This window comes from Homalodisca vitripennis, chromosome 6 (genome assembly GCF_021130785.1).
Source record: "Homalodisca vitripennis isolate AUS2020 chromosome 6, UT_GWSS_2.1, whole genome shotgun sequence".
NCBI lineage: Eukaryota > Metazoa > Arthropoda > Insecta > Hemiptera > Cicadellidae > Homalodisca > Homalodisca vitripennis.
Genome location: NC_060212.1, coordinates 111057632 through 111180890, shown reverse-complemented (window position 1 = coordinate 111180890; position 123259 = coordinate 111057632). Strand labels below are relative to the sequence as shown.

Here is a 123259-nt window from a genome sequence, read left to right as displayed (position 1 = left end):
TGAAATTTAGATAATATTAATTCACTGCAAGTAGAAAACTCTCCTTTAGAAAGTATTATTCACCGTACGTTATGTTTTCCTTATATTCATACTTTTGTTCTCATCTGTTTATCCCAATATCATAATTAAGATTTTTGAGAAACTAGAAATTTATCAGAACCTATGTTAATGGCAAATATTTAAAGAATTTGGTTTTCCTGGAGTCATTTTTAGCAATATTATGTGGAAATGACATTGATATTTGAATTTAATGATACAAGAGATTAGGCTATTGTAGATCAAAGAACTCCGTGAGAGTAATATTTCAGTGTAATGACATGGGTAAAATGAATATGACAGAGAGTAATATTTTGAAATGTACATTAACCCAGATCTCCAGCTTTCCACACAGTCTATTACATTTTTTGTACGTATACTTGAATAATTTTTGCCACAAACATAAATAAACTGTTACATAATGTATTAAGTTTAGAGAGTTTTATTTCATTATTATGTTTCCTAGATTTAACCAGAAAAATATAAATATACCATAACATTATAACTGTGTAACATTATAAAAACAGTAATAAAAACTTTGGATGAATCTGCTAAAGAAGTAGCTCTCATTTACAAAAGACAGTAATTAATAGTTTTATGAAGGTGAATAAATAAAGAAATAATTTAAAGATAGCTTTAATACACTTGGCTACAACTGTTTTGGTACAATAGATTATTCTTAGACAAACGGTTTACTTTGGGTTCTAATTTTAAAGGAAATGCTCTAAATTGACAAAATGTATTGGGCATTTTTAACGTTTAAAAGAATACCTAATTTTTTTGATAACTCTATCAAAACTTCATCATACAATGAAAGAGTTATTTGCTGTATTTTTTTAGTAGTATTTATGTTATAATTACTACTATACAATCAAATATCATTGATTTATATCTAATGATAGAAATATTGTAGTAGCAATAAAACTAGAAAGTATCTTAAAAGAGACAGATAGTATAAACCCAAATATACAAGCACTAAATATTCCTTAATCTAAAGTACCAAAGATGCGATATTACAACAATTAACTGTTATGACGTCATGTTTTAAGTTAGTCACAGTATTTAAAAAAATGACCCATTAACTGAAATATAACTGGGTAACAAGGACAGAAAATGTTCCTTAAAGTAAAAACGTATGACAAGATAAGCAAAATCTAATCTATATGAACAAAATTTTAAACAAACAAAAGATCAATATTTCTTGATACGTCAAATAAGTACAGTTTAATCGAAACCTTTTTCCAGGCACTCATTCGAAAAAAGATTTCATTGAAGGATTTCACAACGTCAATATAAATGAAAATGAGGAAATAGATTCGTTATAATTCATTCCTAATATGATTATCATTTACTGAAAAAGAAGACTTGTGCCCCAACAAGTAAATACTGCTGTAAATTTCATTATTTTGGAAATATGACTGAGAACATTATTTTAAAAATAATCAAATATTGCAATAAACTCCTCGTTTCTAGGGCTTTCACTACCATACAGTCGGGAAAGTCTTCTAGAGAATCCACACAGACAGACTATATTCTTTTTACTTGACTATATTTGTTTGATAAACCCCAAAACCACATGTTAAACATCTTTTAATATTTGGATATTATGTATCAGGAAAAAGCCAAAAGTAGAATTAAAGTTAGATATCTTATGATAATTCAATAAGACACAGTTCTAATATTACGTGTTCGTTATACAGTCATTTCCTTTATTAAAAGTATATTACTGACGGTGGATGATTTAAAAGGATAATAGAATTTCAAACATTTGCCATCGTTCTTTCCATCGTTTGCCAACAATGGAAAGTATCTGAAATCCTGTTATACTTTTAAAACCGGAATACTCAAGTACATACTGTTAAATGTATGTGAATTAGAGAAGAGTATATATTATGGCTATTCAAGTATAGCTTTGCTATTAGCTAAGACTGTGTTCTTTAACTCATTGGTAATACTTCGATAACCGATTGTAAAAAGGAAGTCGAAAAAATTTACCGAATCACATTATATTTCATATGTAACAAAATTACTCAACAACATAAAGTAAAAATGTAATTAGAATTTAAATTAATTATAAACCAACTGACGTAGCCACTTCCATTCTTTTGTTAGCTCTCCAAGAACATGTTTCGCAGATTTTATTAATGTAAACATTTAGATAAAGTTGTTCTAAGCTAGTGTAATTTAAAATAATAATTTGTATTGAGAAGATAAAATGCTATTTTTATATAACAAAATATATAGTATTATATAATAAAATATATAGTATATTAAATCGTAATTGATAAGTTTTGGGAATTTGTGTCCAGGGAAGACGACTAGGAGCATAACTAGGGAGGATGACTAGGACTGGATATTTCCAGGATGTCCATTGAGTCAGGAAAGAAAATTTGACGTAGGTGTGAGATCCTATTAGGAGAAGGGTTAAAAATAAGTTGGGAATGTTTTTCTCTCTCATTTTCATCTTGCACAAGTAACACAACTGTGTCATTCAAAGACATTGCCATCTAACGAATTCTCGTACCCGTCTCATACTCAAAATTATTGTTTATTAAATTGTGAGACATGGTACTAAATTAAGTACATAACCTAAACGCAGGTGATGTGTATATGGAAGGTAAACTGTCTGTTGATACTGAACCACAGATATGTCGGTTTTGTAAATGTTCAATACCAATAGATCATTGAAGGTGAATAGGTCATCTGACACTTTTAATTACTTCCAGAGAATAATAATACAAAACCTCCTATCAGTCCCAGTCAGCAGGAGGCTGTGTAAACCAGAAAATGCACTACATGCGGTAGCATTAAATTCTCCCAGATTTCTTCACAGTTTTGTATAATGATTTCTCAAACAGGATTGTTATTCGGGAAACACGCAGGAGAGCTGTTGGATGATGGCGTTGCGTGAGCAGGTTGGCCAACTGTAATATTGTCAGAGAACCAGCATCTCATCGCAACTTACAACACCATGACGTCAGCCGCTACCGGGATAGGAGCTGTCATTTGGATTTATTCCTATATGCGGGATTACTACAGCACAGTTACTTACTCCCTGGTTGGCATCTTCGTAGTTATACATTTTACGATCAACCATATGTGCTCAACCAATACAACAACCATATTCTCCAATCGCCTATTGAAAAAGTCATTTATTTCAAACACCGATATTTCTGGGTTATTGGCAAAGCGTCAGTGAAGTTTTTCTCTCCCAACGATAACAATATTTCGAGAACAATCTGGCCTATAGACGCGTCATTTCTATATAACCAACATGAGTCAGCGTTAGGGAATATCCTTAAATCGATTCTTTGATTATTTCATGATGGTACCGAAAGTTAACGTGTGACGTATTAAAACATGTAATGTTACGTTCGGCAAAATATTTCTAAAAGGTTTCATTAGTAGACTTAAAGTTTTGCATAAAAGTTCATTACTAAAGATTGAGGTCTATGATGACATTCATCTATGGAATTTGGATGATCGCCGTTATTGAGTAATTGTTCTCAGTACGCTAGTACAATTTATGTATTATCTGCAGAGGGGCGTAACAAAACATATTTCATGTAAGATTATTTGTCTTTTTGTCTGGCCGAAAATAATTAAGTGAACATCAAGGACTGACAATAGAATCGGTAAAGTGTTACGTACTCCTGCCTTGTCTTAAACATTGTTCGGGCTTTCACTAGTAAGAAATACGCAGCATAAACCCGATCTTTGGAAAGAGTGTTAATATTGGATTGCAGTTTTATTAACTTGAAGTAATGTTGTTTTTTTTAACACCTAGTTCTATTAGGACCTATGCGCTGCTTCCGGAGTGACAGGATATTCTGGATGAGTAAGGTTGGGGGTAGGGGCCGCCTCCTGTTGGGATTCATGAGGAAGAATTTACGACACTAATCTCAGTCATGTCTCCTCGGAAGGGAAGCCAGCTGTGAACCAGCCTCTCCAGTCAAAACAGGCAGGGGGTGGCAAACCTTTAAGTCTAGGCTGGCAAGAACCTTTCATCCTTAGGGAACCCCACTAACTCTAACTAGAGATGGAGATCCCGCAGTAGACTAGACCTATCAAACTACTCTTGTCCAGGTGCCCCACAATCTCGACATTTGCGGTTAGTGATGTGCCGCTCCTGGACATTCATAAGGTTGCCCAGATTAAAGTGACACATCCGTTTTTTGTTGTGTCCAGTGTGAGTTCAACTGAAAGGTATAAATAACTAAGAAGTGAAACCTCCTGGGCCAGTTATGTTACCAATAATATGGATCCTAGCAGTTATTCTTATTTCCCCATCAAACAACTCTAGTATACTGTACCTTGATTATCGTCATGGTTTAAGCTAGAGGGAGCAATCTCCATTTTCCTTAGTTTCAACACTACTTAATGAATTCATGAATATAGTATAAACACTGTATATTTTAAGGTTCCAGTTATCAAAACGATATAGAGCATAAACTATTGCCAATAAATATTGGCGACTTCACTGTTTATGAGCTGATATGGCAAGCACTTGATGTAATCACAGTAAGAGAGTTTATTAATTTCACCTTGGGTATGAATTACAGTCAATCGAAAATTAAAGATATAATCTCTTAACCTTGTGATATCCTTTGTGATTTGAATTTTATTTCACAATATAAGGTCTTGCTTTTTCTAATAATTTACAAACTAACTTAATTTATATTTATTTTCAAGAGATACTCTAACTTACATTCTTGTTTGTACCCCCAGTTTATACCCCTACATATTGATATTTACATATAGCCTGTTAAAAATGTGTTTCATTTTATCATCTTTCTTTAGAGATGCTACTATATAAGTCACTACTGAGGCCATGCGGAGACTGTTGTCTGTAAACTGCACCTGTTAAAGACTCATTTAGTGAGGAGGTCAACTAAAGCTGACTCGTCAAGATTACAGGCTCTTTTCCCAAGGATGAGCCTTGAGGTTGAGAGATGGACTAACTACTGCCTATACTTGTTTAATGAGCCCTTTGTTTGTGAAATCAATTTTTGACTCGTTTAAAAAGATGTTGTAAACTTTTAGTATATATTAGAGTAATAAATCGTATTCAATATTATTTGACTTGTATAATTACTTCAGAAATATAAGAACATAATACAGCTTTGTAAAATATGGTACTATATACTTATATAATATAAATCAATCAAGTTCTAAAAACATCAATATATTAATTAACACAAGAATTCGCAAAGCTTATTTCATTTTCTGAAATTAAAAACAAAACACTCTTACAGAAGATTCATACATTACAAAAACTCTATAAATGCTTCAAAATTCCTTTATGTAAACCTCGTGGTAATGTAAAAGCCTCACTATTAGGACACTTCAAAAACTGGTAATATTATTGTATTTATTATGTTTACTTCTAAATAGTACCAGAAAACTTATAAAAAAGGAATTAAAGTGAACATATATTTATTTACAGCTAGTCACATTGATGCAAATAACGTGACAGCTTAGGTAATGAGTAAAAATTAATTTAATTATATTCATGAACATTATACAATCAATTAATGTTTATTAAAAGTTGATATCAGTTATGCAGCCTAAGCAGATACACCCTAGAACAAAAACAACACATGGTGGAAGCCATTCTTGAATTCTCAGGAGCAACCATATGACCTTAAACAGGTAGTGAAATTGCCAAAACTGTAAGAGTCACGCTAAAAAGCTTATGCGTAACAATTAAACTCTGTTACCGGTACTATAACGATCATATTATGCAAATATAAAACTACTTTTGCCAACTCTATCTCATTCATTACTTCCATTCTTGCATACTACAGGAAATTTACATTTACACATGTATAAATCAGAGTAAATGTGAGATGCGTGCAGGTTAGATGTAAGCTTCGAAGGCCAAAAGTGTGCTGTTAGTAAGCCATGGCCAGCACCACGGTAACGTTGGTAGTGGAAGCCACACAAAGTGACAATAAACCACTGAGTGCTGATGTGTCACCGGTGACTAGCAGTCGCAGCTTCCTGATAAGGGTAGTGTCAATTACAGTTGTGCAAATGAATGAGCCTCTACATGCAAGGTCACCTTTTTACTACTGCTACCGTTAAAGGATTCTTTCTTCCAGGTAAGAAGGATAGGAGTAGGTAGCTATGAAGCCAACGTCAGCAACGTGATGGTGGTAGTGGAAGCCACACAAAGTGACAATAAACCACAGAGTGGTCAGCAACGTGATGGTGGTAGTGGAAGCCACATAAATTGACAATAAACCACTGAGTGGTCAGCAACGTGATGGTGGTAGTGGAAGCCATACAAAGTGACAAAAAACCACAGAGTAGTCAGCAACGTGATGGTGGTAGTGGAAGCCACACAAAGTGACAATAAACCACAGAGTGATCAGCAACGTGATGGTGGTAGTGGAAGCCATACAAAGTGACAATAAACCACAGAGTGGTCAGCAACGTGATGGTGGTAGTGGAAGCCATACAAAGTGACAATAAACTACTGAGTGGTCATCAACGTGATGGTGGTAGTGGAAGCCACACAAAGAGACAATAAACCACAGAGTGATCAGCAACGTGATGGTGGTAGTGGAAGCCACACAAAGTGACAATAAACCACTGAGTGGTCAGCAACGTGATGGTGGTAGTGGAAGCCACACAATGTGACAATAAACCACAGAGTGATCAGCAACGTAATTGTGGTAGTGGAAGCAACACAAAGTGACAATAAACCACAGAGTGGTCAGCAACGTGATGGTGGTAGTGGAAGCCATACAAAGTGACAATAAACCACTGAGTGATCAGCAACGTGATGGTGGTAGTGGAAGCCACACAATGTGACAATAAACCACAGAGTGATCAGCAACGTGATGGTGGTAGTGGAAGCCACACAAAGTGACAATAAACCACAGAGTGGTCAGCAACGTGATGGTGGTAGTGGAAGCCACACAAAGTGACAATAAACCACTGAGTGCTGATATGCCACCGGTGACATGCAGTCGCTGCTTTCTGATAAGGGTAGTGTCAATTACAATTGTGCAATTGAATGGGCCTTTACATGCAAGGTCACCTTTTTACTACTTCTACCGTACGATATTATTTCTTCCAGGTAAGAAAGGTAAGAGTATGTAGCCAATACCAGCATCACGGAGATGGTGGTAATGGAAGCCACACAAAGTGGCAATAAACCACTGAGTGCTGATGTGCCACCGGTGACTAGCAGTCGCAGCTTTCTGATAAGGGTAGTGTCAATTACAGTTGTACAATTGAATGGGCCTCTACATAAATGCAAGGTTGTCTTTTTATTACTACTACAGACACGGGATTATGTTTCCAGGTAAGAAGGATAAGAGTAGGTAGCTATTAAGCCAAGGTTAGCATGATGGTGATGATGAAGAAATACGGGCACAATATTTTAATTGGCCGACTAAAAGTACAATATTTTAGGAGAGGACAAAAACAAATGTGATATTCAGTATATTTTATCACTATGAGTAACAATCAATGTGTCAAAAACATAAACCAGCCAAGAATAGCTCGATTACCTACCGTAGATGGTAATTTTGTACGATGAAATTAATATTCAGTCAACCAATCAATTTGATGAGGGTTTTTTTGCGGCACAACTCTTTTGAAAACACACAGTACAGCTAGTGTACCAGTCAATTGATTAATTCTTAACAGTTTATTTGAACTTGTGGATCCCAAAATTTCCACTAAACTGATTTCCACTCATAGATAAGAGAAAGTATAACCTAGTAGTGTGCTAGTACTATAGTATACACAAATACACACTGCTATCAGTACAGAAAATGAAATAGTAAACAGAATTAAGTGCACTTGCTATCAAACATTAAACAAGCCAAAATCAAGTGCATTACTTGCACACAATCACGGTGTTTTTGTAAAATTTAATTTAACGTTAGTGCTAAAACAGTATTCATAATGCATTAAATAATTTTAGTTCGTCATTAACAACGCAAATCTTAGTCTTAAGCCTCAACATGTTGCTAAAAATTGATAAAATTTCAATTTGTCTCTTAAAAATTGTATTTTTGTATTTTATTACTTTATGGTGAATAAGAGTTCACGTTATGTACTTTTATATAAATATCTTACCAGAGTAGGCTAAAAGAGTCTTCTACAGACATGCATTAGTTTTGAAAGCCAGGTTCTAACCACCACAACATATTGAACACTGTGGGTTTCACTTTTTCGATTAGTTTTACAGATTTTGTATACACCTGTTGCCATGTTCTGAAAGTGTTATATTTACTTTACCTTATATTAGATTCAAACCATCTGAAAATCTAAACTTTAGTCCTATTTGCATTAGAGACACAAAGGCATAAAGGTAGAGTTTTTAAGCTAACAATTTTTGAAAAACAAAAAAACAAAATCGCATCTTCACAGTGAGCTCTTAAAATGCCAAATCAAACACAGAAATCGGTTAAGAAACCAGGGAATATTTCTGTGCACAATACCGTTAGAGTATTATTATACAATAGATTACAAATTATACTTTGTATTTTTACATAAAAGGAGTATCTTAATAATATTATAAATGCGAAAATGCCTTTGCTTGTTTGTTTTGCTTTCACCCGTTAACTTTTACGCTCCCTGGTATGAATATATTTCGCTCCCTGGGCCTATTCGTATTTCAAAAATTCCTACGAGCTACGCTCCACTGGTAGTGAAAAATCCCATCTTGGATTTTAAAGTTGTGAAATATTAATTGAAAGAGCCTGTCGAGTGTAATAAAATGTTCTGTGTAAACATTGTTTTATGACGGCACAACCATATTTTTAATTATTTTAAGCAGTGTTTTCAATCTGTTTACTTTGTAACTCCTCTAAGGAATAACCAATAGTTTTCATGCCGTTTTTAGATTTCAGTGATTAGTTAAGAACTCTACCTAAGCAAATGTCCTAAAACATAAGATGGTCAGAATTTGACTCTAAAAGACTCCCTTTGAAGCATTCGACAAGGACAATGCTAGATTACAGTTCACTGGACTGTGCTTTTGAACTAATATACCAATTGTAGCTCTAATTGTTCTAAAATATGAAATAGCTTTTTCAGTTTATAAAAAAACAAACACGTAAATAGTGTCATTGTTAATGCACTTTTAACTGTACATTTTTTAGTAAATATTAAGTATTGGTTATAACAGACAAAGTTACTATCTAAATTTTACTATAAATCAAAAGACTAATATAAACCCCATCTTAGTAGTCTTTTGACAGAAGCAGGCTTAGATGATCTGCGATATATATTTTCTAAATCGGTAACAAGGGAAAATCAACTATGGAACAAAAAATACTAAAAACGAAGTAAATTAAAATAAATATACACTTTTTAACATGTTTTCATGATAATGGAGGAAGGCAGGCCCAACATCGTCGTGAAAATACAATTCATAAGAAACAGAATTGTTCATACAGGTGCAAACACTTACGAAATTTGCGTGCGAAGCCGCGGCAGTTATAATAGTTGAATAGTAAAAGGAATTCCTGTCATAAAGTATTGAAATTTATCAAGTGATTAACTGTGTGTTTGAATGAGTAAATCGATACCGTAAACCCTTCATTGTATACAACAAACACGTTATCGATAATGTGGTATAGGCTATATGAAATATGTAAATGTAAATTCCACTGCTGAGAACAAATTATTGGAAGTAACTGCATAGTCTATCAGACTGTTGTCTCTGAGGGTCTGGCCAGTTTGCAGAAGAACCGTGTTTGTGAACTCACCATCCAATCTCTCGGCCTTGCGGTCCATCAGTAATTAGGCCCATTACAGCAAAATGTCAAGGTCGTCGGAGGCTGGGCTTTTAATTAACAACGGTACTAGAAATCAGTTGCATCGCTCTTTCATGAATTTGTTCGCAATGAATATTCATAGTGGCTGTTGATTCCCCTCATCGCTTTCTTAAAAAAATACTTACAAACGTAGGCTACACTGCACGCTAAAAAATTCATACTGAGCGCATAAATAGAAATAGTCATTTATGAAAGTATGCCTAATGAATTATTCAATTCTCCTTTCAAGTTCCAATGTCAAGTGTATTGGTATTCGCTAAGAAATGTACGACCTATTCGCATACTACACACGTTTGTATAATTAACGGACTTCAGATTTTTTCCAAGATATTCGTAAACAAGATTTAATTCAAATATACAATTTTTAAGTGTTCGTAGATAAGTGCGTGGTAATTGGTTATTAATGCTAGGTATCATACGGATAGTAAAATGTAGAGTACGTATGGTCACCAAGTACATTTTTAACTTAATTTATTTCTCAAAAACAATAATTACAACCAAGAATTAATTATTTATTAACGCTAGTGTGCATACGGATAGTAGTTGAACACTTTCTCAGTGTATATTGCGGTATGATCATCACTCGATCAATATGAAACTTTGCACATAAAATTGAATTACCTTTAATGTTATTTTTCTAAATTTACAACAATAACTTAATTAATTAACCTTATCAAACTGTTTACATTGGTCTTGTGGATAACCATGATGGCAACGAGAAAATCGCAAAAAAACTCATTTGTAGAAGACTGCGAACAAACATATGGAATTTAAAATTGTGACAAATGTAACATATTGGCAGATGCAGATTAACCAATAGCCTACGCTTACATCATCATTAGGTGACTCTTGCTATGAAACCCAACATAATGAAAAAATGTGAATTGTATCGTGTAGCAAGATATTTCGAGAAAGGTTTTATCATAAGACTTTCAATGTTACTTGAAACCCCATTACTGCATAGACAGGAGTGAGTTTTACGAGTATATTAGTGTATAACCGAGTATAATTAGGGTATTTGGCTGAGCCTCATTGAAGCCAATCACTTACTAAGGCTAACACAATTTCTCTCTTGTCTGGAGTATGCAAACATCTTTTTCTGTATGTCTGTCCATAACATATCTTGAGAATGAATGTTATGCAAACTCTGCGAATACTGACTCGAGGTGTAGCGTACTTCTACCTTGTTGAACTAGAATTTCAAGAGACATGAATAGAACTTAGAATTTAAAATGTCAAAATTATCCAAGATTTCCAAGAAATTGAAAAAAATTGAAAATGAGAGGAATAGAAACTTTTTGCCTCTTATATTTGTATAATATTAATAATAACAAAATTATCTTTAACTGTAAACAAATTTTAAATATAAATATTTACATTACTATATTTGTTGAACACATAGTAGAAGTTGATTAAAAACATGTTATATCGCATTTTTATGATTAAGTTGATTTATGAAGTAATTGCAGTTTTGTTGTCTGAAAAAAGGAATTTGTAAAAACAGCTTGCACGCGCTGCACTAAAACTTTATTATTGCTTCAGAACAATTAAATAACAGTTATTTTCATACGTAAACATGACTATGTCGAGTTACAATGTAATAAAAAACAAATTAAAGGGTAAATTTTTATTTCCATACGATAAACAGCGTTCATCACTCAGAGTTAAAGTGCCTTTTGGCGTCTGTCGAATTGTATTTCCGGGTTTGGCTTATCTGACAGCTGAAGAAATGAATATCTCTACACAATTACTGATTAAATTCTAGTAAACTAGTTTTGTGAAAGTCAACAAGAACTTCATAAAAACCGGTTTTGTAGCTTATCGTCATGTAGAGTGAAGTAGTTTATTAATTATAACACATTGACAAACTCGCTGGTTTATAACTTATGGGATTCTGCAACTAGAAGGATAATTTTAAACTTGATCAATTTATACTTTTGTTACTTTTTTAAGGTTTCCCACATAAAAAATCCAGAACTGAATACTTTTTAAATAATACTTAGTTTTGGCTTATTTTGTGTGTTGTAGTGAAAAATAAATTTCAAATCAATATCATAGATATTCTATGGAGACCAAGCAATAAATCTTATGATTTTTAACGATTTTGTACTCAATATAATCCACTAAAATCCTATGCATTTAAATTGTCAACTTTTTCAAACATATTTATACACAAGTAAATTTAAGTAATTAATATTTTCCCAGTTTGTATACATACATTGATAGTATTATATATATATATATATATATATATTATATATATATATATATATATATATATATATATATAAATATATATAAGAATTAAGTAATACATAGGAGATTTTTACATATGTATTTTATAGCTTATAGACCTATATTTGATAGCATTTGATAAATCTAAAATTTAAATAAGAAACACGAACAAACTTCCCGATAATTGCAAGAAATTTACACAGTGTCAATATAATTATGTAAAACTGCTATGGTACTGTCCTAGTTGATTTTACACTATACTGCTTTCTACTATGCCTTATTATATAACTTATGAGGAGATTTATAAACAGCAGAGTAGTTTTAAAATATTTATTTGCAACAAAAAACAAACTGTAGACTAGGTGTATTCTTTGAAGTATCCTCATCTGTAGGTTGAATTGTTCTACACCAATATTTTTATTATTGTCTATTCCTCTCACTTATTGTATTCGTAGTACACCTCTTTTTCTCCATAAAAAGACAAAATACACACATATAATTATAAACAAATTGCTACGAGTAACACGTTGATAAACAAATCAGCAGAAGTAAAACAATGTCAAATGACCACAAATAAAAAATGGCAATAAATGCAACAACATGCCTTATAAAAACAATTTCCTTAAAGCGAAAAATACTGTGGTTTTCTTGTTTAGTATTAAAAGTAGAACAATAATCTGCAATAAAAACATTTCGAATTCTCGGTAATTTCTAACTATTTTAGGTGCAGAATCTCAATAACCAATTTAGATTGATAGAGATAAAAGTTATCTTATCTTTATAAGCTTTATAAACTTCTGCAAAAACAAATAAATTACGTTTCAACAATAGTATTCGCAAATGTATTTGTAACCACAAGAATGCATGGGAAGTTGCGTATTAGATTACGATTATTACCACGGTGATAACAATGACCTTATCTTGGTTGAGCAAGGATGCAATAAGTACTGTATCAAAACAGAAACATACAATAAGTAACAGTTTTGTTTTTGTCACAGTATGTGATAAAAACAACTTCTTTGATGGCGTGCATTTGTTGGATTTTAGAGAGGCATGTGTACCACTGTAATAACTTTTTTTACTTGGTAGACAGCTAATTTTCATTTAAATTTTAGAAAATTTCTTTTTTCATTCCAGTTTTTATAAACAATGTTTCGGACAAATACAGTATATAACATTTGTTTTATACAGGCCTTTAATCTGTCAAGGGATTAATTCTACATAACCGTGTTTTAAGATCTAAAACTTACAATTTCTTTGTAAAAAAATATGTTTATTTATATCTACTTCTAGAATACGGAGGGGGAGGATTTCAAAAATGTTAATACATAAGAGATTTAACTCAGAATAGTCTTTAAATGGTTTAGACTATAGCAGTGGACAATTATTTAAAAATAAAACTAAGACAAATGTTATAAATTACAATAATATCTCGAAATGAACATTGATGGAAATCAAATTTTTTGTTGATTTTGGTCTATTATTGGAATTTGTTTGATCAAAAACCATACTTAATTGTCACAGTGTTGATGTGAGAGTAGGTATTGTGTAACATTTGATGTATTTGTTGAAACAAAATACTGTTTGTTAATAATACACAGGAATTGATCATGTGGCGAACTTTACTCCACATTATCTTCCCCAGTTAAATTTATTTTACAACTTACTTGGTTTTAAATAATATATAAGTAAATTCGGACTTAAAAGAAAATACCTCAAAATATATTTTACAACTATGTAATTTTAATATATTTGGAAATGATCCAACCTTTTTAGCTCAATTACCTTTTTACCATAAATTAGCTGGGCATTGGCGAGGCCTCGCTCGAGAGGACGGTCAATTTCATTTTTGTCTCACTATTACGATATCTCAAAATGAACTGACATACAGGCAAGCAATTTCTCATGAAGATTCATTTCTGTACGAGTATTTGTCTATATCGATTTGGATGAAAATATGTCACTCCATGAAATTTTCCTGTGCCTTAGCGAATATTTTATATTAGTCTTAAGGTAACCTTGATGGCAACGAAAAATCTCAGAATAAAACAATTTCAAAATAAACTATGTGCAATCATATGGCATTTTATTTCGTGACGTAGTAACAAAAGTAGTCTAACTATCCGTAAGATATTCCAAGAGAGATTTCATCTGTATACTTTTTAATTTTGCATAAACATTTCTACATGGGCAACAATGAGTGATATGATGGTTAAGTGTCATTAAACGCTATCACTCAATAGTCTATAACATAATTCCCCTTTTTTGTGGGGTGGAAGTAAAACTTCTCGAATCCGTCATTGTCTGTCTAGCTATCTAAAGGACATCTCAAAGATGAAAAGAACTTTCTATGCAACCTCAAAAAAGCCTATTGAGCTTTTAAACATGTTTAAATTCGGGTATAATAATCTTTTTATACGAGTATGCTGTAATTTACGTGCGATGACCAAACGAAATGGAATGGTTTAGGTGCCGCTATGAAGGGAAAAGTTTTGTAAGTGGTTGAAAACAGATCAGTTATATGTTAACTTTTCAAACCCACCATAAGGAATTATGTCTACAAAAAAGAAAATGACAACACCTTAGAGATCGGAAAACCGATGGTTACAAATGTTTTATTACAATTAATTAAAAAGTTATTTTGTAGATTGTTCTACAATATATAAAATAGGCTATTAATCTGCAGGACTATCGACATCTAAAATTTCAGTTGGGAGAAAGAAAATTTTTACCAGCACCCTTTCAATAAGGATATTTAACTATTTGAGAAGACTATATGATCATTACTTTGTGAGCATCCAAAACTTGATATCCGTGAACCAGAATGATAAAAATTTCAGTTGGAAGAGAGAAAAACTTTAAACTAACATCCTTTCAATAAGGAAACTTAACTGTTTTGAGAACATTAGATGATGGTTACTCTGCAAACATCCCTAACTTGAGATTCGTGAACCAAAATCATCAAAATTCGTTAGGAAGAAAAACATTTTAGCTAACACACTTTCAATAAGGATATTTAACTGTTTCGAGAACATTTGATAGTTATTACTTTTCTAGCATCGAAACATTGATATTCGTGAACCAGAATGATAAAAAATTTTAGTTGGAAGAAAAAAAAATTAAACTAACACCCTTTCAATAAGGATACTTATCTGTTTTGAGAGCAATACAAATACCTTGAGAGCAATACCTGTTTTGAGGGCCATTACTTTTAAAGCATCCCAAACTTGGTCTCGCGAGCCGGAATCACCAACTAATGTATGCTATATATGAGTGTAAATCAACCTGTAATAAGCCCAAATACTGCTTTGAGGAATGAGACTATCAACAAACTTCTAAATATACTGATCGGCCTAACGTCGTATACTATAATGAGTCAGTAATTTATAAGGGTAATTCAAAATATATTACGAATAAAGAATAAATGAAAACAGGTGTATTGGTAAATGTAGAAGGATTGGGCCGATGTGGGACGTAAGTGTGATGATTCAGCTTTCGTAACCTTATTAATATTCAACTAATGATTTAATACCCCCAAGCAAAGAAATTAAAAGAAAGTTAACCTTCCCGATCATGATTCTGAAGTGGCTCCAATTTTATAAAGGAATCAAAATCCAGATTTTCCCTTACTTTATAAAGACATTAATCCGAACTAAAATTGTAACTATTATTTACTATGTGAAGGTGTAACAGTAAACGTGGTCTTTGATTGTTACAACTACCTCCACACACTTCTCACCGTTTACAGCCATCATAAAACCTATATGTAATTACTATGAGGAGGAAATAAGAAGTTGACCTGGAAAAGTAATTACACTTTGGCAGTTGCGTCCATTTCCTGTTCTCCATCAAAGGACTCAATCAACTAGAATCTTTCCTCTTAACTCTTGCGGTTTTCAAGGACGATGTCTGCATCCTCCTAAAAGTAAGGTTGCCATTTGCCATTGCCACGTACCATTAGAAGAATCTAAAGGAAGAATTGAATTTGAGTAGAAAATCTTACACCAATATCGTCGAAATAGTTTTACAAGAATTTCTTTATCGTATCCATGACTTTAGTAGCAGAAGAGAATTACGAGTATAGTATACTCTAAAGTTGAGAAGGTGAAAGGAGATTCAAAGGTGATTGCAAAACCTTGAATGGTATAAGTGCTATGAGATCTATCATGTGCAACTGCTCATATTTTTGTGTTTTACTACAAGTTTATTGTTGATCTCCAAGACTGCAATACAAGTACAACGCTGAGAACAACTTATTTTTGTCTCCGTAATATTTGATTGATTGGATAAATTGTCTTCTCGGTGAGCTGAGAGTTCTAAGGGCTTATGGGGGTCATTTACTAAGTTAAATTTTCATAACTTGAGCCAAGACAAGAATATTAACCAGCTAAAATAGGACCTACATTGTAAATGTTTCAAAGTTTAAACCAGCGTATCTTTTTTAAAGAGTAAACCTCTTTAGGTCGGATTTGCGGCATTGTACTCTACTAATAGAGACCTTAAATTTGATGTACTTACTCGACCTATTCTCTAATTTAAGATTTCCTTCTGACTCTTTGCGGGCCATCCCCCTGACATGACAAAAGATGGTAGTTATTTCAAAAATTAGATTTATAGGTGCAGTAATGGTGTGCCAAGTTTTATTGCTTTACCTGTAATCGTTCGAGAGTTATTAAGCCCATGCGGAACTTTATACACCCTGTATATCTTCATAGAATGGCCCGGATTTAAATGAAACATTAGGTTTTTCTCTACCAATTAAGTAAAGCTTTCTTCAGTAGAAACCTTAGTTACAGCCACATATGAAGACAATTGCATCATTATACGGAAACATTACAATTATTTCGGTAGGTTAACTAACAACAGTCCGTGAATAATTGTTGGGAGTTCACACACATTTGATGAACTGTGGGAAAACATAACAAGCATGTAGCACGAGGAGCATGTTTATTTCTTACAACACGCGTCTCTTTCGCACAAGTCTGGTATTAATGAAAAGGTGAATAAACAGTCTCATCTTCCGTACACATAACTGTATTACGAGTGCAATGGAAGTGTTAAAACTTTGCTGCTCAGAAAGGTTAGTTAGTGGTCGCAAAATTTGAGCTGTGAGTGTGCAAGTTGTACATAAGGAATAATCATACGAATGTTAAGTTAACTCCAGCTCACCTTTCCCTTACGTGCAGCGTTTAAAATCTGACATGACTTGACTCCTGAAATCTGGTCATGTTCATCTGAAGGGATCCAAAAACTGTCGGCGACGAAGAACGAAGAAGCTCAAAACCAATCCCTCGGCATCGAACAATCACCTGAACTGAATCATTTCAGTTCATTTATTACGCTTGTATTCTGAACTTGTTTACAAAACACCACCATATTTCTAATTATAATTCTAAAAAGGATAAAGTGCTTTTAGACAACCTGTGTATGCTTGTGAATAAGAATTTAACTGATTAAAGTTGAAAATTATGAGAAAATATTTTTGTAGTTTTGCAAAAAAATGTGGAGTAACTTGAAACTTTTCATAACGACAGAAAGGGAGCAATACTATCTTGTAGATATATTTATCCTAAACTTCTTCCCAAAATACCTGCCATCACCATTAAAATCACTCCTTCTTGAATAAAAATTCGAGTTAAAGCACTATGGTATTTATTACAACACATTTAAAAAACTTTACACCGTATTGTTCTATTCGAATGACACTGTATGACTAAACTAAATGTATAAAATATTGAGATGACAGCTAATAAATGACTCCATAATCGTAATTTAAAAAATTACAGTAATACAGATTCATAAATGTATTTTAAAACTTGGAGTGTTACTTTTTTATTACTGATTAATAATGGTTCACCGGCTGGAATTACTGTAATTATTGATCTACGTCTTCCTTATGAGAAGTAATATTGCTGTTATCGACATAACTTTCCTCGATGACTGTCATATCTCCGTTTCTCAAGAATTGTTACATGTTTCTTCATAATCTTCATTTAACGTAATAGTAGTGTAGTAAAAACGTACTAAGTAGGCTATAGACATCACTTTAAGCTTCAAACTTCAGATCCATGAGACCTTCTTATGGATACTTCAAAGTAATAGTTGCTAAAATCTCACAGTAATAAACTGATATCCATCTATAGGAAAATCCTTACTCTTTCACATAACTAATTTTATCCGAACCCTAGTCCGTTCTACCGTCGCGTCGAGATAAGGTGTGTGATTCGTAGGTCATGAATAGCTAAATAGTTGATAGTTAAATGATCATGATCTTTATTGATCTTGTGCAATATATAATAGGCTACTCCTTTTTCATAGATTTCATTTTCCTCATCCGTACTATTTTTTTACACGTAACGCAACAATGGTGGGAAGGGTTGAGTTTAGCTCCAGTTCACCTTCCTCTTACGTGCAGCATCTGAGATCTGGTGCTGTTGCAGACATGACTCCTGAAATCTGGTCATGTTTGTCTGAAAGAATCCAAAAACTGTCGGCGACGAAGAACGAAGAAACTCAAAATGAAACTCCCCGCATCGTTTCGACAACAGAGACACCCAGACTACAAAAATAGTGCAATCTAGGTGAAGAAGTATGTCGAGGGATGTCGAAACGATGCGGGGAGTTGGTTTTGAGTTTCTTCGTTCTTCGTCGCCGACAGTTTTTGGATTCTTTCAGACAAACATGACCAGATTTCAGGAGTCATGTCTGCAACAGCACCAGATCTCAGATGCTGCACGTAAGAGGAAGGTGAACTGGAGCTAAACTCAACCCTTCCCACCATTGTTGCGTTACGTGTAAAAAAATAGTACGGATGAGGAAAATGAAATCTATGAAAAAGGAGTAGCCTATTATATATTGCACAAGATCAATAAAGATCATGATCATTTAACTATCAACTATTTAGCTATTCATGACCTACGAATCACACACCTTATCTCGACGCGACGGTAGAACGGACTAGGGTTCGGATAAAATTAGTTATGTGAAAGAGTAAGGATTTTCCTATAGATGGATATCAGTTTATTACTGTGAGATTTTAGCAACTATTACTTTGAAGTATCCATAAGAAGGTCTCATGGATCTGAAGTTTGAAGCTTAAAGTGATGTCTATAGCCTACTTAGTACGTTTTTACTACACTACTATTACGTTAAATGAAGATTATGAAGAAACATGTAACAATTCTTGAGAAACGGAGATATGACAGTCATCGAGGAAAGTTATGTCGATAACAGCAATATTACTTCTCATAAGGAAGACGTAGATCAATAATTACAGTAATTCCAGCCGGTGAACCATTATTAATCAGTAATAAAAAAGTAACACTCCAAGTTTTAAAATACATTTATGAATCTGTATTACTGTAATTTTTTAAATTACGATTATGGAGTCATTTATTAGCTGTCATCTCAATATTTTATACATTTAGTTTAGTCATACAGTGTCATTCGAATAGAACAATACGGTGTAAAGTTTTTTAAATGTGTTGTAATAAATACCATAGTGCTTTAACTCGAATTTTTATTCAAGAAGGAGTGATTTTAATGGTGATGGCAGGTATTTTGGGAAGAAGTTTAGGATAAATATATCTACAAGATAGTATTGCTCCCTTTCTGTCGTTATGAAAAGTTTCAAGTTACTCCACATTTTTTTGCAAAACTACAAAAATATTTTCTCATAATTTTCAACTTTAATCAGTTAAATTCTTATTCACAAGCATACACAGGTTGTCTAAAAGCACTTTATCCTTTTTAGAATTATAATTAGAAATATGGTGGTGTTTTGTAAACAAGTTCAGAATACAAGCGTAATAAATGACTGAAATGATTCAGTTCAGGTGATTGTTCAAAATAAACTAAACCCAGTGGACCAATTAGTTAATATTCGTAACTTAAATTACCCGCTAATTCACATATAATTGAGCAATTATAGATTTACAAGGAACATAACCTAATAACATTAGGCTCATTGGATGTGTCAGTTTATCCACATCGACAAAAAGACTGTTCAGTCAAACTCGCGCAGACACTTCAGTATCTCTAAACTCTCTTATATTATTTCCTTATAGCATCGTATTTGTTAAAATCATGGTCTGATCCTCCTCACATTTTAATCTAAAATATAGGGCGACCTGTAGAGACTGGGCGTACTGTGGCGCTGGATGTCGTGCGCTATTCCTCATGCATGCACCAAGAAAGACACAGTCGTGCAGTTCAGCATGAAACGGGCAGAATGTCAGCAAGTAAGGGGTATTAGCAGCTCTGTTAATAGATCCCATGTGTGTTAAGAGCCACGAAAACTAAGAAAGCAGAATTGGTATAAAAAGGTGCGACACACCACGTGTCGCTAGGCTTCGCTGAACTTTCATGCAAAATTTCAATTCAATACCTCATTTCACTTACTTTTTGGCTATAAATGTTAAAATGTCATATGATCGCTTTACACATGTTTTTATCCTGAAATGTTTTTGTTGGCAAAAATGGTTACCGATAAGACCAATGCTAAGTTTTTAGTAACGCTCATCCAAACTCCATGAAATTACATTCACCATCATCGAACTCGAAGTTGCTTATATATAAATGAATCTACTTGCTAAATAGTCTGTAGGACAGTTCGCTCTTGAGATTTAATGCGGATAAACAGAAAGAAATTAAATATTTCTAATCCCTCTAGTTATAGCCTTCGCTATAGCTCAGCTGAAAAGCAAACATTCCCAGACATGAATCTTCTGAGAGCATTAAAATACAATAACTAAAACAACTAGTGGAAATACCTAAGAAGATATGATGGAACGTTAAGGTGTTTGCTTTAAATGGTTCGATCCCACGTTAAAAGGAATGGAGAGGTTTGTTTTTGATCATGGAAGGATTTTGAAAGAGTTAGCATTTTACCCGGATATTTGCAATTGTTCAGTGATACAATACGATTAGTAACACTAAATTTCGAGATCTGCAATCTGATCTCTTCTTCATTGACAACTGATGCATGACTACGACCTACGTTAAAGTAAACAAAATATACCAGAGCGTTGTGACATGCATATGTCAGGAACCACAACAACCATTTTGTATTCCATGCACACTAACTCTAAATCATGCTCTTAATAAAAATTAAACACTAATTATTCAAACTGAAAAACACAATACAGGTCACAATAGATCTGCACCCGAACTAGAGATCAGACTGCAAATTTCGAAACATAGTGTTACTGATTTTATTTATCACTGAACTATAGCAAATGTCCTGTGCATATGTCTCCAGTACAATAGTAGATCAGGAGGATACGGGTTCAGTTGTTGAAGAAGAGTAGAGAACACAAAATTTGGCCAATAATAATTTTCAAGGATTAAAAGGGAAAGCGGAATCCATTAGTAAACCAAAAGTTATAGGACAATTTTATATAAGCATTTCATTAAAATGTAAAAGAGACTTTGTTCAAGATGAACCCAACTTAAAAAAAATTTAAAAACTACCACCTTCAAATTTTTTTATTTGATATTTAAGGACAGAAAATTGTGAAGTTTAAAAACTGCGTAATGACACAAACACGATTTTCTTTGTAATATTGCATACTTCGTTAATTCTTTTTTTTTCAGACTGGACCTAAATTTAAATCAAGACCCGTAACTGTATAAGCACCATCTTCGATCCATTACCCCAAATTTCTGAATAATAAAATGTGCCTCCTTTTCAAATATTTTCTTAATTTTGTGTATGTATTTTCAAGGGATTAAGTTCACAAAACATATTTTCATATCTGATGCTTTTTTCGTGTGCATAACTGGAAACCCTCTTACTCTTTATCGCCTTCAATGACTTTCTCCCTACATTTTTTCTAAATTTGCAAACTTCTTGTTAGTCTGATAGAAAAAGAGCAGCTTACAAAAACCATACTATTATACAATCTTGCCAACACTATGTTCTGCGATTTTTGAAACTACTTATTTGTATGTAATCTCTATCAGTCGCTTCTTTGAATATTAGTTAGATTTTTCTGAGTACACAGCAATGCCTCCATACGACTCTTAAAATGTCATTAAATGTCAATCAACATGAAGCACTAATCAAGGCTTTGACAAAATGATCAGCTGACTGGAAAGAGCAGAGTGACGCTCACTCTTGCACGACTGCCGGCCTAGGAGACACACGTGCATGTGTCATCAGTCACGTGGTGAAAGTCGAGCAAAATATTTTTAAGGTGTCTTGATATAAGACCCCCCCCCTCACCCATGCAGTGCACGCTTTGTCGCGCACGCTGCAGCCCTCACAAGAGGGATTGCACGGCTGTACTTAGGTCGCTTAAACACAGTTTCTAAGAGGCACGCCCATCTTACCATATTTTTACCACAAGTCATCTTCCATTTAGTATTTAGTCGGGTCATCCCTTTTTTTCTAAGTCTAATTTATGCCATTTTGGGGATAAATTAGACGTTACATGATCTTTAATTTAGGTAATACTTTAACCAAAACATCAAGGGATAGTTTTTTTTCAACATTTCTGAATTTCAGTATTTTAATTTCATACTTTGTATCAATAAAATATAATTCGTTATTGATATATTTTTAATATTCTTCTTATTTCATTATTTTCTTTTAGCATAAGCCTTCAGCCCTTTTAGTATTTGGCCCAGGCCTTCCCCGAAATCGTAACTTGTACCAATAAAATATAACTGGTTATTAGTGTTTTTTTAATATTACATTTTTATTATTTTTTCTTTTAGCATAAGTCTTCTTCCCATTTATTATTTGGTCCGATCCTTCCCCTCTTTTTCTGATTCTTGTAAATTAGTTGGGGATATGTGAGGCCGTGCATGAAATATTATTAGTCTGTAAGTTTTCTCAGAAGACTTTCCATATAGTTTGAAGTGTTTAATGTTTCGCATGGACATATTTTCCATGTTAAAACACACCTCTTAAAAGCCATAAAGATATTGAAGATTATTTTTTAATTACCTGCTGAATTTGATTTGTTTGCGTTACTTCAGTAGACCGGCAAGAAAAGATGACTGTCATCAAAACTGGTTGTTCCCAATGTAACTTAAAAACTGACTAGGGGGAAGTTAGTCTGACTGATTACATACGAATTCCGACTGTACTAGCTACAATCGTGGTTTTATCCCCATAATAGTTTTAACACGATTTCATACTTAGTCGTAGAATTATGTGAGAAAAAATAATACGCACAAAACACACTTTAATTGGCCTACCTTTAAATATTTCACGCATCAAATTCGCTGTAGCCACTAGAGGTGGGACTACCATTTTGATGTCAGTGCATTTCTCCGTTCAGTGGCTATCCAGGCGTGCTAGTGACACACTATGAATGTATGTTTTGCACGGGGAAAAATTTAATTCTGGAAGAAAATTAGTCTCTCTGTTGATTATAAGACCCTTACTCACTTACATTGGGCCTTACCTTAAATTAAATTAAAAATAAATTACGTGAAAAATAATACTCTAATAAACATTTTGCTGGAGAAACGTCAAACCATTAATTGACTTTAAAAGATAAATTAAATTAAATAATGTCAAACGATAAAAACATAAGTACAACGATATATGAAACAACAATAGATGCAGTGTTTACAGAATAATTAGCAAGATTTTAATTTTTAGAATATGAAAATTAAGTAATAATTTCGCAAATACAAGTAATTAAAACATACTGACCAAATTATAGAAACTAATATAAACTTGAGTAATGAATGTGTATAAGTATTTATTATTTTAATGAAAGTCAGTGATCATTGTAATACATGACATGTAAAAACATTGCAAAAATATGTCAAAAATTAATAGAAATTATAAAGGCTTTTTATGTTAAAGAATTTCTAGTCTCATATTATATAATAATATAAAAAATTACCATTTAATAACTGTGGAACTTACTTTTTCAAGATATATATTATATACATATATATTCACTGTTATAAGAAGTTGTAATATATGACATTTAAAAACATTACAAAAGTTTGTATAGAATTAACAGAACATTTAGAGGCTTTTTATGTTAAAGAATGTAGAGTCTCTTATTATTTAAAAATAAAAAAATGACCATATAATAATTATGGAACTTACTTTTTCAAGATATGTATTCACAGAGTTATAAGAAGTTGTCATTTCTGTAAGGCATTTCCCAGACTGCCTTTTTATTTTTATATTTATTTTTGTATCTAAATTTTTATATACTAAAAATTATACACTAATAATACAAATTATACAAATAATACAAATGGAAAGCGTTTCGGTGCATAGTGTATATATCTTAAAAATTAAACGTAGATAATAAAAATAATAATAATAAATAATTCTATGATCAAAATTAAGAGCGGAAATGTATCTTTTTGACATTGGTTTTATCGAAAAAACGTAATGTTTTTTCACCACAGACGGTGTGACAGTTATCGTGATTGTAGCCCATAACGTGACGTAAACCTCGTGCACTTTACGCCCTTACTTTAAGTTGTCCAATAATGGGAACTATCTCATTTTAAAGATACTTTATTAATACTCAACCAATTTACATACTTTTTTATATTTCGATTTATTATTTACAATCAAACATTTCAATGCTTCAGCATTTAAATACTCGAAAATTATACACTTAAAACAGTTCTGATGCATATTAATTATATGTTTGAAAAGGAACGTCTTCCATAACTCTAGGATAAAAATAAGGGCGTAAAGGAAGTGTGATATTAACGGTTTTCTTATCTCTTAAAATAGTAAATGCACAAGTAACTATGTTATACAAATCGTTTACGTTGGAATGTGTGATCAGGATAAAGTATTTCTGAATAGTTCTAACGCCTGAATTTTGCTAACTGGCACTTTAAATTCGTATAAGCCACATAGTAAGTATTCACTGATTGAAGGGCTACATCGCGTGTGCACTTAAAGTATGATTCTTCCAAAATCTAAACCATCGTCTGGTATTTTTTTCATTATCCTTTTATAAACTAGTGTGTTTTGAGCGGATTTTTAAAATTTTGAAGACATTTGGTTGGTCACAAGAAATATATGCTTTTTTATTAGTGGTAAGAAACTTACACGCATCACTTCTAGGTCTTGAAAAAAATGAAAAACAGAAATTTAGCAACTTGCTGTTAAAATAGAATGCAAATTACATATATTCAATAATAAAACACTAGAATTTATTTCTCTTAAATGAATACGTTGATAGCCAAACAACGAAGTCAGTAGACACTGACTTTAGATATTAGTGCTCAACAGTTTGAAGTCCCAAAAGAATCGAAGATATAAGAAACAAGAAGCGAAGTCGAACTGAAGAATGAATAGAGTTGGACTTAAACTTACGGACAAGACGCACCAAGTCCTTTCATGCAGATCTACAAAATTTAACAGAGGAAAGTTTACTACGGTTGCCAATTAGGATATCATTCAGCTAGGAATTTAGTTCCAATATCAAAGGAAAAAATATTTATATTTATAGTTTTTGCACGATGTCAGTGCTTACCAGTAATTTGCAATCTTTACTACCAAATCTACCAGCAATGTGCCAAGGTGACATCAGCCTCTGCCAGTATACTTCATCAGGACATCTCACAAATACGATTCTGCTCTCCTCCAGTTTAGTTTTTGTACAATACTAGTTATTATTATTAACTGGCATTCTTTACTAGCAAAAATTTGCCAGCAATGTGCCAAGGTGACGTCAGCCTCTGCCAGTATCCTTCATCACGACATCTAACAAATACGATTCCACTCTACTCCAGTTTAGTTTTTGAAAAATACTAGTTATTACTATTAATTGGCATTCTTTACTAACAGATTTGCCAGCAATGTGCCATCATGACGTCAGCCTCTGCCAGTATACTTCATCAGGACATCTCACAAATACGATTCTGCTCTCCTTCAGTTTAGTTTTTGCACAATACTAGTTATTATTATTAACTGGCATTCTTTACTAACAAAAATTTGCCAGTAATGTGCCAAGGTGACGTCAACCTCTGCCAGTATCCTTCATCAGGACGATTCACAAATACGATTCTGCTCTCCTCCAGTTGAGTTTTTGCACAATACTAGTTATTATTATTAACTGGTATTCTTTACTAACAAATTTGCAGCAATGTGCCATCGTGACGTCACCCTCTGGCAGTATACTTCATCAGGACATCTCACAAATACGATTCTGCTCTCTTCCAGTTTAGTTTTTGCAAATTGTATCTAATGCGTTGATATGTCCTATTTAAAATCCAAGTTAGATATTGCGAGTATAATGACAATACTTTCTGCACTGGCGTAATACTTATAGTTTGTAATCAGTTTTATCGTCAAACAGGAAACCTCAAAGATAAGGTGAAAAGTGGATCAGTTTTACTTCTAGACGTTTCCTTCAGCGAGTCAGTTTCCTTGTTTGGCCTCTGCATAATGTAAGTAAATATTAGATTTAATATAGAGTATGCTCCACAATTTATATTAAACTGGAATTAAAAAACGGTAGGTAATTATTCGTTGGTTATTTTAACAAATGTTTTAGCGTAGTTGGAACAACGCTGATTGGATTTTGATTTTGTTTTATGATGGAGAGGTGATCATCATAAAGGAAAACATGGTGCTTTTATTATGGCAATATAGAACTTTTGTGGTAGAAAATCGAGCGATCCTTTCCTAAAAGTATACCGTTTTAGGACTGCATTCTAAGTTTTCCCATCTTAATATTAATAAAGAAGAACATTAATTTTGAAGTTCAATATATTATAAAAAATGTATATCAAGTCTATCAGAGTTTTTTAAGAAGTAAGGAAACATCACTTCATGTTTTTATGCAAGATATTTACCCATAACTGCAAGTATAATGACAATACACATTTTTACGCCAGGTGTATTCATTATTTTTACTTGATTTTGTGGGAGATGCATAAGCTCTCCGTGCTAAATCTTTAGAAAAACTGTTCACAGAGGCAAAAATGAATTTGATTAAAAGTCTATATGTGTATAAACAACTTTAGTCTTTTAAAATGTTTTTTACGCAAGAAATACTTTAAGCTTGTTGAATTGACTTAAAATTAAGACGCCTAACCAATGAATACAATCATTATAAATATGAATATTTTTTTACATTGGCATATGTAAAACCCGTAGTATATGAGTGAATTCAGAGAAACAGTCAATGACTTAAATAAAGCATAAGGTTTTCGACTAATTGACAAAACCTGTTATGCGATGTGCAATTCTGTATTTACAACACGATTTATAGGTAATTATGTTTCACTCAAAATCTCAATAGAAGTGCACCTGGTAAAAGTACTAAATATCTAATGTTGTTAGTATTTCTTATTATTGCTTGCAAGATTAGATATATCTTGAAGTTGAGTGGAATAAAAAGCTAAAAGAGCCCTTCTTCAAATAAAAAAATTTTGAAATTGTATTATATTTTCATTTTATAATGGTTATAGCGTAATTTTCGTAAATATTAATATATTAGCTTAATAAATTCTAAAAATTTTCCTTTTAAATATTTCAGTAGTTTTAATTTTTTACTTGTATTGTTTTGCTGTTTTATGTGTGTTTATAAAGTATGTTAAATGTGTATGTATCATGGAATAAAACAACCTCTGTTCTCATACCGTAATTTTAATGTAATCATAAAACAAAACACGATCATTTATAAACTTACGATAGACCAATAAACATAATAACAGATATATCTATATGTTAAAGTTAATGATATAGTACAAAATGCATTGCTGCGACAATGAGGGAGTGATGTGCTTTTTATTTACAAAAAAAATTAATTTTGAGAAGGAAATTTTAAAAACTTGTCTTATATTTACATTATATTTAATTAAAAAATACAATTTCATTTTTAAATTTATAAAACCCTATCACACTCTAAAGATATAACATAATGAGTGTACATACTATTAAATGTCACATTTTATTTGGGCCTGAATATAATTGGCCTGATTGTCTATTTTAAACGCATGTGTAATTTCACGGGAAATGGTCTACTAACTCAAACCCTTTTCTAGTTTTTAACGGTTAGTCAGCAATGTATTGAATCTACATTACGTAGTGTGGACGAACAAAACTGGTTATTAGTATAAAGTTGAGCTGTTCAGCATATTTTTTTACTGAAACACCCGACACATTATGATACACGAACCATCTTACCTACCAGCACGTATGTCAGTAGTAAAATAGGGTTTCGGTTAGGATAATATATAAACATATACAGGGTATTCACAAACTTCTGTAGCTAATAGTTCTCACAATTTCTAACAAAAAATTTCATATACGTATAGGTTGAGATATGTCTTGTTTAGCCGCTTGTTATTAAAAAACCTTTATATCTAAAACTCAATCTAAAGAAAACAAATTTGGTCCATTGATTTGAATAGATAAAAAAGTTTTAAACATTGTAATATTTTCTTTAATATTAACAAAATGGCGTCTTTTGAAGGGTTTTAAAGTAAAAATTATAAACGTATATCTACAACCAATCTAAATGTACGCTTGCTCAAGCCAGGAGCGACAATAAACTGATAACCCTTAACTGTGACATGTTCGGCGCTCACGTACACTTAAAGTGGACGTACTGTACTCGCTTTTGCGTTGAATACCATTGGAATTTTAAAGAAATTGTTCAAATAGTTGTGTCAAATACATTTATTATAACTTTACTGGTTTTTTTTTTTGTTATTTGACTTAAAATTTTTTCAACATACGGAATTTAGTTAATACTAAACAAAATAACACAATTTTGTCTCTATTAAAATGTGTGGAGCCAAATCTGGTTTCCTTAGCTTTACTAGTTTTAGGGATAATATTCTTAAAAAAATGACGGCTAGCGACTAGACGACACATTCCTCGACCTATGTCTGTATAAAATGTATTATTTGAAATGATAACTAGTATCCTTCACAGAGGATTGTGACACCCTTTGGAAACACCCTGTATACTTTTATGAAAGTAGAAACATTGGAATACAGTTGAAAGCAGTTGTACGCGATGCAGCCCTAATGTAAGGACATTATAATAGGGTTAATTAAAACGGTAGGAGATTTGAATGTTTTGCAACATTCTATATTCTATGTGGAATATGCTTTGATCTTTATTCACAGAAATTGTAATTTCTTCAAGTAAACTTTTATAAGAACGTGTAATTTTTTAACGTATGTGTCTGTAAAACAATTTCAACTATAATACAAGTTATTGCTTATGTTTATCTCAGTTAAAATATTAATTTCTCTGTATTATATCTGCATAGGAGTTTTTTTACTCTGATTTAATTCAAATTGGTAAAAAATGTCTATTTATAGTATTTAGTCATTTTTTAACTAACTTTAATTTTTGTTTGATTATTTTAGGACTCTGGGTATTTTATTGAAAAAAATAAATAGATGTATTCTATTTTGTATTGTTCCTGTATTCTCAAATCAAGAAACTATTTTATAATATCACGTTTCGAGATAGCATATGATTGAATGTTTTGTAAGCGAGCTCAATAATGTAAACCTAGTAAGCGCTATTAAAGCTTATTAAAAAGTGTTTATTCTGTTATAATTTTATACAGCCACTTTACATATTATCTGATTGAAGTTGGTAAAATTTATTAATAACATTCAATTTATCACTTTATTTAGCCACTATACGCGTACATATTATCTTATTGAAGTCAGTCAAACTGATTAATCATGAATTATTTACTTAACTTTATTTAACTACTAAGCATTTTGTTTTAAAATATCTAAATAATGTGTGATATAGTATTAATTCGTTTATTTAATTGCTATATAAATGTTTGTGTGTATAAACGATTGATTTGGAGGACGATAAATTAATAAAAAATCCTGTTTGTCCTAACCTACCCACATTTACTGCGATGATAGACATAATTTTGTTAAATTTACAACATTTGGTTATATATCTACGCACCGCCCTATTTCTGTTTACTTTTTTACTATTGAAGTGTTATTTTTTATCACTTAAATATGAGTTCCAAAGGAATCATAACGATAAATTGTGTCCTAAAAGTTTAATAATGCAAGAAGTATTAAGGCACAATTTTAAAATCATATCCTATAAGAAGACAATCCTCGAAAATTTATTATAAATTTAGGAATTCAATAAATGAGAATTCTAGAAATTAGTTTAAATTTACAAACCTATTTTCTTTAATCGAACGATTTTCTTAAATTACATTACATAAAATTAAAAAACTGTAATTTCCTTAAGTTACAAATTACTAAATACATATAATTTTTAAATTCCATTGTTTGTTTTTCCGTTTTTATTTGGGTTTGGCTAAAAACCCCTATGAAATCCCAATTTAAATGTCTATAGTTTCTCATATAGTTATCATACATTGTTTATGTTTTCAAGAAAGGTATCTTAAACAGAAGTATCTCGACAATGTAAAAGAACGAAACTAAAACCGATTAAAGTACCTGCATGAACGTCCTTCAACACAGCAAATTAAAATATTAAATATATGTTTGGTTTTGATGAATGCTCGCTCGCTTATTCTGAATTTTTGAGATTTTATTCAATTCGAATTATTTGTTGTTGTGACAGTATTGTATTTAACACATTTAGTCTAACAGCCTAACAGTTTATAAAAAATTTATATAATGTATTTTATATGTTGTCTACATGTAATTACTGTAGTTTCTCGTATATACAACACTATAATAAACACCAGATACCTCTCAAATTTGACATGTTTGTTGCTCTCCGCTTATGCAAGCGTACCTTTAAAGTGGCCGTGCTCGCTTATGCGTTGACGGATTTCTTTGAAAAAAGTACCGTTGGGATTGTTATAAATATAGAAAAATAGTTTACATTAAAAACAATTTGTTACTGATACAAAACTGCTGATACCATTCAACTCACAAAATATTTGTTGCTCCTGGCTTGTTCTAGTATACATCTCAATGGACAAATTTTATTTTACATTATCCAGACTTTTTTTACAGATCATTTCTTATTTAAACTAAAACGTAATTTTGACTTGGTCAATTACATCCACACTTGTTCTAAATTATCAAATTGCATTTTGGGAGAATATTCTGGTACATACAAATCCGTTTTAATGAGTAACAGTTATTAATATTTAGTTACGAGCCAATACGTGTTGTGAAACCAATTAGTCGCCTTTTCTGTTAAATGAAGGCCGATGGTTATTTATCTCAATATGCAAGGTTTTTTCGTTAAACCAATACAATCCTTGGACAAAATTTGCTTGACAACTGATAATTTACATTCTTAGATTTTCAGTTATTGTAGTTTGAAATTGGATATTTTTTATTGGTTGTGCTACGTTTAAAGTTTAAGACGGATTAAAAATTTTGCATGTAGCAAAAAGTTTGTTGTCGCAAGAATGGCAACCTAAAAACTGTTTATTAGTATCTGAATTTGGAATTCGGTTAGGCAATAATAATTTAGGTCTCACCAGGAGGTTCTCAAAATTAGGGGCTTTACTAAAAGTAATTCTCGGGGGTTTGAAAAAAAAACTGTGTGTCCAGGTAGATGATTCTAAACCGCTGTAGGCCGTTTTTAATATATTATTAGTTTTATATAGCTGGGGAATTATTGCGATGATCAATGTTGGTAAATCTGTATAAGTGTTCTCGTAAGCGGAGATGCTGATGTTATTACTTTTTTGACTTATTTCTAATACTCTTAATAGAGCGGTTCCTAGCAGTAAATGCTCTAGATAATGTTTCAAAATAATGATGGTAATCCGAGTTGTTCGAACATAAAATGTTTTGCTCGGATTGATAAGCTTTTGGGTATGGACTTGTTGGATAGCAACCGTTATAATGCTGGTAGTGCATGGTATTAGTTTCCTTTACACGAATATTTGTTTTTAGATAACCAAGCCGTATGAAAATCTCCATATATGAAAGAGTTACAGTTTTTTTTAAGAAAAATTCCAAGTAAATTTAAAAAATTAAAATGTATTGGGCTGTTTCAGTAAATTTTCCAATAACGTTTTACCACATTCTCAGTCACTGAAAGTATCATCTATATTTATTTATTATTTTTAATTAGTTTGTAATTATGTATTAGATTAGTTCTTTACCTGAAGAAGAGATCAGATTGCAGATCTCGAAACGTAGTGTTACTGATTTCTTGTTTCACTGAACGATGGCAGATGTCCGGAAAATCATGTTTCCTTCACAATCCTTCCATCGTCAAAAATAGCCTTGAAACAAAGTATCATCTATATATCTCGCCAAACAAGAAGTTTAGATTGCGAGGATTTCAGAAAATTATGTTCCATGATTTTACGAAGTCTTTTTCTTTTATTGTTATAAGAAACCACCGCGCATTTAGTTTTTGCACACACACACACACACACGCATGAACGCGCACGTGCGAACAGACACACACACACACACAAATACAGGGTGTTTACTAAAGGGTGTCACAAACTTTTGTGGGTAATATTATTTATCATTTAAAACAAAAAATGTCATATAGTGTTATGTAGTGGTAACATGCTCGCTCGGAAAGTGAGAGACCCGGGTTAGAATCCTGTCGGAGCAAGCTCTGTTTTCGATTCAATGTTAATTGAAAATTTATTTTATTTTATTTTCTACTATATTCTGTAGCTTCCTTATGATTTCTCAACTTGGCTACGACATCACATACTTCTAGGTTTACATTACACCCATACAGGGTGTAAAGAAAGCCTCGCACGGGCTTGATAACTCCCGGACGATTACAGGTAAAGCAAGGAAACTTGGTACATCATTACTGCGCCTATAAATCCACTTTTTGAAGTAACTACCATTGCTCTACAAGGATTTTGATGAAACATTTTAACGTGAACATTGTCCAAGATGTACATCATTTTTAATTTGTAGACCATCCTCCATAGAAGGTGAAAAGTAAATAACTTCCTTAAAAACTATTTCTTAAGTCCAGTATTCATTTACAGTATACATACATAAGTTTCACTTACAGTTTTAACTTTCACAACTTGAGCAAATAAAAGAATATTAAACCAACCACATTTTAAATGTTTCAAGCTTTAAACCAGCGTAAGTTTTAAAAAGAGAGAACCCTTTCAGGTCGAATTTGCAGCATTACACTCTACTAATAGACAACTTTAATTTTATGTACTACTCGACCTATGCTCTAATTTAAGATTTCCTTCTGACTCCTTGCGGGCCATCCCCTTGACATGCCAAAAAATGGTAGTTACTTCAAAAAGTAGATTTATAGACATAACACTGGCTTTCATACTGATCAGGCTATGTTCATCTCACTAGACAATTCTCTTTCAGTTTTGATCCTGGGGTCACCATGTGTGTTCCCGAGTTCCACAAGGACATCCCTCCTGCAGCCTTCTACGCAATCTTCCTCCCGCTGTTCGTGGTGGGGACTGCCGGGAATGGTCTATACATGTTCGTGATCGCCCGCCATCAGAATATGTTGACAACGACGAACAAACTGATCTTCAGTCTCTGTCTGGCGGACACTATCATCATCATCAGCTCCGCGGTGGCGCCCGTACTGGACAACGCCGCAAACGTTCCTTTCTCTGTCTGTGGACTAATACAGTTCCTGAGGGAGACGGCGGTCGGTGCGCTGGTGTATACCCTGGTAGTCCTGTGTGGAGAAAGATACTACTCCTTTGCCTACCCCGAGGACGCCCAAAGCATCACTCCCAGGGTTGCCAACTTTATGGCTATCGCTGTATGGATCTTGGCGGGGTTCCTCGCCCTTGGCAAATTCCTAAGTTTGGACTCCACATGCACGAGGAAAGGTTGGATGATTAGTTCCAAAGAGCTCGTTAGCGATTATTCAATCGTAGGATTCGTGGTTATATACTTTCTACCTATATTTTTTACAACTATGTTCTACGTACTGATGGGTCGAGAGTTCTATCTCACAAACCTCCCCCTGGAATCTGTAGAAGCACTCAGACTGATGGAGGCGAAGAAGAGGTTGACACGGGTGGTCTTCGCCCTGACCTCTTCATTCATTTTGTTCTTTGCCCCTTACTACACGATTCGCTTATTGGTGTATTTCGACTGCCAGAAACTAGAAAACTGGACTCATTTTACCGCGATAATATTGTACTTAACTAATGTGTACCCCTGCACCAATCCAGTTGTTCTGTACGTGACCAGTGCGTTGTGCAGGAAAGTTGTCAACCAGTATCTGTGCAATCGGGAACAACAGTCAGTAGTTGAGTCTGAAAAAACTGATTCCCCGAAAGAACTTGAACTTCCTGACGAACCCAGGACCAGAGTGACATCACTGTAGCAAACTCTCAAACTGGGTACATATCGCTGGGATTTCTGTACCACCAAAATGTGTAAGCTTAGAATTTTACAAAACAGTACTTTTTTTGGCTAAGAAAATTGTTAGCGGAAATTTAATTTGATAAAAAATGTATAGTATGATGTAAACTTTTAATATCAAACATTTTTAACTTCTAGTTTGTTGTAATGAAAGTGAACTTAGTTGTAGAGTTACATTTTACCATATTACTTTATAGCGGTTATTTTTAATATTAACATTTTTTGTATATTTAAATAATGGCTATTTTTACTGTGTATTATTACTAGTATGCGTTGATATCATGGGATGTACAGGACTTGATGTAATGTTTAGAAAATAAATACTTTTTTAATTTAATTTTTAATTTACGTTTATTTTCCTTAGCAAACCGAACTTTTCGTAAACCTTTTTTTATAAAACTCCAACGTGCCGAGTTTGATGTGAATTATTTTATAAGTTTAGAAGCACCAAAAATACATCTTCTGGTGATTTATTTAATCAAAGTACATAACATTAGTATACTGTCCCTCACCCCTCCCCAAGTCCCTAGTGCTCTTAACTGGGCCAGTTGTATTGAAAAAGTTCTACATAAGCCTAAATTTACATCACCATTTCTCAAATACGTATAAAGTGGGAAGTTTTATGTTTGTCTGTCTTTTTCACTATATTCAAAATACAGCAGGTTTCTCACCAATAGAAGTTTTCGAAAGATCATACAGTTTTAAATTCGTGACAGAGTGAATAAGTTGCCTAGCCAATGTTGTATGAAAATGTAATAAGGGACATTTCGATATAATAAGAGACATGATAAAAAGTATGTTGTCTTACACATCTAAAAAATGTAATAACTAATTACTGCTCACTAAAACATCAGTAGGCCTGGTTAAACATTTCATTACTATTTTTGAAACGCGTGACTATTGCGTATTATGGCTTTCCAAGAATAGTATGGCTCGAGTTTCAAATTTCGTTCAAAATATTTAAAAAATACTTAAGTGTTTTTCCTTTATCTGTGGACTGTACGCCAGATGACTTTTTATAAGAAAGCAATGACGTAATTCAGGAAATGAATAAAGTATAATTCACGCTGAGGAAGGGGTTGATCGTCAGCCTCTGCAGTCTTAGCGGGAGTCAAATTGGATGGTAGAGAAAGGGTTACAAATACTAAATATTACAATTATAAACTTTAATCACTTTTAGCCTCTTTTATACCATGTACAATCAAGTAAAACAATAAAACGTAACCCTTTTATTCATTAAGTAAAAAGAAAACGTAATAGACTGGGATCAATGTTTAATTCGGTGGTAATAATTATTTGACTTCAATGCACTCTTACATTATTGTACCTTAGATATGTTATCGGAACTTTTATTATTATAACACTGTTATAAAGCCTAAATTGCTGAACAAAATTTTTTAGAGAAAGATTTCATGTGTACACTTTTAGTTTTTCGTGAAATTTTATTTCTACATAGAAAAGAATGAGTTTTATGATGGTACATCTCCAACAATGGAATTTGGGTAAGCCTAATTGAAGCCTATCACTCCGTAGGCATTTCTGTCTGTCCCCAGAACATATAGAGAATAAAATGAGTTTTATAGATTTGAAATTTTGCATGCAACCTCAGAGAGGTCTGTTACACGGCATATGGTATGTCAAACTCTTACCTTGTAACTATATAGGAATTTAACAGTAAGTTTAACAGGTACGTTTTGCCACTGAGAGTATACAGTATGTTATAGACTATATAGTATGTTACAGGTTTAGCGTATAGATTCTCACCTGAAGCGCGACGACGCAGGTTTGTGGTTGTATGGGTTCAGGAGGAGGCCTAATTCTATCCTGTCCCGTTGCAAATCCAAGACCTAGAAAAGCAAACACCAACTTATTTTTTAAACGAAATATTAACGTAGTATCTGTAATAAATAAATATTGAATAACAACTGATAGGACTCCATTCTTACGACAATAGAACACTGCATTTCGAGTATTGGACTATTTTATATTCTTCAGGCTTAAAATATCTTAAATTATAAGATTAAACGATCAAAAATTGTTTTATGATTCTTCTCGTAACCCGTAAACCATCACCATATTTTGATTTGTCCTAGATAAATAATATACATGCATTAAGATTATTACACCTGAAGAAGAGGTTGGGTTCCACTCCTCGAAACTTAGTGTTGCATCTTTATAACATATAACGATGGTAAATGTTAAAAATCTTCTTACCTTTTCAAATGAACCATCGTCATCACCATACATGTTTAAACATATACCTACTTTGCGTAAGGATAGTAAGAGAGATTTCTTACCACAGCAAAATCCACATATTTTGGCCTGTTCTTTATCAGTTTTTAACAAATGCACGGTATTATTTAAGAGTCCGAATTTAATTTATGCAACAAATGATAAAAAGTGCGTACCAGGTGAAAAATAAAGTGAATCTTATCCTGTTTGAGAAAGCATTGAAGGTATTGATGGACTCACTAAGATTTTATAAGTACTACAAAAATAGTGTGTTCTTTTGAGCATGCATGAAGTACCGTGACCCAGAGAGCCATACTCAGCATGAACAGACTGTGATGAATTATGGTTCCTTTCAAATTGTGGTTACAGTGGAGGAGCTTTCCTCCATCTTGCGGTCGCATGGCGGCAATATAATGAACCACAATAGAGTAGAAAACAGTATGTGTCAAAAAGATTTATCCTGTCATACAAATTTAAAGTAATAACGTAAGGGAGTTAGTTATGAAATATCCTTCTTTTTATTATTTTTCCAAATGTCCTCCCGGCGTTTGCAAATTATGTAAAATGTCCGTCTTTTTGGAGAACAATTAAACGTTAAAAATAGTAACATTACGTTAAAAAATTCTTCCAAAGTCCCGAAGATAGGCAATGAAACATTATAGCAGCGCACACGTATTGTCATGGCATGTGAACTGCTGTTAGATTCAGTTGTATGTTGAGTGTAGTCTATAGTGTCACTGACTCACTGTTGTTTTTATCCGCTCAGCTGCACTGGCGCTACTACCCCTTGATTTTGTTATTTATGTATTAGGAATTATAGGCCAATTTTGTTATAATACACTATAATATCGTTCTGTTATAGTGATAATTTATCATATACGTCTGTTAGTATTGCTTAATAATAATGTAGTGAACCAATGCTATGAATTAATTTAAAGTATTTCACAAAATTCATTTTTATATAATTCTAAAAATTTGGGTTCTTATAATTCTTAAAGCCGAAAATTCGAACAATAATTAATTCTCTTATCTCTTATATCTTATGTCACATACAAAATAAAAGCCTCAGATAATACATTTATCCTTCAATATACACTTTATTAAAATGAGCTCTTTTTATTTTTCGATTTATATCAAAACAAATCTAATTTGAGTTTTTTATCAAGAAAAACAGTACTAATTTATACTGTGCGTTTTTAATAATGTATAAATAAATGATTTTTCGTTTAATACTGCCCTCCTTTTAGTTTTAATCTCCTAATTTTTCACCACCAAAAGTCCTCCTTTTAGGGATTTTCGTCTGGTCACCCTGTATATGACAGTTAAAAACTTTTTAAAAACGGTTTTCACCCAATTCGACTATACAAAACTGACCTTAATTTTTTTGTTCACTTAGCATTGAAATAAATATACTACTCTCTCTCAAGTTCAAAGTATACCACATTATAAAAAGGAGTGAATTTAGTATGAGACATACTAAAACATAGCGCAGACTGAACATTTTGTCAAACGAAACCCATATTGAACTTTAGTCGTGCTAGTTTTGGTGGGGGTCGAAATCAATTGTTTCTCTCAGATTTTTTTAACTTGACACATTTAAATCCAACCGTCACACATGTAATTAAATATTAAGACATCGCCTGGCTAAATGCAGACCCTTGAAGTACCTTTATCCAGTTGTAAGGCGTTGATATAACTATCATTTACGTGTCTGACAGTAATTGGTTGTATATTAGTGTAGGAAAATATAATATGAGAAATAATTATCGTTTCATATTTCAAACCTTTTCGGTACCCTCCAATTTCAACCTCCTGAAAAATTAGCGTGGCTGAACATAAATTTATTTCTAAGGAAAAATTCAACTATTGATTTCACGAAAACCCATTTTTCGTGCTCTTGCAGTGAAAATCGGTTCTTGGCTTCTAGACGATAACGACAGTAGAAGCAGTCGATACGGAAAGGTCGCTTCTAATCCCTACACCCATGTCACCCTACACAAGATGATCGTAGAAGTGATCACTGCCTACTTGGCACCAGAGATGTATGTGCCAACAATGAGTAGCAGGACTACCGGCAATAAATGACTGATAGCAGTGTGACGATGCTTGTACACGGCACTTCACTCAGGTGACATGGGTAAGCTGATGCGTCAATGGAAAGTCTGGGAAATGGTTGTACTAACAATATAATCTCTAGGTTGAAGTCTGTACTGAGGTAATATCATGTTGTAGGAACGTACAGAGATCTTGTGGAGGGGGGTTTGGTACCTTCTCGCGAAATAAATGTGGCAGCTGTATACAGGATGTTTCAGAAGGCATCGCCACAATGCACAATCTTATTCCTCTTATCAAAATAACAAAAAAGTTCATATAAACATGGGTCCAGAAATGCTTTGTTGGCTAGTAATTGCAGGTTCAAAGATTTCACCAGAAATTCAGCTTCCTCAGTGAAATTAACTTACATTGCACTTTTTGGGTGTTAATTGAGATAGGTTTTATGTAGAATGAGCTGACAAATCGTATAAAACCCGTCCCAGAATTCTATCTCCAAGGAGAAAATCGTGGTAAAGCAAAAATGTTACGGTTCAAAACACACTATTTTTGCGTTTGGACTACAATATCTCAGTTTTAAAGACAAATTTCGATAAAATGTGTTTAGAAATTGATTATCAAACAAAATTATGTAAATTAAATGAACAACAACGGAATATTTATCTTTTACTTTAAATTTGGTATAAAACACGTAGTTTTCATAATTTTTAGTTTTGTGGGTTCCTTAATGAAATTGAATTTATAACTTATGTAATTAACAAACCCAATTAACACAATCAGAATTTCAGTTGAAATTTTTGACCCTTTATAACTCGTCTACGAAGCATTTCAGACCCATGAGGACGAGAGATATACAGTTGCACTTGAGCTGATTGGAGATAAACCACTTCGCAATTCTTCACCTAATTTCAGAGTTTTCTGCCAAGCCCAGTTCAAATCTTACAAGAAAATTTCAATAAAATCTGAAGGTTTTATCTAGCTTCTCACTTTCAAATCCAAACGTCTCAGGGTATGGTTCACAAAGCAGTATGTGTGAACAATTTTACAATCCCATATTCCTGCCTTACACCCCATTCCGTACGATTGAGTTGAAAACTGCTAACCTGGCATTGACCTCATTAAGGTTGTGCTTGAGTCAGTATCGCAAACTCTGACCGCTAGATCGCACGAGCAACGTCATTTCCTGTCCTCTACAGTTCCTGCGATAAGCAGTCCGCTGGTCCATTCCCCTCCATTCCAAGTACCGGGAATTAGTTATCTGTCCCACCTGCTCATATCTCTCTCAGTCCTCCTGAATCCTAGATCTGACAGTTTCTTAAGTAGGGGTGTTCTATTTCATGTTTTGCATGCGTTATTTTAGAAATTCATAACAAATGTTTGTATACTCAATGCATCAAGTAATTAGTATTGCTTACTGTCAATAAAATTCTGATTTCTTAAAAATTCTTATTTATGCACCAATACAAATATATTCACGCTCGACACAATTTCCAAATTCCCACCTCACTCCCAAAGTTCCTTTTACATTGTCAACAACTTAATCACCTACTAAGGAAATGAACAGAAATGAAATGAAAAGAAATGAAAGACACTATTACACAAATTACTGTTCTTTTAATTTACTTAACTCCTACATTTACCACACTAACTTGCATAAAAATTTCACTACATTTTATATAGCTATGTACAATAATAATCAATAAGTAGGCTGTACAAATTAATTTCGTGTCTGACTGTCCGTTTGTTTGTTCTTATGATATCTAAAGAATTAAATGAACTGTAGACTTGAAAATATGCATGGAACTTCATTGACGCCTGTTACACGACATGAGCTCGGAGCACTTTACTTTCTTATTAGTTGCGAAACCTTATTCCCCTCAGAAAAAATAGTTTGTAAAAAAAGACCTCTAGATTTTTATAGCACAGACCTGATTTTAGGATTTGGAGGTAAAGTTAAATCTTTGTTGTTGTTTCTGCATAGTATTTTCATTCTGTTCAATAATTTACAAAGTAGGCATTTCCTCGCCTATTGGAGTACGAAACAACCATTGGGGTGACATCTCAGTTTGTACGGTTACAACTATTTCCAGTATTCTCGAGCGGTCAACACATTACGATTAAGCGGGTTCTGGCTGAAATTGGGTGAGATCACAAGACTTTATCCAGCCTTCTTGTATACCTGAGACGATTAAAGTTATATGGTGTTATCGAAGTTTGCCATGCAGTATACCTAAGTTTATTGGCTATGGTACATGTCTCAAAGAAAAAAAATTACTTATTATGTCAACAACTTAAAACATATGTGTGCCATTTATTTGTGCTTTTAGATCTAGAATTTATGTTAACAGACTTTGTTTCCTTTAAATTTACTTATATTTTTTTAAGAACATGAGTGCATTTTTACTCTTTGTAGAACACGTTGTTATAACAATATTGTCAGAAACAACTTCAACGAAAGTTTAAATATTTGCACATTCTTTTACCAGTATGACTAACGAACGTTGTTACAACTACACTTTGCAGTAGTTTTACGTTCACTAAGAAATATGTAGAGGAATACATACATAATACTAAAATTTTAAAGAGTTGAAAATACTCATTTATTAAGTTAGACTATTATAATATCGTATTAGATCAGTTAAATAAATGTAAAGTTATAAAGTGACCAAAAAGTCGCCTTCAACCTTTTAGATACACATTACTACACACCAAAGAGATGTATGTGCTTAAGTATTTTGCAAGGAGCAATGGAATATACATATATTACATTTGATTACCGTTTATGTAAGACAGAAATGTACAATTTTTTGTAGTTTCAAAGTTGAAATTTAATTTTAAAGTATCATTATTATTAAAATCCCATTAAAGCGATTACCCAGGACACGAAGTACCAATAATACCAATAACATGTCACTAAAGACGTCAATCTGTATAATGAAAAAACAAAATTAAAAGGTCCCAATATAAACAAACCTAAGTTAAATTATGATTCGTTTGGTCAATCTAATAATAATGGGATTTAATTTAATTTCAACCCTCAGATATGTATAGTTAAAACAACTGTAATCTGTAACTTTTCAATAGAAACCTTATGAAAGGCTATTTGTACCTGTACCCGGTAGTAATCTACAGAATATATAGTATAGTATTAAATAATTAATTATGATATACCTATTATGTAGTTTCACAGACTAAATTCAAAATTAACAAAAGAGTCAATAGTGCACCAAATTGGTTTTCAAAGCATTAGGAATAACCGTAATTTATAATAATAACATAAGGTTTTAAAATTTTCGGTTTTTAGGAAAAATAAAGCCAAGAAGCCAAGATTACTGATAAAAACGTAAAGTCTTAAACCGTCTACAACCACGTGACAAATTTAACCGCGCGGCCTAGAAAGAAATCAATGAAATTCAACTGAGGTCTATGTTTATGTAGAGGGTAACTTATCATACAGTTCATCCCCCCACGATGGGCCACGCACCCGTAGACCTCAAAGGGATTTTGGGAAGACACCTACAGCGTCCTTCTACAGAGTTGCTCAACTTTATCTGTACCACAGCCCGCCCAGCACAATAGAACACCGCTCCGACAGTGTTGCATCAATACAAGACAATATCATAATGATTGATGCGATCACAATGAGTGTGCTATGCATCAAATAGGATTAACAGCAGCCTTCCACCCGTGGTAAACAGCTTGGCGTTGGAAAATTTGAGGGGTCCAGACAACTGATATTTTCCCGTAGTGGACAGAGAACAAGGCCCAATTTTGTTCCTTAAGAAGTTCTTGACCCGTTTCTTTGTTGAGAACGATCTTTCAGCAGTACACGCCAGTAACACTGAATTGTTTAAATAATAAATTTTTACAAAAAAATTAACTGAAAAAATTGAAAATTTGGGTGGGGTCCGGACCCCTTGGACCCCTCGCTGAATACGCTCTTCACCCCAACAAGTTTATTCCAATAGGCTAAATAAGCCAGTATCAAAACATCTGTTACACACTGATCTGTTAAAATACAGTTTCACTCTGAAATAGTATCAGATTCAAGGAGTCTAAATCATTGTCGAACCCAATTTACATATGTTTTAACCTGTTAAGATATCACAATTAAATGAAATCGCATAAGTTAGAACCGATTAAAAAGTTTAGCTACAATTTATTTAACAACGCGCATAGCAAAAGTAAATATTAACTTATCAAAAAATATGGTTAATTGCTGTATTACACCAGTGCCTTAACCAGTACATGTGTTTCATCCTTGTCATGGGGAGAGCTAAATATCTCTTAGTCCGTTACAATACAGCACCCCTCCGAGAACTTCTAACTTAAACGTTTCATTTAATTAATTTCCATTTCTTTATCGTTTTAAGATTCTTATAACTTATGAATAATGTACATTCTAAACTTATTAATGTAGTATTACAATACAATTTTATGATTACAATTTTTATCTGTTTTATAGTGTGTATGTCGGTAAGGAAGATTTCATGCACAAGCTGTACAGTGGCGCTTCGGCGGAAATCCTTAATAACTACTGACGGAGTTGCTATTCCAAAACATTGAGCCTTGTCATATTGATTGCTAGATTTATAATAAATGTTATTCCTCCGTTTCCTATCAAAACCCTTGGAGAATAAAATGAAATTGAAGAAACTATTAATAAGAATTGACATAATGACATTTAAAAAAGACTACTTTAAATTTTAAAATTAGCAACGCAATTATTTACATAATAATATTATTAGCAAAATCTATTGGTCAAGGAATTTTCAAATTCAAAATACACTAATACTAGATGTTACCCGCGGCTTGGTTTGAAATGTTTAAAATCAAAGACTGTAGTACACTTAGTCAAAGAACTTATGATGTAATAATATAATGGTCCCATGTGATATCTTCAAAACGTAAGTAGGCATACGATCAGGTGCGCATTATTTCACCGTTCATGGTTAGACCATCAGAGGTGGAGAGACTACCTTACATCACGTTTTGCGCATATAAGAGCATTTCTGGGTCATATGAATTGTACTTCTTATGCAGCAACTGATTTTTCCATGATTCCTGATTAAGAAAATGTACATATATGTCTCAAGAATCTCCTTTGGTTCAAAAAACCATCTGGTCCCATCTCTTGTGATATATTTCCGGTTTAATACACTACAAGTGCCATATCGTTGAGATTGCACCGTTGTCCCTATTAAAGAAGTACCTATATTTACCTACTTAGGACTGTGAAGCCTACCTAGGTCAAAAAGTGTCTACTCCGCGTGTTTTGTTTTAATTCACTTCTATTCAAATCTGTGTTTGCTTTATTGGCTCGACCAAGTATATATAAAACAGGATATATTGGTGTGTGAGTTTGTGTAGATTTAGGAATGCAACTCCTATTAAAAAGCGTTGACTGTTTAAGATATTCTCATTACCATAGTTGAATATGTCATGTCCTAATGAATAGAATATAATATGTTAACACATAAGACTGAGAAACATATTCTGTCAAAAATGGTCTACCTACGTCTCTTGCAATCTTCTTTTGGTCTAAGATATATCCAGAGCCATTGTTGAGTTTGCCTTGTTGTTTCGATGAAGAAAAAATAAATGCATACTTAGTTACTGACAAATCCACTAAGATCAAAATCCTCTAGTTCCGTTATGAGGAGGAAATCCGTAGGAAGTTCATGCAACATTTCAGTAATCAGTTATAGTCTTGTTTTTTGTACTTTAGGAATGTCAAGGTAGCCAACCAGTTTTGAGTATATAGACATTCTTGCACATAAACTTTCACAGTTATTATAAAACATAAAATATTATCATTAAAATAGTGGTTAAATGAATTAAGCATATAGTTGCGCTATCCATGTTGACACAAACAATGTTGTTGATCAATGACACAATGTTGTTAATTACAATAACAGGAGTTATCAGTTCATATTTCGTAACTTTACATTGATATTTCATAACTTTAGAGACTAAGATGGAGTATTTTGCTACTTTAGAGGCCAGTGGGGCGTAGCCGATAAATATTTTCGAAATAATCATCTCAGGGGCCTGATGATGATAATGAAATTCAAAATTTCAGTACAATCGGTTGAATATTTTATACGTGAAAGCAAAAGAAACAAACAAAGGAACTTTCGCATTTATATTATATAAGGATTGCATATTGCTCTGCCGTTCCAGAGAACGGGTTGTAAGATTTTCCGTGAGGCAATACCATCAAACTGCATTATTCGAAATCATGAAGTAGGAAAGTTAGTAATTTTACTTTTGTTTTACTTTTAACGGCGTTGATAGCGTAATCAATAAATTATAACCACTAAGCTGTTTTCTTACTCCTGCGGAAAAAAATGCGGTATAATAAAATAGTGGTATTGCTAATTTCCCTGCTGCTAATGGATTCAATGAGCTACAGTTACTCTTACGGTCGCAAAATAATTTGTATGTATTATTCAGGTATTGCAAATTGCATTGCCTTTTGTTGTCTAGGCTGACAGTAAGGAACTCAATGAGAGTAAGATTTTTCCTGAAAATTTTAAAATGGCACAGTCAGGTAATAGTAATTACAACTTTGTTGAGATAAATGTAAATATTTAAAACTCTAAACCCTTCCTAAGGCTTCGAAATAACAATTTATACACTTACTGTTGAGTAACATGGACAACTAGGGCTGGAGGTGTTAGTCCAGAGATAATGAAAAGAATAAAATCAATACGAAGGAACTGCAATACAGCCGTATAATCCTTAAGGATAACAGTTAAAGAATGGTCACCGTTTTTTAAATTAAATACTTATGGACTAACCATATATACTATAACTATTTGATGATACTATCAGTATACAAGTCTCAAAAAATACTGAATGTTCTTAGTAGTTCAATAATTTACAATATCGGTTTGAAATTTGTTTACTAAATTGCAACATTAGTTCGGCAAAACAAGACTATCAAATATCTGCGTCGCATCAAATAAACTATAACTGACTAAAACAACTTACTAAACTCTATATTTAAACAAATGTGAGTATGAAAATTTGTATAAAAAAAGTACAATTTTAACAAATAAAATAAAATTAACAGTTCCCCTTGTAACTGTCATGAAGCAATGCAACTACATACGTATTCGGCAATAGTATTCAAAAAAACCTCAGGCGCTATTATACGTTGTATTGTGTGAATAATCATTTCAAATAACAAATAGATTCCTATACACCCAACAGCACACAAGAATGTATTTATCACAATGAAAATGTGCCTAAAATTTGCTAATTGTGAGCTAATATTTAAACGGAATGAAAAAGGAAATAATCTATAATCAGGTTAAAAATCATAACAACTATATTAAATTAGGTATTTTTTAAACAAATACAACATAAAAAAAAGGAAAGAAACTTAACAGGAGATAAAAATGGATACGAAAGGTACAACATTATTCCTTTTTTATTCAGCCTCTAGGATGAAAAAGTTCAGAAACCTGAGTTTCAGATCCAACTAGAAACTAAATAGTAAAGCTATAATAACAGGAGTTATTTTAAAATGTAGTTTGTTTCTTTCTGTGTTTAGTCAAATAAAGCCAAATAGTTTACAAACAATAGATTTCATTTTTACGCCGTAAAATCAGACACAGATACTGTTTTTGGCACCTTTTTTACTAACTTCAATTAATTGGTAAAAATTTATAACACGATAATGTGTGACGTGTGAAAAGTTAGCTAAAGCCGTACCGTGTAATTATCATTTTAACTTTCTTATGCAGCTCTTGATGTAATTTTCTCGGGCATGTAATTCCATACTATTAAAAATTTAATTGAACAAATTAACGTTTAATTTTTAACACGTTTTTACCTGCGCAGTTTGTTAATTTTTGCACACAAAATTGGTCTTGTATGTGCGTGCTTGCATGTTCAAATTTGAACGCACAGAGAGACTACTTCGTTTATAGCTTTAACCGCAGGCCACTTAACTGTACACTTAAAAGCTTCATGTTGTGTACTTTATTACAAATTACAGTAACATAATATTTTATATAAAACAACGATTTTATCCATGTACAACAGCGATATGGTGAAAACATTTCTTTGCCCCTTCATTCCAACACTTTTGCAGTTTTTTGGATTTTACAATAAATATGTTAAGTATCATATCTTGGATGTTTTTTTCAGATTCTACTTTTAAAATTATGTATGGTATACGATACATAATTGATGCAGTTGAGAATACTAAATTGCTAATAAAGATTATGTTAGTGATAAATTTTAAAAATCTAATGTCTTTTAACATTGGTAATACAAAAGGGCACAGGAAGTGTTGAAATGCCCTAATACTAGACACTGTCCCTCAGTAGCAGGATGATGACGTAGTATTTCTATTCTACGAGTATAACTAGGCTAAATTTAAGTTGCGTATACAAAATCGCAAGTGCATAACTAAAACTATGTTATACAGTACAATTTACCATCTAGAATACATAGATGTAATACCTAGAATACATCTTACCTGTCGCATTCGACATGTCTTGACTATAATTATTTTATAAAGATTGGTCCACATCACGAAACGTTGTTAATATAAACATGTTCAGAAATATGTATACACATATCGTTGTTTATTAATTCAAGCCATTATGAGAAATTATTATTATACACATTATTTTTAGTGCCTGAGATTATTACAGTAATTTTAAAATTACGTCCTTTGACGAACAATATGTAAATACAGATACATTTAGTACTCGTACATCACTTAGGGAAAGATTCAAACAGATTAAACTAGAGAAACAACCCTATATGCATGTCCTTAGTTCTCTATCTAATTTCCTGTTTGTATTGTTTCACATTAGTGTTGATCTAATGTATTAGAGTCATAAATGTGAAATTTTTAAATTATGGAATAGAATAGAAAGTTCTATTCTACAGCAAGCAACATTATTCTAAACAAAGTCCTAGGCTGGCAAAATAGCGGTCTGTAAAAATATAACGTTAAGTTTTACAAATTGTCTTACTATATGCTAAAACAAACTGTTTTTATTTATATTTCGGGCGCATAATATTTATAAAAAAATATGGCACACGTAAAAATTATCAATAACTTTTTTTACTCTCATAGGACAAGAAGCTTAAAAATTGCACCTAGTCCTATAAGGACCTTTGCGCTGCTTTTGGAGTGACAGGATATTCTGGATTGGTAACGTTGGGGGTAGGGGTTGCCTCTTGTCGAGATTCACGAGGAAAACTTTTGGACACTGATCTTAAGTCATGTCCCCTAGAAAGAAGAAGAAGCCAGCTCTGTACCAGCCTCTCCAGTCAAATCAGGGGTGGTACACCCTTATGTATAGGCTGACAAGAACCTATGATTCTTATGAAAGAAACCCACCGACTTCCCACAGTCATCTCCCTACTAGACCTATCGAATTACCCTTGCACCCCAGAATCTCGACATTTGCTGTTAGTGATGTACCGCTCCTGGACATCCAAGAGGTTGCCCAGATTTAAGTGACACATCGGTTTGCAATGTGCTCAGCGTGAGTTAAACCAGCCAGAAGTGAACCCTTCTGGGGGAATCAATAACCTTAAATAAGTTAATAATCGATGTTATAATATAGATCGCCAAACTTCGGAATATGTTACTGGTTGTATCCTTAATTGTTTCAGTTCCATTTGGTTGGTCGGTGAGTGCAGATCTATTGAGACCTGTATTCTGAAGTTCAGTTTTAATAATTAGTGTTTAGTTTTCATTAAGAGCATGTTTCAGAGTTAGTGTGCGGGGAATAGACACACAACATTGGTTGTTGTTTTTCATGACATAACGCTCAGGTATGATTTGTTTACTACAACTTAGATTGTAGATATGCATTAATTTAGTCATTTACATGAAGAAGAGATCACATTGCAGATCTCGAAACGTAGTGTTACTGATTGTATTGTATCCTTCAGTAAAAAAATCTTGTCTCCTTCACATTCGGAACATAGTTGAACATAGTTAAATAAATAAGTTAGGTAAAATTGCCCATAATGATTTTAAATCACTTTGTGAACGTCCATAACTTTCTATACTGTATATAGGAAATATTAGCTAAAAACTTTCAATCTTCTTAAAGTTACGTGACACCATATTTGTTATTGAACCAGCTACAGTAAAACATTATTATTAATTGTGAATTGTTGAAAACAGATGTTTGCAACAATTGGCTGTTTGAAATACCAACTAATAACATTTGATCGAAAAAAACTGTTTCCAATAAACAGCTGTTTTCACACAGGGCAGTGCCAAAAACTTAAAGTGATTGGAACTATTTTGGCTAACAGAATTTGTAAAAAATTACCATTTACACACCTAAATTAAATTTTGATACTTGTCAGTGTTTTTCTAGAAAGATTTTTAATTTTAAACTATACATTAAAATACAGAAAATTAACAAAAAAATTACCACTTTGAGGAATAACTTTGTGCAGCTAAAACCGTCTGTGAAGTGCGGTCACGAGAGTGAAAACACCGTTAGGACTATCAGAGTCAATTACTTCCTTCTAAATACACGCAAACAAACATCGAGAGAAGCAGCAGGCACGATATTGCACACCACATAATGACCCAAAAGTCTCTGGTACAGGGAACCGACAAGACATCGGATAGCTCAGTGCTGAATATGGATAAACCGAACATAATCTCTACTCGGTATTTCCTGGGATGTGTAGATCTGGTGGTAATAGGAGAACTTAGCGGCAGACCTCCTAAGGACCATGCATGTAGGAGTAAATGGTCATCACGATCAAATACGGCAAGAGATCGTGCAGGAAGATCCGGAACATGGCTGGCTCTCTTGCAAAACCAATCTTCCAGTTCAACGGCCAGCTTTAGCCATGATCAAAGTAAGTTTCATCTCTTTTGTCATTCCAACGTACAACGTGGTACACGACAGATACATTAAATTCCAAATGATAAATATAGTAAGTATATATAGAGTAAAAGCAGTTTGTTTGGGATGCTCCAAATAAGTTAAGTTGAAAATAGTCCATATAGTAAGTATACATAGAGTAAAAGCGGTTTGATTGGGATGTGCAAAATAAGTTAAGATGAAAATGGCAAATATAGTAAGTATATGTAGTAAATATGATCAAAGTAAGTTTCATCTCTTTTGTCATCCAACGTATAACTTTGTACACGACAGATAAATTAAATTCCAAATGATAAGTATAGTAAGTATATATAGAGTAAAAGCAGTTTGATTGGGATGCGCAAAATAAGTTAAATTGAAAATAGTCAATATAGTAAGTATACATAGAGTAAAAGCAGTTTGATTGGGATGTGCAAAATAAGTTAAGATGAAAATGGTAAATATAGTAAGTATATATAGTAAATATGATCAAAGTAAGTTTCATCTCTTTTGTCATCCAACGTATAACTTTGTACACGACAGATAAATTAAATTCCAAATGATAAGTATAGTAAGTATATATAGAGTAAAATCGGTTTGTTTGGGATGCTTCAAATAAGTTAAGTTGAAAATAGTCAATATAGTAAGTATATACAGAATAAAAGCAGTTTGGTTGGGATGTGCAAAATGTGTAAAAATATTTGGTTATTGTCAGGTAACCAAACAAGACTAGTTTCTTTTGCTTTTACAAATAGTCTATGAACTAGAACCAATGTACTTCGTATAAGCACCCAACCTGGTTTAGGCTATATGTAATCAACATATAAACTTCCCGTAAGAAATAAATCGATCGTCTGCTGCGCTACCTTTGGTGGAGGGCGTAATATGAGGGTATCAAAAGTGGTTAAAAATATGAAACGTCATTTCTTCCAGATTACATTTTTCTAGATGTATATACTTAAAATCGGTCGTAAGACACATAATAATATATAACTTTATATATAATATATATAAAGTTATATAACCGTCCGACAATTAGATAAATAAACTGAAAGTCTCCACTTTAAAAGTCTGTATATGATTAGATGACGCTGATTTAACATAAAAAGTAGGAAGTTAAAATTTTCAATAAGATGATATTTTGATATATTTCATATGATCCGTAAATACCTGTTAAATTGGCGTTAGCTAACCATATGCAGATACTTAAAGTAGAGACTTTAAGCTACTTTATTTAATTGTCCCACAGAGATGTCTGACGGCCTGTTTGAAGTGCATTAAGCTACGAAAAATAATGTCAGGAAAATCTTATTTCGATACTCTTCACCCTTTCTACGACCTTTAGTTTTGACTTCTGCCATAAGTTGCGAAACTGACGACGATCCATTGTTCTCTTAGGAACAATTCTTCCATAGATCTTGAGTGCTTATACAGTAAAAGTTGGCTCTAGGCTCCTACATGTCCAAAGCCCAATACCTCTATGCACTAAAAGAATTGGATAATGGGCAATGGCAATCCAAAATCTGAAGTGGATAATAGGCTACTACCTACTGGTGCTGCAATTATACTGTATTCCAAACTATACTAATAATAACAATATGTTTTATTGCAAAGTTAATTACATACTAAAAGTTTTGAATTCATTAACAACATTGCACCTCACATATACATAACATTTTTACATTTACCCCAATTCTCATTTATTTACAGGTTTTTTCCCACTCTTGTACCAATGTCAGTCAGCCAATCATGTGGTCTTCCAAACGTGAGTCATAAACTCGTCTATGCTGTAGAATGCTTTTGAAATCGACGCGGTTTTAGACGATTATTAAATGCCTTGGCGTCGAAGCAATTTTGATTGAATTGGGCAATAAGATAACAAATTGAACTCTTGCCTGAGAAGGCTACCGTTCTGTGTCTCCCAGTTCTGTAGTTAACTCTACCTATATTTTTTATAAGAGTTTGTATCTCTACCTTTTATAGAACTGCACTTTGTCTTGAAAAAAGACGTCACCAAAATATAGAAGCAGGGTAATGTCAACAGTTTCAGATTTTTGAATGCTGGTCCGCACGACTCTCTAAGTTGCAGTTTTGCAATTATTCTAGAAAAATGTATTTTTACACAACCTCCCCACTAAGTTACGCCATATGATAGATATTAGTATATTAGTCCATAGTACGCCGTTATCAGCACCTGACTTGGGAAGTAGTTGGATATTTATCTCAGTAAATAAATGCCTGAGAACAAGTTTGCATAAACGCTGTCTACTTGACAAGCCCATGTAAACTACTCCCGATGAAGGCGTATTCCAAGGAACTTTGTTGAGTAGACGTTTTAAGTCTCAGTTTCGTCCAAGGTAACCAATGCACTATTGCAATAAAACCTGAATCTGTCTGTCACAGACAAAATTTAATCAAAGTTGATTCCATTGGATTTTTGAACATTTGCTCATACTTATGCCTTACTAATTCCATTATTACTTATTGAAATAAGCCAATGGCGTAATGATTACTCAAATTACGGTTGCTCAGGAGGTAAACTTCAAACGTGATGTCCACTCTCAGGCGTGAAGAAGCAGGAGATTTTATATCCCAATATAATTTAGTACAAATTGAATTCGTGATAGAGAAAATTTGGAGACGTAATAGAAAAGAACGTTACTTTTGTATGTTGTAATCTGCTATGTATATCCGTATCAGTTTGTTTATTGGTGTTGTAATTGGTAAGACTACATCATTATTTTATTTTGTAGTATTGTGTGTTTAGCAGTACTTTAGTATTTAATATTTTTGCTAATATTGCTAATGTTGAGTATTCAAACCTGTTTACTAACCCCGAGATATTACTAGCGAATAGCTAAGTATTAGCTAAGATTGTAATCCATATAATATCACCATACATTACCCACAGAGCCCAAAACCACCCCTGTTCCAAAATTTATATTCATATATATCTTATATAAAGCAGTTTGTAGTAACAGGCTACAAAAAAAAATCTCTAAGCTAAATCGTGGTACAAAAATTGTTTTTATACTTGGCTGAGTTTGAAAGCCAGTTCTGTACGCCATTTAATTCAAATATTGAAAGATAAAAAATAAATTCACTACATTCAAAAAGTGTCATGGGTACGTATAACGATCCATCCTAAACTTTTTGGACTAATAATATTTTGTAAGCTTAAATGTTTTGAGATATACATGTAAGTCCATTATAAATAAATTATTAATAAAAATGTCGTCTCAAAATTGACCTAATTCTGTCGACTTATTCTTAATGACAATTTTAAAACTCTTAGTGCGACAATATCAAAACTTTTGTCCTCCCCATCTTTTCACAGCCCGAGCCTTAACCATTTTTACCACATTGCCAGTATAAAGTATATTTTCAATGTCTGTAGGTGTTTTATATTTAAATATTTACGAAAAAAAAATTTACACCTTACAAAATCGAAAACAATACGTGGTATTTAAATGATGGCCAAGGAGGTAAGTTTCAGAAAAGAGGAGAAAGTAAATAATTCCCAATATAACTCCGTAATGAATACTCTTTATCGATCAGTTACCAAGGATATATTTTTGTTTGTTTATTAAATTCATAGCTCTTTAGATAAAGTCCCTGAATACAGAACAAGTAGAATTTTTTCATTCCACCTTAAATTAGAGGCCTTTACAATAGGACATTTTAGCAATTGTGTAAGTATGTTGATCATACATGTGAAACGTAAGGAAATTAAGTTTTTAATTATACATAATTTAAGAAAATAACATATTTCTAAGCGTTTTTCTTAAAGAAATAAGATTTTCTTATAAATAAAAAACATCCCACTCTCGGAACTACAACTCATGTACATTCTGTAAATATTTTAAATTTTTATCTTCAACCATTTTTATATAAGCCTGATTAAAAACTGCACAAAATTTACCTACATTAAATGACCATAACTTCATTTTAAAGATCAATTTTCTAGATAAGTTATCTAAAAGGGATGTAAGTTTAACATTACAAATATTTCTCAAAGTCAAAATTGATTGTATGCCTTGCATTGATAGCATAAAACGTTTTATGTCCCTCTGGGGAAAAGGGTTCTCTTCTTGCCGGTTTATACCTATTAGTTCAACCCACACTGGGTACAGCAAAACCTGATGTTTCACTTAACCCCAAGCCAACCCTATGGATATCCAGGAGCGGCACATCACAAACCACAAATGTCGAGATACCAAATATAACAATTCAAAATGCTTTATTGTAGTTGACAAGGTAAATTGCATAACAATCGCCAGTAAATAAAATAACTACAACTAAATAAAATATCTTAAAACTAACAGTTTTATCAATTATTAAAACAGTGGATGCTGTAGTGTTCTTTTGAAATTAAAACTTTTATCAACGTATTCCTAATATAGTTTAAATTAGTGACTTCTTTGAACAATGCGGGCAAGTTGTTAAAAAGCTTGACGCAAGAATAAAACGTATGTTTTTCAATGGATCGGGATGCTAGGGTAGATTGATAGCTAGTCTACAGCGGAAGATGATTTTTGGAGTTCTTGGGGCTCCCTAAGTGTTAAAGGTAGTTGCAAGGCTATAGAGATGGATGTGCCACCTGACGGGATAGGTTGGTACAAAGCTGGCCTCCTCTTATTCAAAGGAGAAATGACTGACAATGTCCAAATTCCTTCCTCGTGGATCTCGACAGGATTCCCAAACTTACCCATCTAGAACTCAGCTTCTTATCCTAATAGTCCAGGAGAAATAGCAGTTAAAAATGGTCAAATAAATAAATGTTTTCTTACAGCAAACTAATGGCACAATTTAGTCAAATACATCATAAATAAATAAAAAAAACCATTCCGAACCAAAATCGTCTATTAGGGGGTATAGGAGGGGTGGTTTTTTAGGGGTGAAAAATGGTTTTTTGCAATTTGTGAGTAAACATTGCATCCTATTGAAAAAAGTTAGATGTAAATAGTTGTTGGAAATAAAAAAATCTACAAACTTTTGGTTGTAATCATTTTTGGCCTAACCTCAAAAATTTCCCCAAAAATTCAAAAAAACAGTTTTTTTTTGGTTTTTAATTTTTTTCTTTTACAAAAATGGTTCGATTGAGCTGAAAGTTTGATGAAATATACTTTGTGCTATTCTAAAAATACTGTATTTTTTCATTAAGAAATATTCAGCCGTTATAATAAAATTTCACTTTAAAAAAAATATTTTGATAATTTTCAATCACCATTTTGAAACATTTTTTTAATCAAAAAAGGTTTACTGACGGCTCATTATTTTAGTTTTTTTGTCCTATTTTGAAGAAATTAAAATAAAAAATACGTAGTTTAATTGAAAAAAAAACTGCAGAAAAATTGAAAATAAACAAAATATTGATATTTTTCATTATACATTGTATTATTTACGTGGAAAAATTGTTATTATTTATTTAAAATTATAATTTTTTTATACCAGTGCTATTTGTAAGCATTAAGCAAAATAATAATGCATCATGCATATTTAACAACTACGTGGAAATTTTAAATAAATCAAAAAACAGGATTAGAGTCTTAGTAATTTTTTTTTAATTTGTATTTTCCATCATATATTTTTTATTTCTTTAAAATATGTTTTACAATCCTTATTGAAATTAATCAAGAAACCATTATTTTCTTACCAAAAGTTTTTTTGAATATTTATGTTTTTTTTCAGTGAACTTAAAAATATAAATATTTTTTTTTTCATATTCTACGTCATCTGATCGTGATTCATACCATGTTCTACTCCAATTGTTTCCCCTGCTTTTTTTAAATGTAATGATTGTATCTCCTTTCATTGAAGGAGATTAAATTTAATTAATAAATTAATAATAATTAATAAATTTAAATAAATAAAATTATAATTATTTAAATTATAATTTTTTTTTTAATGTTGAAGAATTTTCGAGTATTTTGAAAAAGTATTTAGAAACATAGCGGGGTCAATCCTATTCTTCTATTATACGGGTCTCAGTATGTTTCTAAGCATTCAAATAAGCAGCTGCTTTGTCGTCAGTCAAGTTATATTGGAGTAATGTCGTGAAATAAGCCTCGTGATTAGCAATTTACAAGATTTTTGTCCATATAAAATACAAATCGTAAGTAAAACTTTTGCGAAACAAAATTTTATACAAATTATTCAATAAAGATTATTAAAAATTAATACAGATCATAAATATTTGTCTCTGTGTATACAATTTTTACGCATGCTATTTATCTAGTAATTTTTACGTATTTTCAGTATACCTAGTTTTATTGTGCTTTCTGCATTTTATAGATTCATGTAAATGGTGGAAAAGGTACCTTCTTGTATCATTTGTAAAAGCCGCGATGGGAGATTTTGGTGAAAATAAAAAGTCGAGGGATAGATACACTTATTTCGTCAAGTAAACAAAGCAAAGATCAGCGGTACAAAACATTTCAGAAATTGACTGAAGCACACATTCATGATGGTTGTCGACCGGCATACAATAGACCTCGATCAAAATCTATTGGGAAGAAGATTATGAAAGAAGCATGTGATTTTAATTTTGAGCATCATTGTGTTTTTTGTGAAGAACCTTGTAACCAAAATAGAGCATTTCGCGGCATGCAGAAGTTGAGACTAATGAAAAACTTTATCAACTTTAAAGGACGAGATGTTTCAGAATCATTTAATAAAAGTCTGTTAGTTAGACTGAAATTTTCTCAAAGAATCAGATGAAGTTCAAGCTTATTATCATAATAGGTGCATGTCATCTTTTTATGATGGGACAAGCTCAACATCTTGTAGACATACAGCGAGTGTAGATTCTAAAGATTTCATAAGTTACTGCGTGTATTACTTTAAAAAAATTCATCCGAGTGCCAATTTTCCCTTAACGAAATTAAACAAGATTTTGATGGTGATATCCCAACATTAAATACATTAAAAAAAAATTGAGTGATAGTTTTGATAACGATCTTGTGTTTCCTTCAATGAAAGGAGATACAATCATTACATTTAAAAAAAGGAGGAAACAATTGAGTAGAACATGGTATGAATCACGATCAGATGACGTAGAATATGAAAAAAAAAATATTTATATTTTTAAGTTCACTGAAAAAAAAACATAAATATTCAAAAAAACTTTTGGTAAGAAATAATGGTTTCTTGATTAATTTCAATAAGAATTGTAAAAACATATTTTAAAGAAATAAAAAATATATGATGGAAAATACAAATTAAAAAAAAAAATTACTAAGACTCTAATCCTGTTTTTTGATTTATTTTAAAAATTTCCACGTAGTTGTTAAATATGCATGATGCATTATTAATTTTGCCTAATGCTTACAAATAGCACAGGTATAAAAAAAATTATAATTTAAATAAATAATAACAATTTTTTTCCACGTAAATAATACAATGTATAATGAAAAATGTCAATATTTTGTTTATTTTTCAATTTTTCTCTGCAGTTTTTTCAATTAAACTACACATTTTTTTATTTAATTTCTTCAAAATAGACAAAAAAACTAAAATAATGAGCCGTCAGTGAACCTTTTTTTGATTAAAAAAAATGTTTCAAAATGGTGATTGAAAATTATCAAAATATTTTTTAAAGTGAAATTTTATTATAACGGCTGAATATTTTCTTAATGAAAAAAATACAGTATTTTTAGAATAGCACAAAGTATATTTCATCAAACTTTCAGCTCAATCGAACCATTTTTTTGTAAAAGAAAAAATTAAAAACCAAAAAAAACTGTTTTTTGAATTTTTTGGGGAAATTTTTGAGGTTAGGCCAAAAATGATTACAACAAAAGTTGTAGATTTTTTTATTTCCAACAACTTTTACATCTAACTTTTTTCAATAGGATGCATTGTTTTACTCACAAATTGCAAAAAAAAAACCATTTTCACCCCTAAAAAACCACCCCTCCTATACCCCCTAATAGACGATTTTGTTCGGAATGGTTTTTTTTATTTATTTATGATGTATTTGACTAAATTGTGCCATTAGTGTTGCTGTAAAGAAAACATTTATTTTTTCAATCAGGTAATACGACTGGACTATAAGCGAACATGCAAAAAGAAAACGGCCTAAGCCTCTAACCTAGCGCTACGGTGAAGATAATTTTTAATCCTTAGATATCCTCTATTTTCGATCCGAGAGAACATTAAGGTTGTGTGCTCGTACAACGACTCCCGGTCTGCAGGCAGGGCCTCGCGGGTGGCATCGTCACTGAGAGGTTCCATATCCGCGGCAAGGCTAGTGATTGATCAGACCGGCGTGAGACCCAGATCACGCGACAGAGTCACGCACGTGTTGTGATGCATCTGTAGGAAGTCTAGACGGCCTGCCGTGCCGCGCTCTGTGACAGTTGTATAAGTATTGCGTGCTCCATTGCCATGCATTATTGGGTTAATCGGAGGCAAGTCGAACGAAATAACAGTTAGATGTACAGTAGTCTGCTCCTTGTATCACGGCTTCCATTGTTTGCTGTCTTCGATTATTTTACTCATTAATATGTTGTGTTTGGTTATGTGTGAAATTTTAGGAAATGTTTTCTCGTGGACAAATACATATTTCAGAGGCATCCATGACCTAAATGGCCTGTTTGATTTTAACGATGTAAAATAACTAGAATCGTCATCTGAATCCTTATCGCACAGCACTCCAGGTGCTTCTTATCACTGTTCGATGTTGTATTATTTTTAAATTGGCGATTGGAGTAGTCTGTAGACTTGTTATTCTGTTGTAAATAAGTAGAGAGTTGAAAACATTCTTCGAGAACTTCAGTTATCAACATTCTAGAACATGAAGATAAGACAATTAATGTGAATACAATCGTTCTGGATTATCAAACAATGTCCAGTATGTTTTTTTATGAGTGAACTGTCGGTGCAGTGGTATTTGTCACCTACCGCTACAAAATAAGCGTTATCGTTTTAAATATCCATCTGATATATGCTCACTAGAACAATGTACTGGCGAGTCCCTCTATATATCTCACAATCCAGATGCTGATGACAATTTTAGTAAGAAGAACAAAATTCTACAAAAGAATCGAAACAGTTTCATTCCGAACATCATAAATTTAACAATGTTAAATGTTTATTAGCGTGGCGTTACTAGCTTTATGACAATGTTAAATATTGCTTTTGCTATAATAAAATATAACATAAACCTCACTGTACACATAACTGTATAACATAACTTGTTCCTGTTACTATTTTTCAGGGCTATTAATTGTTTAACCAAACATATTTATGAACATAAGAATAGCTTCTTTAGCATATGTGTATATTCTTTTAATGACATTTTATTTAAATTTCTAGCTGTTGTGTGATCAAACCGGGCACACGTCATAGACTTGACGAGATAATGAGCCGCGGCGTGGCTCTATTTTGCAAAATTCCAATTGAAAAATTATTGTATTATATTATACATTGTATTGTATTATACTCGTATTCACTGGCGTAGAAAATTATTTTTGGTTGGGGGGGGGGGACTCACATACTGGGTGGTAATATAAAATACACAACGAAAATAGAGATTCGCGAATCTTTCTCTAGGAAATTGTTGAGCTTTAAGACGTTATAAATGTGCTCCAGATTAAAACTACGGGATGAAATTTTTATATTGGACTTCTAAAACTACGGAGGGTGGGAGCTTTAATCCCCTTATCAATCTGTTATATATACACCCATGGGTTTACAGCATGCGCTAAGGAGCTACCGGATATATCGCAGGCCCACACTATACTCGGTTCCACGTTCACCTTGCTGTATGGAGCGACCACGAGACATGTTATCCAAACGGCAGTTATCGTGGTACTAGCCGTCCTAAAGACGTCGACTCCCCGGGACACTATCCGTAAACACACAAGGACGTAGCCAGCATGGGAGTCCAAGGGATCCGGACCCCCTCCCCTCCGAATTTTCAACTACTTTTAGTAAACAATTATTATTATTTAAATAACTCAGTATTACTGACATGTACTCATGAAAGATAGTTCTTAGCAAAGAAACGGGTCAAGAACATTTGGAACAAAATTGGGCCTTACTCTCTCTGTCCACTATAGGAAAATAACAATGTTTTTGTCTGAACCTCCCCAAAAACATTTTTTGGGTCTTTTTCGTTCAAGGGCCAGCACAAAAGACCCTAGCTTGCCTATTCAAAACTCAGATCACGCGATGCTTGCCCGCTGCGGAGCGCTTTGCGCTGCTTGCTCTTTTAGAAAAAAAAATTAACTCGAGCTTGCAAAGTCCAAGCCCAGATCAACTCACCACGCTTTACTGAACAAGAAAAACTAAGTATAACTCACAGAACTAACGCAGGTTTCATTACAGGCAAAAGATAAGCGGCGCGCGTTTATCACTGATAAGATAAGACGAGTTTTTACACTAGAAGTAGTACCTGGACTACTGCCCTAAGAACTAATAACACCAAAAAAAACGATTAAATGCACTGTCAGTCAGGTATAGTATGTTTGTAAGGTGCTGGCCCTTAAACAAAAAAAGACCCCATTTTTTCCTGGTTACGTTCTTGTAAACACATTGAACTACAAAATTTATTTTGGTCATACTAAATTTTTGTCCGTCTCAAACTTATTTCTTGAGTTAAAACAAGTTTCTCGAGAATAAGGTTTCTTATTCCAGATATAATCTACTTATGTTACAATTTATATTAATGTCCAGTTAAACGAAGTTACTGTGAAAATTTAAAGTATCAGCATGATAATTACTAAAATATATGAATCTTGAACTACAAATTCATTTATTTACGTAAATTGATAATTACAGTTTATAGGTTACCTGTAGGACACATTTTGTACACATCAAATAATTTTTTCAGTTATGTAAAAGTAATAAATTTGAAGTATTAAATTAGTTATTAATACAACATTAATACTTAAGTAGAAAAGTACTTATTTGTATTTAAAACCACACTCAATTCTACAGTTTATTTTCTTATTATATTATGTTTTAATTATATTACATACTAGGACATACCCGCGGCTTCGCCCGCAATTTCTATTCAACATTCGTGTATTTGTTTGAATAGCTCCCACGATTTCAGTATAACACTTGAACTATTTCGGATCAATGTAAGGGAACTTCAAAGTTCATAGTTTTCTTGGTGAAAATACTTGTGATATAATATGATAGGGTAATAACATATTTTTAAAGTGGGATTAGGCATATAACGTGCATCAGGTAACCATTTTAAAGTGCTCATGATAAAGAGAACCAGAAGTCAAACAAAATTGTTTCCCTAGAAACAATATTGTATTATTGGACCCGAAACCAGTCTATAATATTATAATGAGGTTGGATTCAAAACAGTATAGGTTTCTAAATGTATGGATAATAGATATTGTTATTGAATATTAAAAACTAAAATAAACATCAATAATACTTATCACATTTCAAAAATTACATTATTGCACTTGCCGTCCACATGTAAATATCCGTGCAAATAGGGTGGAGGGGGGTAACATATAAATATACGTAAAAAGTACATGATACACTAAATTTCTTGTTTCCCAATCCACGTCCGCAATATCATACCATTTCCTCGGTCCAATCTAGAGTTGTATCAGTATTTAAATACCTAATCAGTATCGTAAACCTCATCAGTGAGAAATGGATGCGATGTTCCCTCGACTATTTTCTGTCATAAAAATTGCATTTAGTGCCTCGTGTATTGCTTTGTAACCCAGAATAAATAATAAGTTTGCCTTTTAGCCATGATATTTAAATAATAAAAGTTGTTACTTTTGTTGTGCTTTCACCCTATAAATGTAAACAAATTTAAATATTGGTTAAAATATTCAAACAAATGGTCGTGCTGTCATTATACAATGTTTACACATTAACTCTTTGAATTCACATTACACAACTTTAAAGACAAAGATGGAATTTTTTGTTGCTTTCAATTCAGTGGGTAAAATTTTGGAAGGATTTTCAAAATAAGCCTATATTTATCCTAGGGATCCTAATAATGCCCATGTAAAATTTCAGCACAATCGGTTGAATAATTTAAACGTGAAAGCAAAACAAAAAAGAAAGGCACTTTATAATATTATTAGGATTACTATGTTGCTTACCTTGCTTGGTTTACTTTAAGACAACGACACTGAGAATAAAAAGTATAAAAATATTTTACACTATGTACGCACTGAACGAACGTTTAGGGTTATATAAAGCCGTCCACAAAGGTCCGTCACTCCCGCCTAACTGATGAATACTTCGTTTACAAGCCCGTCTTATCTGCGGCCATCTGTTTGTTATTGTTGTGTTTAGTTGGAGGAGTTCTAATAAAAAACAGATAAGATAAGAAAACTGATTCTCTCCCCTGTCCCGCTTTAACCCTGATCAGAACCATATCGTCTTGCAATGTAAGTAAAATACTTTTAAAGTGAATCGACGGATAACTGTATGATATAAATAGATATTCACTATTTTCTTATTTATTTATTTTTATTCAAAGCTAGTCTTTTTATTGTTACTTCAATAAAAATGGTCTCTTAAACATTATCATAACAAAATCATACTATTTTAATGTATCAGTATTTTAGCACTCATTCGGTGAAAATTAATTTACATATTGATTCATAATAAATTTAAGTTCCTTTTTTTGTACACCTACATTTTTGTAAACTTTTTATAGTGATACAAACATCAAAGATAAGTAAACCACATAAGAATATGAGCTAAGGCACAAAAGTTAGGGCACTGTAAAATTAATATGAGCGCCTACACGCGGGTCGCGAGGACAGTTGATGCAACCCGCATGTCACTAGGCATGATATTCTCAGTAAAGTACATGTCCCCATTAGACCTGCACTGCACAGTGAACGTGGAATACACCTGGCTCTCATTTGGATTGCTTCCAAGATCTTCTTCAGTTACTAGTACGAATGCACTATACTAATACTATTACCTCTTATCACTTCAACTGTAGTATCATTTTCCTCGGCTGGTAACATCATTATAAATTCTCATTTTGCCAATACTCCATAAGGCCAACCCGGTCTTACCATCACAACAGAGATGTTTCTAGTATAACAGGAGATAAATTTGTTTTAATGTTATTATAATAGTGCCTATTTCACAAGTACTATTAATTTTACTTTATCGTACACAGATTCGTCTCTTATATATTATGTTTCGTACAGTGGCAAAATAGTAGTATGTATAACATGCTTACTCTTTATCTTTTCCATATATGAAAAAGATTAAAGGACTTTAATAGAAAATTATATGTTCTGTTAACAGTGTAAATGGAAACACACATTAGAAAACACCCACGTCCTTCAGTTAATGTGGGAACGTAATTCCCCGATGTATTATTGAAATCGTATTATCACCCAACCCACTTTTGTTCTATATACACACTTTGATACCAATCTAGTAAACTATCTCTGATCTTTCCTGAATAAACCGACATAGATGTTGATGATAATGATAATTGTGATGAGTTTTAAAATTTATGTAGAATAGAGTATTTTGAGTGTAGATGAGTCCTTCTTATAAACTTTAAATTCATTTCCCCAAATATTTGTACTATATTATCTCGGTCCACATGTATGAAAAGTGGGATTACAATATTGTTCAGTTTAGTTTGAATATTAAGTTATAATCTTACAGCTTAAACACTTACTTCTGTAGATATGTGTATGCAGAAAATCTATTTTCTGTCGAAGAACGTAATAAGAAACAGACAAATTTAAGATTCCACACCCAATGTTTTTATTGCAAATTTAACACAGCAATATAGGGTAATAGCTATCTTCTGCAATATGTCAGTATTCTGTGTCTATAAAATACTTGTAGATCTGAGACTAGAGGAATTTGTACCTTTAATAGTAAACTTTGTCCATTATGTATTCCTATCCTTTTTTCTCTTAGGGCAAGAAGCTTAGAAGTTGCACCTACTCTTATGAGGACCTTTGCGCTGCTTCCGGAGTGACAGGATATTCTGGATGGAGGGCCCACCTCCTCCATGAGGTAGAATTTAGGGCACTAATCTTGTAATGTCCCCTCGGAAAAAGGAGAAGCCAGCTCTGAACCACGATCTCCAGTCAAAGCAGGCTGAGGGTGGCACACCCTTGTCTAGGCTAGCAAGAACCTTTGTCTCTTAAGGAACCCCACCAACACCAACAGTCATCTCCCGGAGTAGACTAGACCTATCGAATTACCCATAACTCTCAGAATCTCGACATTTGCGGTTAGTGATGTGCCACATATGGTTGCCCAGATTTAAGTGACATACCGTTTTTTTTCTGTGCCCAGTGTGAGTTCAACTGGATTGTATAAACCAGCCAAAAGTGAATTTGCCTAGATTCCTATTCCGTTCCGTTAAGTGAGTGAAATGCAACATTTTCCAACTCCAGATAGATTAATTGTATTACTTTTAAGCAAAACATAGCAAACACAGAATGATATTAATCGTGGCTTGGGTTTTGTAAGACCCACAAGAGAAGTACAACTTTTTTGTGCTGGAAGGAAATGACTTTGTCTTCCAGAACTGGGATAGAGTGACTGATTATTCAATAGAGAGATAGGTAGCTTATCTGCAGCGCTGCTGACAAGCGGGACTGCGCAGTTCAAGAGCACGCGCGGTGACAAGAGACATGACACGCTCTGCACGCCCTACTTTCCCGCGGTCCTGACCTTCCAGTTGCGTCAGACACGCGTCCCTCTGCCTTTGCCACTCCGTCTGCAGCTGCAGCCCTACCGCTAACTACTGGAGGTGAACTGTAGTCCTGCAGAGTTCAAGCTATTATGATTTGAGATGAGTCAATGAACCTACCTGCTGAGTGCTTGGGTAAAACAGTTAATTTTGGAAAAGTACGGTGTATATTTGAAATGCGAGTCGTTTAGACACAACGTAACTTTTAGAACATCCTGTTCTGTATACAATTAGAGATAATTTATAGCAGCATACACCATCTAGCCTGCATTTGAAGCATCAAATTTTCTGGTTTGGGATATGGGTAAGGTTAGTCATTTCTCAGTGATCATAACAAATGTATGCCCAGAAACAAAAGAAGCGTATAAGAATACTAGCTGGGTTACAACCTTGAGACATGTTTTATTATTTTATAAATGAAAACTCACAACTATCCAATAATTTTTATATTTTCAGACGAGGCCTTTCAACATCAAAGATGCCATCTTCAGGTGTGAAACAACAATTCCAAATAGTATAAATATTTTACAGTTAAAACAATTATCTGCTGAGTAAAACTTAATACAAGATTGGTATAGTGAAAAGTAAAATAAAATAAACATTACTATAATTATGTATACAAGTTTGGGTCAAAAAGAATTTAGTTATATTGTAAGGGAATGGTGAATTTAGAATCGGTCTAAAATCATTGTTTAATATTTTATCTTTATTTATTTTTATGTATAATGTTTTATAAGCGTCGAGTTCTTCTAATAATAATAGAAAATAGTTTTTTCCAATAAGAAGAGCTCCTCCTTCAATGAACCTGGAGACAGTTGTGCTGCTTTTGTTGAACACTCAATTCTAACTGTAGTGTCACTCTATATCCTCAATGTAATAACCTAAGCACATGGGAAAAACCTGACCCGGGGCAGTAACGTACAACATAACACTCGCTATGCTGCAGACTTCACTCTTCCTCAACACCATCCTGCACAGTTGGATGAAAAGCCATCTTATATAGGAGCAAAGCTGTTCAACTGTCTGCCCGCTTATATAAAGCCTCAAGAAAATTTAAAGAAAACACTGAAGAACTGGCTTTTAAAATACCCATTTTAATTAATAAATGAATTTTTATCTTGGAGAACTGTTGACATAAACATAATGTGATGACTGACACAAATAAAATGGTTTTTCTTTCTAATTATTTAATATTGTATCTTTGAAACTAATGTTCTATTTTATGAATTGTGCAAATAAAGTCTATTGTCTAATGATTTGATCATCTTGCTGCACCCGTGCTGACGTTGGTTATAAATTTTTAGCTCAAATGCAAGTTAAGGATGAATTTAGTTTCGAGTATAAGAATTAAATAAAATTACTTTGTTATCTTAGGATTGCTTAGGGATGTCTCGCAATCCAGGTAAATATATGTAATGAAACCCCTATCATAGATCATGAGTTTCTGACCTCCTTGTGGAAAGTAAGGATACGATATGAAGATGAATATTCTCAGAATTACAGTTCTTCACCTTGGCGCAATTGAGGCATCTCGCCATAGAGTTATAGAGCACTGGGAGAGGCCTCCAGTGGAATGGAAGGTTAAGGTCAGGGAGTAGTGGAATTATGTGTTATCATAAAAGCCTTTAGATATACTTTGAAGAATTTCCCATCCAGTTAAGGATAAGTTGATGAAGCTCCCAATGGCCAGCATTAGGCACTGGAGTAAGGTGGAGGGAAACCATTTTTACCTGATGTTAAAAAAATGGCCCCAAGAATGATGGTGATCATAGCTATGTAATCATTCCCCAATTTGTTTTTTGTACTATGAAACCTTGAGCCCTAATAAAATAAGATCGAAAGGGACCCATCGATATGGCTTGTCCCATAACCATCGCGAAGCATCGGGAAGTTAGAACTTTTTAACAACAGTAACATATGTTCGGTAAAATAAGAGTCCATGGGATTAAACCCTATCTCCGAGGGAAATCAGAAATGGTCAAGAAGTAGAGCTATTTGCTCAAGTCAAACTATCTCAAGGCACCAACAACAAAATATCTGAATCTTGTCCCGCAGTCTAAACAGAAGTTATTAATTACAAAATTTATACGTTTGTGTTAGTCATGATTAACCTTAATTCAAATGTTTTTAAAGAAAACAGGCAACATATTTGCCTGAAATGGATTTCCGGTAAGGGAAATCTATATAAAGTTTAATGTCAAAAATTATCGATTAAGGACATTATTTTATAACCTATATGTTTTAAATTATGCATATATTGGGAACAAGGAAAGAGACACTTCTGATGCGTATAGGTTAACGTTTGTTAATGAGTTGGGGATTGTATTTTTGTTACATAAATAGTTATTTTCACATAATTACTTATTTGTGATACGTTTTGAACAAATGTTTGTCTTAACAATATTTGCATTAAAACATTTTTCCTTCTTTATAACGTTATCATCTTACAGTATATAATCCTATACGAGATGAGTTTTGAATATTGAAACATAGTTTGTATATTGCAATAGCGCCTTTAACAGGAATCAAGAATGTGAAAAGCTAGATACATTTAAAATTAATCATGTTTTAAATGTTCGTAAGCCGTTAAGATTCAAATACCCATATTTACATTGTAGACTCTCCTTGTCCCAAAAAAACAGCATAATTTTGACGTTCCGTAATAAATGTTTAAATTTTGTAAAAATGTGTTTTTAAACAATAATCACTAGTAAAAATGTAAGCAACATGAAAAATATTTCTTCCAGCTCATACGCAAAGAGTAAGTAGATTTTGTAACAATTACGTACTCAATATCACGAAAACCATTCGCGATACAGAGACAATGTTTATACCAAAAAGTGTAGGAAATTTTATAAGCGTCCAGGACTATGTTTATGTTATCCTCTAGGTCCAATAATAATGGAGTTATGAATTGTTTAATGTTTGAAAGATCGGTGACTGGCCCCTATATTGAAATGATAAGGCGTATCAATTGCCAATGAAATTAGCCAAGATAAATATATGTGCCAATTTTAAATTTAGTTGTGATTTTTTGGGGCAGTTTTCATTTGCACAATCTGCGTTATATATCTTAACCGGGTTGTAAGTTATTAGCATAAATAAACCTACCAATATAGTTCTGGTCCTAACAAGGAGGAGGCGAATGTGGTGTGCTACTTTTACATAGAAGGGGAACATGTAATAGGTCTATAAAGTAAACTAGTAAGTGTTAACTGACTAAACTGAGTGAGAAATGATTAGTACACGAATAGCACTCTCTAATAGTACATAATGTGAGAGACTGTGGGAGGAGCTAATTATTACGTACGAGGACAATAACAGTTATCAGACACATTAAGCCTGGAGAATGGATGAACAATGGTACGAGTACAAGTGTACGTGGCTGGACTGATATGTGCAGTAGGATGGGTGTACGAGAGTGATAATAGCAATCATAACAGTCGCGGCCTATCTGATCTGCGCTCTGATACGGATAACGTTTCCTCTAATCATTTACTTTACAGTCTTCGATTAGATAGCGAGAGTAGGTTGAACTCGTACATAAACAACTACTGAGGGACACAATGAAGAATCGTATTTAATGTTGAGGACTATTATGGAACTTTCTCCAATTATGTGTTTATCCTAATAATGTTATAAACGCGAAAGTGCCTTGTTTATTTTATTTTCACGCGTAAATAACTCAAACGATTGTAATGAAATAATGTACATGAACTTTGTAATGTACATGAACTTTCTTGCGGTTCCTGGCTTCAATATAGAACTACTCTTATTTCGAATATTCCTCCTGGTCCCCCATTAGTCTTTATATTAGCGACATGTCAAATGTAACCAACCATTCTATGTAAACATTGTTTATTATCTTCAATTTGTTTACATTTACAGTGAGTTAATTTTATAATAAGAACCCATAATTTTAACGTAGTTTTGGATTTCATAGATTAGGTAAGTACCTAACCTACCTTAGAAAATGTCCTAAAACATAAGAAGTTTAATGTTTTCACGGCTGGCCCCCATATTTGACTTCGAAGATTCCCTTTCTTCGACAAGCAGTCGTCAAGAACTATGCTAGATTAAATTTCACTGGACTGTTCTTTTGAACTAATGCACCAATTCCAGCTCTAAATGTTCTAAAATATTAAAAACGGATACTATACATTAAAAAAGACTGTTATGAAACCTACCTAAGCAGTCTTTTGAGAAAAGGAGACTTCTCAATGTATATATGTAAATGTTCTTGATAGGGAGAAAGGCAAAATCAGCTTTGGATAAAATACCAACACCGGAGTCAATTAAAATGACCATAAATACACACTTTTTAACATATTGTCTTGATCGTGGGAAGTCCTCATAACAGTATAAAACCTGTGAAATTGCGTGCGATGCCGCGGGTAACTGCTTGTACAGGAATATTTGTAAAATATGGAATATCCAAGATTAACTGATTAAGATTCCGACTGAACCGTCTGTATGATATTGCCTGTCTTTCTCTCTGTCTGTATGTGGATTCTTGAAATAAAGGTTGTAGTGATTTGAAACTAGGTAGTTCAAATCCCTATAATCGTAAGGGGAACTGCGATCCCAATGAGATAAACGTAGATTAAGATAAATAGCAAACAAACAGAATATACTGCAACGTTAATAATATGCCATTTTCAGAAATCTATCAACACATGTGATTAGTGTACTTTATTTGTGTCATATAGAAGTTTTTAATTAAACTGCAATGTCGTTACGTTCTGTGCTTTCCTTAGAAACTTCATTTTACCGGTTCTTTCCCATCTAAGTCTATTCAGATGGGCATTTATGTCACATTGTTGCTTTGCTCTTAAAATTAAGTATATATAAAGTAATTTATAAGGTTTGATGTGTAGCAACAGTAACTTTCTGACTCAAAAATTAAAATATCACTACAAACTTAATATAAAACCGTATACAAAAGTGATTAAACTTTCCCAGTCTGAAATTGGAGATTTTAATCGTTTGTATACTATTTAAAGACAGCATTAGTACTGTACCATTAGTGAGTTAGATTTTATATAATGTAACATTTCACAACTTAGTCAGCAAGTATAATTTAATATTATTTTTTTTATCCAATGTTCCGGAACTAAATTATCGGCGGAGTAACTACCTAATTGGCACGCGTATGAATATTTTATTCTAACCCTTTGTAGCAGCCCAACTACGTGACCGATCTGACCTCGCGAACCGTGTCGGTAAGTAAAATTTATCTTTCCGTGTTATTAAATTAGCCCTTTGATGCCAAACATATAAAAATAAATGTAACGTAAAGTAAAGTTGTAAATATTAAAGTAACTTACCCTTGAAGATCTTTTATTTGCTTGATTGAAATAGATACAAGTTGTGGCGCCGTCTTTCTGACGAGCACGTTGTTGTAATAAGTTTTTTGTCTCATTAAATGGCTAATACCGTCGCGAATTTGTTTTAGGCGAGCTCACGTATCTCACGTATTATTTGAGTAGATGGCTACCACTTTCACAACTTCTACTCCTCTTCTAGTAATTACCGACTAGAAATAACCCTTCTTAGACTACAGCTTCAATGTCTCGAGCCAAGACGCCGACGCCCGGGTTGTGAGTCTACATATTGCGAAGGGAAGTGAAATCTTAAAGTGTTACAAAGTACAATAGCGTAGGCATAATTCCATAGAACATTGGATATTTTAGGCCCACCTATCAGATATACATTTTTAGTTCTTGTACTCTAATTGGCAGCAACGTGGTAAGGCATATATTTAATTTACCAACTAAAAGCGGTGCTTGTAAGTTTCACTGATTAAATTGAACTTATAAGTAAACTTTGCAATTCGAGTATTTATTACTACGACCTCAGAAGTCACCACCCCCTTGTGTTATCGTCATTCGGTACAGTACTACAGTCTAATTTGAATTTAAAGTGGGTGAACTTTAGTTCAATTTAAATTAAGAAATTTAATAATTTAGACACGTAATGTTGAACGAGTTATTATACGACATGCTGAATTTTGTATCGCCCGTTATTTCATTTTATTCGTCGTTGATGAAGTTTGGTATCCTAAGATTTTGGATTATTCTCTTTGTTGGGGGAAAAAGTTACCTAAAACTAAATAATAGGGGGATAATAATCCCTCAGACTAACCAACACACCTTAAACTTTCAATTTTATTTTGATTACACAATTTATAGATAGTCTTTTTGGATGCTTTGAGCATAAATAATTAAAATTAGTAACCAAAAATAATGTTTTATTTATCCACAGCTTAAAAATGTAAGTCAAACCTAGTTTTCGATCATTCCTTTTACATTCCTAAATCACGAAAGGTCTGATATGTTATGGTTACGGATTTGTCGTGGTTTGAAGGCATGAAAGATTTTCATGAATGATCCCTATTTTTATGTTTTTATGGAAAGTAGTCTCAAGTTACTACTTTCCATATTGAGTAACTTACCCACGAGCGTAATTTACTCCCAGCTAAGTTATTTCCAAATCTTCATAATTTTGCCTTCGTTACATTTGACGAGGAAAGTAAATTATGTTGGAAAACGCGCAATTAAGGGTGGGAGCGAGAAATTCTAATACCAACTGTAAAATTGTGTTATGCTTCCGTAAGAAAGTCTAAAATACATTTCCAAGATTGAAATTTATTAATTTATCATTATGTTCGCCTTAAAATTAGTACAATTAATAGGATAAAACTACATTCTCATATGGAGCTTTTTACATAAGTTGATTAGAAACCTCCAACATCGCTAACAACGTGTTATACAACAGATTGAGCTACAGCCGAACTGAGCGGTTAGCCTACAATTAAGAGGAGTAGAACAAAAGCAGCGCTACGCGACGGTAGAGGTCGTGGAGATAGTATCAGGTGTACACGTACAAACGTACAGCTCCCGCTCTGTCCTGTACACGGTTACATTGTCCTCGGCCGCCGCTGCTAGAGATGGGCTAAATCAGTATGAACCTGTAACCGTTACTTCTGATACCGTTATTCTACGATACTGAGTACAAATACTGGTTAAAAATACGTTTTAAATACTAGATACTCTAAATCAGTATTTGTCACGTTTTAAATACTGGATATTTGAAATCAGTTTTCCGTACTGGTGACGTTTTAAATACTGGATATTTGAAATCAGTTTTCCGTACTGGTGACGTTTTAAATACTGGATACTTGAAATCAGTATTTCCGTACTGGTAACGTTTTAAATACTGGATACTTGAAATCAGTATTTCCGTACTGGTAACGTTTTAAATACTGGATACTTGAAATCAGTATTTCCGTACTGGTAACGTTTTAAATACTGGATACTTGAAATAAGTATTTCCGTACTGGTGACGTTTTAAATACTGGATACTTGAAATAAGTATTTCTGTACTGGTGACGTTTTAAATACTGGATACTTGAAATAAGTATTTCTGTACTGGTGACGTTTTAAATACTGGATACTTGAAATAAGTATTTCTGTACTGGTGACGTTTTAAATACTGGATACTCTGAATCATTATTTCAGTATTTGCAACGTTTTAAATACTGGATACTTGAAATAAGTATTTCCGTACTGGTGACGTTTTAAATACTGGATACTCTGAATCATTATTTCAGTATTTGCAACGTTTTAAATACTGGATACTTGAAATAAGTATTTCCGTACTGGTGACGTTTTAAAATACTGGATACTTGAAATAAGTATTTCCGTACTGGTGACGTTTTAAATACTGGATACTTGAAATAAGTATTTCTGTACTGGTGACGATTTAAATACTGGATACTTGAAATAAGTATTTCCGTACTGGTGACGTTTTAAATACTGGATACTTGAAATAAGTATTTCCGTACTGGTGACGTTTTAAATACTGGATACTTGAAATAAGTATTTCTGTACTGGTGACGATTTAAATACTGGATACTTGAAATAAGTATTTCTGTACTGGTGACGTTTTAAATACTGGATACTCTGAATCATTATTTCAGTATTTGTCACGTTTTAAATACTGGATACTTGAAATAAGTATTTCCGTACTGGTGACGTTTTAAATACTGGATACTTGAAATAAGTATTTCTGTACTGGTGACGTTTTAAATACTGGATACTTGAAATAAGTATTTCTGTACTGGTGACGTTTTTAAATACTGGATACTCTGAATCATTATTTCGGTATTTGTCACGTTTTAAATACTGGATATTTGAAATAAGTATTTCCGTACTGGTGACGTTTTAAATACTGGATACTTGAAATAGTATTTCTGTACTGGTGACGTTTTAAATACTGGATACTTGAAATAAGTATTTCTGTACTGGTGACGTTTTAAATACTAGATACTCTGAATCATTATTTCAGTATTTGTCACGTTTTAAATACTGGATACTTGAAATCAGTATCGAACACACAGTTTTGTAAATGCCTCGATGTAATTACAATAAAAGTACAATACAATTATGTGAACGATGTATAAACATAACATATTATCATTAAAAAGTTTATACTTTTGTAATTAATGAATTGTAGGATAAACTGAACTTCTGCTTCTTTGAATAGAGACAAATGGGCTGTTACACTGGGTATTCTTGAAGGGTATAAACATAAAATTTTATTATATAAGTCATTTAAATTTCTTTGGTGCATTTTTGGTTCATTAACACAGTTTTGGATTACTAAAAAATTAATCACGCTTGCATTTGAATTAAAATATATACTCACAGTTTACATAATTAAACACTTTTAGCTCAATGTATGTAAAATGTTTAGTTTTCTTAAAAAAATAATATATTTATTACTCAATAACTAATTCAAGAATATTACACTGACACCGAAGTTGATAAGAGATTTATATTGTGAAGTAGCAATATTTTGCAGTTGGAGTAAAGGAACCGTTACAAAGTAATGATTACTGAAATACCGTCTCACGTATAGTCGCTGCTGTTGTACGAGTGTACGTGATCAGCATTGATCTAAGTCGTAGTTGTACTACAAGTCCTTTGTGTACGAGGATTTTACAGAATATACCTACAGTTACGAAACATGTTCTATACATTCCAGAGTTAGAGATTTTACGATAACAATTTTAGTTCTTTGTTCAACAACCTATTACGTGTACGTATCAGGTAAATACCGAAAACGATAACGCTTATCCCGTTGCAAGAGATTAAAATCTACACCATAGCACAACAATCATACTGGACCTGCAGTACACTAACACAAAAATCAATACCATCGTATTCACATTATTTCTATGTATCTTTCAAAATGAAAATTTAGAATAGTTTTTTTTTATTTTACTGATAAATACTATCTTTAGGAATGATTTTAGTGTTTAGCTTACATTGATGAACAGGGACATCGGCGATAAAGATCGAGACAAAGATTTTAGCTTATTTTACATTGTTAAGGTAGGTCAAGCTCCTATAAATGGGTCTTAAACGACAATTTATTTGCTTATCGTATTTAAATAAAACATAAAAAAAATGCGGGGACATAATGCAAAACATACGGGGAAATTTATATAGAACTTACAAATTTTGTTCGTATCCGTTTCACTTTTTATCATTACCATCATTGTACTTTGTCGGCTCTCTCCCTCTTATTCTTTTTGATAAGACCCTCAAACATGCCAGAGACCTATAAGAACTAGCAGAATAATGCTAAAAAGGGTAAAGGCACAACATTCTTTATAAAATAAAATAAAATATTATGACACTAATAGTGAAATTTCAGAAATATTCGGAAAGTAAAACCTGCGTTAAAAATGCACAAAGGTTTGAAAATGAAATATTAATTATTGAAATATTTGTAATCTTCGTAAGGTCAGTGAACCCAATGACTTGTTTCAACAACTGTTAAACTGTTGGATAATATTATAAACAAATTATACAAGGCCGTTGTAATACACATAGTTTAGAACTGTTCTTTGTGGTTGGTCGTTCAGTGCAGACCTATTGTGAGATGTATTTTTTATTCAGACTTAATAATTATTTTTTTAAATATTTTTTAAAATTAAGATTTGGATTGAGATAGCGTGCACAAAGTTGACACAACATTCCTGACTAATGCGTGCACAACGCCAGACTCATGCGTGCACAACGCTCTTGTATTTTTTTGTTTATTTTAACTTAGATTGTAGTTATGTGTTAGCTTAGGTTTATCTACCTGAGGAAGAGATCAGATTGTAGATCTAGAAACGTAGTGTTACTGATTATTTGTATAACTGAACCATCGCCTATCCTATTTCCTTCACAACGGAGCATTTTCAAATAAAGTACTTTGAAAAAGGCTTGAAGTAAAGTTTTATTTTTATTTATAATATTATACGAAAGGTTCTTTTTGTAAAACAATTGTTAGGTTCACAATATATTTTTTGAAGTGAATACAATACAAAGAAAAACTGCACTAATCGCTTTTTAGAATATTAAACAAAATTCAGTTAGACTACTTAAATCTGTCAAGTAAAGGTTTTAAATCCATTAGTAATTTTTTCTGCTTATTATTTTCCTCTTTATTTAGTCCTCTTTGTAATAGTTGGGGTTGTCATTGCTTTATTTGATTATGGAGTATCAAATAAAGCTATGCAATTTTTTTTTGGCTTTGAAAGTTAAAGTAGTTTTTGATCTTAATAACTTTGGAATATTATTTATGTGGTAATCCCAAAGCAAGAACGTAGCCAGGAAAACATTTGAAGAGGGTTAATACGAGTAAAATTCTTCGCTCATTCCCCATTGTGTCCTTAAACATTGTTGGCCCGTTTCAATATTTCAACAATACTGGTCAGTAATACTGGATTTTTTATCGTTTACTAAAAGAGTAATTAAAAGTTGGGGGGGGGGGATCCAGACCCCTTGAATCCCCTTGCTGGCTATTTCCAAAGGTAACTCAACTTGTGACATGATGGTATGAATTTATTGTTTGCAACCAGTGTTATATTGGCAAATAGCCTACAACCGACAGATACAGATATCAGACGGACTACATCAGTATGGTGTAAGCATTATTCTTTGAAGTTATTTCCTATAATACATTTGAAATTGTATTTAGAATGGCGTTTATCAAAACAACAGTAGATCCCTGAAGTTTATTCAAATCTAGGATCGTGAACTTCAGTCTCCTTGTTTTTGAAATTCATAAAAGTTTTAAAAGAAAAATGTTTTATATGCCACGTTATTAACCAAGTTTTCTGTTCTTTAGTGAGTTTTGTTTCACCATATTTAAAAATCCTAATAATATTATACATGCCAAAGGGCCTTTGTTTGTTTGTTCTTCTTTCACTACTTAGTTAAGTAGTTAAGTACTGACTTTACTGAAATTTTACATGGACATTCTGGGATTTCTGGTCTCTGGGATGAATATAATAGTCTTATTATTATTTCGAGAATCCCTCCAGACTACGCCCCACTGACCTTTAAATTAGCGGAAAATGCCATCTCTAAAGTTGTGTAACATTAATGGAATGAGCATGTCAAATATAATCAACTGTTCTATGTATATATTGTTTATTATTTTAAAATGTTTACATTTATGGTGAGTGAACTGAACTGAACCGTAGAGGACGGGGTGGTTCTCGTGAGAGAAACTTCTGAAACAAATGTCCTAATGACTACTGGAGAGCAGATGCATCAAAGTATTTTAGCATATACTTTAGTGCTGGGGGAGAATGGTACAGTGCTGAAGCGTAGCTAATGGAGTCAAGTCGATGACAAGTAGATGAACAATGTAGAAGATTTACGGTATCGGCGGAGTTTGAGGATGGACGCCAAGTCTAGATGAGTTAAGCGCCTAGGGAAGATCGTCCAGCTATGCCCTTGGGGCGTCTCAGGTTACATTTATAGTTAGTAAAACAGCTAAAGAAAAACCATAGTTTTCTCGGTTTTAGATTTCAGTGATTAGGTAAGTACTAATCTATCTTATAAAATGTACTAAAACACAAGAAGATCTTGACACCAATGACTACCTTTGAAGCAAATACAGAACTATACTAGATGAAATTTTGCTGGACTGTTATTTTGAAATAATATATCAATTACAGCTCTAATATTTTCTTTAATGTTAAAAAACTATTACTATAAATTTAAAGACCTATAAAACCCATCTTGGTTCTCTTTTGAGAGAACTAAGCTTCTCAGATCTGTGATATATATATATATATATATCTTGATCGGAAAACAATGAAAAATCAACAATGTAAAAACATACTAACAACTAAGTAAATTATAATGGCCATAATTATAAAGTGTTTATGTATTTTCTTGATCGTAGCAACAAGACAAACTCAACATTGGCATCAGAAATATAATTCACTGGAACCAGCAGTGGTCATAAACGTATGCTAAATTGCGTGTAAGGCAGCGGGTAACTGTTAGCAGTGTAGGTCCAGAAGACAATCTAATACAAGTTTTACTATAAATATAAAGACTGTTATGAAATCTATCTAAGTCGTCTTTTTGACAAAATTAGGCTTCTCAGTGATCTAAATCTTCTTGATCAGGGGAGAAACAAAATCAGTTTGGAAATAAAATACCGGAGTAAATTAAAATTACTACAAATATACACTTTTGAACATATTTTCTTGATCGTGGGAAGAAGTCAAATTGAATATTGGCGTCAGAAACAGACCAACATTGACTCGAACCAGAAGTGCTCATGCAGGTGCAAAACATACAAAATTGCATGCGAAACCGAGGGTAACTGCTAGTGCAGAAATGGATATTGTAAAACTCTTGTATCCTTCTCTCTTCTCCACTGGTTTCACGCTGTTGTAACCTTCACCCGACTTCACTTGAGGTGATCTTGATAAGTCTAATTGTTTGGATCTTCTCACTGCCAGCTCCTGGCGCGATGATTGCATGGTGTAATTGCCTTGCTATGTATATGGTGCGTTATCACAGCTCTGCAAGATGTTATCACTGGTGACCCTTGACCCTCGTGTGGACGGGAGTTTCTCCTCCTAACTGGACGATAGCATCACCCTGCACTTGCTCCCGCTTCAGGCCGCATCTCGTAGGCGTGTTACAGCATCACAGTACGACCGAGTTGCCTAGGTCAGTTTGTGCAACTTGTGCACTGTGGAGCCCTACAGTATCATCCGTCTTGTGCATAATTGAGTAAAATACATAATAGAACAAAGCTGTTCCCACTATTTCATTCGTGTAAGAGCTGAAATTATGGATGTCCAAGAGCGGAAGATCACTAACCACAAATGTCGAGATATTGGGGTGCAAAAGGTAGATCGACAGGTCTAGTCTGCTGCGGGAAATGACTGTTGGAATATATGGGGCTCCCTAAGCTGTTAGGGTTAGTAAAGGTTGTTAATATATCTGGCATTAAAAAATGTTCAGTTCACTCATTTAGTATGTAAGGAACTGGATAGGAAACCAGGAAGATTCACCTCTGGCTGGTTTATACCTTCCAGTTGAACCTACACTGAGAACAGCAAAAACCGTTATGTCACTTAGATCTGGGCAACCTTATGGATGTCCAGGAATGGCACATCACTAACCCTAAATTTCGATATTCTGGAGTCCATGGGTAATTCGATAGGTCTAGTCAACTGTGGAAGTGACTGTTGAAATTGGTGGGGTTTGACATTAAGAGTCAAGGGTTCTTGCTAGACATATGGGTGTGCCACCCCTGTCTGCTTTGACTGGAGAGGCTATTAAAGAGCAGACTTCGTCTTCTTCCAAGGATACGGCTGAGAATAATACCCAAAATCTTTCCCCGTGGATCTTGACAGGAGGCGGCTCCTACCCTCAATCTTTGCCCCATCCAGAATATCCTGTCACTCTGGAAACAGCCCAAACGTTATTTGAGGACTGACCAATTTCTCAGTTTATTCTTGTTATAAGATAAAAAAAAGAAAGAGCAGGGAATAACAAATTTCCACTCAATTGGAAAACATTTTAAACAATAAATAAGTTTTTATATAGGTCCACATTTAACGGTAATTCCTAATTTCTTGAGCTTTGAATTTTCCAAGGAGTTTTATATGTATGTAGTATATTTTTTAACCAGAATTGATTATTTCAACCTATACAATCATTGCCAGCTGATTCATAATGATCCACATTGTATTTATAAAAAGATATTTAGTTTAATCATCTAATTCCACTCGGGAGTATGTGCTACAAAACACATCTCCGTCAATAAGAAATGCAGTTTTTAACGAAATGAGATTACGTTTCTGCCCAGTACCGACATAAATCTTATCACCTGTATCAGAGATTCCAAACCAATACATATGAACCTTGGCTTTTTACAAGTAAACCATATTTTAACTTTTCAATGCAGTTCGAAAAATATTATTAACTCTTATAATAAAGAATACTTTTTCCGGAATCGCCATATTCTTGGTAAAAAAGAACAAGACCTAATGGCTTCAGACGACAATATAAAGGTAGATTTACTTAATCATTTAAAATACTTGGAGTTTGAGCAAACATAGACAAGTGTAGCCTATCTTCTAAACTCTAGATGTATGTAGCGCCATTCAACTTCTGCAGGTTCCTATCCTTTTAGAGGTTCCAATATTTGGAGCCTTTGGAAACTGGAGTTTCTGATCTGAATATCATGCTCTCTGTGAATTACGACTTTTAGACATTCCTGGATGGAAGAAGCTTCTAGCCTCTAGAAGTTGCTTAGTAATAGGAATTTCCAGCCTTAAAGAATGTATTGGAAATATATTGGAACCTCCGGCTTTTATAAGATATCAAGCACAGAAGATCTTTGCTTCCGTATGCTTCTAAAATCTCTCAGATTCAGGAATTTATCGTCTATAGAAACTATCGATAAGTAAGATTTCTTGGCCTGAGAAATTACATGAGATCTTATGCTCATCTTTGATGGCTCTTTTCAATCGATAGATTTCGTCACTGAAATTTCTTGGGAATCAAATGTTTCTGACTTATATCTGCTCCGGGTCTCGAAGGTATACAACATTTGACAGTATTTGATCAGCATTTCTTTAAATCAGCTGTTGCTATAGTTAAACTGCAATACTGAAACTGACTATTGAACCTTTAATATTTAATTAATAGTTATCTTCTATAATACTACGAATTGCGAACTGATCTTGCAAACGTGTTAATTTAGTTATCTTTACATTTATTAGATGTTTACACTTAAATAGCCTATTTCAGTGTTCTATTTCAATTATACTAAAAACTGATTTATATAACGTCTTTTAAAATATTGTTAAATTATGGGTCATTTAGTTTGCACGTGTAATAGGAAATCTTGCATAAATTAATTGTTTCATAACCGATGTTTACAAAAGAGGTACCCTTTGAAAGAGAAAGTTATTTAAAACCTACGTTGTGTCTTATAAAATTTTGACCAATACAGTGGTTCATTATTTATTTCATAAAACACAAATTAAATAGCCGTCATTTTGAAAATATTAAACGAATTTTAAAATATGTTTTCCGATATGATACCTTCTGACAAGGACCCTTTTACCACGTATTGAAATAATCGTCAATAAAGATAACAACAAAGATAAAATAGATGTAAAAAAAACAAAATGCCGAATAGCTGCTAAACAAAGAGTACACTAGAAAGAAATTAATTCATTTTTTAGCTTATGATCACACAAATATTCTGAAAATGCATAACCAGCCCAATCTTTTCGTTACACCCTCTATAAAAATGAGGCTTCAAGCAAAATTCAAAAAGTCTATAAGTCAGTTTGATTTTGTTTACCCAACTCCTTGAGAGATAGGCTTCACTAACTCTCAGCCAGTAATATTACTAACGGATAAGATTCCGGACCTCATGCATACTCCTTGTGCCCTCTGAGGTGAAATTGTGCAGCGTGGGAATAAAACTGCAACGAGTGCATCGGTTAAAATGTGCACAACAAAGAAAGGGACCCTTAGTTAATATCACGTAACAGAGAGAATGGAAGGAGCACAGGCGCGGCCTGGAGTGACAGAAGTCGGGAAGGATCGCATTCCCAGGCCGGCAAACAGTCGCGAACTCCGCGGTGAAAGGGAATCAGAGGACAGTTTCGGTTGTAATTTATAGGTAATTGAACCTCCTCTTAAATAATTGCACTGAAATGTTTGGAAAATCAGCGTAATTCAATACCACGTGGGTCACATTACCTAGGTCCTTCGGTAATGAGGTTATCCATGCGATAACCATGTAAAGGAATATAAATGGGCATTTTGATTGAATAGGCAGAGATTACTTCAAGGTTGTTCCAATCAAAGTTGTTATAGTTGCAACATTATATGAGTCATTATGTGAAAATACTTGGGACATCTTTACAATTACTTATCGTCTCGTTGGCTTAAAAGAACTCTTTTACATATTATATCTTTATCAGTTTTTTTTATAATAAAAATTAAAAATTTCGTAGGGCTTATGTACGCCTAGTGTTATTGTATGTGGAATAGGTTATCTAAAGAAGCTTAAAGTACAGTTTAAAGATTTTTTTGAACCTGTAGAAGAATTGTATGGATTTTCAGTGAACAGGTACAGTTTCAGAAATCAAACATGTACTATTTCGAAGCTAACAGATACTAAACGACTTTCAAAATAAAATAAATAGAGTTTAGAGAAACTTGCAAAATGCTTTACAAAAATACTTTTAGTCTTTTGTAAATACAACAAAAGCCATTTAAGTGCTCTCTGAAATTCTAAAAATTAAAACAGTGAGCTCATGAACTAACCCATTATTTAAGACCTATTATAACTGGAAAAGATCTATAGTAAACAAAATTTAAAACTATAGTAAACAAAATGTAAAAATCTAAACTTGTATTTGTTTTATTACATAAATGCATCTCGTAAAGTAATTTTTACATCCAACATATACGGTTTTTACTATAAAAAAGAAGAATATATGAAGACTATATCTATATTTCCCAATTTTGGCTGGTTAAAAAGATGGTCAAATTTAAATTCGCACTTTTTTGTACCCTTGTGTTACTGTGGGATCCAAACTTTTTTGTTCAAGTAGACTTTGGTTTGTTTATCGCCGTGTTTTACAACACGTGGTTTAAACTTATGGTTTAATATTTGACAACTGAAGAAGAGAAAAGATTCCCTTTCTCGAAACGTTGCGTGTCTAAGAAAAGATTAAAAATTTTCCGCGATAGTGTTGCTATCTTCTCATGTCATCTTCGACATTTTATTTATTATCTTTTGATACATATGCTTTATAACGCGTACAACATTTCTACACTTGTTTTATCATGGCTAACGTGTTTACTTACATGTCCCAGCAAAGTGACTCAGTGAATAGTCACATTAAGCTATGCAAACGTGTAATTTAAAATTCCTCAGATGATGATCAGTTTTGATGATGTCCTCCAGACGAGGAAGTAAACGGAAGTGAGGACGTTGTGGTTTGACGGCAGAACCGTTTAGAGCCTCCTGGTGCGGTTTATCCTTCCGTCACTGGTTTAATAGTGGCGGAGGTAAGGACAGTGGAGGTATGCAATAAAGATATTGTCCTATGGTGATATTCTCCCCCTCTCCCAAAAGTTTTGAGGATACATAGATAACCCATAAAGAAATAGGACAAAATAGACCTTTTGGCTGAGTATATAGATTTTGTGACAACTGAAGTATTAATAACCTGCTCCTTATGGGATTTAAATGTAAGCAATATCTCGAAAACAGTTCGTGATCGAAAACACATTTTACTTTTACTCTAACCCTACTATGTGAGATTGTGAGACAATCTTTACCCCTGCCTATTGGGCAGAAATGTCGTATTAGGTTGGCCACTGATTGTAACAGAGATATTTTGGAATTGTTACAGCATTTCATTCAGCAGTTCTTGGTGATCGAAAAACTCTTTTTATGATCTTTTTATATAACAGCCATTTTTAACCTGAGACGGGTTGATCATATCTCTTCCGAGATGTGTCAAGTTATTTCCCGTGGAGGCAGTGTGCAGGCTGCTGACGTGTTGCATGGTCCACAAGGTTCTCAAGTTTAGAGAACCTCAACATCTCAGCAAGAAACTCTTGTATCGGGAGGAGGGCTCTCAACGAATCACCCACCAAGATGGAAGGCTTCACTTTTCGAAAGTGAGGTTGGAAGTTGGAAGAAGAGACTTCTCTTTTCTTAGTCCTAGCCTTCGCAATGGCCTCCCCGAACATAGTACAAGAATTGTCCTTCAAAGACAAGATAAAGGAAATTTTACTCAATACCAACTATTGTATGAGTGCTAAGCTATGATTTAGGTAGTTTTGTTAATTTTAGTTACAATTTAGTGTTGACCTGAGTTAGTTTGAAAAACAGTTGTTTGCTTACACTCATGAACAAAGGTATTTTTATTTATTTTATCTACCTAATCATCATTAAGCTATATAAATGTTACAAATAGTATTTATATCAGGTTTTAAAGTGAATATCATGGAATCCTTGCCATTTTCACACCTGCAAAGAACACACATAAAATTATAATTATAACTCAAATAAAAAATGTATTTCTCTTATCAAGAATTTTAATGGATAATTAGTTCAGTAACTACGGGATTTTGAAGATATACCTGAAGATTTGAAATCCACGGAATAGGTAAAGTATATATGAGCCTATAGTTTGCAGGGTACTGGTATTATCACTGAGTTAAGCTTGCCAAATATATCGACAAGGTAGGAATAGCGACATTTGTCGCGTAAAAGTCTGCTCAGTTTGTATGGAAAGTCAACGACTCATTTCATTCTAGAGATAGACGGACATTAAAGTATACAAAAAAAAAAAATGGTTACATCCCCTCGGTAAACAAAATTGAAATATACAGAGGATTCAGTGACGGCAACTCAATCCATAATTGGTAAGCACCATCATACAACTCATCCCATATCTACGTCTATGTAGAATTTAAATTGGTCTAAAATTTAAAGTCTACAGATGATATCCGTCTCAAGATTTCTTGCCAAATTCACATTTTTGTTCACCAAGTACAACCAGACAGTATTTTATTTTGAAGTCGACTTTGATAATGGAATACAACAGGATGGTTTAGACGATAATTCATTTCTCTAGCCTTGTGGATTGGATAGTCGGAGGCCAATCAAGGGCGTCGGTGATGAGATAGTTTGGTTAGGGAAGGGCTCGGTATAAAAACCTCCGACACGCGCTTATGGGCGTGTGTTTTGAGTGTTGTGCGGAGTTAATTTTGGTGATAATATGTCAAATGGTTAGGCCCCCTTTAGTTTTAATATGGTAGTTGAATAAGGTAGCACATGTTTAATGAAAGTATAATATGGTCTCGAAATAAGATAAACCAGTTAAATTATTTTGGAAACAATGTTCTTCAGAGACTAGAAATGTGTTTCACCACATTAACACTATTATGAAATATGCATCTTGACATAGGCTGCGGCAAAAGATGTCCATCAGCTAATGAATAATAGACGAGATACAATGTGTCATAGACTCCACGCCTAGATAACCGACCTACAAGCGCAGTGTTATATATAGACTCTACTATGGAGTACATATGATGTCACGTGACCTTGTACTAAGTATACTGTACATACATCATAATCATGTCATGCCTATCCAGTTCACTCATGCCTCAACCGCTTTAACTTATGCGTTGTCATTATAATAAGTGTATTCGTGAACTCCACATCTACTGTTATTTCTTACCTTACACAGTAATAATAAACCCTGATTAAAATGAGAGTTTAAACTCAGAGCAGTGTAGATTTTATTGTCTGGAGGTTGTTTGGATTTTTCTCTTATGTATCCACCTCACTATTAAACATTTAACACCACAACTAAAAGATTTTATACATTAGGTTAATAAATTTAGAAAGCAAGAATATAAGGTATATAGTACAAGACTATTGCATACTGTCATAAATTAAACAGCATGTAATGTAAAGAGATTTGATTAAACTAGAAGGTTCGTTGTACTTTTCCCTGCCTTAAATTAGACTCATGAGGTACGGTATATCAACATTTTCGTAACTTAAGCATTTTTTCAAAAGGTCTATTAAGAAATTTAGAGCTAGTTGGTGTGAGATTTGAAGGTAGAGAGCTATGGTATTGGTGAAGATTGCTAGGGAGAGGAAGAGCTGTTAAAAGGAGAATGTTAGAGGGGACATAAATATGGTGAGGGTTGCTAAGAGGAGGTGTCATTAGTGAGGTAACTAAGGGTGTGAAGACGATTAGAATGCTGGAGGAGAAATAAAGCTGGTGAGGATCGCTAAGAGGAGGAGTCATTGGTAATTGGGGGCTGTGAAGACGCGGGTTGTTGGAGGAGATCATCCGAGAGGTTGGCAGATTTTCTCTTTTCAGTCTCATTCAGGATGACCAGACACAAATTCTTAAAAGGAGGACTTTTGGGGGTGAAAAAGGAGAACATGAAAACAAAAAGAAGGGCAGTATTAAATTCTTATAAATTTGCCAAAAACATTTATTTATATATTTTAACGCACATTTAAAATTAGTACTTTTCTGCTTCAAATCAACTAAAATTGGATTTGTTTTGACATATAAGTTAAATTAAATTAAAAATAAAAGAAGTTCATATTATTAGACCGTATATTAATGGTAAAAAAATCTTATTTCAGCCTATTATTTTATATGTGGCATAAGATCCTAATTTTTAGAATGATATTAAAAATACATTTTGTGAATAATTGGAATTCATTGCATTGATTTATTCCACTAATAGTAAGCTATACTAACAGGCATATCTCAGAAATTATCACTATAAAACACACACACACACACACACACACACACACACACACACACACACACACACACACACACACACACACACACACACACACACACACACACATATATATATATATATAATATTATAACAAAACTGACCCATCATTCATAATAAATAAAAAATAAAAAGTAAAGGACAAGTAGCGGCAGTGCAGCTGAGCGGATAGAAACAACAGTGAGTTGTGACACTAGGGAGGATAGAACGACAACAATTAAAAAGGAGGACATGTCCTCCTAAAGCCCGGGACGGCAAGAAAACAAACATTAAAAAGGAGGACATGACCTCCTAAAGCCCGGGACGGCAGGAAAACAAACATTAAAAAGGAGGACATGACCTCCTAATGCCCGAGACGACAGGAAAACAAACATTAAAAAGGAGGACATGTCCACCTAAAGCCCGGGACGGCAGGAAAACAAACATTAAAAAGGAGGACATGACCTCCTAAAGCCGGGACGGCAGGAAAACAAACATTAAAAAAGGAGGACATGACCTCCTAAAGCCCGGGACGACAGGAAAACAAACATTAAAAAGGTGGACATGTCCACCTAAAGCCCGGGACGGCAGGAAAACAAACATTAAAAAGAAGGACATGACCTCCTAAAGCCCGGGACGACAGGAAAACAACTATTAATAAGGAGGACAGGTCCTCTTAGAGCCGGATGTCTGGTCTTACTGCGTGTCAGTCCGCAGGACAGCTCGAGAATAAAAGGAGATATAGAAATTTAAGCAAATCGCTTACGCTACATGGTTTGGTGTACTTTTTTGTACATATCAAAACAGCAGTACTCCCCGCTCTTAAACACCCAATAAATCGATAACAAGATTATTAATTGTGACGAGTGAATGAGCCAGTAATGAGCCTCCGTGTATGCTAATGAGTGTTCAGTGTAGTAATGATGTCTCAGTGTATTTATGCGCCGCATGGCACACACAGTACGTGTGACAGTTTAGGTTGGCGCAAGTGTTCGTGCCCCCAGCCCGGCGCGAACTGTCGGAATGTACCATAAAGCGCTCACCACTCCGCGCCTATCCTCTCTCTCACGTACCATACAGTCCTCGCACAACTCATGGTTCACGCTCCGTATCGTTAAGTGCCATCTCCAGATCGACCGATGTCGACAACTGCCATAACTCACGCCCACCATATACTCGCTCTGTATGGGACCGGTCCTGGGAGTATATGCAAGCACTGGTTGGCTTCATCTGTAACATCGTGCTTCCTGATTTAAAAAGATTTACATATAATGGATATTTCGAAAGCCAATTCGGATATAAAAAGAATTACTCTTTACAAAAAGTGTATGAAATGTTATAAGCATGTCAGAAAACTTTTTATATTTTCTCTATGTTCATAAATGACGGAGTTATACCATTTTTAAGACACTATGTAAAAACGTGCACGGCGCGAGTATAAACAAGCACGTCTTTACATAGGCTTCATCTGTGATGAAGCACTAGTTGGCTTCATCTGTAAATCTATTTAACGAAGATACGAGTTCAAATGTATACGCAACTTCTCCTTCTTGATTAGTCAGAAGAAGTACGGGATTTACATGTAACTAATATTTCGAAAGCCAATACAGCTACAAAAGAACTTCTCATCACAAAAAGTGTAGGAAATGTTGTAAGATCCCAGAAAACTTTTTATTTTTTCTCTATGTCCGTAAATAACGGAGTTATACACGTTGTAAGACACTATGTAAGAAAGAATCTGTGTACCAGGGCGAATGTGGACGATAAATTTGGTACAGAACTTAAACTTAAATTGGGTTTTTTGCGCCATTTATAGATTCCACAAGCCACATCATTTATTATAATTATTCAGAAAATTATTGGGACATTTTCAGTAATTTCTACAACTAGAACTTATATAATTTCAATAGGCTGATTTTGTATACAATTCCTAACTAAAGTTGCTATAGTTTTGTCAGGAATACGACATTTGGTTTTACAGAGCTCCGTTCAAAGCTTAATTAGGTCTTTAGGACGGTTATCGTTTCCATAATCAACAACATTTATTATGTGCAGAAAATTATATGGATATTTCCAGTAATTGCTGATTATGTATGGTTTTTGGAACTTGGTTGGTTATTTATGCTTGTTCACTACTGTATCATACAGAGTTGAGTCCTTTTTTGTTCTCTTAAGACAAAAATATGATTAAGTTGCTTCCCTACTTGCTCAGATTATTAAAAGGATCTTTGCGCTGCTTTGGGGGTGACAGAATACTCAGAATGGGTAAGGTTGGGTTATGAGCGCTGTCTAGATCTGATGAGGAAGAGACAAAGGGCACCCATCATCTCTGGGTATCGTTTGTTCCGAGATTTTTTCTATCCTCTTCAAGTCAAAGCAGGCAGGAGTACTCATACTTCCTCTATGTTAGGGCTTACAAACCTTTAACCTTAAGGAGCTCCACTCACTCCAGTTGTTATCCTCCGCAGTTAACTAGGTCAATGGACAGCCCTTTTTAACTCAATATTTAAATTGTCTGTTAGTGATGTGTTTCTGACATCCATTGGGTGGCCTGAATGTATGTGATACATTGGTTTTTGCTGTACCCAGTCTAGGTTCTACTGGTAGGTAAAAACCAGCTAGAAGTGACCCATCCTGAGGAATAGTTAAGTCCTTAGTTTATCGGAAATATGCAGTAGCGGAAAACCAAACAGACGGTAGAAAACTTTAGAAGCGTGGCTGCTGCTTGGGTGGGTGACCGCTGGGCGATCCTGTCCTTGCAAAGCAGCTCGCCTGGTGGTGGTTTGGAAGTTACCTTTAAGCCGTACGTCCCGAGGTTTCAGTGTTAGAGAGGCCACCTTAGCCCTAACTTAGCTAGGTAAAATAATACATTAATCTATGACAAGCTGCACAAATATAGAGAAGAAACACTCTGTAAAAGATAGTCTAGGAATTTAGAGTAACATCATTCACTGTAACACTGCCTGGTTTTTCTTGATCTATTCAAAGTCAAAATGCGAAGGTATCAAAGGGTCAAAAATATAAACGATATATTTTGTCATATTATATATTTCTTAGCTAGATATACTTAAAGCCAACTCACATTAAATGGAACCGACTATTTGAGGGAAAATGATAACTTTCAGTCTCTTTATCAAAGTTTCTGACGGAAATATAACTACTGTTTACATCTCTGACAGTCAGTTGTTACTGTACTGATAAAAAGGACCATGATCTGAAATCAAATACATCAAGTCCTTTCGTAACTCTCGTTTTGGCCTCCAGTAAAACTCGTGAAGTTAACGGTGAACTTCTTAAGAGAAATTCTTCTATCGCTTACAAACCAAGTTGTGTGCTTATATAATGGAAATTGGCTATTATAGTAGGATCTCAAGGCGCGTTTATAAATAAATGATTCTAACATTAAAAGTTTTGAAGATTCTTGGAGCATTGTAAATATTTTAAATTTATAACACTAGTGAATTCCAACAATTAATTTAACTTTGCGAGGCCTTTTATTCCTTGCACACACAAATATATCAGGTTTTGTGAAGTTGCCTGACGATGGAATCCTTGGTTCTGAAAGGCCTCGCAAAATTAAATTAGTTTTTGGAATATGTGTTGTAATTTATTAGTGGTATTAAGTAAAAGTATTGATACATTGTTGTAAATTTCACTATGTCACATAAACTGATATGCAAAACTGAAATTGTATAACTTGTCCAATGTGATAAACAATAATATTTAGTATAGAATAAATGTTTTGTCGTATAGTTTACCCAATCTTCATATTTAAGGGTGTTTAACAATAAGTTCCTGAAAAACATAAATAGGTCACAAGTTGAGAATGTTATACACTGTCAGGTGATGTAGCTCTAATCCCTCTGTCAGGGGGACAGTCCCACGCTTTAATGTCCCCGTATAACTGTTACTTAAAGCCTTAAACTCTTCTTTTTATTGAATGTTGGTTCCTTACCGAGGGTATTTGTATTTAGGTCCTTCTTGCCGCATCTGAGAATATTACGACTTGTTAGACCATGCATGGTCTTGGTTCAGTTTACTGTAGGGCCTATTGGTGCCAGAGCTCCGCCTGGGTGGTTGTGCCAACGGACTCGACCTGTCTTCAAAGATTTTGCAACTTTCCGAAAACCAAACCACTGATTGGCTCCTAAAGTCTTTAACTCGTTTCAGTGTTTCTGTACTCTCAAACATCTGAACAAGACATTGCCTTTTAAATAAATAATCAGTTATGTCTTCATACTGTATTCTTATCTTGTAAATCATGTTCTCAAATTACGTCTTATAAATTTGTTTGATCAAATAGTTATACATAGATTCAACAATATTTAATATTTTGCTCATTTTCTTGTCTTAACAAATGGAAATAGTATGTTTCAGTAGTTGGAAAAATGGGAGGTTTTCTATTGCGAGTGGTTAATTGCTTATTGCTGATTTGATACTAGTGCCTATACTGTTACATTTTGTTACTATTACTTAAAAATAATTAATTTATAAGACAACTAATAAGTTGTATACATATGCAATTCATGGCGCCCTCTATGAGAAATAATTGCAAAAAATATAAAAATGTTTTGTCTGAAACTGAGAGGTATTAATTTTTTTCTACATTCTCAAAGTAAATGTTTAAAGATTTTTACGTAATAAAATTCATTTATTTCTAAAACTCCAAAAATTTAAGTGACAAATGCTCAGCATTACAAATATTGCCACGATAAAAAATAGATTTATATTATTGCTCAAAATTATTTAAGGACACATTGCCTTTAATAAACATGTACAGTAGTTAATGTTTGCTTATCTGCAGTCTGTTTTAAAAGTTCTTAATGGGGGTTTGTTTTTATTTGTGTCTAAAAAAGGGATTGAAAGGCTGTCCACTTAACGTTCATAGATTGTTTTAAACTATTTGAATGTTTAAGTAGTCTATATAAATTGATTTATATCTAATGAAATTTCACCTCACAACATTTAGAAAACACATACAGATTAAGAACTAGATTTATTGAAAAACCCCTTGATTTTACACTAAGGGTGTCTAAAGGTGTCTAATATTGGTGAGGAATTTTGTTTAATTACGAGTTGGAGACATTCGCTTTTAGGTGAACCCTCATAAAATTTTAAATCTGCTATTTAACAATATTGTGAAACACTTCTTTTTATATCTGGACTGATTAAAAGGTTAGTATGTGGGGAGAGGTGGGATTTTTTCTCATACTGTGATTAATCTGAAAACATTAACGTTGGCATCTTGCAATTTTCCTTTTATTTATGAACTGACAATCCACTAACCCAAGTGATCCACCCAACCAGTACACAGACAGCTACTTGTGATCGATATATTTATCGCCAATTTATCATTGCTCGATTACCACTTTCACTCACAATCATAGCACAGTTAATCCACTTATTGGTCAACTCATAGAACTTGGACTACTTCTTTAAAAACTTTACTGAGTTACCATCCACCAATGGAGCGGTCACGTATGATGAAGCAAGTGCGTATATGGAAAGGAACATACTCCCTCGTCCCGATGAGTCGGGGATTTAGATCAACAGCTTGTACTAATCCCGCATTACTCGCTAATTCTAGCTCATATGAGGAGGCAAGGCTGCTCCACTAACGTGTGCTGAGATCTAAGCCAATACCTGCACGTTCTTCTGCTCGTAACCTTGCTTTGGAAGTGCTGATGGCACAGATCCTCTGGTAGTGATCATTACTTGAAAATATATGAACTATACTGAGGTGTACAGTGGTGTATGCTGGAAAATTATACAGGAAAAGCTCCGTCTTGAGAAGCATTTTTTCATCACTTTAAGTAATGAACACAAAATACAGTTTTCATATTTTGTTTTCTATTTTCGATTGATATAATTACAAAATAATGTCCCAGATAGTCCAGGTAGTTCCCAAGTGCTTCAATGAATAACGAAAGATAACAATCAGTATCTCCTAATAAGGTAGGAGTACACCATACCACGTGTCATAACAGACTTCTCTGAGTTTGCTAACTGAATTTCAAATCTATAGCTCGTTTCATTCATTCATTCAGATGTCCTGCGGACTGATCATACAAAACGGAAGATGACACAAAAAGGACGAATCACATAACACATTCTTATAGAAATGAAGTTTCATGCAGAATTTAAAGTATCCATATGAAATCTTTATCGATATACCCTGTTAAAAAATAAATTTACATTTTTACAACAAATTGGTTTGCATATAAGTGTTTAAATAATGAACGTCCACACACCAAGTTACTATGAAACGGTAGTGTATGTGTTGGAATAGGAACAGGATTTTTCCGGACATGTACCATCGTTCAGAGATTCAAAAATCAGTAACACAACGTTTCGAGATCTGCAATCTGATCTCTTCCTCAGATGAATAACTAACTTAAAACATAACTATGATCTACGTTTAAAAATAAAAATAATACTAAAGTGTTACACAAATTATTTAGGAATTACAATAAACATCTTGTGTGTAAACTCGATGCAAACTAACTCTAAAAAGTTAATAAAAAATATTAATTATTAAAACTGCACTACACACAATAGGTCTGCACTCACCGACTAACCACAGAGAACTGACCAGAGAGGGACTAGAAAAGGGCTAACAGAAAAGTAAATAATTGCACTTTATTGTTGGTCCGAAGACCATCGTATGGGTTGGTAATACTTCAATCCTTTTTCCTTTACAATCCTTTCATCGCCAAAACAAACAGTGATTAAACAGTTTGTTGACATAAGTTTCTAATCGAAACTGTCGTCAACAACGTTATTGGTACAATTTTAAAACTAAATCTTTGTAAGGTTCTAATAATACTTCAGTATTGTGATTTCTTTAAGAGGTTTATTGCGTTTTTTTAATAAGATTAAATTTGCTAATTTGATATTAAAAGGTTGGATTTTTATGATTATTGAAGGATTAATGGAATTAAACTGATTAATTGTCGTATATAATGTTTTCATTTGTCGAAATTAACATTTCTTTGATAAAAAATGTCTCATCAGTAATTAATTATATAAGATGAATAGTCATATTTTAAGTCAAATACTTTGCTTAAGGACAATAATGCTTCGGACATTTGCCATCGCTATATGATTCAAAAATAGATTCAAAAAATTTTTGAAAATGGACATTTCTCCTCTTCCTGAGTTTTAAAAAATTAAAGACGACTAAAAAGTTTAACGATGAACTTCCCACACATTAAACATTCTATAAATGTTTAGATTCTGTGTATCAGCTGAATATGGTCCACCACAGAGTGCTGACATATTTCAACAATGTAATTGTGTAAGCAACGATTCAACACAATGTGATCTGGTAAACTTAGATGTTAACAGCATTAAATCCAGACTGGCTTTTTGACAACTGAGGAAAATGGCAAATTTATATTTTTATATATATAATCCCAATTTTGTATGCTATAATGAATGTTATTTTCTAGAATATCCTTCAAAACGATATCAAAGATTAATGCAAAACTTTAAATATTGTATTTTGATAAGAGATTGTTAAATACATTAATTTGTTTGTACAACACATACTAATTAAATCGAAAGAATTAATTTTATTGTTCAGGACTTCAATAATGCTAAATTTCCAAGAGAAAATGAACAAACAATTTGCTATCCTATGAACATTTGGTGCTAATCAACGGAACAGATGCGAATAAAGTAATAAGATTAATGCCATAGTGTACTATAATACATAGAATAATCACAACATGTACATGTACATGCCAGTTTTATATATATATACACATTTATTAGAAAAAATACGTACACGCATAAGAGTATTAAATAAAGTGTTATTGATGATTAATTAAACATGTACAAAAACTTGCATTATGCCTCTTTCTTAACTGCCCGGTTGTTGGGTAAACGAACAAGGAAGTAAGTCGGTTAACATTTACCGGCACCCTATAAGAATTGCTTACTGATTCAGTTCCGTATTGATTCTGTGCTGAAGATCATTGAACTTTTAAATAGCACTGTATTGTTGTGACGGGAGCTGCATGTAAATTAAAGGCGCTGGCCAATGGCCGAGCGGTCAGGACTGGGTCGAGTTAAAGATAGCGCAGGTCAAATCCTGTCTGTAACCGTTGGACGTTTTATCAGTAGCATCGATCGACCTTCGACTGTATTGACTCTCCCCTTATCTTGTTTGATAATATCCTCGCACAGGCCAGTGGCCCATGAGGACGGGTAGAATAAGGATTAAAGGCTTTTCGTTTAATATATAGGGTATTCCGTAACTCTCTGGACAAAGGTATACAAAGTTATTGCTGAGGTCAGGACAAACATATTTCACCACATGAACATGGGTCTCTGATGTTTAGTTTTCCATCTGTCTGTCTGCATGTGTTGTTATTGAAAATTGATATATTTGAAAACTAATTAGACCAATTATACCAAATTTGGTTCAAATGTTTTAGCAACAAATAACAAGATCAAGAAAAAATTATCATGAAAATTTAAACGATTTAGTATTTTTAAAATGACGGCAAAACTTTTAATATTTAAAAACAACCTGCAATTTCCCGTAAGAATTACATGAATAACAGTGTTTATAAGATATTATCACAAATCTAATTACACCAAAATTATTTAAATTGAATAATAAATAACTGATTTAGAGCGAACTTATTGTGGAATGATATGGCCCACATGGAGGTTCTCAGCGAATAGCTAACAATACAAAAACTGAATAAACGGCAGCTCTCAATGTGGGCCATGTCCTATCGCAGTAAATCTGCCTAAATAAATTATTAACTTTTTAATAAAAAGCACATACAGACAGACAGATGTGAAACCAAGCATCAGAGATCCATGTTCATATAGCGGAATATGTTTGTCTTGACCTGAGCAAGAACGTGCTATACCTTTGTTCAGAGAATTTACGGGACACCCGTATGAAAATTGCTATTGTAACATAACAATACATATTTTGTTATGTTAATACTTTATTGTAAGACAAATTGAATGGAATGGTTTCGCGGTGATTTTCAACAACAATTGATAAACTAAACAAAGAAATTAAATGTCGAAAGACATTTCAGCATTAAACATTAAAAATGAGTTTCAACGCATAATAATAACGTAAGGGGAAATTCCCTAACTATATTCAATAAAAATCAAGCATTCGTCAAAACTGTTTACTATTCACGAAATTACAAGATAACATAGTGCCATAAGTTAAATAGAGTATAGATTACATGCAATATACACATGTCTGATTCAAGAAACATTGGTAGCAAACATTACAGTCAGCTTACAATAGACGATGGTGATGTTTAATCCAATAAAATAAATTATATAATTAATAATGTATCACCTTTGTAAACTAGCTTAAGCTGCTATGAATAAATAAACAATTATTAATGTATGCTATAACGTGTTCTACTTCAAATCTGTGGAAAAATTTCACCGAAGTTAAACGCTATTTTATTATTTAAGTATACAAAAATAATTACATCAAAATTATGAAAACGAATAAACATTTTTTATCACATGTATTTCATTAAAAAATATGGTATCATATTTACAATGTAATAAAATTATTGTGTGAATAGATAATAATAAAAAATCCAATATAATTTACAACGTTGCTCTTGTGTTAAAAGAGTTGCAACAGGTTATTGCCTAACTGTTGCTCGGCGAACTCATTTTACTAGTACGGTACTAATATACTAGTAATACCTGTACCAGTAATAATAAGATTTGTTAACATATATAGATTCTGTATTTGTGTAATCGCCATATAACATAGTAACATAAATATAGTAAAAGTTATACATAAACTCTTGTAAACTTAAAATTAGACCTTAAAAGAGTTAACTTATGTAACTATATATTTCATGATTCCTAAATTGGTTTTAATATAATAAATATTGTTGTATAAATAAAGTTTGACGAAAAGAGAAATTTAATAGAAAATAATTGTTTTATATTCATTAAATTTAAAAAAGTTCTTGTTGAAATGTATTAGATTTAAGTAAATCATATTTGTGCATTCTGTATAACATTTTGTTTAACACGTAAATGTTTAAAAATATGTATACACGTAAGACAAACAGGACATTAACATTTTATCAAGAAACGTATAAAAACAGCCTATTTACAACAAAATTATAGATAAGTGTACTAAATAAAATATACAAATACACACATAACTGTAAAAAAATCATGCTAACTTCATGAATTTACTAATTGTGAATCTACTGATAATTATCGATCGAAATAAAATATCTCATTATCCTCTAATTATTTGTATAGATATTTGAGTGGTTGTATTTGTTAGTCAATAGCTACAGCTAATTTAATCACGCTATAGCTAGATGCATAAATTTAGCCTATATAAGGCCATACAAATTAATTCTATATTGTAAATATGTTAACAAATCAATTAATCCTTATATTTATCACTAATACGCATAATTCTTTACTGATCCTCAATGGCTACTCCCTCAAAGTACTCACGCCAAAAATTCAGGTTTCATAACCTCAACTCCCATTTTGAGTGCCGTGGGTGGCCTTAAAACATCTTATAGTTCCACCTTGAAGCCACCCGTGTCGCAGAGTGCCACGAATGTGACCTACTTCTGTACTCAGAATCTGATCTCATCCTCCTGTTTCTCCTCCAAGATGAGTTGTTGAGGTTTGACCTCTAACCTCAACACCGATAATCATCTAAATTCCTCCAATCCTAATTTGGGAAGCTGTAACTTTCTTTGACAAACGATATTCCGCTGGTATTGAGTACATTTGACTGTTTCAGATGATACCCTAAATTAAATATTTTTAAATTAAAAAAGAAGAATTATTAACTTCTTGACTATAGAATATTTTCAATTATTGCATTCACTGTAAAAAAGAGTCAAGTGGATATTGAAACATGTGGTGCACATACTTGTGGCCTACTTAGAAATTTGTTATAAGTTTCATCAAAGTCTTAGGTTTATATACAATAAAGGAAAACCTAATAGTTGTATTTCTTTTGATAGTGTTTGCATATTATAAGGAAATTACACTTAGAAATAAACATTTAAAAATATAACAAATCGTGAAGAATAAACCCTAAGCCAAAATACTCTCATGAGCAACAACCACCCAAAGTAGATAGTTACCATTCCTCAATACTGATAGTTTTTGAAAAGTTATTGAATCAAATACGTAGAACTGTTCATTATTGTTCTCCTTTATGTTTCTACTTTAATAACAAAAAAAAAGAAACCACTAATATTTATATTTTTATACTTTTAGAAGCTGTTACCACGCTATAAAGTTTTGCAAAAGAAATTGGCCATAAATAGAAAAACACAATATACGTACAACAACAAATATGTTTAATTATATTTCATATCATTGTCAAAAAACTAAGTAAAGTGGCTGAAAGTCACCTTTTTAGGGGTCTGTATGGTTAGCTGATTCTGATTCATTTATTTGTGTGTCTGCCAGTTACAGTTAACTGTGTAAAATAAAAAATACCATCTGGGAAAATTAAAGTTTCATAATTAATCGTTAACTCTTAATTCCCTCCTATTTCGACCTGCATCAAGACCAGCGAGGCTGACTGTCTATTTATGTATTGGGTAAAAGTTCTTGGGAAGAATTTTAAAACTAACTTACGTGCTTATACAACGCTTCTGCAATATACATTTCATTAATTTAACTTATAAATGTTAAAAATGTTATTGCAATGTGATCATTTATTTATCAGTAAACTATGTAATTCAGTCTTCCACTTTAAATCTGACCCATTTTGATGAAGAGCTTCACTATACAACCTCTTCACGATGCCACTTAGGATAACCTCTGCGATGATTTGCTCTGCTATTTGCTGAGTCTAGTTAGGTCTTTATTGAGACCAAGGGCAGGTCATCACAGATCATTTTATGCACTGGACGATCGTGTTTCACATTCAGGAATTCCATTACCTTTTACTGAAATTTGCCAACTAAATTTTCAAAACTGAAAAACTACCGTTTTTATTTGACGTTGTAAAGGACTTTGACAATCGTTGGCGTATTGGTTTATAAACTTATTTTTTTACATGGAGCAAAATGAAATCCTCAATTTTCAAAAATCTTAAGTTTTTTAAATAGGTTTATTTTATATTTATATTAAGTAATTGAATATTCATATGTGAACATTTTCAGTAAATTCAACATACATTATTTTAAAATGGATAAAGTGAAAACGAATAAAAAATTGTTCAAACAAATTATTATACGACTATTTTTTGCAATATTAAAAAATACGTTATTTTATTAGTAAATTATTACTCATACTTGTATGGAATTTCATGAGACTTTAATCTCGTACTTAGTAATGATTACTTTTGCCTGGGCGTTAGTGAAGCTTATTATTTTATTAGTTCACCGAAATAATTGTGCTTTTTGTATTTTTTTATTAAGTTCTCTATACAACAAGGTAGAAGTACGCCGCACTACGTCGTGTTGCGTAAGTCTTCGCTGTGGTTGCGTGTGAGATTTCAATTATGTGGCTAATTTCTTAGGTTATATGTTGTGATATGTCAGATATTAAAATTTCATATTAGTATAAGCAATATACACATTTATGTACTCTGCGATGTTCTTGTTACCATCATGGTACCCATAAGATAAATGTAATAATGTTCATACACGCTCAGCCAAATACAGGGAGTGATATGTACTGTCATTATATTCGACGTTACTTATACAGAAAGAAAGCTTCATGCAAAATTGCAAGTCTATAGGTTAGTGAATTTTCAATATCTTCTCTGGACAGAGAGACAGAAATTACATTTTCCACGCGAAAAAAGCAGTATTGCAGACACAAAAATGATGTTATTAGAAAATTTAATAATAGACGTATAACATGCTGCAAGTTCTTATTGTATAAATTATCAATTCATAGGTAAATACTCGTAAATTAACGGATGATATGGTAAATAATAAATATTTTGCTGTGGTTGCTCAACATTTGTGAAATTAACCTAAATTGCAGCAATATTACCAACATATTTAGTTTCAGCACAGCCGAGAGAATTACTGTACCATATATATATATATATGATATTTATGAATTAAAATGTAGGGAACAATGAAATAAGCACCATCGAAAGATTCTTATATGCTAATATGTTTAAAGAAGGAAAGAAATTACATGAGTGTTGTGTTTATATACGTGTTTCTTCGTGTCTGAGGTCAGGTTGATGAAGTAATAGAACTCGTGAATCTAGTTATTTATAACTTAATTTAATCAATAAATGTTATGAGCTGAAAATTGATTCTTTTAATGCCAAAGAAGGATACTGAACGATTAAAAGTTATATGATTATTGGTAGACTGGCATTTGCTCTTTTATACTGATGAAGGCATTGGTTATGTTTAATACTGCCACGGCCTACTGAATCTGACAAACACCAAACACTAACCCAACCCACAGTTTTCCGGACATGGACCAGTAAATTGTATAAGAATTATAATTAATCTATTACGTTAAACTAATCTAATGCTAATAGGTTGTTACAATGCCAAACGAATCCACTTAACGAGAACACAATTGTCATTCCGCAGCTCGACTAATGACAAAGGAATTACAAAAATTACTCCGCTTAATTCACGGCCGGACGCGTTACTGTAATAAACAAAATACCTAACTGACTCTTCATTAACGGGTGTCGAAACGGCGTCTGCACTGAGGAAGGGTTCTCTGTGAAATTGTCCAAATCGGCGCTAGAGGTCGTCGATTACGAGCGTTACTCCAGTATTACGTCAGTGTTTGTGCGCTCTTTGTGTAGTGATGCACCCAGCGGCGCGCGAGGGGGGGGCCGGGGTGAGAGGGGCGCTGGGGGAGGGGGCCGAAGACGATCCCGGAAAAAATGACGGCCAATGATGCACGAAGAAGATCCTTGGATGAGGCAACGAAGGGGTGATTGTGTATATAAGGTGTATACACTGAGAGTGTTGACAAGACAACTCACAACCATCCTGAGCACCATGAAGGTAGGACAGTGATAACATTGTTTACTCTCCTCACTGATAACATGGTTAATCCTTTATTTAAATATTCATTTATTTATAGATTTTTAACAAATTTAAAAACTTAATAGTTTTCAATATTTTAATACAATTTGCCGTTTAATATCTAGTACATTCTCTAATTACAAAACTTATAGATAACTAACTGGCTAAATGCAAAAATTTATTCAAACAATATTCAAAAATATTTTAAACTAAAAACATTAATTTTTTATGTATAAATTTAGCATAAAATCTCAATAGTTTTAATATGGAAAATTACCAATTTCAATACTACAGTAATTAATTAAGTATTCAAAATTGTATTTGTTTACATACGTATTAATTCATAAATAATCAAACATACAATTCAAAATAGTTAAAGTTTCATTTCATTTTAATTATTATAATCCACTACTTCCATGGAAATTTAATCAATATCAAACAGCTTTTGCTTTTCGTATTTATAAATATTATATTTCATATTTGCAATTATTATGGCTTTAAACTCGTGTAATCTCAAAAATTTTAGAATTAGAAAGTATATGAATGTAATGAAAATCTCTTTGAAGTTGAGAACTCCAAATACACAGTTTGTTTTGTAGTCCATTTAGTAATATTAACAATAAATTTTAATGTTTGTACATACAATTTTTATAATAATAATCTCTGTTAATCTCATTGACCAATGATTTTCTCTTATACCAGTGAGAGTAGTGCTTAAGAGGTTATTGTAAATCTGTGTAATATTAAGAGAATGTAGCCTTACCACTATAAGAAGACTTTTTAAATTTCGCAGGCGTGGAGGGGTTTAGATCTGCACAATACAAATCTTAAAAGTAAGAATGGTTAATTATATAACTGAAACGTAAAACACTGAATACATTTTGATGTAAAAACACCTTTTACTTTTGGTTTACAATCTAGCCTTTTTAAATTCTTACTGTACAAATTTACATAACTGGCTCTATGCCAGTATGCCTGATGTAATGATGTATGTTTGTCATTTAACAGGCATGACAAAGTCGCGTAATCCTTATGATTAAGATTCGTAATTTGTTTCAATATAATTATGTATGATTAACTATCGGCGGTTCCTTTTATGGCAAAGTAATCAGTAAATTTGAAACTTTTTCGAAGTAACATTATATACACTTATAACTACAAACCCAATGATGATCATTAGTTTGAAATTTTGTGTGGTAATTGGTTCTTTAATTAACTATTAGTTTCAGTACGTTTTGAATTAAGGAGCTAATATTTGTAAACAGTCTACATATCAGTTATTCCTGCTGACTATCAGATGAGCACACAGTTCAGAACTAAGGAGGTTAAATAAACTGTCGTAAGCTGAAAAAACTTAAATAGATATATTCATATTCATGAAATAACTATCATTCCTAAAAAGTTCGTTCAATTTTATCACATAAAGTATCATCAAATTCCATATGTGTTTTAATTATACTGCAGTAACCATATACATGGCATATCTATATATTATGATTAATTAGTTGTAATAAAGCTTTATAACATTAACTGTTAAATGTAAATATTAAAATTAATCATTAGATTTGTCGCATACGTTTACCTTTAAAAATTATTATTGTTTACACATATGCAAGGAATTTTATCTTTCTGGTCGTTGTGGTCAGACGTATTTGCAGATAGATCTAAACCGATATAAACCTCTCACACATATATGAAATGTTGGGAGCAAACAATAATATTAGGAAGTTATGAAAATGCATTTTGTTGACAATATTGAAATTTAATTACTTTTTAGTTTATGTTGAACGTAAAATTTAGATTAAAGTTCTACTTCAAATACACGAAGCATTGCTAACTAGTAGAGCTAACATATATAATGATTGAAAATTATCTACACAATTAATAAAGAATCATGTTATGATAATTTCCATCAAACAGCAAAACAACATTTCCAATATATAATTTGTTCACTGTTTTAGAATTCATGAAATGAATAATTATTCTTAATATACTTATTACGTCATTAAACCAATTTTTTTGTAAAGTTTCTGTAAAACAAGTCTTCAGAGTATACTAGAGTAATTGTTTCAATTATTTAGTCTTGGAAGTAGTAGCTAAAAGAATATTTGTGAGTTGAATATTCAACTCTTTGTATATACGAGGAATAGACATTCTTAAGTCTCACTCAAAGGCAATTTTCCTTTTAGAGGGTTAAAGAAGTTTAACTAATCATAAATAATATCAAAGTCATTCTGGTTCGCAGAATGGTCGGAACAATAGTTAGCAATTTTATTACACTAGTTTGCCTGGTTTGAATATTATCGGTATTTCTTTAAACAAGGTTATCAAGAATTGCTCATATGACTTTTTAAGTCAAGACTTTCCAAAGCATACTGGGGTTTTCCAAAAGCGTGTTCAGCATAAGGATTTGATCTAAGGCATATAACATTATATTAACTCTTGCGATCACTATGAATGCTATGACTAATCTTTTGATCACGATAGTCATAGATTTGTGCTCATGTACAAGTAATTGACAAAAGTGAGCATCAAACTGTCGAAATATTGCCTTCTAAAGATTGGCCCCGCGACACTGAAACTAATTTCATCATCATTCGATACGATTAAACTTTGCTTCAATTTTTTTAAATTTAATTCGGTTACTATAACAGCTGATTCAAACCATACTCGGCTTTACTACAAGAACGTTATGCTCCATGCATTCTAGGAACACACACTTGTTGTTGATAACGTTATGCTCCATGCATTCTAGGAACACACACTTGTTGTTGATATTCTTTGTAGCAACCTAATCAACTCTATCTTACTCCAAGTTTTTACTAACACTAAACTACTAACTGGATAGTAGTAGCTGTTGGCAAAGCTATAGAAACTATATAGTATTTCGTTTGTACACACATACGATCTAACGATAAAAAAGAATTTATGCTTTAAAACATGGCGCATTATTCTGTTAGATATGGAACAAGCAAATACATTAACAGTTATTAAAAGATAACTATTATTATTAATAAACTTGTAAGTAAGGAACTGAAGTGTCTAATCGAGGCAATTTTATTCTACTTGTACTGATTCAAGAATTAAGAGTAACCAACAATTACTTTACTTTCCCACAAAGGAAAAATACCTTAAAAATGTAAGTAAACTATTATAAATTAGTAATGTATTCAATTAAAACTGTTTATATATATGGGCCAACCAAGACGGAATATTTTTTAAATTATTCTAAACTAAATAAACCTGAGCAACACTCAATCATCGTTGCGCTTCCATCTGCACAGTTTCGAATTCACATAAAGGCCTGTACGAATTATTAGCATTTGGAGTCTTGTACTAAAATACATGGTACAGGATTATGACATCTTTAAAGTAATTTTGGATCCAGTTCCCTCCAGAGTTAATCACGTACTCTCACCTAATATTGGTTCAAATTTCCCAACACATTTTTTACTTTACGGGGAATATTTGATTCAAAACACAAGTGTAGATACAAAATTGCATTTAATGGTCGTATTACGGTTTTGTTACTCTCCACATCTAGCATGATACATCCGCTACTTAGTTCACTTAAGTTCAAGGTTGCTTTGGTAGTGTAGTGAGTTAATTACAGCAAATATTACTGTGTTTATCAATTATCATTAATATAACACATTGTTGTGTTTCTTTCAAATAGTACTCTACTTTTCGAAGTTTAGCTTCCACATAGTATATAAACTGTTATCACACAGATTTTATTTATATTTTTTGGCTAAACAATTCACTAAACTACAAAATAGCATAGATATCAACCGTAATCGTACAAAACAATAAAAAATTATAAATGCTGTCAAAGAAATTTTATACGCTCCTCCTAACAGCTTTGACTGATATATTAAAACCTTCTGGTGGAGCAACACATACATTTGGCCATTTGCAGGTTGACATATTTGAAAAGTTTGTAAACTAGAAAGTATGTGGCCATGATTAAAAGATATTTTATTTTTGTTTCAGATATTGTTACTGGCACTGTTGGCTACAGCTTTGGCAAGACCAGAGCCCCCTGTATCATCGTATCTACCGCCATCCAACGGTGGCTCCAATGGGTTTGGGACTCCTTCCTCCACCTACGGCACTCCTGGCCTAAACGGAAACGGAGGCAGACCTTCTAGTACCTATGGAGTACCAGGCCAAAACGGAAATGGTCTAAACGGTAATGGAGGCCGTCCATCCTCTTCCTACGGCGTTCCTGGGCAGAATGGAAATGGTCGCCCATCCACCTCTTACGGAACACCCAGCCAAAATGGCAATGGTCGTCCATCCAGCTCCTACGGAACTCCTAGCCAAAACGGAAATGGTTTCGGTTCTAGTTTGTCTTCCACTTACGGAACTCCTGGTCAAAATGGCAATGGTCGCCCATCCAGCTCTTACGGAACCCCTAGCCAAAACGGAAATGGTAGTCCATCCAGCTCTTACGGAACACCTAGCCAAAACGGAAATGGTAGTCCATCCAGCTCTTACGGAACACCTAGCCAAAACGGAAATGGTAGTCCATCCAGCTCTTACGGAACACCTAGCCAAAACGGAAATGGTAGTCCATCCAGCTCTTACGGAACCCCTAGCCAAAACGGTAATGATTTTGGAAGTGGTCTAGCACCTGACTCTTATCTGCCTCCCAGCAACGACTTAACCGAAGGAAGCAATGGAAATGGCTATTCTAATGGAGGCCGACCAGGAGGAAATGGAAATAGTTACGCTAGCAATGGAAATGGTGGAAACGGAGCCAGTGGGTATCCAAGTGGACCTAGTGGAAATGGAAACGGTGGTTACCCAAGTGGCCCTAGTGGAAACGGTGCCAGTGGATATCCAAGTGGATCCAATGGAAATGGAAACGGTGGATACCCAAGTGGATCTAATGGAAACGGTGGCTATAAAAATGGTGGGGCCGGAGGTGATAAAAACGGATACCCTAGTGGAAGGCCTGGAGCGAATGGTAACGGAAACGGTGGATATCCCAGTGGAGGGCCAAGCAGCAATGGTTTTGGTGGTGCCAATGGTAATGGAAATGGCGGATATACAAACGGAGTGAGTGGAAATGGTGGATACCCAAGTGGCGGATCCGCAACTAATGGCAACGGTGGTTATGCAAGTGGAGCAAATGGAAATGGTGGTTACAAAAATGGAGCAAGTGGTAACGGTAATGGTGGATACCCAAGTGGAGGTCCTGGAGGCAATGGCAACGGAGGTTATTCGAATGGCGGAAATGGAGCTAACGGTGGATATGGCAGCAACGGCTTGACTGGTTCTGGAAATGGTGGATATGGAGGAGAAGACGACGGATCTGTAAGTATGAATAATATGTTGTTTATAATAATGATTTAATAACTCAATGACTATGACTGGGCGCACTAATAGTATACCCGCTGCTATAAGTCTGTACATGACTCGTGTCGTAATATGATAAGTAACATTTTATATAATTAAAATTAGATTAAAAATTATACAGATTTTTAATATAGTAAGTGTAGATCCTGGAAGTAATAACTTTAGTGCTATACTTTAACTGGGGTGTCTTCTATACCCCCTGAGGATACCAACCAAGATCTAGACTTAGATGTGATCCTCTGTAGGGCTTCTATTGGTTCCTACAAATCAAAACATAAAATTTGTATCTATTAATGTATGCTAACACGAGTTCTAGATATCTTTGACACTTATTCAATTTAAATTTGTGTACTCCACTATTTTAGATTGCGTAGTGACGCAAGTTTGAAGTTTGGTACAATTAATTTGACTTAAGGTTCCTACTATCATTACGTGTTTTTTCAGTCTGAACCAGCGAAGTATGAGTTCAGTTATGAGGTGAACGACGCCGAGTTTGGTACCGAGTTCGGACATCAGGAAAGTCGCGATGGAGACCAAGCCCAAGGCTCTTACAACGTCCTTCTGCCTGACGGGCGCAAGCAGATAGTGGACTATGAAGCGGACAAGGAAGGCTACCGACCCAAGATTCGCTATGAGGGAGAAGGAAACGGCATTGGAGGAGCTGGAGGTAATGGTGGTTACCCATCTGGACCCAACGGTGGCAGCAACGGAAACGGAGGTTATCCTTCTGGATCCAACGGAAACGGAGGCTATCCCTCTGGATCAAATGGAAATGGAAACGGAAACGGTGGCTATCCTTCAGGACCCAACGGTGGCAGCAATGGAAACGGTGGCTACCCATCTGGACCAAACGGTGGTAGCAATGGAAATGGTGGTTACCCATCTGGATCCAACGGAAATGGAAATGGTGGCTATCCATCCGGACCCAACGGTGGCAGCAGCAATGGAAACGGTGGTTACCCATCTGGCCCCAACGGTGGCAGCAGCAATGGAAACGGTGGTTACCCATCTGGATCCAACGGAAATGGAAATGGTGGCTATCCATCTGGCCCCAACGGTGGCAGCAGCAATGGAAACGGTGGCTACTCATCTGGATCCAACGGTGGTAGCAACGGAAGCGGTGGCTACCCATCATCTTCCAATGGTGGAAGCAGTGGTTACCAGTCCGGTGGATATCCATCTGGGCCTTCTGGTACCGGCGGTGGTTACGATGCGTTCTCTGGAAGTACCGGAAACGGAAACGGAGGTTTCTCTGCAGATGGTTACAGGTACTAGACCAAATTTGCTCATAGTCAAGCTAATGCTGACATATTGTAAATACGTTCTAGAGTAGAAAGTTCGCTCAGTCAGTACCGAATAACGTGTTTGTTACCCCACTGTGTAAGTGTTTATTTATTTGATATAGCTACAACTTACGCAGGTCAAGTTATACCAGCCATGTGTGCCATATCACGGCTTATTTATTTTGCATCGAATGTTCTACATATCATTAATGTTAAGTTCTATAATTATGTGTTCATACGTATAAATGTGATTGTATTCATCTTTTAAGTGTAAGGCTATTTATTTAAATAAATCATTTGATAAAGTACAGAGTCTCGTTAGTTTGGTAAAGTAATTGTTCCATACCTAAAGTCATGGTTTAAAAAGCGTTATGCACATTCGTGAGTTTAAAAAAAGAAAAGTTATGTAAATAGTCCTAAAAATGCATAATTATTCTGTATATTTTTTTCTTTTACCAAATAAACTGGTCTAGAGGTTCGTTTTCAACTATAAGTCAAACTATATAGTACTCTACATGTATTTAAGAACTGAAACCATACAACAACAAGTAAAAACAAGTAAAGACACTGTGGTTTTTACATAGTAACATTTACTACAATTCGGATTCTAAATAGTAATGATCAGATAATACCGCGCAGTCCCCACAGTTCGGGTTTCATTAGACAATGCAACGTTTCACCTTAGAGGACATTTATGGAATATAAAAGCATAAATAGTAAAACAAACAAACATTTCCACTTGAGATCTCCAAAAAGTCACAGACTTAATTAATACCAAAATTTATCTTGCTTGAAAATGGGATTGTTTTAAAGTACAATTTTTACAATTCAACTTTAAATCCATCCAAGAAAGTCCCACATAAGTATCTATGGCTCACATAAAAAAAAATTATAAACCGTGAGTCACTTAGTGCATGAAGTAGATAACTTGACGCCTTCTGCTACAAATTGTATACTGAATCGGTTAATAAATGTTATTATCATGCAAGCAGAGCAACCCTTCTTCTTCTTCGTACGATTATTCACAATTCTAAAGGCAGCATGTAGTACCAGAATTCTTTAATTTCATCTGGATTAGCATAAGGTTCAGTGATTAGCATTTTAAAGTATTAAGAGGGATTTTTGAACACCAGTGTATAATATTCATTCCCATAGGCTATATCATATGTTCATTTCCTACGCATCGCCATGTATTAAACAATAAAACACATCCTATAAATAACAAATTCGCTTACAAACCAATCCGAAACAATACAATTCACAATAATATGACGGATTTCACTTATGGGGGAGGATTACATTTACTAGTGACATAACTTTAATGTTCATTCGGTTAAACATACTTATCACTATATAATCAATAAAATATAAATGTTTACATTTACAGGATAAAAATTCTAAATTTTGCAACATTAGATGTTTCAATAAGCAAAGAATAGCAGATATTTCAAAAAAAATTATTTTTTTCTGCATACTATATTCATTGGAATATATAACCCAGAAGTATTTCATAAAAATAGAAAAAGTGTTTCGGGAAATACAAAGGGCAAAAAATTTAAGATATTGTATACATTAAAGGTAGTATTCTGATTCGAATATGCGTAATGGACGAAAAAGGGCTAAATACAGAAATGTTTTAACGTAAACCTTGCAATAGAAACCTTTTGATAAATAAGCTTCAAATTACCTTCTATTTTCCTTCTTGTAAATATCATACTTGGAAAACAATTGATTCCACCTCAGAATAGTAATTTTGGTATAAATGTTTGTATAACTAACCAATATTTCGGTTTAAATAACAAATATTTCAGTAAAAATAACTAAAATTTCTTTATAAATAATAACAATTTCTGTATAAACAGCAAACATATCCGTATAAGTAACAAACCTTTCGGTATAAATAACAAACATTTCTATACAAATAACTAAAATTTCTTTATAAATAATAACAATTTCTGTATAAATAACAAACATTTCCTGTACAAATAACTAAAATTTCTTTATAAGTAACAACAATTTCGGTATAAATAACAAACATTTCCTGTACAAATAACTAAAATTTCTTTATAAGTAACAACAATTTCGGTATAAATAACAAACATTTCGGTAATTTCGAATAGTAATTAATGCACCTGCAATAACGGACGTATATATTTTAATCAGCTTCTAATAATTTATTAATGTTATATTCTACTTACCATATACTATAAGAACGGTTTTAAAGGTAAGCAACAATCAGAAGTGTCCATTATGTAAACTTGTGAATAGCAGGGAGTTAATATTTTTACTGATTTTTTCCGGTTATAGCCTATTAGTCTAAGGTTACGTTCTAAGAATGTTTAACAGTGTGTGTAAAGTTTACTCTTTGAAGCATGTAACGAAATACGTTTGCATCTGCTTGTATGTGATTTATATGTAGAGTTATGAAATATATTCTAAAGTCAAATTTGTTGAATTCGTAGTTGTGTTTTCAAGCAGAGAGTCTGTAAGTGATGGTGTCAATATGATGAGTAGACTTTGCCTATGAGGAAATTAGGACCAGTTAAAACACTGGATACTAATACATAAATTGCATATCTCGCGGCTGGCTCATTGTTACGGGTCTTAGGTATACGGAAAACTTCAGATTATAGCATTACATCATCACATAGTTCTTAGTTGTTATTACACTTCAAAACAATCACGCAAGGCACGCAAAATTAGAGACCATAATCATTTAGTATACTGAATCAGAGAGCTTAATAACATTAAATACCCAATAGGAGAGGAATAATCACTTAGAATACCCAATCAGAAATCATAATTTGCGTGGCATACCAAATCATAGAGCATAATCATGTGGCATACCGAATGAGAGAGCTTAATCACGACTTACCAAATCAGAGAGCATAATCATGTGGCATACCGAATGAGAGAGCTTAATCACGACTTACCAAATCATAGAGCATAATCATGTGGCATACCGAATGAGAGAGCTTAATCACGACTTACCAAATCAGAGAGCATAATCATGTGGCATACCAAATGAGAGAGCTTAATCACGACTTACCAAATCATAGAGCATAATCATGTGGCATACCGAATGAGAGAGCTTAATCACGACTTACCAAATCAGAGAGCATAATCATGTGGCATACCGAATGAGAGAGCTTAATCACGACTTACCAAATCATAGAGCATAATCATGTGGCATACCGAATGAGAGAGCTTAATCACGACTTACCAAATCATAGAGCATAATCATGTGGCATACCGAATGAGAGAGCTTAATCACGACTTACCAAATCATAGAGCATAATCATGTGGCATACCGAAATGAGAGAGCTTAATCACGACTTACCAAATCATAGAGCATAATCATGTGGCATACCGAATGAGAGAGCTTAATCAAATACCATAAGAAACCAGAGAGCCAAGTCAGAGTGCGAAGTTTAAATATTCTGTAATTACATTCATTTGCGCTACGGGACTAATGAAGATAATTTTCCAAGGCAAATATTCAACGTAAGTACTGAGCACACATGACTCAGTACATTATGATTCATCAAGTATTTTCTACGCACAGTAGCAGTTACTCGTAAAAATCCCAAATTTGTTGATATCATGGCCATTAATTTTTAATCTTCCATTTACTATTCACTTCCAATATATTTGTTTCTATCTGTTCCTGTCCTACTTATGTCTATATCTATTAAACAAGCATTATCGAAGTAACAGTTCAATTTTATCCTCGCACTAGCATTTATAACATATTATTGGATCCAAAGCTCATTATATTTTATAAACATCCATACTGACATCCATAAGAATGTTATTATCATACAAGAAGCAACATTTATTGATACTGACAAATTCTTCCTGCAGGCTCACAGTTATTTCTGAAGCAATTAAAATACTCCGTGAATTATTTATGGGAAGTATGTTCTTTATAACATGTAAAAACCTTATATTTCTTTGGATTACCTCACTAACATTGCATTTAATATACTCGTATTTTAAACAGCAATATTATGAAATCTTATTCAGGGCAACATCAGTAGAAAAGAAACCGTAAGGTATGACATAGATGGTTTTCCCAATGTAGGCTACTTCTGGTAAATTGCAACAACAATTGCAAATGATTTGTATTTAATTCACCAGGGGTTTAAATAAACAGTAGAAGAAAGAGTGTTCTTCTAGTAACTTATAACATTTATTTTTTAACAAACTGAATAAGTACCCTCCATGATATGCCGACTGTAAAAAGAATATGTAGCCTACAAATAAGCATATAATAACTAATTTATGTTATAACTAACTATAGAATATTAGCTATTTTATACGATATAATTATATGGTAACTTCTTCAATTGGTTTCACAAGACAATTCAGTGCATTAAATAAAATCAATCCTTTGTAAAATTGTCATGTGGATTTAGAGGATGGTTTTGCTCAACTAACTTTGAATTTAAATAAGTGTAAGAAGGTTTTAATGAAGACTGAACACCTAACAACTAAAATGCAATAACAGAAAAGAATCCTTTATTGACTATTAGATAGACCAAAGTATAAATTTTTTCATCAAATTGAAGTCAATTTCTTTAAAAGAATAAATAAATGATTGAATTTATTGTTGTAGAATAATAATTGTCAAAAGATATAAAATTTATCAATAAATTGAGTAAGTTTTCACACCATTTTATGAAACATAAAAAAATATGTTTCCATAACGAACACATGCACATAAACTGTGATCAACAATAATGCAATGATAATTTATATTTAAGAAAAAAAAAACATATTTTTTTGTGAAATATCCTTAGTATGTTTCCAATTGTTAATTATTTTTCAATAGTTTTAACACATTGTCTAGTTATATATTGATTTTTTAAAGCACGAAGTATTTTCCTTTGCGCAAATAGATAGCTATCATACCAAACCATATCTTAATACTTATTTAAATAGTGTTTTCATCTAGCAGACTCAGTGAAATTCGTAGGAAATCTGCTTTCATTATTCTCGGCACCGACGCAGAATCATCCATCACAAGACGTGCAATAAATCAAAGCAGATTGTGGCATTAGTGTCCGGTGTTTTGTGGTCTTTCAACAAGATGCGTCCTTCGGGGTGAAGATGGGCAGTGACTGCGCATGTCAATGGCGGCTGTCCTCGGGTGACGTCACTGCGGGATCTGGAGCGGCAGCAGCTGAAGATGAATGGTGGTGGGAACTGGGAGAACGTCGGTCAAGGCCGGTGGAGTAACAGTGTCTGTAGTAGAGGAAAGGGAAAGGGAGAAGTCTGACCGGGTACCAGATCCTCGTACGGTGTCTCCGCAGGAGCAGCTCTTCTTACATTCAGCACTCCTTCTTCTTGACACAATTGCACTTTAAATCAGACAAAAAATATGTAATCTAATATGAGATCGGTGACAGTTTATTATAGTCTGTAGCTAGTCTGACAGCTATGCCACTTTGTAGATCTTCTTGTTTGACACAGATCATTCACACGAATAGTATGATATAATCAATTGTGTTCATGACTTTTCTACTCAGAAGCTCTTGGCTCGTCAAAAATTTTGAAGATGCTATAAAGGATGATCAATTCAAAGTGGCCACCATTGGGATCTCTAAAAATATTACTTGTACAGCAAACTTAAAATAGTGCTCTGTAAATTATGTCTTATGCTTATTACAGTTACATACGTAGCTAGAAATTAAACATCCTATCCCAATTACTCTGCCTGGGAAGTGATGTTCAGAAAGAGGCGCCTGCCTGAGCGTTGTCTGCCGAAGCTTCGTCTTGTTAGAGTGTAAGTCACTTTCAGCGGCAAATTAGCCATAATGGGCAACAAAACTTTGATGACCGAAGTAGACTCCTGTGAGACTCTTATGGTAAAAATGGACATTCTTAACACGAGTGCCTAATATGAAGCACTTGCAGTTCTGGGAACACTAACATGATCGTCACGCTCTCTTACGACCAAAAAATAGGTTTCTGTTGACCAGTAATGGTTGTTTTGTTGGTTAAGCATAGTATTATTCGAAAACTTTGTCTCAAACAGAAATGTAGCTTGGCCAACAACGTCCTCGGAACTAACACTTTTGCACTACTTTCTTTAAGGACATTTGAAGGACGAACTCCAACGATAGCTATGCTTCTATGAGGAAATGTGAAACACGTGAAAGTACGTTACTTCGAGCTGTATATAACTTGCATTAAAGAGCACGCGTGTATTAATAAAAATGGAGGTCACTTAGAAAACATGATTTTAATTCATATTTAAATTATCTTTTTATTTATTTTTTTATAATTTATCTATTAATTTCTATTGTCAGTTGTTTGAGTACTTTTCTTTATAAAACAAAGCATTTGTACACCTTTCCAAAGTTACACTGAACAAATATTGGAACTCTAAAATTATTATTTTGCAAGCGGTAAAAATGCCTGTTTATTAACTCATGAAAAAAGAGATTCTGAGAATTTTTTGTGTTCTTATCGGCAAAAAATGTAAGTTTATAAAAACAAAACTAGGTGAAAAATGTCATAGAATTGCATGTTAAAACCAAATCCATAAAAAATATAGTGGTTTCTATAATACATTTAAAATTTGACCGCCATATTGGAAAATAGTGACAGAATTTTAAAATGTTAACTACTAACTAGTATACCACCACGAAAAATAATTTAAAGTTTCCAATTTAAAATTTGCTGACAAATTAATACTTTCTGAAATCCAAATGGAGGCCAGCTTAAGTTTATCACCTTGTAAATTTTAAAAACTTTTACGATATTACTACAAAGTGATATAACTTAAATTTAACTAAATTCACATAGATTATATGGTATCAAATTACATAAAATGATAGCAGTAAAGGAAGAGGAGAAGCTCTTAGACTGTTAAGAGTAAAACGTGAACCTATTTGTCTGAAATCCCTATATAAACTGGATGTCATTACAGCTTAAAATGTTAATCTGCAACCAAAGAGTCAAGAAAGCATGCTGTAGAAGAACCTAAAGGTTGACGAATTGCAGAAAGAGAGGGCTCTAATTCAGGCCGTAAAATATAAAGTTAAACCAAATTATAACATCTGACTCGTTTTAACGCAAATATAAAAATGGTATCCGACACTAAAGATTTATTAGGCAATTTTCATTTTAAAAAGCAAGAAATGATAATTTATATTGACTTTAGTGGAGATCGTGTTTACATTTCTATGCACTACATGTTTCATTTGCTTATACACCAAATAATGTGTTTTCAAGCTTAATTAAATCAATTTAAAACATCTTCAATAGTAAATACGAATTTATTATCTTTGTTGCCTTTTGGTAAAAACAGTTTCACGAAACCCACAAAAAGTTTTTGGAATATCGCATATGTTTTCTCCTAACAGGCATCAAGAAAGAGAAGACCTCCACTGGTATCAGAACAAATTATGTCTAAACGACATCGATATAAAAAAGGAGAATCAAGTCTCTATGTAAAGTTTACATACAAGTGAGTAAAACTATATAATCATTATTTTTAAAGCAAAGCAAATTCCTAAGGAATTTTTTTTTTAATAGCTAGAGTTTATTATTAAAATATTTAAAAGGGGATTTACGTAAATTTTTTCCAAAATTTTTAATTATTCTTCAAAAATGGTATTACATTTTCATTTTGTTTTAAATATTCTTTTGATACATAACATTACGTGGTTTTCCATCGCGTTAACAAAGTTCTGAACTTTTTTCGTCGAATGTACGTGGTATAAGACATATACTATATACGTATAAATGAAACCTACACTTACCTATAGGCTCTGGACTAACTCCGATTTTTTTTCGAAATCCTTAAATGGTTGTACGCAAAACGTAAACGAAAATCTCGACTTTATTTTGTTGTCAAGGGTTTTAACTAATGTTGTAAGCCTTAAAATCTGTAAAGTTTGAGCTTTTTATGCTGTAATCACATAAAATTATAGGAGTAAAGGAAGAGAAGAAGTTCTTAGGCTGTTAAGTGAAAAACCTGAACGTGAACACATCATAACTGCATGTCATTACAGCTGTATAACTTGCTAACTAATCTGCAGCCAGAGAAGCTATGAAGCTTTCCAGAATTCTGTATAAGATCATCAGATATGACGAATCGCATGAAGAAAGGACTAATTATCCTGGAATATATAAAAATAATATAGGTAAAGTCGTTGATATTATTTTCTCCAGTCTATAACTTTTCCACGAACGAGTTTGTGATGTCAACCTCAATGATTATTTTATTTTTATAACGTCAGTTCTCAACTACCTTAGCGGGTTGGTATAAGTTACATAAAAATTCAAATATATAAACTCTAAAAAAATTAGTAGGTATAAAATCACAAATTATTTTGTACAGCTCTGCTTGCATGGTTCCTAAAGCGCATTAGTAACACGAATTTTAATATTAAAATTACAGGAATTAAACAGGTGAACTGGGGCTAAACTCAACATTCACCTGAAATCAATCCTTCCCACCATAGCTCCGTTGTATGTAGAAACCTCGGTTGCTCCACCGTGCTCGGAGATCGCGTCTAAAACATCGTAGTTCACATAATTGTGCACCTGCTGAGACAATGAGAACACCTCTTCGCCTGTATTACACTGTATGTTGTAGTCTAGGTGTCCGTGGTGTCGGAAAGATGTAAAGAGTTCATTCTGAGCTTATTCCTCACCGAATTTCTTTGGATCTCTTCAGATGAACATGACTCCAGATACCAGTAGTCAAGTCTGTCAGATTTCAGACGTTGCACTAAGAAGAAGGTGAAGTTGAGGATATATGGCTAAACCATAGGAGGATATTGACAAAGCCTAAATTTACAAGTGTCATCTGACTACATACTCGGTCAGGAACAAAGAGATACTTTTGAGGCAAGCAGTCATATTGAATCAACTCTTCCCATCTTAGGTGCCAGGAAAAAAGATATATGTATGAAATGAGCGTTCATATTAAATTAACCCTTCCCTCTTAGGTACTTTATGTGTGAAATCATCTTAATTAAAATGCTACAACAGCAATTGAAATGATTTTTTATAGGGCATCTTTAATACATCCACTACATTAAGTCTACACTAATAATTATATCATTGTTTGTTACTGAGAAAGAACTGAGAGTATTGTTTCATAAAACGGGGACAAAATAATATGAGAGTGGTTAATCAGCTGGGCCAAAAAAAACTTCTGAGTCGAAACTAAACTCAAATGTTATTAATTGAATATTAGTATAACCTATATCAAACACTACAAAATGCGCTGTGTGATTCATTAAATACAATAGATTTACAAGAAATAACAAAATGTGAATTAGAAGAATCTTAAGTAATATATCGGCTAGCATTCAAAAACCTTTTGTATAATGTTAAAACGCGATCAGATCCTCTTGAATGTTCTAACTAGAGTCCTACTGTTGGTTAGCAACCAAAGCAGAGGTCGCGCGCATGACTGGTAATAGTTCGCTCGCATGCCGATAGAGATCGCCTCAGTTGCCATTACGGCGCTGTTTCCTGATCACCCCACTAGAGAAGAGCTAAATCAGTACATACATGTAACCGTTACTTCTGATACTGATACTCGGCGACACTGAGTACAAATACTGGTTACTTGAATCAGTATTTCCGTACCGGTATCGTTTTGAATACTAGACACTCTTAATCAGTATTTTAGTACTTGTAACTCTTTAAACACTGGATACTTGAAATCAGTATTACCTTAATGGTAATGGTTTAAATACTAGAAGACCAGTATTTCTGATACTGATATTAATAGTTTAAATAATATAAGTATTTCCGTATTTGTAACGCTTAAAATAGTATTTTCCCTAATAAACACACAGTTTTGTAAATGCTTTGATGTAATTAATAGTATTCAAAAGTACAACACATTTATGTAAAAAATGTTTAAACATAGTTTATTGTTATAATAAAGATTATTTATTTTGAGATGTAATTAATGAATTGTACGATAATATGAACCTCTGGTTCTTAGAATAGAGTCCAATGGGCTGTTACGTTGTGTATTCATTAAGGTTATGAAATTGAAATTCTATTTTATAAGTAAATGGTATTTCTTTCGTGCATTTTTTGTACATTAACGTAGTTTTGTATTATAAAACAATTAAATAAGCTCTCATCTGAAGTAAAAACATAAAATATCTAATCATAGTTTACATAATTAACAACACTTTTAACTCAATGTATTATATAAACTGTTGAGTTTTCTTTAAAACGATATATTTATTACTCAATAACTAATTCAAGAATATCACAGTGACACGGGGGTTGGTAAGTGATTTACATTGTGAAGTAGCAATATTTTCCAGTTGGAATGTTACAAGCACGGTATTTATTTTGTATTTGTTATCATCAGATCATTATTTCAGTATTCAGTATCAGTGGGGATTACTGTACTTCAGGACTAAAAATAAATCAGTACGAGAAAATATCTTTATCATACTATACGGAGTACTATATACAAAGTATATGTCATCAGTATTTTTGGTTCTCAGTAACCGTTACAAATACTGGAGAAAAGTAACCGTTACAAAGTACTGATTACTGAAATACCGTCTCACCTGTACTGCTAATACGGTTACGTTATGGTTCACGACGTCCATAAAGTATGACGTCAGAGCCAGTGAATGTAAACTAACTATACACTAACGCATACCAGACATTCGTATGCAATTAACGCGTAGGAAATGGATTCAGTCTATTCGGTTTCATACACAGTGCAGAAGAATGTATTTCAGCAGATAAAAATTTGAGTTTGGCTTTTATTTCAAATATATTTTTAGATTCCTCGAGTCCAAAAATGTCCAGCCGTTAGTTGCAGTGTGTTAATGCACATGCTCGTTTGGGTTAGCATAGATCATGACCATACTAGCGGAATGATATAAACACATTCTTAAAAATGCATTGTTTTTACTTATTATACTTTACTCTGGACTCCATGAGAATCTTTTAGGATTCCATCAAATACTTGTTTTCCAAGAAGGTCACAGTTTGGAATTTGTAGGTTTTGTTACATTGGAGAAAACTGATATTTATGAGGATGTTTATTTCGTGATATAGCTACATTCTGGAGAATTTATTCATAAAGCTTGACAATTTTACAATTATAATTTAATATTTTATGTCTATATCTTGATGTAAGTTAATATTACCTTGATAGAGTATCCACTAGACGATATTTTTGTTTGTATCTTATACATATGTGTTCTAACTTTTATTTAATTAATTTGTATTTATTTATTTACTAGCAGTTACCCGAGGTGTTAAACAACATTTTAAAAGTCAAAGGCCATAGCTTTCTTAGTGAAAGTATTGAGGAGCTCTACTATTGTTTTACATATCAGGTACATATTGTGTTAGTATCCATGGTTGACAGAATGAAAACGTAAATACAATTTTGACCAATTCTATTTCAGGTTTTGCTGAATGAATAAATATATACATATAAGTCTCAAAAACCTAATTTAGTAAAAAAAAGTATCTATTTCCGTCTGTTCAGACAAATTTTCTATCTAAGGTATTTCAAGTGCCATAGTTCAGCTTGACTTGTGCCCCGATCAAGAAAATACCTACCAACAAAAACTAAATTCGATTAAAAAGCGTCCACTTTTGGCTCTTTTAATTTACTATATTATAAAAATTTTACAATTGCCATAGTGATAGTTTTTTTCTCCCGATAAAGAAAATATATAAGAATATATAACTAATGAACGACCGAAAAGTCACTGCAGTCCAAAAGAGTGAGATAGATACAACCGATTAAATTAAATTCCTCTCTAATTTATTTATGGTACTACAGTTGAGTTTATGTTTTTGCACTAACCAAGAAACCAGATATTAAAGCTTTAGAAATTTGCGGTTTGCGATATTTCTGGTGCTATAAGTAATATTGATTTTTAACCCCTATCAATAAAATCGCTTCGGAATGCTAATAAAAATGTGACCAACACAAAAAGTGACTTTAATATAATATGTATTTATTGAAAAACAAAAACCTTGACCGAGATAGAATAAAGATACTTATCTCAGTTTTAAGTACTTCTGTTTGATTCCTGAGATTGCATTCTATGTGACAGCTTTAAAAACAAACTCTACTCCCTTTGGCACAATTTTCTTTCCAAATTTCTTCCTCTTTCTTTTTACTTAGTCGGTGTACTCATTTACAAATTAAAATTTCACATTTAAATGTTTGGTTAAATCTCTTATTCATTATTATTGTCTTAGATTTTTATCTGTAGAATCAATATCACCTTGTATCCTGGGTGCATAATTTACGTATGGGATAATTTTTTTCTTTTAAATTAACCTAATATTCAACTTAATTCTTTGTTTAAAGTTTGTTATTGGCGATGGAAGGTTTAAAGAATAACAGGATTTCGGACATTTGCCATCGTTATAGGTTATAAAAGGTAAAACACAACGTTTCGAGGATTGGAATCTGTCCTCTTCGTCAGGTGGGCAAAGTATTAATACATAAAGAAGGAAAAGAAAGGAATCTATCTCATCCATCTACTTTAAACCCTGGAGAGCGTATCCCGCGGTGATCATGCCACGCTTTGGGCCTAACTTGAACCCATGCTATTGATAATTTGATCAGTTAGACCCTCTTATCAGTAAACAAGGATAGAATGCATGCTAACCTTAAGCTAGCACGATGGTTTGTCTGAATAAAACCGTGCCGATACCAGGTAGCCTCCGGTAATTTAGTCCTCTGTTAGGAAATTCCATGCGATTCAAACGTAAGTGCTTAGTAGTTATAACTCTTTGGTAACACTGACTGGGAGAGTTAACTAGATAAAACCTCATTTATGTCAGTCCAATCCTGTTTAACTTTACATCTCTTCTACTAACAAGTAGCACCGTGAGTTCGGTAAATTTAGCAACCCTTACAGGTTTAATAGTACCCATAGTCTGTCATGATGCGTACAACATAGCATTATACACTATTCAAAAAGCTCTGAAAATGTTTATGTTTTATTTGGAGAGTAATATTTGTAATTTTGCTTTATAAAAACACAGCTTTACTGAAACCTTTGACGAACCTTCTAGATATTATTTGTCTATGGATTTCAAGGTCTGATGAAATCTTTAACAAATTGCTTTATCTAATTGGATTTTGAGTGTAGCTCCAGTTCACCTTCCTTTTTTTGTAGGGTCTGCTGTATGACACTGTCTCAGATCTGACTCCTGGAACATGGAGTTATGTTAGTCTGAAGAGATCCAAAGAAAACCGACGACGATGAAGCTCAAAACGAAACATTTACATCGTTTCGACATCAGAGACACCTATAAAGAGGTGAAGTGGTAGTCTCATTGTCTCATCAGATACATAATTGAGTGCAGTACGATTTGATAGACATGATCTCTAAGCACGATTGTGCAACCGAGTTTTCTACACATAGCGTTGCTTGGTAGGAAGAGTTTGATTAAAATGACTTTTGAGTTAAACTCCAGTTCACCTTCCTTTTCCAGGCGCTACAATAAAAGAATGTGAACTGGAGCTAAGCTCAAAATTCAATTGAATCAACCCTTCCTAACATAGCTAAGTTTGCTTGATCTCTTTAAATATTTTCTCTATTTGCATTGTATCCTATGGAAGATTTACCAGTTGATTATAATCTACCGCCATTACGGGTTACTTCTTACCTTAAAGACCGATTTCAACGAGTTGCAGATGTTGACCTTTATTTTAACAAAATTAAAATGGATTACTCACTCAGGTCTCTTTTTGGCCACTTGTATATTTCAATTTATGCCTGTATATTGAACTCAATTGAACCAACATGAACAATTAATTATCACACAAACGCAATACTACGGTTAACAAAAAAAACTACAAAAATCTTCAATTTGAAAGTCAAGTGATGCATCATATTGAATTCGTGCATTGAAAACTTTCTATTTTTTAGGAAAAAACTAGTGTTCTTGATAGAAAGTCTGGAGATTTAGTCGATAAAGCTTATGCTAGACAAGGCCTAAAGTTATCTACATAGTTCTGATCCTAAGAGTTTTAAAATGACTGACTGTGGCCTAATTCATCAAAATTTACAAATTATGTATACTTTTGGGGATTTTGTATTAGAATCAGTGAAGAATCACGATGGAACTCATTTTGGAGAAGGTGATTTCACCCTACCTCCATATCTTTGAGATGATTATGTTTCACTATGATCTTGACACTCTATGGATACAGTGTGTAGAACGCTGAGTGCTTTATGCAACGCAATACTCTATCAACAAAACTACTCCACGTTGAAGATAGAGGTTATACCGGGTGTCTTAAAAGTTCAACCTCCCCCCTCTATTAACCTCTATTAACTTACTTATGAATAGAGATGGAGTGATTTTAAGATTTGAAAGTGTATCACATAGTAACTGGTAAACATTAAGAGATTACATGCCAAAATGAGCTATTTGTATTCACAAAACTTCCTAATGGACTTCGGTCAGTCAAAATAAAACCAAATAAATGCTATATTATCAAGGTTGTTGATGTTTTTTATCTTTGTAATGACTTGTTTTATTATTTTGTATCCTAAGTTCTTAAAACATTACTCAGTTAACGTTTTATCCGCCTTAAAATAACTTGAAATGTAATTGAATCTGTAGAGGTGTTACACAAAATTCAAAATGTAATTGACCACCAAATGTGATAGAGTAACATTAGATATCTCTAGTTTGATTCTTTTTTATCATATTTTTAAAATGAGGTATACTTACTAGTATTTAACTTGCATATTTAAAAATTTTGATTGACTTACCTCAAATATACCCCATTTGGGGGGGGGGGGAGTCAACAATTTTCTTACTTCGAAAACCTCCACAGTTTGTCATACAAACATCACCCAAAGCAAATCATTCCATCTCAATTCATAAGAAAGTTAATAAGGGGGAGGGTACTTTTAAGACACCCGGTATTAGTTCTGAAGTTAATCTATCCATAGAAAACTCACAATAACAAATATTGTTATTCCAATAACCAAATTTTTTTTATAAATTTCGCTATCGAGTTTTTAACAAAAAGTTATCAATATTGGTTAAACATGTAGTAGTTAAAAAATATTGCAATAGTGTTTGAATTCGCACGTTTCTTTTCATCACCAAATTAAGCTAAACATCATGTACAAAGCTTTTATTACTTTGGTTCTGGCATTTTGGTGCTCTTAATATAAACATCCACAGGGACTTTTAAAGGCAACCTCAAAGAAACTTTTTATGTGGAGCTATATCTAGATGTGTCCATGATTATCTTTTTTATAGTTATGGCTATTATAGGCATATACAAGTTTAAAATCAACAAAGAAACGAGTAAATAAAGGGTTTTGGCTTGTTTATTCTGCAATTTAGTGCTTGGCTGAACTAACAGATCACAGGAGGAAAATTTTGTACATTTACAGGTCAGATTTTCTCTCTATTTACAAACTGTTTGGAATGGAGTAGCCGTTTCATTTAAAATATTTACTATTGAAGTTAACAATCAATCATAACGGTTTCTAATTCTTGGTCACAAATGTTAAATGCACCGTCAAATTATTGATTAAACATTTATTATTAGATCTATGTAGTGGAGAAGAGTGTTTAAGTATTGGGTTGAGATCAGTGATTTTCTGATTCTTGGCTTGTGACTCACTTAGCAAGTGATATATACAGGGTGTCCCGTAACTGTGAACAAATGTATACTACGTTATTGCTCAAGTCTAGACAACCACATTTCACCATATGAACATGGGTGTCCGATGCTTAGTTTCCCATCTGTCTGTCTGTATTGGTTTTTTATAACAAAATTAATATTTTAAAAACTAATAAGTTAAATTATACTAAATTTTGTTCAAATTTTTGTAATAATTGGTAATTACCGAAAAAGATGATCATGATATTATCTTCAGTATTTTCAAAATGGCGGACATTGAAACTTTTAAACTTCTTTAAAAACCAGCAGTTTTTCTCATAACGGGAATATTATCGCAAATCTAGTGTTACCAACATTATTTAAATTGAATAATAAATCACTGATTTAGGGCAAATTTACCGTGGAAAAAACATGGCCAACATTGCGGATCTCAGCGAATAGCCAACAATACAAAAACTGAATAAAAGGCAGCTCTGAATGTGGACCATTTCTTGACAGAGTAAATCGGGTATACCTTTGTCCAGAGAGTTATGGGACACCCTGTATACAGAATATGGGTTCGAACCTCAATGGAGAAAATATTTTTTCATCTGTATCGAAATTATATATTATATTGCTAAACTATGTATGATATAAATTAGTCTTATCTAAATACATATCTTAAACAATTATCTTAAATGTGTTGTAATTGGAAAAAATATTATTTTTCCCTTGAAATGTTTGAAGAAACCATAAATATAGCGTTGGATTGTGCGTTTTGTTTACAAACGTGACTAATTTTTAACTGCAGTATCAATTTTTGAAAAAAGCAAGATGAATCTTTACTTTTTGGAAACTAGTATTTATGAGATTACACTGATGAGTTAATCAGTGATGGGTAATATCTCGGTCATGGGTACTCCTGTATCCAGCCTATTGCCAAACATGATGCCAAATATGAAGGTGTAACCGCAGCGGTTGACAGCGGGGTTGCGGTTAGATCCTCGCGGTTACATCCAGCCGCAACCTCACAGACTTGACATTGTGTAGGCCCAATGTTACTGCAACCGGCAAGGTTATTGTGTCAATGTTGAATGGTGATAACTGTTTATACATTTCACACCAAGGGAAAGTCTTTCAGGTTCAATAGGCTGAGTATAGCATCTAACAGTATCACACGGTACTATACTGTATATCGAGCAGGTATATTTGGGGAATAGGTTTCGTTATGTATTAATACGGAACTGACCTTCCACAATTGGACATATTTAGCCTTTTGTAGTAAATAAGGGAATGTAAAAATACAGAAATGAACAAAAAATACATGACCAACTGTAATTACAGCTTCAAAAACTTTTGCATTATGGCGTGATTTACTTTGATCGATAAAGGATCTTGTCTCTTCAATAATATACACTGTGTCTTAAATGTCCGATAGAACATTACAGATGGAGATAATATTTACATTAATGGTTTAAATGAACCTATTTTAATATTTACGGAGTGATTACTATTGTTTAGTATTACTATTGTTTACCAGAAACCCATACTAAAAATATACAAAATGTACACAGCAATATGTACTGAAGGAGTTTGGCAATAAAAATGGCACATTTATGATGTATCAATTTTAGTTTCAACATATCTATTATTTTATTCAAACTAAACACACAGTAAATTAAACAAGGCAGTGTTATCCGTAACGGGTTTTTCCTAGGTTGCAAACATTTAAAGTCTATAGTTCTTTTATTTTCAAAATATCATGTGGACAAGCAGGCAGATAATAAGATAGAAAAGATATTTTTACAGTCCTTCACGTAAACAGAAGAAATATGTTAAGCCTAGTAAGTGTCAAGCTTTAATTAGGTTCAGCCAAATCCCATGGAATGATGTGCACCATCTTCGAACTCGATGTTCCCTGTATAAAAATAAAACTTAATGCAGTATTTCGAATCCATACGCCAGTTCTTTTTTGGGACATCATGAGGACAGACAGAAGTAAAGTATTTCCAGCACCCTTCTCTAACACTCATTCAAAAATGTATATTAGTGAAACTATTCAAACTTCTCTCATTTAACAATTATAGTGTGTGCTATCAATGAAACATGTAAG

General features: G+C 33.1%; 2 protein-coding genes and 1 non-coding gene across 3 annotated transcripts; 2 read left to right on the top strand and 1 right to left on the bottom strand.

Annotated features, from left to right (window-relative positions):
• Positions 1-26385: 26385 nt before the first annotated feature.
• On the top strand, positions 26386-34692 carry LOC124365251 (neuropeptide CCHamide-2 receptor-like). The gene is made up of 2 exons (XM_046821215.1): positions 26386-26465; positions 33333-34692. Exon 2 carries the CDS (start codon positions 33352-33354, stop codon positions 34315-34317), a length of 966 nt encoding a protein of 321 aa, XP_046677171.1. The 5' UTR covers positions 26386-26465; positions 33333-33351; the 3' UTR covers positions 34318-34692.
• Positions 34693-42839: 8147 nt separating this feature from the next.
• LOC124365644 lies at positions 42840-42943 on the bottom strand. The gene has a single exon (XR_006922739.1). It is a non-coding gene; the product is annotated as a U6atac minor spliceosomal RNA (small nuclear RNA).
• A 6276-nt stretch (positions 42944-49219) lies between these two features.
• Positions 49220-105830, top strand: LOC124365516 (pro-resilin). The gene is made up of 3 exons (XM_046821500.1): positions 49220-49502; positions 102860-104208; positions 104695-105830. Exons 1-3 carry the CDS (start codon positions 49220-49222, stop codon positions 105523-105525), a joined length of 2463 nt encoding a protein of 820 aa, XP_046677456.1. The 3' UTR covers positions 105526-105830.
• The last annotated feature ends 17429 nt before the right edge of the window (positions 105831-123259 follow it).

Coding starts and splice junctions, on each gene's coding strand:
- LOC124365251 (XM_046821215.1), top strand. CDS start 33,352: ATGTGTGTTCCCGAGTTCCACAAGGACATCCCTCCTGCAGCCTTCTAC.
- LOC124365516 (XM_046821500.1), top strand. CDS start 49,220: ATGACCCAAAAGTCTCTGGTACAGGGAACCGACAAGACATCGGATAGC. Junction 49,503..102,859: donor CAGCTTTAGCCATGATCAAA/GTAAGTTTCATC, acceptor CATGATTAAAAG/ATATTTTATTTTTGTTTCAG. Junction 104,209..104,694: donor GAGGAGAAGACGACGGATCT/GTAAGTATGAAT, acceptor GTGTTTTTTCAG/TCTGAACCAGCGAAGTATGA.